General features: G+C 41.5%; 2 protein-coding genes across 19 annotated transcripts; both read right to left on the bottom strand.

Annotated features, from left to right (window-relative positions):
- Window positions 1–17,741: 17,741 nt before the first annotated feature.
- Window positions 17,742–22,180, bottom strand: FGFBP2 (fibroblast growth factor binding protein 2). The gene is made up of 2 exons (XM_014580567.4): window positions 20,532–22,180; window positions 17,742–19,642 (listed from the first exon to the last, which is right to left on the bottom strand). Exon 1 carries the CDS (start codon window positions 21,201–21,203, stop codon window positions 20,544–20,546), a length of 660 nt encoding a protein of 219 aa, XP_014436053.1. The 5' UTR covers window positions 21,204–22,180; the 3' UTR covers window positions 17,742–19,642; window positions 20,532–20,543.
- Window positions 22,181–22,325: 145 nt separating this feature from the next.
- PROM1 (prominin 1) lies at window positions 22,326–111,876 on the bottom strand. 18 transcript variants are annotated; one of them, XM_089777820.1, is made up of 29 exons: window positions 111,376–111,876; window positions 105,889–106,312; window positions 83,914–83,972; window positions 73,643–73,669; window positions 71,565–71,770; window positions 61,197–61,317; window positions 58,067–58,130; window positions 56,451–56,540; window positions 53,650–53,867; window positions 52,870–52,944; window positions 47,986–48,049; window positions 45,777–45,936; window positions 45,136–45,288; window positions 42,937–43,060; window positions 42,072–42,175; window positions 41,541–41,625; window positions 39,944–40,090; window positions 39,581–39,652; window positions 33,914–34,006; window positions 32,885–32,902; window positions 32,413–32,466; window positions 29,651–29,731; window positions 29,483–29,551; window positions 28,852–28,944; window positions 27,178–27,293; window positions 26,452–26,475; window positions 26,021–26,089; window positions 23,965–24,004; window positions 22,326–23,738 (listed from the first exon to the last, which is right to left on the bottom strand). In XM_089777820.1, the coding sequence occupies exons 2-28, from the start codon at window positions 106,106–106,108 to the stop codon at window positions 23,986–23,988; spliced, it is 2,625 nt and encodes an 874-aa protein (XP_089633946.1). In that variant the 5' UTR covers window positions 106,109–106,312; window positions 111,376–111,876; the 3' UTR covers window positions 22,326–23,738; window positions 23,965–23,985. The 18 variants fall into 18 exon arrangements, with proteins under 18 accessions (XP_089633946.1, XP_089633943.1, XP_089633942.1 ...); XM_089777817.1 differs by having other exon boundaries at window positions 22,326–23,718; window positions 111,376–111,875; XM_089777816.1 differs by having other exon boundaries at window positions 22,326–23,729; window positions 111,376–111,875.
- Between the last annotated feature and the right edge of the window lie 32,303 nt (window positions 111,877–144,179).

The raw sequence follows: 144,179 nt of genomic DNA on the forward strand, positions 1-144,179 counted from the left end.
GTCCCACTGACCGGTAGCTGTCAGGGGTTGCCAGCTTCCAGAGGGCAATAACTACCCTCTTCTCCAGTGGGATGGCAGGGTGCAGGTGGGTGTCCAGCTCAGTTACAGGGACTTGTCAGCATCCAGGAGCACAGTCTCAATGGAATTAAATACACAAGTGAATCCATCTACTTTATATATGGTTTTTACACAGAGAAAACTCATAGGTTGCTTTATCAATGAAAGACAGAGATGCACAGCTGTTGTCTACCCCTCCCCCCTCAGGTAACAATAATTTACACTAGGTTTGCTAACAAACAAAAGTGATTTATGACATTTAAAAGTAGGATTTAAGTGGCTGCCAGTTAGAACAGACAGATCAAAATAAGCTACTAAGCTAAAATAAACAAAACATGCCAGCTAAGCTTAATAGGCTAAGAGAAATTGCCACAAGTCAGAATTTCTCACCCTAGTTCTTATTTTTGAAAAAGTCATTCAGGCCAGAACTGATCATCTTTACTGACCTGGACCCAGCTTCTTCTGCCTCCCCGTTAGAGTTCTTTGTTTCCAGGTCTCTTCATGTGCCCTCCTGTGATGGGGAACAGCCAGCTGATGACAATCATTATTTGCTTTCCATTCTTTAAAAGAATTTTCCAAAGACCTCTTTGTTCCATTCGCCCCATCCCAGTGGAAAAATACCAAATTCAAGATGGATTCCAGCTATGTTAAAATGTGATTATCTGGGTAATCGTATAGTGGATATAATTTGTATTTACTATACAATTAGTTGATAAGCTGTGGGGCTCTTACTACATTTAAAATGCAGAGGCGCAGTGATCAGAGCAAGCCAGGATTCTTCAGTCCCGACTCACACTGAGTCCAGCAGCAGCCTTACTAGCGGAGGACAGTCCTGGCCACCGTCAATAGGGGCAGCTTGGTGGCAACGGCCCCTATCCATGGGGTGCCCAGATCCCTGCTGGGACCCTTGCAGACAGGGGCTGCTTCCCAGAAGCATCCCCTATCCCCTCTATGCTGCCTCTGATAGAGGCAATAGGGGAGATAGGTGGCACTCTGGAGACAGTATTGGGAGGAACTAGCTTTTAAGCTGGCTCCCCCCAGCACCGCTCCTGTCTCCCCTTCTGCTGCCTCTCAGAGGCAGCAAGGGGGGGCGCTGCAGAGAGCATGAGGCGAGTGGGGACTGCCTGAGCCTCATTCACCCCGTGCTCCCTGTGGGAACTTCTGCTTTTGAAATGTACAAGAGCCCTCCTAGAGGGCTCTTGTACATTTCAAAAGCAGAAGCGCTGGCAGTGGGAACTGGTGCTATGGCTCCTGAAGTGGTCTCTGCTCGTGCCATTTCCCCACTGTGCCTCTGCCTCCCCTGCCCCCCTTGGAGATGGTGCTGAGGGAACCAACTTAAAGCCTGTTCCTTTCTCTCTTGCTGCCTCTCTGACAGAGGTAGCAAGAGAAGGTTGGGGGGGGGGGGGAGGAAGCAGCTAGTTGAGTGGTTGCTCGACTATCCGATAAGAATTTGCTTATCGGATAGTCAACTAGTTGCTACCATCCCTAATTCCAGCACTGGTTGCATGCTCACATGTCTTTGTAGAACCATTAAGTGCTTTGTACCACTAATGGATTTCACTAGAAGCCCTAGATAATATTCAGGTTTTCACTTCATGTTTTTAACTTCACATACAGGAATAACACATGCACACAAATAGAATTTACACATTCAGTGGAAAACTTTTCAATGAGTGGCTACATGCTGCATTTTGCATAAAGCATATTTGAGGTATGTATATTTCTATTCAAACACATTTCCATAAAAATATGGGGGTGTAGCTTCACTGTATAGTTAGAGAAAAAACTGCCCCCCCAGTAAAAAGTTTGGCCAGGCCGCTTTTGCTGTAGTGGGCTGCAGTACTCTTTGGGAGAAATCAGCCACACCCTTCCTGCATACCATTGCCTTTAGGAAAAGGGAAGGTGTGAAAAGGGGAAAATAGCTTCAGACTCTCCCACCCGTCACCTTGGCGCGAGAACTGCGGGGCTTACCTGGTTGCATGAAACCTGCACAGTTTCGGCCCAACCCCTGGGACACAGACCCCCCACTTGGTGACCGTTGGGCCATATATAGTAATATGCAAGCGCGGGAAAGCGATGTGCAGATTTGGGGATAAATACCCATCACACAGTTCGCTCGAGGAGGTCCTTGCAACACACGTACCACTGTGCGTGTTCCTTCCCGTATACTCCGAAGTGCTGCCGGCCTGATCAACCGACCAGCCACCTTCCCCGACTCTCGGGCGTAACCAAGGCCTTCGCAACCGAACCTATACCTTTGAAATATTCCGTGTGCTGTGTAAGTTGGTATGTTTGATTTGATTTTCTTTGTTGAATAAGCTTAGTGTTGTAGTTGTTTTTGGTAGTACATAGATTTTGTAGTTATCACTTATTTAATTAGTGTAGCTGGATATTTTTAGAATATAGACTATTCCCCTTGCCATTCCCATCCTTATATTTCTGACACGTTTAACTAGAAATCGTAGAATAAATATAATAAATACTGTAAATTCATTATTAACACGGTCTATTAAAAATCTTAGAATAAATACTATAAATTCATCACTGTCATAAATAAATATCTGGTTCTGTCCTTCCCCCCTTGGGTATGCATCATTGGACCTGTGATTCTCGCGACATATAGCTTATTCATCTTCCTGTATTTCCACAACCTACCCAAAATAGTTATACTGTACAAAATATGGGACAGATCACACTTTAGGAGATGAAGGGATTCATTGCCCCATCATCATCACTTGGAGCTAGTCAGGGTACAGCCAATTACCTTAGTTTCTCAGAGCTAAATGTCCAAAGATATAGCTGCAGATAGGGGTCTAGTGGGATCTGCTTGAAGTCAATGGGAATTAGGCATCTGATCCGCTTCAGTGCTTTTCACAACCCCGCTAGGTATCTATTGGCATTTTATTTACCCAGATACCTTTGGCAATCTAGGCTTGAGGCTTTGGATTGCCCTCAGATCTATGGTTACAATGTCGTCATATTTTGGTCCAAATTATGCTTTTGATTAAAGATGAATAGGTCCCACTCTTCATTTTTCCTGGGACTAGCCTGAGCATCCAATCAGATGAGTATATTACTTTATTTTTCATTACAGCAGGATTATTCTCAGATCATTATCTTCATTTATTAAATAAGATTTAATTGGCACAATTGTAAACATAAACGTGTTAACAGAATCAACCCCAAATAATGTATTATTTTTCCTTTCCCATGTATAGGCACATTAATTTTTAAATTAAATTAAACACCTGGAAAAATTAACACAAAGCCTTATGAATTATAAAAACTCATGGCTAAATTCCCCCACAGATCTTGGTTTGATAATCTAGTCCCAGCACTCTTTCTGCTGCCTTTTTGTGATAAAGTTGTGATTTCCAATGAAATATTTTTCATTGTCATTAGAACTGAAATAATGTGGGCAAATTTCTGTTTTTATTTATGAATAAATACATGCTGAGAAAGATTTTTTAATTTGGGATGTTACTGATCTATGATATGATTAGTCATTATTTCTCACATAATATTTTCAAATATACTTGTTTTTATGAAAATATTCATTATTATTTAAACTGTTTAATTGCCATTAATGCATTGTCAGCAAGCGACACACTTTGACTATTCCCTGATTACCCATGGGGGTCACTTAACTGATATGCCATTGTTTCTGCTCAGAAATGGGTAAGTTTTTAAACAGCCGAACAGCAAATAAGGAATAGCAAATAGGAAATGATTGCTTTTGTTTTAGAATGCATGAATTCCCTTTAATGACTTGCAAATATTAATATTTCTATGAACAGCTATTCCTCAATCATTTATGTTGAACTTGCCCTATCATTCATGAAAGTGTTCACAAATAGCAAATTCAAAGAGAGACACAAACATGAGTGAAATGAACAGCTGTTTGAAATTTAAATGAATGTCCGTGAATTCTGTTTTACAGCATTTGAGGAGCTCCAACGATGGCACAATATGGTCTGTGTGAGAGTTAGTCACTACATAAGGTGTCTGTTCCAAGGATGTAAAAGGAAGCTTTTACTCTAACAGGACCCTGGGGGAAGTTTCAGGAACAGTCTAGTCTCTCTACCACAAAGCTTTCCTGTTAATTTAACAGTTTGCATTAGGCTTTCTTGCAGGCCTGGTCACCTGGGGTAATATATTTTATAGCAACGCACATGAGTTATGCACCCAAATCTTGTTAAAAGGAAACGGAAATGCACATATACAAGTATCTCCTACACATCACTTTTAAATATTCACTAAATCCTAGTGTCTTTTAAAATTTGTTGAGTGACCAGATGAAGGAACAACATTAAGAACTGTACAATGTATCCCAAGGTGCTTTTAAAATGTATTGGCCTGCCTGAAGGAATGACATTAAGCAGCTGTCTATAATGAGAATGTTAAGATTTTTTCCAAAGTAAATAGATCCAATTGATTTTTGAGGCACACAAAAACTGTCCTTAGAATACGCACACCAATAGAGTATATGGAGGCACTATTAATGTCACAATTAAAACAGGCTCATCTGTGTATGAGTAATTAATAGAATGAAATTAGTGAAGAAGGGCATGCGATATTTCATACCTATGTGCTAAAGACATTTACAGAAATATTAAGGATGTTTCTATTTTACAAATGCCATTCAAAATAAATATCCTTCCTATTATGAAAGTATATGGATTTCTGGTATCTTTCCCACCTTGTTTGGTAAACAAATTTAAAACAAAGAGCTCTTCCTCTCTCCCCTTTTTATGAATTAAAAAAACAATTAGTAATAGTGAGAGACACTGGATTGACAACCCTAAAGACTGAAACCCTCTCAACTGGCATATGAACAGTTTACTAGCTTCTCCCTCTCCAGCTTGGGTCCCTTGCAGGCCCTTTCTTGAGGGCACGGTTTTATTTTTTAAAACACACAACTTAGACAAAATACCAAATCCAAACAGTTCCTTGAGCACCATGAGCACAGGTGTTTCCCAGTTCTGAAAGAGCACACCCTTTCCTTCAACCTCCCTGCTAATACAGGAACCCATCACCCTTCTGCAGGTCTCTCAGAATTTTATAGGACTGTCTGACCCCTTCCTACCTGGATCTCAGAATTGAACAAGCTTAGTTGGCCCCAGACCCCAAAGGTGCAGACCACTATGTTACACATGGAGGCAACAGCAACACAAGCTTCCCTATAGTTCCTGGTTGCTAAGGAACATCTTCAAGATAATTCAGACTGCATGGCTAATTGTGCCCATTGTCCTATCTCATGAAACTGCAAACACAGAAGGAAAGTAGTACTAGCTTTATACATGATGGCTACGTCTACACTGGCCCCTTTTCCGAAAGGGGCATGGTAATTTCAGAGATCGTAATAGGGAAATCCGCGGGGGATTTAAATATCCTCCGCGGCATTTAAATAAAAATGTCCTTGAATAAGTAGGATCTTTGAAGTAGGAATAAGATCCTCCGGAAAAGGGCGCTTTTTCCGGAGGATCGGGGCCAGTGTAGACGCTCTTTTCCGGCTTTTCTACAAGCCGGAAAAAAGCGGCGGACATTTTTATTTAAATGCCGCGGGGGATATTTAAATCCCCCGCGGATTTCCCTATTACGATCTCTGAAATTACCATGCCCCTTTCGGAAAAGGGGCCAGTGTAGACGTAGCCGACAAGTGTATATTTTGGTAACTGATCTAAGATCAAGGATGCATTTATCATGGAGACAACAAAAAATCTTCAGATAGCAATAATTTACAGTCACTTTTTACATGGGACTGGATTCATATTGGTAACATGAGTCTAAATTACCCATTACTAATTCCCTGCGCCACCAGTCCCTCTATTTTTTTTAGTCATGTCCACATCTTTCACTAGATATCTGTAAACTAACCAACCACCTTCCATTTTCCAGCAGAATGTCATATCAACAGAGGCAATTGAAAAGAAGAAAAGAAAACAAAGTCAGGCTGTGGCCCTGTCTATTCTAGAGAACTTACAGTGGCACAGCTATATTGATGCAGCTCTGCTGCTGTAAGATTTCTTGGATAGATGCTCTCCCATTGACATTATGAAGCTGCCTGCCCGCCATAAGCGAGGATAACTATACTGGTGATGCTTATGTTGCTCAAGGGTTTGGATATTTCCACAGCCTGGAGCAACGTAAGTCTTGTCAACATAAGTGGTAGTGTAGACATGGTCTTAATGTTTTCTAACATGATTTTGCCCGGAGTTAAGCAAGGGCAGTCATATTTTTCAAAAGTTTTTGATGCTTTTGGTTAACCATAAGAGACTTCAGGGTTATCAATAAAACCATGACCATCTAGAATTAACTGTGACCAGCTAAAACATTTAAATGCAACTGTCCTTGTTGACAGTTACTAAATCATGTGTAAAATACATGTGTTACCATGTTTGCTAACACTTATATTTTCCCAATGTAAGCATACCTGGAAATCCTGCTTGCCAATTCTTACTTGGATTTGATGAAGCCACAATATCACTGAATTTACTGGTAGGAGATGGCTCCTGAAGTTCTGAGCATGTTTTATATTTTGAAACAACAATGTGATATTTGTTTAGAATGGTATTCTGTTTTTCCCCTGCAGTAATTTAGCAGTTACCATTAAGAAGCAAGGACACTGCTTCACATCCTATAGATAGATGTAAAAGTCACATCCTATAGATAGATGTAATAAAGAATTTTAAATTGTTATTTGTTTCCTATACATAATCAGTTCTAATCTTAAAATCTTCTCTTTGTATATCTGTTTTGACTCTAATGGCAATTGTGACCTGATACTATATTAGTTTCACATATTGCAAAATAGTCTCCATTAAAAATTCATGTTAAAGCCTGATAGATTTTTCTTCAGTGATGCAACTGCTTGATTTATTAGGATAAGTTTACTGGTTGTTATGGCTTACTTCAGTTGTTATGGCATCCAGGGTGAGATAAACTGTTGTCTAGTTACTATCAGAATGAATTAGTCTATTAAGATTTTTATGGTTTGGTGCAACAGGAGTGCCAGACTATCTGACCAAAATAATTGTATAACTTCTCTATATGACTACACGATGCATTTCAAACAATGCCAAACACTAACAAAGTGTGTTGGAAAAAAAGTTATAAAATGGAATAATAAACAAACAAAAGCTTGACGGGAGGATGGGGGGGGGGGGGGGGGGGAGAGAACATTTGCCACGAGATGCCTGCTAATTTAACTATGTGGCTCCTGCACTTGTCCAAGGAGCTCCTTGGGAGTCATGTAAGTGTTCTCAGGATTAGAATCCAGGAGAGATCACACTTCCTGGCCCTCTGGTTCCCTCTATCATTTGCACAGACATTTCCTCATCTTTGCATTGAGGCACAAGCGGACATTTGGAAAGTAATGTGGGATGATCTGTAGAAAACATTGTAAGTTCAAAGTATCATAAATATTAACTTTTTAGGTATATTATGGGTCAATGGCTTGCATCATTTTAAATTATGAAAAACAGTTTTTGAAAGACCTTGCAGTGAATAAATGAAAGGGGAATAAGAACATTTTTCTTTGAACTTTAAAAAAAAATGTCCATCTGGAGCTATTCCAGAATTTGTTAGAAGAAAAAAGAAAAAAGAAAAAAGTTACAAAAAGTATTGCTCAGTTAATATTTTCTTATTTTAAAGCGCCTGGTTCTGTTCCATTAATAAGACAAACAACTTTCCCCTTCTCAAGTTCGTAACAGAACTGCTTTGGGATTTCAATTCCAGATTATGGAAATCAAAGCTGCTCTTTTGCTACAAAGTTTCTTTTCAATTTGGTTTTTTCTAAGATCATTTTTAACTCTACAGCTCCTTCATGTGGAGATCATTAGCAGTTAAGAAATGAACAACCATGGACATTGTCCTAAATGCTAACTTTCCTTATTAATTTTTAAGAACGTAAGAACAGTCATAATAGGTCAGACTAATGGTCCATTAACCTGGTATCTTTTCTTCTGACAGTGGCCAGTGCCAAGTGCCCGAGAGGGAATGAACAGAACACGTAACCATCCCGTCACCCATTCCTAGCTCATGAGAGACTAGGGACACCATCCCTGCCCATCCTGTCTAATAGCCATTACAAAATCCTCTGGCAAAGAGTTCCACAGATTGACTGTGCATTGTGTGAAGAAATACTTCCTTTTGTTTTAAGCTGTTGCCTATTCATTTCATTTGATGATTCCTCATTCTTGTGTAATGAGTAAATAATGTTCCCTTATTTACTTTCTCCATACCAGTAATTTTATAAATCTCTATCATAGCCTCCCTTAGTCACCTCTTTACCAAGCTGAAAAGTCATGGTCTTATTAATCTCGTCTCATATGGAATCTTTTCTACTTTTTCCAATGCCTATACATCTTTTTTCAAGAACCACGATGTTAATATGAGGTCAGTATGAGAGTTTCAGTTCACTACAGATATAAGAAGTTTAATTTGCTAGCCTTTTTCCAGTGTGCACTATTCTACATTTGTGAACAAGGAATTTTCATCTCTCATGTTGCCTTGCTCTCTAGATGGGTCCACCCAGTTTTCTCCTATTCTGAACCATCTAAATAATTTTGTAGCATCTACAAACTTTGCTGCCTCACTTACTTTTGCTGTTTATTAATACCGTTACTAAACAAAATAGCTTCAAGTGCAATTTGGCCAAGCTGTCCAGCACAGCAATATCTGGGTGTGCAATACATGAGCTAGTGATGCAATGAGGGAATGAATAACGCTTTCCTTCTCTCCCTCATTCAGAAGAATCTGTAAGGCAAATTTCCTAAATGGCTGTGCCAGGGAATAGAGGGTACAAGGCTCCCACTTCTGCATGGCTCCATAGCATCCTAGATCTGGGTGTGGGGTAGGGGTGGAGGTGGAGGTGGGGGGGCGGGGGAAATAGGGAGTTGCATGCATAGTATATTTTGCAACAGCAAGAGATCATGAGATGGGAAATGGCACAGGGCTAGTAGGAACTCTTCTCCATCGGTGTTCAGAAACGATGACAAGGATTCTATGCTTCATCTGGCAAAGGGATGATTCAGCATATCCCCTTTCCTCATTGCCCTCCCTACCTCAGCAGAAAAGGGAGCTCCAGAGGGACTGTCTTTCATAGGCAATTCCTACCCAGTTCTCTTCCTGAGGCACCCGGCCCAGGGCTACACATCATCCCCAGTCAGAGTGACTCTAAAGGCACGATACCCTTTAAGAGAGAATAGATCCGTGTGCTGCATTTACATTGCCCAACTGATTCAACAACAACTCTGTTAGGGAAGCTGTGAATGTGGTAGGCCTCAAGCTCACCTGAGAGGGGGGACAGGAGAAGGAGGAGAGTACTTTCTAGCCACAGGCTATCCTCTGACAAACTATTAGCCTAGTAGTCCCCTCACATTCCATCCTGTGACCCAAACTGTCCTCAGCATCTCAGCTATCAAAAATAGATGTGCAGAGAGAAGTGATGTCTGAGGTGACAGTGCTAGAAAACGAAACCTGTAAATACCCTGAATTTGATTTTTATGTTGATAATGAGGAAGCCACGTTGTCTCACACGAGAGGAACTAGGCAGACAACAAAAAACTGAATCCTCTCTGACTTTCCAGGTAGAGATTTTTGGAGACCGCAACTACCATTCACAACCCTCCGAAATGTCTCCAAAAGGAAGAAAACTGGTTTAAAAAGAGACACAATCCATCCCTCGCCAATTGCTATAGATGAGTCAGGAATCCTCCATGATGAATATCCTTGATGGCTGCCTGCCCAAATATCTAATGATACTAACATGAACATCTGACCTTTCTCCAAAACCCTGAGGCAATGATCTTTCAGCACAGCCTATTCTAGGTTTGAGACTAGATAGGAACGGATACAGATGAAGTTAGGTGCTGGTAAGAGTTGTTGGCCTGCCACTAACTCCTTAAGGAGTTTCCAAAGATTTATGAGCTGGGCCAGACTATATTCAAATGGAAAACTTGTCCTTCCTCAGCAAGGCATTAACCCTCTTCAAATGCAATGGTGCTAGGCCTGCCTCACTGGCTTTTTACCAAGCAGTAGGGCAAAAATGCCTTTCATATGCAGTGGAACTGACTATTCCTTATTTCCATGGCATGCACATCTACATGTGAGCTAGATCTTGCACAGCAATGGATGGTGATCAAATTAACTCTTCCTGCTCTGATCCTGCTTCCACTTGTCTTTAGGCTTTTCAAACGTGTTTACCCAGGTACGATTTTCTAAAGATGGTATTTTGTAACTTTAAGGAGAGATGAGTTCCCAGGGTACAGATACCAATCCTTGCCGGTTCTGGTGCGCTCTCATTATGCTAAGAGCCTAGAGCTGTAGGAGCTGGCCCTTGGAGAAGTGTGGTGCTTAGTGGCTCTGTCTCTCCTGCTGCTTGAGTCGAGACAAGAGATGCAGCTAGAACATAAGTTGCAATCCAGCAGTACCCTGCTCTAATTTATTCTAGAGCCCACACTAATGCCCATACAATCGCAGGTTTGGAAGAGTTCTAAAGATCAGCAAAATTACTTAGTGGCCTCTCAAAATACACACACACACACACACACACACACTTTAAGTGTGCTAGATACAAACAAGAATTACTGTGGAAAGCAAGAGAGGTTTAACCCTTTGATCCCTGCTCCTGACATCACATTATATACATTTTAGATTTAGGTGCATGTTGTATAATCAGACATTATTATATCTTCTTATTCCCGACAGCTCTTTTCTGTCAGCTCATTAATACTTTGTTTGTTTAACAAACATCTCAGACATACTAACTCCTCAATGTTTGTACAATGGTTTGAAAACATGAAACACAAAGTAGATCTTCAGTTTTATTACGTATAACCCGATCGTACTGGCTACTTTTTATACTGCAGCAAATCTAAAGTAATGAAGGAGACTATGGGAAAAGAATCAAAAGGTAAACACCAGTAACCCAAGAAAACACAGCTGCATTCAGATACACGAATTACAGTAATCTATATGCTAGCGCACAGAAGTTTGCATTCATTGGGCACACTGTATATATCTGGCTCAGCTTTGCACCATGACAGATTTACTGTAGGAAGAAAGCACTAATGAGATGGAGAGGAGAGCCGCATACAAATGAACACATGCTTAAACTTAAAAAAAATAAAATTATAGGCAGCACGGGCTAGAAAAAAAAACAGAGTTTGCAGTGCAGAGTTCCTCTCATTTCTAACATGCACATTCCATTGATTATACTATTGACAAGGTTCCAAATTTTTTATTTTTAAGATCTCCCAACGATGGAAGAATAGCACAGGCATAATCAGAAGTATTGTAGCCCTCCACTGGTCATCCTAAACTAGAGATGGAAGGATGTTTACTGGATAAAGACTAAATGTGAGGAGACAGAAATTGCCAGACTGGATGAGACTAAGTTCCATCTAGTCCAGTATCCAATCTTTCATGGTAATCAGTACGAGTTGGCTCAGAAGATGCAAGAATCTCATATTATGCATATGTGAGGTAATCTGATCCTCTGATCCAGTCTCCATATCAGTTCTATATCACTTCAGCATTTACATGTCAGCATTTTGTGCCTCTGTAGGTATGTCACTTGCTTGAATCATATCCTCAGGCTTCTTCCATGTATAAGTTTGGAAATCTTAGCATGATCAGTTTTCTCTTATCTTTACACTATTCCCTGTGCAATGTGAAAATATCAAGTGAGCTCCTCACCCATGGGCAGGAATTTGGGGTCTGAACTGTGAAGACAGGATTGTCCTTAAGAGATGGGCTTTCCATTTCCACCCAATGAGAGATTGTGTCACTCCAGAGGATATCGTCACTGTGCTTTGTAAAATGGTTCCAAGCTCTTAAGAGCAATCCTAATGCTCCTCCACATGCTGTTTTGTCCATGAACATAAGACAAATAATAAGACTAGAAAACCCATTTGTGGCAGGTAAAATGGATGGATGAAATGATGGCATTACAGGAAGACTCTGGTCTTCCCGGTGTCTCTTGACCAATATGTGGAAAGTTATCTGAATGAGGAAGGTGAATCTGATCTTGAGTCTCATTACAAAACAACGTGCCAGAAGCATGGAGACACTCCTAATATTATTACATGCATAGTGCAATAAGACTAGGGGAAATGTCACAAAATTTTACACATGAATTTTTACTTTGCAGTAGCAGTCACATTGACTTGACATGCAGCCTACAAAATCAGAATGGACTAGTTCAGTTCACAAGGTAGTTAGTGCTAAAAAGGCTTCTTTGTTCTCTTTCTTGACTATAATCTTTGTAGGTCTAATGGAATTGGAATCTTACTATATTTTGACTACTTACTGCAAGCAATTTGTTAGGCACTCTGTTTTATAGCATATGTCACCAAAAAATTCAGGCTTCATAATTCAAGTACCAACTTGCAGTAGGATAACTGTTCTGAAAAATCCATAACTGACCTCTTGCCTCATGCTTACCCAATAAGCTCTCTCAGATACAGGACTACTCATTGCCAATAAACTTTGCATGTACAAGCAGTGAAAAGTTTGAGAATAGATTCTCAGAACAAGTTCTTGTACACTAGATGACAATGGAGTTGATGATACCTACGGTCTTCTCTGAGCTTTGTCCCTAAAACAGTGTGTAATTCAACATACAACGTGAAAGTGTCGCTGTGAAAATGCATCTGTAATGCCTGAAAAAAACCTGATGGGGCATTTTTGCTATATATTGGGGGCAGTAGATGTTGGAAGAAGAAAGCTTGGGAGACTCAGGAGTGGAAGGAGTAAAACGGACCGCTCTATTGCCCACGCACGTTCACCATGGACCCCCAACACACTATTCTGAGTGGCAAAGATTTGGCAGCAGATAACACTACTTTATCCATTTTAGTATGTAAATTCACATGTCTATCCATAAACCCTCTCCCATACAATGAATATTAGTAAGCAGGTTATGAATACAAATATACCTGTTCCTGTTTCTTGTTTACTGGTGGTTTTCAGTTGAATCGGCATTACCTAATGTCTTAAAAAGCAGCTTACAGGGAGGGGGAAAAAAACCGTGTCCCTGATAATAAGTTTTACAATGAGGCACGATTAACAATGGGTGCATTCACCACACTGCAGCTTAGTGTAACAATACTTCTATCTCTCATCAGCAGCAAGGAGAGAGAGAAAATGGCCTTGACTATTTTCCTCCACGCAGCAGGGAGGAAAGGCAGGCTTATTTAGCAAGGAAAGATTTGCAGGTCTAGGTAGACTAGAGCCCTGCCAACATTGCAAGCCTTTGCAAGAGCCCATTAACTCTAAAATATCCCAACAGTCGATAGCGACAGATATAGCTAAACAGTCTCTTGGGCTATAACCTATTAAATTCAAAGAAACAAGAAAAACGGGAACAAGCAGCTGCATGACAGAGGCGATGTTTACAAGTTATCACTATAGCTATGTTCATCAGGGGTTTGAAAACCCCCTACATTCCTTAGCCAACATAGCTATGCAAACAAAATCATTCTTCCGTCAGTATTGCTAATATTATTCAGGGAGAGAGTGTTATTATATGAGCAGAAAAACTCCTTATGTCAGCATAAAAATTGCATCTGTACTTGGCGGCTATAATAGAATAGCAGTACGGACACAACCTCTGTAGTGTAGACTAGAGCAACAGGACAGAAAAACACTGATGGCAGAAAGTGGCAGGAACTGGAGACAGAAAAGAATATTCTCACACAATTTCAGGTTGTTACGTGTCTGGAAAAATACCTTAATGAAAACATCAGTTGAAAAATTAGAAATACAAAACACAAACTTGGAACCTCATCAGTAGAAAAAGGTTGTGACCATTAAACATTTCTCTATAAAATCACCAGAGTGCACGATTGCAAAGGCAAACATTTAATAGCTGTTTAATAAAGAAGCAGCTTGAAGCAATAACATGCTAGCTAGGCATACAGTTGACATTCAGCCTTCAAAATCAAAATGGACTAATTCAGTTGCATGATAGAATAAAGAGCCTAAATCCTGGAAGGCCCTTGCTTGTGAGTAGAGATTGCCTTAGTTTTTAAATGCTCATTAAGGGGTCAAGACCTGATTTCCAGAGGTGCTCAGGTACCTCTTATATTAGGCCCTGATTGTGACAAATGAGGCACCAAAATTGGAAACATTCAAAGTTAGGAGACTTCTGTAAACATAGCTATTAACACCCAGGATGACGCGAATAAACCCATAGGCCCAAACAATATGAATTGCTGAGAAGTGAAGTTGAAGAAAATCTTTCCCATACTCTGTTCAGGATAAAACAGCTGATACAACAACAGTTCTTTGGGAATACACACAGATTGACTGAGGAATTCAATATTTAATAAGTGGAATATTTAAACTCATTTTCTCCTCTTCATTCTCAAGTGTGTGTGTGTAATATATCTTCTCTGGGTATTTTGTTGTGCTTTTTAAAAATAGTTGGCATTTGTTGATTGCTTTACCTTTTCAAAACATTGCAAGTCTTCATGACAACCACAGATGTAAGGCGGATACTGACTTCATTTTATACATAATGATACATTCAAAAATCGCATGGATTGCCTGACAACTCTGAATCAGTGGCAAAGCTAAGTCTGGACCTCAGAGAGAGAGAGAGAGAGAGACTGCATCTTCATGTGTGTAGATTTCCCTCTATAGTGAGAGAACCAACAGATTAACCTAAAACAGAGAAGTGTTCATTCACTCAGAGTTCTTGCAAACTGCACTGAATTTACAGCAAACAGTTCTGAATTGCTCCTTTCATGAATGAATGGCACTTTTGTATCAAAATGGCAGCCCGCTTCATAACTGTGTGTTTGCAGTTTTAAGCACAAGCAATTAAATGGAAATGTAACTGATACAATTGCCATGCTATTATAAAAGAATGGAACATGGCCAATTAACAGTATTTTATATTGTCTGAAAGATTATGATATTAACTGACTGCTGTGGATAGATTATATTGCCTAATATAATCTAACCAACTGAAGGTGCCTACAATCTGGTATCAAAAAGCCCTCTGCTTTTCAGAAAAAGGTGTTCAAATGTGTGTCACAGGCCCTATACTATTTATGACAGATAGAACATGTGGTAGTAGCCTGTCCAGGGGCGGATATAGGGCAGGGCGAACGGGGCTACCGCCCCGGGCCCCACACTTAAAAAAGCACCGCGCATGTGCCATGGCGCCACCGCGCATGCACATGGTGTCACAGCGCATGCGCCGTGGCAAAGGGGGGCCCCCGCAGAGTTATGCTGCCCGGGGCCCCGCAAAACAGTCATCTGCCCCTGAGCCTGTCTTGTCTCCCTACTGTTCAGTACACACAGGGGAGAGATAGCTCAATGGTTTGAGCATTAGCCTGCTTAAACGCAGGGTTGTGAGCTCAGTCCTTGAGGGGGCCATTTAGGATCTGGGTCAAATCTGTCAGAGATGGTGCTTGGTCCTGCCGTGAGGAGAGTGGACTAGATTTGATGACCTCTCAAGGTCCCTTCCAGCTCTATGAGACAGGTATATCTCCATATAGTATTATAGGCGAGAAGGCTTAATAACACTATGATTTCTTTAGTAAGATGATACCCAAGTCTCTTTTTAACCTCTCCAAGTGATGTTCGCATGGAGATTGGGATGTGAAATGAAGACTGGCTGGCTAAGAATCCACCCAGAAGAACCAGAGATACTACTTATAGGGAGGGGACAGGAAAGAATATAGACACCCCCCACAAAAAAAATAAAAAGAGGAAATTTCATCAGCACCTCCCTTTATAAGGTTCACAGTCTGAGTCATCAGCCTTCATCTCCTTCTGGATAAGAGTACTTATTCATTTACACTTGCCTAGAGCAAATTGTACCATTCCTTGTTGTAGCAAATCGAGCTAGAGCTTACATGTATCCTACACTTTAAAAGCTAGATGACTTCACTGTGACCTACATGTGGATACATCCTGGCTGCGTCTAGATTTCCATTAAAAGCATTTCCAGAAAATCATGCCAAAGTTTCTCGTTAAAAGCATTTTCGGAACAGAGTGGCTAGAGTGGCTCGGATGCTTTTCTGCAAAAGCACTTTTTGCGGAAAAGCGTCGTGCCAATCTAGATGCGCTTTTCCGCAAAAAAGCCCTGATCGCCATTTTTACGATCGGGGCTTTTTTGTGGAAAACAGATCTGAGCTGTCTACACTGGCCCTTTTGCGCAAAAGCTTTGCGTAAAAGGGACTTTTGCCTGAATAGGAGCAGAATAGTATTTCCGCAAGAAGCACTGATTTCTTACAGTAGGAAGTCAGTTCTTTTGCGGAAATTCAAGCGGCCAGTGTAGACATCTGCCCAATTTTTCCGGAAAAGCTGCTGATTTTCCGGAAAAACTGGCCAGTCTAGCCACAGCCCTTCAGACTCCAGGTACTGTAGCAATTGGAAGACCACTTATTAAGCAGCATTTTCCACACAAGGAGCACAATACTCTTACAAGCTGCACTGGTCACATGTTGATTTCTAGATGCGGTTAGCTTTGACCTATAAAGCTCTATATTGTCTGGGCTCCTAGCTCTTTAAAGGACACACCCAGCTCTCTAGGTTAGACCCAAACTCCACTGAAGTTACTTGGAACTTCACTGAGGTTTGAATCAGGCCCTCACAGCAGGATACTATGGGAGCTAGAGTGAACAGAGTACTCAAACACACACCCTCCTTGCTCAATTATTAGGCATATGCTGGCAGCAGGGTGCTCTCTGAAGGGCAACTGGCCACCAAGCTCCCTCTTACTACAATAAAAGCTAGATTTGTTGATTTTCAAAAACACTCATCTGTTTATACTTAGATTTGTGTGGAGTTGAGGATGAAGCTCTTTTGGAATGTTTTTCTGTAGCTGGGACCTATTACGTTAACTTGTTTCCTTGACTGTTAGAAGTTGGTGCTTTTAAATAGCCGTATGAAATCTGGAAAGCTCCACAGGACTCAATACCAAAGCAGCTAATAGTGAGTCTCCGGTCCAGTAGTTCAAGGTAGTAGCAGCCTGAACTTTGGGAACAGCTGGACCACAGCTCTACTCCACTGCTTCTTTGACACTTCAAATGGTCATCATGTCCAGCATGGGAACAAGTGGAAGATTTCAGAAAGGCACAGGTTTCATACTGTCAGAAATTATTATAATTCCAACCTCTCACTGAGGTTGCATGGTGCTCTCATTTCTAGACTTTAGTTTTTAATTGATTTAAAAGCCTTGTTTTTATTTGGACGTATCTATCATGTTCTTTTCCCATTTTGGCTGGCCAGTATGTGAAACCACTACTTTCCTTTTCCTCTTTCCTTCAACTCTCCCACAAGCATCATGATGGCATCTAAGCCTCTCTCAAGATATGCTTGCTCTGCTGACTCTCAGTGCAGCTGCCAATGCTGCTTCTGGAACTGGACAACCACACATCTTCGCTGCCCTGCATACAAATACTTCAGCTCTGCAGTTGGTCAATGGCAAATTTATGCAGGAAGAAAATCTTCTTAAGAATGTGCCTGAAGCCACCAAAGTCTACAAACTCAAGGAACTTCTTATTCTGTACAAATGGAAGGATGCCTGTCTTGCTAAAGAAAACACGCTAAAATGTACTTTGTAGGTAGCTGGAACTTGATGAAAGAGGGGCAGAATTCAAGTTGTGAAGCTATAGTTTTATTTTTATACACACACACACACACACACACACACACACACACACACACACACACTTTGAAAGACCACTTGTGGAAAGTGTTAGCATTCCCAGACTGTTGTTCCGTTCAGAGTAACAGTTCCTTGGCGTCCTATTTGGAACTGACAACTTATAATTCATTCAGAATCTTCTGCTCTTTCTCTTGGGCCAACCTTTCCAAACACCTTGCTTCTTGGAAAAATTCAAATATTTATGGACTGGTTCTGCTATGCCTAATACTTAAGAAATAAAAGCTAATCTAGAGCATTCGTACTATAAGCACATTCAAGCTGCCACGTGCAGTCTCCAAAAGAGTTTTAAAACATGATAAACACAACTAACTACCCTCGTCTAATTCTCTTAAAAAGTCATGTTCTGTTTCTCATCAGAATCCACTTAAATATTTATATATCTGTTCTCCCTACAAGACTGCTCTCTATGGTGCTCTATCACCACAGTAATAGGCATTAATGAACAGTGTGAGAAATGACTCAAACTGCATTCACTTCTCTCCATGTTTGGCAGTACCTATCAGAATGTCCCCGAAGGGAACAAAAATATGAAAGCTCAATGAAGTTACAGATAAATAGTTATGTTAATTTTATAGCCAACATCAAATTTAGGCTTCCTCGAGCACCTATTTTATCAGAGTTCAGACCTAGCACATGCAATTACATCAAACAATTTGGCAAATGTTTGCCTCCCTTCTGTATACTTTCTATTGTACCAATTCTGTGCTATTGAGGATCTTAATTTTATCACGTATGTTTTCCCTTCCCACTTAATTTTGTTCTCAAACTCCTGAAACACTAGTTAGCATTTCAGTATTAGACATCTGTGGAAGTGCTTAAGTGAGTAAAGCTGTAGAAGAGGCTAAATATTGCAGAATCAGGGTATGAAAGAGCTAACAGCAGATATTCAAACACTATTGTGTTTCCTATCAGTTTTGTTTCACAGACTCGTGTAGGGGAGGAGGGCAATGTGGGATACTTGTTAAAAACTATTTCAGAGGGAGAATAATATAGTCAATGTTTTGTAAAGTATTTAATAGAGTAAAATGAAGACAAGTTAAGACATTTAGGGGTAAATGGATTAAGAGCCCAACAAGTAGTGGAAGCGTGGGTCGTGCTGCTAGACAATACTGACATCCTGAGGTTTGACAGATTCTCTGGTTCAGCACCAAGCAGGTCCCAAGGGTGCTGGACTAAAGAGGTTCATATGTATCAATGTTTCATTATCCCTTTCCAAATCTTTCCTGCAAATACAGCATTTGGAGTAAAGAGCAAGTGAAGATTATTCACTATATGTTCATAATAGTGTTAAAAATCAATTTTATAATCTCTTTTGGACTGTATATTTATACTTTTAAATTTTTCTATTCATGTTTTCCAACTGAAGCTTCATTATCATCATTATAGCCTGGACAAGCACTTGTTCCTCCTCCCTAATGTGCTCAGCCCCCAAGAAACTGGCACTGCATGATGTAAGTAACTGTTTAGACACATGAATTTAAGTTTGCAGCAGAACACACAAGGATATTTTCAAAAACCATTGCTTTATTGGTTGCACAAACTGGAGCATTATTTACAGCTTTCATTTCTATAAATGCTCATAAAAATCAAGTTGTACAAACAGTACAATATAGGAAACTAAAATTAACCTGATCTCAGAATATATATGCAGTCATATTCTCAATAATATAGTCTATTGGAATCTAGAAGAATCAAAGCATTTATATAGAAAAGTTTGTCTTAATATTTGTGTCTTGGAAACTTAACAGTTTAATTTCAGAAGTGTAAGAAAAAAAGTAGCTAGCTACAAGATTTGTAGCAATGGCCCCTGTTTGGAAACTAGAAATGTATTACCCCCAAAAAGGGGTATTAAACAGAAACTCCAGTAGGGAACTCTTCAGCTGTAACAAATTTGCTCTGCAAAAGAAAATAAAAAATGAGTGATTTAGCAATTTGCTTTATTAAGCATGCTTGGGATAGTCTAAACATACCTAAAATTAGCTAACATTCTGCCCCATGCTATTCATGTCTCCATTTTGGTGGGGAGTTCATCAGGTTTTCTTAACTAGCTCTTGGTAATCTGAGGTAAAATGTAAAACCCTTTTGTGAAAAGTTTGTCTTTAAGCCAAACTATAAGAACAGCAAAGAATTAGCATATGATCTCTCATTTCCACCAGAAATATTCAAAGAATTATCTGTTTTGGTTTATGTATGTAAATTAAGTTACTTTTCTAAACCCCATAGTTTAAAGTTACATAACTAGAAGTTAAAGTTACCAAACTAGAAGTTTAACTCTTGTGTTCTCAGAACCTGAATGTCACTATTTCTGTAAGTTGTTCTTTTAAAACCATGCAATATATTAAAAAACTATGCCATTTCACTAGTTTAAAATCAAGCAACATGCATTTGGGGGGGAAAAAATAAATCCAGCTTCTACAGGTGGAACTGATTAACTGCTGGGTTAAGAACTGTATCTCACATACTGGAGAGTAATACTGAAAATGATACTGATTAACTAAAAGCAGGCACTCTTAATTCTTTCAAAGGCAAAATCCTGAGGGACACAAGGGACTTATGACTCCTATTGACTTTTCAATGCCTCTGGGATCAAGCCTTAGGTCACTTAACAGTTAAGAAGCTTAAGTCTTCAATGGGAACAAATTCTTCCTACCAGATACAGTTTTTGAATTTGTTGCACAGAATATGATCCCTATCCAATCTTTTAAAGAGTTTTAAGCTTAAACTAAAAAAGAACTACTTGAAGAGACACCGTTACGGCTGTAAATTATTGAAGAGGGAGCTTTACCTGAAGCAATTCTTAACCTCTAAAGATGCTGATGATGTAGGAGCAGAGAGTGTGCAGGGATTCCCAGCAATGTTCTCGTGCCAACTTCATTGCTTCAGTATCATTTTCAGACCCTTGTTCATGCTGTGTTGGTTTTATAAGAGGTACTGTAGATGGTTTAGGTCTCCCTGCTTTTTTGGCAGAGCTTTTCCCTGGATGGGTCTCTTTAACTTGCTTCAGAGAAACAAAGGGTTTCTGGATTGATTTTCCCTGATTGGCTGTATCTGATTGCTGGCTAGGATTCTGGCTTGGCTTCAAGCTGGAAACTACTTGCTTCATGTGAGCATCAGTGGGAGCCTTTTGGCACATGGTGGGCTTCAGCACTAGGGTGGACTGGCAAGCGTTTGGGAGTTTTCTAAGTTCAAGGACAATCTGGTTCCAATAAAGCTTTGGGTTGTTATTGAATGGACGACAAATTGACGGCTTGCCAGTATATTCACACCAGTAAGACTTGCCTTGGTGTTTACATTCAATTCTGAGTTTCATTTCCCCATTACCACTCATGTTCATCGTGCAAGAATCTTTGACTTTAGTCTGAAAATGGATTTCTTCAGCACTGCTCTTTCTCTTTTCTGTCTGTTTCTGTCCTAATCCTCCCATGCAACAAATCACGAGAATGATGACAGTCTTCATGGTGAAACAGAGACTAAGATCCTGAAGCCGCTCAGTACAAAAAAGCAAAAGAAACTAGTAACGGTCTGCTCACAATTTAAAGGTTTCGTGCACAAAGAAGTCTCTCTCTCTCTCTCAAGGTGGACTGTATTTTTTTTTAAATAAACCACCCTAGTGTAAGCACATGCCCATAATTTATAGCTTAAGGGAATGCCAAATAACCTGTGAACTCCCAAGAAGGTAACAAGACACATCTTGCAGCTAAATAGAGCTTGGTAGTTGTATAACTGAAAAGCACATTCCTACCCAAAATGCACGTAATATTTGATTTTAACAGATATTTTCCACTCTCCAGCTATTTTATAGCTATCTTTTGGCCCAATTCTTGTATGGCCACATGGAAGTTATCAGAAGGTGGTCAGGCAAATCAAATCTGTAAGGTCTTGTCCAGAATAAAAAAATTCAATTAATAAAAATTGATTTGTGATACCTTTTTGGTTTTGGGGATGTGCACTAGTAAACATGTGGCTGTTATATTTTATTATCGAATACTGGAAACATGGAATTCTGTGGAAAGCCAACTGCAAATTCCTTGACTAAAAAAAGTTTAGGATGCTACTACACAGCAAAGAAAAATCCATGGCTGGACTGTGTGCCAACTGACTGGCTCACAAGATTCAGGCTGCTTTATCACTGTGTAGACTTGGGATTAGGCTGGAACCAGAGTTCTGGGACCTTTGCATGCTGCAGGATGCCAGAACATGGCCTTCAGCCTGGGGCCAGAAGTTTACAGAGCAATGAAGCAGTCCCACAGCCTGCACCAGAGTCAGCTGGTAAGTTCCAGCCATGGTTTCTCTTTATTGTGTAGACATATCCAGTGTGGTTTTTATGAGCTTCCTCATACAGGTTTTCCAGTATAATCTAAGCCCCCTCATTTCATTTCTGGGTTTTTCCATCTTGCTTACAACAGCCAATATTGACTGTCAGTGAAGTCCAACAGTACATCAGTTTTTGTAAGGAGGAGAAAAATCCATTCTCCAACATGATCCCAGCCCTTGTCTTAACCTAGCACATTTCCACCAGCTCTCAAACACACTTAAAATAAAATAAAAATAAAATAGTTATTTATGAATCATGTACAGATTTCTTAACCAAGTTTTTTTATTTAAGCGGACTGCAAATATTCTAATTAAAAATAAACATTTTGAATTCTACAATTCTGAACATATATCTATACATTCATGCTACGTATTGTCACATGGAAATATTTCCCTTTCTGACCAAAAAAGAGTGAAAAAACATATAAACGTATTCTGGATAACACTGGTATCTCTGTTCAGTTTTGCTTTATATTTTCAAAGGTTTGTGGGATTACCTTTATTTTAAACCAATTAACTTTTCCAGAAAAGGAATGAAGAACATAGTTATACAATCAGCTTCCTCTTGAGTTCAAGATATTCAGTTTTCATCTTTTCTACCTCTCTAATTTTTTGTGTGTAAACAGTTACAACCCTTTCAGTGAATGTGTGTCTCATAATCCAGGAACACAACTGCTATGTCTAAATTCTAGGCAATACCCTAACTTTGGTGATGTAAAATACCCTTCTAAAAGTGTTCAAATTCCTAAGTAGAAAGTTAAATTTAAAAATTAGTTAGCAAAAATATAGTCACTGCCTCCTTAAAGATCCACATATTTATTAGCAATTTGGGTAGGGGATTAAGCATTTTAAAAGTTACCAACTTTATAGCATCTCTCGTGCTCTAATTAGAGTATTATTCAAAATCCAGGGAACTCCATACCTTGCAACATACATAAAAAAATGTAATTTTAAATGAGTTGCTCGCCAAATGATCTTTTAGATCTATACTTAAAGGTCATCACATATTAAATAACTTCAGAGAGAAAAAGCCTTCAACTGAATTAATTTTCAGATACACACACAGGTGATACATTAGCATATCCCATACATTTAAAAATTATTCCAGAGTGGTCCAACAAGAGCACCAGAAGTCAACAATAATCATGCAGATGAATTTATCTGTGAAGTATATTATACAATATCAAAAAATTTAGCTAAAACAATTTTAAGAAAATGTATATACAAAAGACTCTGTATACAAAATGTATTCTTTATGTAAATGTGTATATACTGTATTTAACACGTCCCCAAACAAATGGTAAGATAGGAACTTGAGTAATCATGGTAGGGTAGTTAACTTTAAACAAAATCTGTGCAAGCCACATTAATATACATACTGTGATGTGAAATAGAAACCCTGGTATAAAAAAAGTAAAAAAACAAACACCACTTTAGTTCAAGTTTTGAACAGTAGTGAACAAGAAGAGGTGCTCAGCTGTTTTGTACAATAGTTAATGGCAGAACATTAAACACGGTTTTCTTGATTCAAGACTGATTTACTGTACAAGCCACATAGAACAAGTGGCATGGGATTTGGATGGTGACGTCAGATCCCAGTATAGCTGGACGAAATTCATATTTTCTTCTAGAAGAATCTTAAGCATCATATCTATAGCCTGAAAATAGACTAAAAAAACTGTAAAAAAAAATTGAGGCAGCATTGCAATATTCATATAACACACTATACATACATGGTCTTCAAGTGAAAGCCATGGGTATGTCAGATAAACTTCTTCACTCTACCAATGAGCTTGCTATTATGTGTGTACAAGCCCTTTTTTACATTTTAGTAAGCAGTTTTTTAAAAATGGGAGAATGTGTTGGCTAGGAGTTGAAATAATTTAAAAAAGTTCATTACTTACTCCTGATGTTTCCAGTATCTGCTACCACTGTTCCACAGAGCTAAAGAGAACATAGAAATATTTTTTATTGCTAACAAAGAATTAAGTATACTGCCTTCATAACTACAGCACATGACACTGCCAACTGTCATTAGTGTAACCACCAACCATGCCTGTGTCAGAAATATACAAGTGCTCTGTAAATAAGTCTTGAGTCATCTTGCCATGTACTGAAGTTTTTAAATGAAAGAAAATGTGTTTAGTTTCATTATACAGCAGTCTTTTATTTCTAAGTCTTGTTTTGGGATGGAAGGAAATGATCAGATAATGAGTTCAACATTATCGATCTAACTTAGAAAAGGTCTTAACCCAACCTCCTATTTTGCTTACACAAATAATTGCAGCTGCATTTGATTTTTATTTAGATCTCTACCTATCTGATCTGGGGAAATAATCACATAGATGTCCAAATGCAACTGCAACCTGCATACTTGCATCCCTAACACTGCAGGTGCAAAAGGGGAGGTTTTCTGTTCCTGTCATTTTAAAACTCTATGGCTTAATTGCTAACCATCTCAAAGATTCTAGAAATACTTACAAACTAAAGAGCTGCAGAAACAGAAAAAGCAAGGTAAAAAAACCCTGAAAATGGTTTGATTAGTTATGCCTAGGACACCAGGATCTACTAGTGTGGTAGCCCTGATACCTTTTCCAAACTCTGTATCAGCTATGAAATAAAAGGAAGTGGCAGTTCACAATAAATTCTAGTATCAGTTATGATGGAGTCAATTCAGAGTAATTTCGCTGTCATTAAGACAAGTGCAATCTGAATCTAGTCCTTAAGTGTGTTAGGGATAAAATGAGTAATTATAAAATGAGTAATTCCACGGTTATAAAATAGTTCCTCCAAAAGAAACCTAGGGAAGATACTTGATTAATAAAAATCAATGCAAAACCGACTTTTGCTCAATTGATATGGCCCTGAAGATTGTCAAAAATTTTTACCTCAAGCCCCGTCAACATAGGCCATCTCATCCACGATCCAGAGAGCAATAAAAATTAATTCTAATCAATGTGTTCTATATAAAAAAAGCTGTGGCTCACTATTCTTCATTTTTGTCAATTATTTATATAGCTTCTCAGTGAAAGAGCTCAGATGTATGTTTCAAAGCCAATTCATGAAGTCTCAGTTAAGTTCAGTGAGGTGAATAGTATTATCCCTGTTTGACAGAATGGGAATCCAAGGCACAGAGGTTAAGTGACTTGCCAGTGTCTCATAGCAAGTAAATAGATTCCACAAAACTACTGTTTCTCAGACTTGTGACTTAGCTATTTGGCCATATAGAACTGGACTAATTTTATACGTGGTGTAACAAAGATCCATCTTCCCCGCCACCCTTCCATATGCACTGGCCCATCTGTTGCCCTCACATAGCAAATGTTGCCTTTCTTCAGCTGTTTAGAAAGCTGCACCAAGGGCACAGGTTGGAGAGAAACACTATGTTAATTTGGAAAGTTACTGTAGCTACTCAATGCTTTTATAAAAGATGAGATTGTTGCGTGTTTCCTCTTCATCTTTCTGCTCTAGTGCTGCTTCTCCTTTGTAGCCTATTTCTAGACATCTCACAAAAAAAATTGAAAAAGCCAAACTAGAATTTAAAAAGGAATAATCTAGTAATGCTCCAGGTGTCCATTAAAATGGCATTTAATGGGTATTAATTCATAATTGCACCAATAAACTTTTTTAAAAAAGCATGAAAAAAAACCAGAAAAAAGTGAACATGCACCCCACGACCTTTTAATTGCTGAGTAATTTAATAGCTATTATTTTGGGACCACCTGGCACTAAGTAGAATCATGTGACCTTGAAACGTAAAATTCAATACTTAAAAATGACTGGGTACTAGTTTATGGTGACATTCAACATCAGCACTTGTTCTATCTAGTGAGCAACCATGCAAAAAGCAAATATTAAGTTAAACCATTCACTCTAAAATGTGCAGAAAATTGGATAGCTAATTAGCACAGTGCACTAAGCAAGGAAACATGAAGGCATGCAGTTTCAGACTTGGTTTACCTTGTCATAACAGGATTGCGTATACCATATAAATGCTCTTTATGATAACCATTATTACCATTTTCCATACTGTAACAAAATAAATACACCAAAAAGACTATGTTATCTACAAGATGCAATATGCACAAAATGGCTACAAAAACATGTTGGATGATGGTATTGTACTATATAAAAATAAGTTGTCTGTTTAGTAACATTATTTTTAATTTGCAGCCTGATACTATAGAATATCAAATAATTCTATAATAGTCTTATTTAACATGCTCCAATTTTCAATTATTTAATGGGGATATTTATGTTCAATTGAACCCTAACATTATAAAATATAATTAAACCAAACGTGTTGCTTTTTGTAGTGGAGAGTTACATTCTAAATATAAATCTTCACACCTTTGTAAAATAATTAAAAGATACCAGTAAAAATTGCTTACTTTTTCATGGGTATAGTTTCAACCCTAAAAAAAATATATAAAAAAGGAGAAGCAAATCAACTTAACACACTAGTAAGTCAATATTTGTTATAGCAGTACATGTCTTGCTGCTGCTCTATTCATTTGTGAATGTACATGTAAACTGACCAATGTGAAATAAAATGATCTGAAAAATGAAGTGCACAGATGTACTGAACAGCTAAAATAAAGAATAGAAAAATAGTAAAAATGAAAATAAGTAAAAACAGTTATCATAAAGTAAAATGCCAAGTCCCTGAGACAGAGGAACTGCAAGTGAAAAGGAAAGACTGGTTAGGGATAATCAGGATATTGAGCAAAAAAGGAAAGAAGTAACACAAGGCAACTAGAAAGCAGGCATAAGTTATCCTAATGCTATAACTGAGCAAAGACAATCTGGAAATATTTTTAAATAAGGGTGTAAGAAGATCTGAAGCCTTGAACCCACAAAGAGCTTCTCATAGGCAGATCCTTCTACACTGTGGTACAGAGCCCCACTGTCTCAGTTATGATATGGAAATCTTCTTGTGTGGAGCACTTTGCAGGATGAGAGCCCATATCTGTTGTCTTTCAGAAGACACTGTGGTGCTCATTTTGCCAATAGGAAAGGTTTAAATAATGCACTGTATATTTTATGTAAAATATTTCCTATTCGGGGAAATATCTGTATCTACTTTCTTTTTAGCCTACTTCAGATTATATACTTACTCATCATACACATCCTCCGTATCCATTCTACGATAATATTTAGATAGTTTTACAGCACAAATTATGGCAGGAATTAAAAATACCGAACAGCCCCCCAAACCAAACCAGAAGGTATTCTAGAAGACAAAAAACAAGAAAATAACATCAATAAAATACTGTATCAGTGTTGTAAACTATTGCTAGTTTTTTCCTCATATTATTTCTTAGAACTTACGGGAAAATATAGAGTTGTAAATTGGCTTTTATTTACTAGCTAATGTTGCTACCCTTATTACTACTAGATTGTCAATTATGTGGTTTCTGGAAGCATACAGCAGAAGTCATCAGCATAGTCCATAACACTGCAGGTCCCTATTGACATGAATAATCAGTTGTTGAGGCCATCAGCAGAATGTTACTATTCAACCAGCCAGCTCCAAGCTGGAAGATATTTTGGGTCCCTAGAAATGACCTACTAGCCATGATTTTTTCCTGCATCAATAGTGAACAGCAATGGCCTTATTTATGTTTCCTATAACAAGCTGAGTTTTCAGTCCCTGAGAGTAGTTTCTGACTCTACTACTGCAGTTCACAACTGTGAGAAATTTCATTAGTGTACAGATTAGCTGGCCCCAGCTGTTAATTATATTTTAAGTCTGATTCCTATGAGCTGGAAGCAGCTTTGACTTGTATGTGGATCCAGCTGGGATCTTTCATCAAGAAAGATCTTGACCCATCTACAGTTAACTGATTTGGTGAGTGATATTTTTTCCTTCTCTGTTTCTGCAAAACAAAAGAAAAAGGTTCTGTAGTTTGCCTGGTGGTAGGTAATTGACTTGATTCTGGCAGGACAGCAGGTTTCAGAATTTCATATTAGCAGGATTAAGGCACTTCTGACTATTTAGAAAAGTAGAGGTGGTTCTTGTATACAAGTTCTGATTATTATTATTTGGTTCAGACCGAGGAAAAGAAAGAATTGGTGGGAGAGGTTTTAAGAGGTTTACAGATGCGCGTTTTCCTTTAACACACACAAGCAACTTTTTAGGCACCTCTGAGTGTGAGAAAAAATTCCAAATAGCACCTCAAACATAATGAAGCTCTCCTCTGTACACGAATCAAGATTTCTTTTCTACAGGCCATCTGAAAAGAGTTTCTTTTCCTCACTCAAATGTTCAATTCCAGCAAAGAAGTCTGGAATTTCTCTCTTCAGTACTTTCCTTATTCTGATATTCTCAGAGCAATTATGGGTCAAAGTTGGATTGTCAGATCCAATCTTCACTGACTTTCAAGGAAGTTCAGATTCAAGTCCCTAAATCAGCATGTCCTCCAAAACATTTCTGATTCAAATGCAGATACTGAATGAGAATTGGTCTCTTTTCATATTCAAGATGGCAAAGTCGCATAAAAACAGTGGATTTTACAAGATTTCTGCCATTATTGGACAAAATCTAATTGGAATGTATTGAAACTCCAGCCTTGGAGTGGTTTCAGACCTGAACTCCATACCTTAAACTAAATTTAATCTAGATCTGAACACTTACTCCTTGGCCAAACTCAGATTTAAACAAGCTCCCTCATCAGAATAGCAGAGTCAAAGGATGATCGGCAGAGATTTATGGTCACAATTCAGTGCCAGTGCAAGCAAAAATTCCCAATTTAAGGCCCTAGTTTTGAAGAACAGGAAATATTTCTTACCACAGAATCAATTACATAGCTGCATAAAAAAATATCTACTGCAGTGTCTATCACGTTGGCAATAGGCTTGCATGCTGCTACGTCCATAGCAATCTACAACAGATTGAAATACTGTTCAAGTACCAGTAATTCACCAAGAAAAACCCTGCAATACCTAGAACAAGCTTTATCTGCCATTTACTAAGCGTCTGTTCCCCCTCCAGCGCCCCCCCAAGCAAATTCCTGCAATATATTTTATCCCCAGAGTGCAAATCATGCCTTGGAGAATTAACTTCCTTTGCTCAGAACAAAAATAATTCTACTTCCTTTAAGACGAGGGTGAGCAAACACATAAACAAAGGCAGGCTTGGTGAGAAAAGTACAAATGGGACCGCTCTGTCACTTGCCCCCTAGAGAAACATCACTGTAATTATAACTTCATTTGCACACTGCTATGCACAGAAACAACTACTTGTTTCATTATATTTACAGTAGAAGGGAAACTCCATTTATAATAAAATACACTAACAGTTTATATTTTTTCCCTGTTCTGAGCACAAATGTTAAAAAACACATTTTAAAGTGGACTTATTTTGTTTAAATTCTTTACATGCTTTGCCACAGTCCCCTCTAAGTAGTAAGGGCATCTTACCGACTCCATGACCCACTCAACATATTGTTCGAAGTAGCCTATTATCATATCCATGTACTTTTTTGTTTCCTAAAAAATTAAAAAACAAACAAATAAACAACCGCTTTCACATAAAACCTCTACACCACCATACTTTCATTTCATCTGTTCAAATGTAAGAAAGTTTACCTGGATGATAACCACTGAAGCATCGTTGTTTATGAGAAGTTGAGCAGCATCAACCGCACTAATCACATTTTTTACTTTTATCTGAAAAAGAATGTACATAAGACAGCTAAGCCCTTTTGGAGTTGTTTTAACAACACTGCTGGCATTGTCTTTTAGCCCTTTCTATAGGGAAAAAAGTATCATTGCCCTAAAAATGCTAAAGTCTGAGAAAAACATGACTCAATATGGTGAGGGCAATAGTAGGTCAACAATATCCTGAACTCTTGAGGATTCATTCAATACCAACATGGACCCCCTCACTACAACCCAATGCAGGCAAACCTATAATTAGACAGCTGTCCTTCCTGTTTTCTCTTTCATACTTTTACAACAGGTTGCCCTCCATTTCCCTTCCCTTCTGAGTAGAGATCCTCATCTCCTGGGCCATTCAGTCACTGCCTGGATCCCCACTTTACTTATAGACTGCATGACAGTTCAAGATAAGCCAAATCTTGCCTCAGAAAATAATTTTACAGTGTCACGGCAGAAGTATGCATGTGGAAAGGAGAATAGGGCAAAACTATCTCAGCTGTGGATTATTCTGTAGAGTGTTAAACTACTTAAAACATTTTGGTTCCTCCCCTTGCCACCTCTTTTTTAAAGCCAGACCACTTTCAATATCAAAAACACCCCGATAGCTCTCCAACAAACACACAAAGGATGATGTACTCCCAGCTTTACACTGAAGGTGAATTTAAAAAAAAAAGTTTCCAAGTTTCTGTTCCTTCCCTACAACCATCTGGGGGGAAGTCCTTTAGATGTGCCACCTCCTGGACACCAAATAGTCTGCACATCCAGGTCTAAGACATTCAAGCTCTGAATGAATTTTGTGCAGCTGCCATGCATGGGTGTGAAAGTGGCAAGAAGAACTAAAGCCGACAAGAAGCAATCAGGGTGACAATTGCTCTAATACTACTGGAGCTGGACTGTTGCTACAGGAGCTAAGACAGGCTGGTGGTAACAGGGAAAACTGCTGCCAGGACACTCTCCCGTCTGTTCCCGATACTCATGAGACTAACAGAGCATAAAGGCAGCTGCTCTCTTGGCTGTACAACCACTAGCCACTATGGAGAAGGAAAGCAGGTGGGCTGCCTTAGGGAAGCTCTGTCAAGCTCAAGTTTCCTGCAGTTTGGCAGAGACTGCAAGAATGAAGGGACAAGTTGGGCACACTGTACCAGAGGTAGAGGAGATATCCAGCATTAACTAGACAGTGGATAGCATTTTACTAAGCACAGAAATGGGCTTATTTTTAACATGCAGCCAGGTAAGGCAATCCTCCCTCAATAATGAGGGAAATAAACTGCTGAGTAACTGCAAAATAATTTCAGCGAATTGTGCTGTGTTTTTGTAAGTGAGAATTAAAACATTACAAAAGCCTGTTTAAAAAATAGCCACAAAATATCTTTCCATCTGTGGGTGTCTCCTAGGCACTGTAACTACCTAGATAGATAATAATCAAATGAAACTTTGAACATCAAGTGCTTTACAGGGGGATGGGGACAGATGAGGAAACCAAGGCACGTTAACCTCTGTAGACCAGAGTTCAGGCCCTGAGATTCCCTGTCACAGACCTGCCAAGAGACATGGAAATTGAAACATTGAGCACCACAATGCCTAACATTTTAGGTGCCCAGAACAAAACAAAACAAAACCAAAAAAACCACACCACAGGGACAACACTGATACACAAAACCTGAGTTAGACCCCTCAGCTCCCTACACAGTGAATAGGGAGACATAGGGACATTAGTCTGTGATCCTCAAAGTCAATGCACTAGGCTAGGTATTAAGCAAGCTAGCCAATGGGAGGTGGGGGAAAGGGCTGAAGCCTGGTGCATCTCTCTAAAGGCCACCAATGAATCAGTGGAAGATAAGCGTTTGGGTGCCTAAACTGCATGCAAGGCCCAAAACAAAACAACTCGTTTACTGAATAATTGAATTTTAGAGCAGTTTAATGTAAAAGTGGAACAGCTTTCATCAGAGTCTGCAGGAGCACCACCATCGGAATAGACTAGTGGCTAGGGTACTCACTTGAGATGTGGCAGATACCACTTCAAATCCCTTCTCTCTTTGGGAAGGTGGGCAGCTTGAAACAGGAAGGTTTCAGATCTCAGGTGAATTCCCTAATTAAGTGTTCTGCGGGCAGTCATCCCCATTTGCCTTCATAGGCACTGACTTCTCTAGTCAGTAGATGCTTGACCCCAGGACTCACCCTATCCCTTCCCCCAAGCTTCTTGCCCCAGAGCACCCACAGAGTTGGCACCTATGTTCCCCCTCCCCAGCCAGGCCTGCAGATGGGGACAAAAAGGGCTACCAGCAGTGGCTGGAGCCCTGGGCCCTTTAAATTCCCACCAGAGCCCTCGACAGCACCGAGGGCTGGCTGCCTCAGCCCGCCCTTCTGGGAGTGCAGAGCCAATTCCCCCAACCTTGCCCAGTGGGCTGGTGGGGTTGTCGGCCTGATGGGCCTGGTGAGTTCACACAAAAAAGGTGCTTATTCCTATTTTTCCAGGCTTGTGAACTGCTCTGAGGCTTAAGTGGGAGACAGGTGTCCGAAAAATGGAACTTAGTCGTCATCTAAATATCTTGTGCATTTCATTAAGTGTTACACTACTCCTGCTACCAAAAAGCTGTCAGTATAAAAATTTTGCAAATATTATGTCCTGTACGTTTGTGGTAGGATAGAGTTAAAGTAAATTAAGTTCTGATTGCCAGAGACTAACCTACCGTAAGTTCAGATGATGTCCTCTGAAGAAATCTAATGCTCTGATTTAAAGTGCTCTGGTTAAAAAAAAACAAACAAAAACAAACAAACAAACAAACAAAAAAAACACAAGTAAGAATCCTCTTGCTTTACTGCAATGTAGAAGAACAAATCACCCAGATAATCAAAACTAATAACATTTTTATATACTTAATATTAGTACATTACTTGCATTATCCAAGAAATGATTTTCTACTAATGGAACTAGCAACCAGTATGTGTAAGAGAGATTCTAGGAGGGAAACAATGTTTTTCCTGAAGTACAGAGTAGTGTACAGAATAGGGTACTAGAAGAACGGAGGACTTGAAATGCAACTAAAGTTTGTAGCAGTAAGACTGGATATCTTATCTGAGGATAAGGGAGAATAGTTCAAGTTAAATCTCATTATAAAATAATATACTGTGCACACGTTTGGAAAGGAAAAAATCACTTACCCTAGCTTTTACATATTTCTTGACAGTCAGTTTTGGAAAAAGAAAAGATGAGAATAATTAAGAGTTAGTTAGAAAAGAAACAATGAAGGATCAGCAGATAAATGAGAGACCCAAGACTTCTCTATAAGAGGAACGCAGGGACAGAACTACATTTCTATTCAGAATTGTGTGTGTATATTGCTATATTAAACCCTACTCCTGAGAGGCACTGAAAGCCCCTGGGAAGATATTGACCTTCCCAATGCCCAGTGATTTCAGACAGTTCCTTGGGGCTTTCCAGGAGATGCTCATCACCTAAAAGAACTGGATCCCGAGGGGCTAAAATAATTTAAACTGAAAAATGTAAGCAGAATACACAGAGAAAAATTGGCAGAAGAGCTGTGATTTGAACTTGCTACTCTTTAAAACAAAAACAAAACAAAAACGTGCCTGGCAAAGCGTGTTAGAGGGAACATTTTCATATATTTGAAAGGTCAAGGAAGAAGATTTTTCTTTGCTTGTAAACATTACCTTGTAGGACTTCAAACAGTACAAAACCCAGAAAGTAAACTAACCATTAAATAAATGTACAAATTATAGTTATTTTCTTTGACCAACATGAAGTGCAAAAAAGGAAATAAATTATGTGAAGTTAGACTATGTACTTCCCCCCCGCCTGTCCTACTGTATTGTTCTAAAATCCTACACATAAAAGTAGAAAATAAAAGGACAAAAGAAGTCGGGTTTTCACAATATTATGCAACAGTAGTAACAAAGGTAATGAATTTGTTATGCTAAAAATGCGCCTGACTATGCTTTTAATTACATATGTACATACGCACGCATGCGTGCGTCATATGCCTTTATTTAGATCCAAAATATGCTTTTGCATTTTATAAGTATACATAAAAACATTAATATGGAATTTGCACAAAAGAAAAGAGTTATTTGTTATACAGTAAACTTCTGATATTCTACTATGTGGTTTGTAAAATATACCAATATTTTAATATAATTATATTTTCATAGTGCAACACTTCAATATTTTACCATAGATTGCTCCAGTGGAACAACTTGTTGATTATGAATCATTCGAATACTGTTTGCATGTCCTTTTAGTGCATTTTCCAGTGCTCCTTTGGGCTGCAAATGTAAACATAATAGTTCAGTTTGCTGAGCCGTGTGGTTTTTGTAAAGTGATATTTTTCAAAATCAAGACTCAGGCAAGACAAAGAAATGTCATTGATTGCTAATGCACATGTACAGTCTGCTCACAGCGCATAAAACAAACTGAAATATGCAACATTGTACTACACATGCTACAACACTGGGAAAGCACCCTAAACACAGTAGAAATTTCAGTAACAAACCAATGTGTAGTTCTAATGTAGTCAGAAAAACGTTAGAACACCTATAATAATTCAATAGAATGATTTTTCACATAGGGCACATTTTCTTCTCTATATCAAAAGACATTACTTTTGCTCTAATGTCTGAAAGGCTCATTAAGAATGACTGATCTTATTAAGAGAATGCACCACTTATTTTATCCACTGTCTCTCAAGGTGCAATGGCGCCCTCCACTGGGACTATAGTTTTCCCTCTATAGATTAAAACAGTAACATGTAGGACTGGTACAGATTTAGGGACATCTAGTTTTTTGAAATATGTACAATTTTAAACAGTCATTTAATTTCAGGAGATTTCCATTCAGAAATAGTACCATCTTTGAAGGATTTGGCAAAGGAACATTTGCACCTTTTTTTCTGTTTAATGGCTCCTTCTTAGCTGAATAATTATGAAAATTAAAGCTTTGCAGTCAATTTCTAGACCTCTCTCCCCATAAAAAAGGGTTTATCTATACTCTGATAGAAGACCCACAGCACAATTTTGGTTGGCTCAGGTCAGCTTCCTAGAGTTGTGGTGATATAAAATTGCAGTGCAGACCTGACTCAGACAATAGGAGGGGCACTGGACTGAGGCTCCCTTACAGATGGGCCTAAAAACTATTTATTCAGGCAAAACAACTCAGCAAGTAGCAACCAATTACTTGTAAGAGGGAGGATCATTAGAACTACTGTCAGTCACCTCCAGCACCAGACATTACAGCTTTTTCCTCTGTGTTTCACACATTTATTTATAACTTTTTATGATCTTGGGGGTTCATTATGTAATGTGTTAGCATCTCATTTCCATGTTAACTCTCCTCTCCTGACATTACGGGTTTTGTTTCAGTTCAGACCAGTTGTTTCTAGCTTCTTATCTATCTTACCGTTTCTTGTTCTCAAACGGGATTGCTTTGCAATTTCTTACATGCACATGGTGATCCTCTTACACTTACGATACTAAGTGTTTTCAGAACACTCTTAAAATCCACAGTAGGCTTCTCTCATGCCTAAAATATGCTTCTTTGCACCCAATGTTCCCCACTGTGAAGCTGCAGAATCCTAATTCCTGAGTGCCTACATTTAATACATCTCCTTTTTCCCCTCAACTGCCAAACCTATATCTTAGCTTTCCAAATCAGTGCAATTAGCACAACTGCTATTATGGCTTGCACAATTACAGAATCCACTGATATCATGAATACCCACAGATATTCTCGGATTAGGTATACTAACTCCCACCATGGGGCATTTTCCAGTGTTTCTGGGTCACTTCCAATATTTACACTATTTCCTGGATATTTACTCCTTCAGAAATGCACATTTAAATGCAATGGTGGCATGGCTCAACTTAACTGTATCAGAGTCTAGGGCAGCACCAATTAGAAGCACACTAGCTGATGCATTGTAGATCTCATTCTAGGGAAATAGAAAAGTTACCCCTTTTATCCAGGTAATTTTTCTTGGAACTAAACAGAACATTGGCCAGCAATAACACATGGATCTCAGAGCATGGGTTCCAGCCCAAGACTGAACATTTACATTGTAATTGTGTAGCCTCACAGTCTGAGATTTGGTGCCAAGGATTTTTTTTATCAGAGTAAATATATGAATATATGTCAACTAGTTCATTCAGAAAGACTCTCTCCCCCATTCAAATCCCAATCCTTTGCTGAGAACGCGGATGACAACAAGATCTTGCTTTTCTCTCCCATGTAGAGAAGGAAATAGGCCAGATTTGTTTTTAAAACTATAACTTGCTTTTAATTTGTTCACAGTGCAGAGAAGAGGAAAATCGGTTCTCTCCCCAGTGAAGTAGTTTGTCAGTGGGATGAGTGGGAAGAGAGACAGCAGCTTCAAGAAGGCTGGTAGAACTAGGACCCTACCAACGAGCAGCAGTCATTTCTTATTCGTGAATCCACTTACTGTACAACTAACACTTGTCTGTGATGTGGATACAGAACTATTGATGAAAACAGATGCCTGCAATGTGTTAGCAAAACCCAGTGCTGAACATGAGCAATAAGTAAAAGTAGACCAGGAAACTGAGTGGTGTACCAGTTCAGCTTTGGCCACAGGTCCTTTTTAGACTATAGACATCCCTAGAATCTGTGCTCCTTAGGGAGAAAAAGCAACAGCCAAAGGACTCCTAGTGGGGCTAGACAATTCAAGGTATTCAGCAAGAATACCAGAAACCAGAGCCATCAACAGGCCTAGATGTCAACTGTCCTGGGGAAGACACTCTAGAATCCCTGGTGGGACAGCTCACTGTGGACACACTGACAGAGTGAATCCCCAGGCCTGTAACAAACAACCCAACCGTTCAGGGGAAGGAATACAGGGAGGCAAAAAACAGAAGAATGTGCAATAAAGAGAAACCAAATTGCTGTAGTGGCCGAACAGATGTTGAAGGAGTGGGCTGATAAGCAGTCAGAAAGCATTCCGTAACCCTCAAGTGTGGCAGATTAAATGTACCAACTGCTATTAGCAAGACATTAGCAAATGAGGTTTAGTTCAGTTCCTGTACTATAGCTGCCAGATAAGTCCCTACACATAAAATCTCCAACTATATTGCTTGCATTCCTCCAAACTTCACCTAAACATCCAGAGCTATCTAAAACAGCATGGGATCATAAAATACAAATATCCTTAGATGCTAGGGTCAATTTCAAAGCAATTGCGCTTCCCTGCATGGATTCCAATGCATCATGTTGTTCCATCAACGATCGCATCCATTACTCTGATTGGCATCGCCAAGGAGTACTAAATACAGAGCAGGAAAACTTCCACAGTGACAAATAAGGCATTTTAGTACTGTATATTTAACAGCAGACTCGATCTTTTCTCTACTTTTTTTAAAGCACCCACAACAAAACTATAATATCACAGATCATCTCATTTTATAAATGTGGCAGAATCTATCATTAAAGAGTCTCTTTCATGAGCAATTCCAGGGAAAGGGGAGGGTCTTTAACTGCTTTGACTGAGGACTTGAGTATGTTGGACCTTGAGGTGTCCCACTTGACTCAAGAGAAAATTTCCTATGAGCTCATTTTGTTGGAATGCAATTCTTTGGCTGTTAAATGGATAATGAATGCACTGTAATAACTTTAATGAAGAAAAATACAGTAGCCTTGTGCTTATGAAAGTTGTACAAACAGAAGACTTAACATGTTCAATGTTGCTTCGTGGCAACATCCTCTGGGGGAGATTCATCTACATTTTTGCATGAAAGGTGTTCAGTTAAGGCAACATCATTTTAAAGAGGAAGCAAATAAAGGAATAATGAAAGCTGAACAGTCAGTGAAAGTTTCAGAGTACTGTACAAATGAAGAAGCACATTACTGTTAAGTAATCAGAGTTGTAAATTCAAGTCTAGCATGAAGCCACTCCCACCAACCTTTGAACTCAATCTTCTTTCTTGTTCTAACTTGACCTTGCCATCACCAACATACAAAACAAATCCTAAATTACCAGGGCTAGATGCAGGCAATATAGACCTGTGTTTTAGACACCAATGCCTCAAGTCAGGCAATGACAGAAAAATCTCGGCTTTCATTAAAAAGGTGTCTTGCTCTCCTAATCATAAAGAAAAACTGAAAACAGTGTAATCAAACCAATTATCTGCATGAGTGTGCAGATAGCCTGAATCAAGAGCTATGAAAGGTTTGACCTGCACTAATGGGGTGCTAACTCCAAAACTGAGCACAAGGGGTCACCATCCCCCAGGGATGAAAGCAGATGCTGGGAATTACCAGCATTCCCTTAAACTAGGCCTGGCATCCTAGCGCAGCTTTTTGGCCCCAGAAAGGGTGGGGCTGGGACAGACCTTCCCCCCAGCCAGTCCTTTATGGCTGGTGGCCAGGAGGCCCAGGGCTGAAGCAGTGTCAAGATCAGAGTGTCAGTCTAGACCAAGAGAAGCTCCCAGTTCTCCCCCCTCACATTTAACTCACCTGAGCAGCAGACAACTTTAAGCAAAAGCAAGATGGGGCTTGTTTGTATGAGTGTATGCATGTGATCAGGTTCATCCCTTTTCCATTTAATTCAACAGCAGCATTTAATAAAAGCAATATATGTGTAAACCTGGGTTGGTCTTTAGTGAAAATAAAGTAACAACCTTTTAAATTGCTGGGCCCCAGGGCAGCTGCCCGTTTGCTCCCCCCATCGATGACTCTGCTGATAGGGCCCCCAGCATGGGAATAGAGGTGGGGGGAGAAGGGGGGAACTGTCTGTGTGTAGGCCAGGCTGGTGGCCAGTTCTTCCAAGTACACCACACCAGTCTACCTTCACTTTTGTTGCCTTTCCCATCACCACCACGTAAATAGAGAATGTCTGGTAAGAAGAAAAGTGCAGCAGGCCTGCCCCATGCACCCAACAAGCTGGAGTAAACACTGGGGGCTACTCTTGTCTCTCTTGGAAAAGGAGGTGTTCCTATTACCACCTCAGGATGTGGAAGGAGTTCCTCATGCCACTGCCTCCTCTTCTTTGCAAGGAGAGAACCCCTCACTGTACAGGAACATAGATATGGTAGGGCCATGTTATGTGGGACACCAGATTGCTTTGGCCCCGATTCTTATGCTTGCTCACTATTCTATTGTCAGTTTATTTAAAAAAAACAATGTATGGAAATATAAAACCACATGTGAGATTTTAGCCTTTAGCCTATGTAACTGTGCAGATCCTTCCCCAGGTGAATTTGCTTGTATAGTGTTATCTACATTTCCTATCCTTTTTTGGTTTGTAACTTTTGCCTATAAGCCTTTCACAGCAGATCCCATCTCGTGGATGTTTGTACAGTGCCTAGCACAACAAAGCCTCAGTCCCATGGTGGGGGTTTAGCTGTTAACCCAGTATAAATATTTTCTAAAAGCAGCATCCACTACATAATAACTGGACAATGTATTCAAATAGATTTTCCTCACCATGATTTGGGTCAGTTTTCTCATTAAGCTGAGATCATAAAATATAATGATTATCTGAAATGGAGTTTCCAGGATTTGCCAATTTCTTAAACAAAAAGCAACACCACTAAATACTCTATAAATAAAAACCAAGGCAATAGAGGCAGAAATGATGTGCATGGGCATATAGAGGGAAGAATGAATAATATTAAAAGAAATGAAACATGCCACGAGTTACATATATATTTCGCATACCCCATTGCAAGATGTGTGCATGTGTGAGAGGAACAAAGACTGTTCATATACAAAATCCAGTTGGTGGATATTTACAGTGATAAAATGTTGATAATACAAACTACAAAGTGTAGGGAACTTTTAGCATTGAATAGCCATCAGTTCTACATTCTTTGCATTGTTCAAATAAAACTCACCAACTGGTCTGCTCTTGCTTCCAAATCATTAGCAAATGATAGAAGATCCACTTTGGTAACACTTTTATTGATCTAAACAAGATCCAAAAAACAAACTTATTCTCATTCTACTGAATTTACATTTACTTTAAAATTATGGCACTGTTAGATAAATTTAACCCTTTCCCTAAATATTGAGTTATTTATGAATCTAATCTCAAGAGGTACTCTTATTCAAGTACTTTTGTCCAACTAATTGGATCCCTTAAAAGCCCACACATGAACCAACCTTTGTTTTAACAGGCAAAACAGAATAAATGTGCACTACTGCATTTTCTTCCAGATGTTAATGACCTCCCAGATTTGAGGTTACCATTATCTTACCTCTGTCAAATACGCTGCAAAGTTTATTCCATTTATCCCTGAAGAGCTGAAATTCAGAAGGTTCTGCTTTCCAATTTCATCCAGCAAAATTACACTGCTAAGATTTACATTAATATGTTCAATTTTCAGTGATACATCTTCTGTATACTGGGATGGGGGGGAAAAAAAGACAAGAATTGGTTCACACAGAGTCCATATTCTTCCTGTGATCTGGCACTCCCTACTTGAAAGCACTTGCTCCTGTTTACGTACGACTCCTGTCACTTAATCCACACAGAAATTAAGTGATCAAATTCTATTCTCAGCTATACCACTGGGTGTCCAATTAATTTAGATAATTGGCCCAATTCTCTCTCCCCCCCCCCCCCATACTCTAACCTTGCAGTGTCCTAACCCCGTCTCTGCATCCTTTTGGCTTCTCTATTTCAATGACATATTTCAATGTACTTCTCTCAGGAAGGCCCAATTCCTATCTAGAACAGATACCAGGATAAAATGCAGGAACTAAAGCTATCTTCAAATGGATAAGTTATGCCATATACTATCTGACAGATCTGGAGAACACAGAGCAGTAGCATTTTATCTTCAGTCCTGTCAAAAATTCTGTACCATAATCAGAAAATCCTTTATATTTTCCTAAACACAAGGATGTTGACCAGAAACCATCCTCTAACAATTTATAGAGATAACAGAAAGGCCGAGCCTACTATGCAATGCAAGACAAGTACTACACTGATTTGTGCCATCCAGCAGAAAAGGCACTGGACTGGGACTCAGGAAATCAGAGTTCTAATCCAAATTTGCCACTTGATTGCTATAAGTAATTTCATGTCTCTCTGCCTTCCTTTATCCTCGATTTCGCATATTGTTCTTACACTCTGAGGTAAGGCTCTCCTCTTACTGTGTGTGTAGGCACAATGGCCGTCATTATGAGGCACAGACCTTTGTGGGGCTACTGCAATAAAAATTAGAACTGCTGATGACTAGTAATGTCATCTAACTAACCTTGGACAATTCTAAAAACCAAGTTGGGGGAAATAATTTTTTTTCTTCTCTCAAATACAAGTTGAGACACATGTTGTGGGGAGCATATAGAACAGAAATGCATCTCTTTGGCAACTTTAATTCTAGTTCTTGCCAACTGAACAGGTCAGTACAGGGGCTTGCAATACAGAGAGTGAGATTGTATAATGTCTACATCTCAGCATCTCCTGGAGAATGCTTGACTTTGAGGTCTGCATATAAGTAAAATAAAAACAAAAGAATGTCAGTGCCTAAGGCCAGAACGAACTACCAGATCATCTAAGTTGATCTCCTGTATATCACAAGCCATGTCCCACTTCCAGCAACATTACTTATTTATAACCCCAATGCACAGAATGGAAGAATTCTACAAAGTGACTTACCAAAATTATATACTTTTTCCCAGCTTAACCAGGTTTAACTGCTAGAAACTATAAGGGACAACTCCTCCTTCCTCCAAATACCAAAAGTACTGCACTATATTCATGAACACCTACAAAAAAGTTAGCTGACAACTGCAATCTCCTTTCACTCTCCGAAACTAGGATCACAATCACAAACTTCCTTTACTTACCATGCTAATGTTAAGAAACTCATTAATTTTGAAGAGATTTTCTAGATGAAGTGTGGTATAAATTCCTTTGTTTTCTTTGCAGTCACTATGAAAATAGATGGTATATATATCAGTTTAAATATCAATCTTGGTGCCTCTTTAAAAATGATTAACAGTGCTTGCATGTTAGATTACATTTTTTAAAAGTCTTATCACTTGAATGTCAGGCTATAGAAAGGACAGTATTGACAATGCTGCTTAGTCTGAAAGATTCTTTGATGCTATAATACACACAAAACAGCTTTTAACAAGTGCAATTGCTTTTTTTCAATTATATTATACTAAGACCACCTACAACTGATTTATAGGCAGGTCATCTCACTTTTGCTACTGATTCACAAGGATATTGAGAGTTACCTTGTACAGTAAAGGCAATTTATGGTGTTGGAAATCTAGCATATGGAAACTGATGGAAATGAAGACATCAAGAATCACAAAAAGCAATGCATGTTCACAACAATAAATCCTGGCCAAGATTTTATTTTTTTATACCTGTAAACTTTTTCAAAGGTCAAATTAATATCTGGATTTTTAAGCACGATGCCAGAAAGGTAGTTTCTCCAATGCCGATTCAGTAAATAGGGAGTATCCAAAACCTAGAACAAAAGTGAACTTAAGTTTTTTATCACAAGTCTACATTTCTAAAATCCTACATGCCTTTGTGCAAGCTTTCATCACACACATATGTATGCCTCACCCTCAGTTCATCTGTTGATGAAAATAAAAACAGCCATACAACACCCCAATGATCTCTAAGGAGCAGAGTATGCAACATATCAGATGCTTCTGAGCGACAGGGAGATTTACGTCCAGGGGCAGGAAGACTGTATTTGCAACATCATTCTCAGGGTGAATCTACACAGCAGGGCTTAATGCGAAATATGCTATGCAAATTGAGCTGTCAATTGTGTATCATTTCAAAATACCTTATTTTGAAATAGGCAGCATCTACACAGCACTTATTTCAAAATAGAGCACTCTTCCTCTGACTTCCTTCATTCCTCATATAACAAGGGTTACAGGAGTCGGAGTAAGTCATCCTCCAGCTTGATGGTATTTTTGACACTATTTCGAAATAAGTGCATGCTGTGTAGATGCGGACTAAGTTATTTAGGAATAGTGCTAGTTATTTAGAAATAGTGCTGCAGTATAGACATACCCTCGGTGGCACATTCAAGCAAGAGGAAGTTAAGCCTCTCCACCAGAGTGGATACTAAGAGCCTCATATTATCATGACACAGTCTGTATCAGGGCAAAAGTTACAAACCTCTCACAGACTCGTGGGTTTGGTTTTTGTTGGGGTTTTTGGTGGTTGGTTGGATGTTTTGTTAAATACTTTCAACATGAATAACCTCACCTTGAACAAAGTCCTGTCTTCAAAGGGTTCGCAGACCAGCTTTTCTACATTTCCACCTGTAACGAAGGTGATTACCACTATCGTCATCAGCACCCAGGAGAAAAGGAAACTGAATCCAACTCCGCTGAAAAAGGAAGACATCCAGTGAGAGTTTAGGAACACCGACGTGCATGCAGTAGCTAAGCCAAAATGCAGGAACTGTTGCAAATACCAAGTAGATGCAAAGACTATAGCGCTGCATCAAACTCAAGCAGAGGTCCCCAAATTATGGGACATGGGAAGGAATGTTTAAGTGAGTGCAGTGTGGCAGCCTGGGCTACCTTCCCATGGGGAGAAGCAGAAAGAGTGCTACCCCGCCCCAATCCTTCTGGCTCTATCCCTTGACCCCTTTCCCCTGGCCACAGCTCCTCTCCTGGCCCCACTCCCAGTCACAGCTCCAACCTCAGATCCCTAATCCCTTTCTGCATTTCCACATTTCCCCCTGCCCACTCCCACACCCCTTGGCTCTGGCCTCAGCTCCAAGGGAAGTGGACAATGTACTGGGATAAGGAGGGGTATGACTGTCAAAGTTTCAGGGACCACTGGATTGTCTAGATGGACATTTAGTTTATGGCAAGCTGGGGTCTCCCTGTGGGATGTTACATATCAGGTAATAGAACAGTCAAGTAACTGCATGAATTCTTAGCGGTTAGTCAGCTATTCTATAGTCTCCAGCCCCACTCCTGGGGATCCTCCTGCCACTTACCTCTGCTGCCTCTGATACAGAGGCAGCAGCACAGGGTGGCAGCAACCCCTGTCCATAGGGGTACAAGCTCTCCATGGACAGGGGAAGCTGCTGGGGACCAGCCTCTGTCCGCAGTGGGCCCAAATTCGGACCCCCGTGGATAGGGGCTGCTGCCACAAAGCAGTCTATGCCTGCATTGGGCCCAGGCTTGCCAAGGATAGAGGCTGCTCCGCAGTATGTGGAGCAGCATCTGTTCACAGGAAGCCTGGGCCCACCATGGGCAGGGCCTGCTTCACAGCAGCCACCCTTCTCCCTCCCCCTGTGTAGATACCTCTATTAGGGGCAGCAGTGTGAGGGGGGCAGGCAGCACTGTACAGCTGGTGTAGGAGGGAACTGGCTTTGCACACCCCTCACCCTTGCTGCCTCAGATTCAGAGGCAGCGGTGGGGAGGGAGGAAATATGAGTAGTCGACTAGATTAACCAATAAGCCTAGGATAAACTTAAAACTACAACAAATGGTCTGGTAGCACTTTAAAGGCTAACAAAACATGTAGATGGTATCATGAGCTTTCGTGGGCACAGCCCAATTCTTCACAGTTGATTACTCTTCTACATCCCTAGTCTACATCACATTAGAATGTTGTGCACACACTGCACACTTAAATTTGCTTACTTTGAAATGGGAGTAGATTAAAGCACATTAAGGATCAGAGTCTGCGAGCCACAAGCAGGTTCTCTCACAGCTTAGGTTAGAAGTGGAGCACATTGCCTGTGTCAAGAATGAGTCCATTGTTTTCTAAAAAAACTGAATGAAGCCTCTAGTTTTGAAGAGTGGCTTTGCAAGTTCCAGATGTCCTCAAGAGGAAGAACGGATTCAACCCAGTGCTAAATCCCTAAGCATCATTACCATCCACAAAACAAAGCCCTCTGATCTGATAGAAAGAGGCCACATTTCCCTAAATTTCTGATGCAACAGATCTACTCTCCCCCTTTGGGAACGCAAACTATGTTTAAAAATATGTTCCACGCATATTACTATTTAGAGGAAAAACTACCAATTCTATTTAGAGGAAAAACTACCAATTCTATTTGTAGTCTAAATACTTTGACAGAGCATCCAATTTTGCAATTCTCAAGTTGGTATAAATGGGATGGATGTTAGCTATGATGCTCTCATTATAACAGCTTAATGTGTTTTATCTTATGTTACCTTCTAGTAAAGAAATCTATCAATGCCAACCAATTTCATCGTTTAAGCATCCCAAGGCCAGATCTTGCTTCCACTGAGGCTCTTAGATTTCAACCATTTAACCTGTATCTTCATCTTGAAATCAATTTTTCTCCTCAGTTGACCAAAGTATATATTTACCCAGGTGCTAAAGCTCTTCAAAATATACTTTCCACATTATAGCACGTAACTGCAGGATACGTTTGTACAATAGTTCATTTATATTTGGTAAAAACAGAACACTCACGCCATAAGGAAATTGCCTCCAGTGTTTGAAATACAGCCTCTGGTTGTTGGAGAAGCATGTTTATCATAACCGCAGGTACCACATACTAATCCAAGATAGTAAAAAACCAGGATCAGAATCACCATGCAGCAGAGAATGAGACAACCCAACCATCTAGGGAATCAAAGACAAGTTACAGGATTAGTATGTATGGCATATCACAGTCCAAATATTAATCATGAGAATTCGAGAAGAAATAGCAAAGAATGTTAAGGGTAAAAAATACTACATGTGGATGACAATTCAGAAGAGTTCCATCTCAAAAGGATTATAAATAGGGCTGTTAGAAAACTGTGGAATTAACATATTTGCAAACTATCACTGTACTTCTATGTTACAACCTTTATCCACATCCTTTGTCATATCTAAATAGATTGTAAGCTCTTCAGGACAAACGGTCTCTTACTTTCTGTCTGTAGAGTGCACAACACAATCCTGGCAGGGTCTCTATCACCAGACAAATAGTAAATTACAACTTCACAATAGAATCAAAGCTACACCCAGTGATCACATTTTTACTGTCCTGACAAAAACTAATTATTTAAAAATATTCCTAGACAGCATACCACACACATATTATTACTTAAACAATATGTACCTACCTGTAGAAGTCATATTGTTCCACTACTGGGAAATAATCTTGAACAAAAGCCTCACCCTCAGTCAGATATATTGAGAAATCAGCTAGAACCTTCTGAACAGGAAGCTTTTTAGTGAAGCTAGTGATATTTGAACCAACAGATTCCAACAAATTTTTGATATCTGAAAAACCAAGCATTATGGGAGTACATTGTTACAAGTCCATAAAAAAAGTTATATTGCAAGAACAACAACTTAACATACTCATTCTTCATATACAATCTGGCTGAAATGAAAGGAAAGCCATGAGGACAAGCATGAAACAGGACAGGCAAGCCACAAGGACTATGAGCGCTCAATGTAAGATAATGACATTTTAAGATGCACATATCGTAATTTTAACATTCAACTTAAAATTAAGGCTGCTAAAGTCAAAGTTTTCTGTTGATTCATTTTAGAATGAGTCTTAAAACTCCAGCTAACATAAATCTTGCATTTTTTTGTAATATAGCAAACAAGGCAATACATTTATGAATGACCAGTGGGAGACGTTTCAAGATTGGTATACTGTAATAAGTAGTGTTTAAACATACACCCTGTGAAAGAAATTACAGATCCTATATTAACTTCTCAATGCAGCAAAGAGCTAGAAATTCTTTAAATATACATGTATACTTTAAATATAAAGCCTTGCCAATTAATTAGCAGCATTCTTCATCTCATTCTATGGGCATCTGAATTTATGAAGGAACATAATCTGCAGCTGTAATTTAACAATTATATTTAGCTGCAGAGATCCTAAAATATTTCACACTCACATTGTACTATAAATACATGAAGAAATGTATTTTTCAGGGTTTTTTTCCTTCAAGAGTCTGATGCACCCTATTCTGTCAGGATGCATCCTGTCAGATGTCAACTTGCCATATGAATTTGTTAAGGGTCAACACTGTCACCTTTTCTATGCTTTGATAGAAGTAGATTCTGGTAACAGGTTCCTAGAATCAAACCCTCCTTCTAAGGCATAAAATATTCATGAAATTTTTCTATTTTGAACTTGTTTTCTATCCTGTACTCAGTTATTAGAGAGAAACACCAAACTGCTAAAATAATGAAAGCTGGCCTGGCTTTATGCAAGTTGGCAGCTACTGGAAATGAGCATTTTTGCATTTAGACCTCCTTAATGAGAAACTCCCATCACCTTAGAAAACTTTGACTCATTTTAGACACGGACACACAGTATGGCAGTTTTACATACATATTGAGTACTATTTGCCAGACTTACAAGGAACAGCTGTTAGGATAGCCAGAACAGGTCCACAATGTAAGCATAACAATTAAAATAGATCAGTATACACATTCATATATTAAACGCACTACATGTTAACCTATAATGGTAAATAAACTATTAGTCAATTTAAACTGTTTTAACTGTTTGATTTTTGGTTACTTAAAAGCCAGATAAGAGAAGTTAAAATATTATGTAAGGCATGCACTTTACCCACTAGATTTCACATAGACCAGTTTCTTTTTTTATTAGGAGCTTAGCTTAAATAAATGGTTACTGTGTGCGCTTCCAACCAAAGCACTGTCAATATTATAGCAAAGTAAAGATACAGTAACCCATATGCCATTTACATGCCAAGATTTCACTTGCAAAATAGTAATAATCTATGAAGCCATGTACAAGACACCATACGTTGTATTCTTAGATCGAATTATGAGCCAGTGCTGCCAAAAGTAGTCTTTCAGTATACAGAAACGTGAACACATTTTATATTTAATCTTTTACAACATTTTCTGAGATCACCAAAAAACAGGATACAAAAATATACCCACTAAAAGACTGATACAGGCAGTCCCGGGGTTACATGGATCCGACTCACATCGGATCCCTACTTACAAACGGGGTGAGGCAACCCCGCACTAGCTGCTTCTCCCCAGCAGACCAGGGAGACGCGGAGCGGCTTATCTCAGCAGACACCTCAGCTTGAGAATAAAGGACTGAGGGAAGTGAGGTGTGGGAGAATAAAACTGAGCTCTGGAGAAATGTTTGGTTAGAGTTTCCCCTACAATATGTACCAGTTCCGACTTACATACAAATTCAACTTAAGAACAAACCTACAGTCCCTATCTTGTACGTAACCCGGGGACTGCCTGTACTAAATTTTAATGTTATGCTCAAGAAAACAATTTATCAAAATAAAAAGCAAATTCTATCATCAGTTTCACCTGATAAGATGTTCCTGGTTTGGTTCAGCACTAAATCTGGAGTATCATTAAAGGCTGCGTAACCCTAAAATAAAGGTCAAGGGTTAAAAGAATCTCTCAATGCTGAATTGCTCACATTATTTTAATGCCAAACTAGCTAACATTATACTTCTTATATCTTATCTGGTATGTCAGACAAATTTCATGTCACCCACTGAAAGAACAAAATACTACAGAAAGCTAAATGAGAGAGTCTAATCCAGGTAGCTTGCTCTCCCAAATAGTCTTTGGCTAAGCAAACACACACTTCTTTAAACATATGTCAGTCACAGTCTCGTGATTGTGACCCTAAAGTGCTTATTGTGTGTCTCAATCCTAATACTTACAAAGCTAAGGGCTGGTCTACACTATAAGCTTAGGACAATTTTGTAACAAGTGTGTCTAGACTACCTAATCCCTAGCCAGCTACCTAAGGGGCTTTTAAAATGGATCCATGTACTCCCCCTGAACAAGCAGCGTGAAACCTAAGGAGACATTCAGGCCTCGTATTAAGGGCAGTATAACATTGAGTATTGTACTTCGGAGGTAGTGGCCTCCCTGTGGTGATCCAGAGTTCTCCCTTGTGAACGTTTTGGCGAGCACTTTGAACTTCAATGTTTTTCAGCCAGGGAGCAGGAGAAGCTCTGGGAACTTCTAAGTGTTCATTTCCCATTGGGGCAGCTGGGAGATCTTACCAGTACAGTGGTGACAGTGGGTATGCATGCTCAAATGCCTTCAGCATGGAGTGTTCAGGAGATGGTTTGGGGGGGGGGAGAAGGGAGAATGAGGGAGAAGGGAGAATGAGGGAGAAAAGTGTGCAGGCAGAGCTCTGAACCAGCAAAAGAAACACTGATATCTATGTCAAAAGCATACAAGGCAGGGCGGATAAGGGCTACCAGGAGCACACAGCAATACCATGTGAAGATAAAGGAGCTTAGACAAGTGTACCACAGGACAAGGCTAGTTCTGAGCCACAGACATGGGAGGCTGGCAGTATACACCCACAATGATCTGGGATCCTAGGCCAGAATTCCTAACTTCTGCAAGGACTGTGGGATAGTTACCCACAATGCATTACTCCTTACATCTACAATGCAGGCTTCTTATGTAAGAACTGTTTTGCGCAAGAGTTCTTGTGCAAAAGGTCTTGCGCAAGAGCTTGTCCACACTGACATGTGCTTTTGTGCAAGAACTGTGCTTTTGCACAAGAGCGTCCATGGCGGTGTGGACACTATTGCACAAGAAAGTTCTGATGGCCATTTTAGCCATAGGGGTTTCTTGCGCAAGAAACCCTTGTTGCCCGTCCACACTGCCTTCTTGAGCAAGAGCTCTTGCGCAAGAGGGCTTATTCCTCATTGGAAAAGGAATAACTCTTGCACAAGAAGCCCTCTTTTCTGACGCTTTACTGTAAATTTACTTGTGCAAGAACATGTGTGCAGTGTAGATGCTCCGCAGGTTTTTGCGCAAGAACGGCCATTCTTGTGCAAAAAGCCTGCAGTGTGTAGACACAGCCCTTGAGTGGATGCAACCCCTGGCAGTGAGGATGTGTTCCATTGACCACTGCCACCTAGTAAGGATACAGGGCTGGCTCCAGGCACCAGCAAAACAAGCAGGGTGGCACATTGCTTGGGGCAGCACATTGCCAGGGGTGGCATTCCTGCCGGCAGGAAGAGCAGGCTGCCCTAAGCTGGGAGCCCCACGGAGGCTGCCCCAACCTGGGAGCCCCACGCCCTGCGGCTCAGAGCCTGCGCCTGGCCACGGGGTGCAGGAAAGGCAGGGCGGCCACGGCTGGTGATACTGAGCCTGGCGGGACAGGCCACGGCCATGGTGGCTGCTCCCAGAGTTCAGGGGCTCAGCAGGCACTGGGGGTCAGCTGCCGTGGGGCCCCATCCCCCAAGCAGGGAGCCCTGCAAAGTCCACCCCATGCCCAGCTGCTTGGAGCCGGCACCTGGCCCTGGGGCGCTGGGAGCTCTGCATGGGCAGCCCCAAGGCGCGGCTCCTGCTGGGAGGGCAGCTATGGCTGGTAAGGCTGAGCCCAGTGGCCTCTTCGCCTTCGTGAGTGTGCCCCCCTCTCCGTGTGCATCCCACCCCCCGGCTGGCCGCCCCCTCCCATGCACCCTCCCCGCAACTCCCTCTCCCCTGCCCCCCACCTGTGTTCTCTCCCCTGCAACTACCCTGCCTATGAACCCTCCTTGCCCGGCTGTCCCCCCCAGCCTGTGTGCCCCTACCCACTGTCCTGCCATCCCCTCCCCCCGCTACCTCCCCCCTCTTGACCTCTGCCCAGCAACCCCACCTCCTGGCCCACTGAAACCCTGCTGGGACCCCGCCCCCCCCCCCCAGCCTTCCACCTGGATCGCCATCTCCTGTCTGGCTTGCTAAGCAATCCTCTCCTCCCCTCACTCTCTGGGCCCTGAACCCTCCCCCCCCCCCCCCCCCACCTGACCAGGAACCCAGCCCCTTTGTGCTGTGTCCTGACAACCTCACCCCTGCCTGGGACTCAGGTGATTCTCCCTCTCCCTTTGTCTGAGGAAGGGGAACTCTGGTGTTCCCGGTACCCGTGACCCCAAGGCCCTTCCTGTCTGAGAGCTTTATTAAAATTGGAATTGTGATCCATCTAAATAGGCTTTGTTTTAAATAATATACCTTTAAACTTAAATTAAAAATGTATGGCCTAAATTCATCATAACCTATTTAAATAACTTATGAATTACATTTAAAAATTAAATAGAACATGTCTCCTGTCAACTTTTAAAGAAATTCTACCAGTTCACTAGTGTAAGTACCTAAAATCAGTGTTTACATCAGCAGTAGCTTCTTCTGCAGGTGAAGAGAGAATGTTTTTATCACTTTGGTTTATTCCGCTAATTTAATTCAATGATTAGTTCATTCACCGTTGCAAAGCCGAGAGTTGACGAACCAGAAAAACTTGTTTTCCTCTTTTCTCAGTAAAAAAACTGGTTATGAGAGCGTTCTAACATCTTGAAGAACATGATGACTAGATTCAATCTGTTAAATTCACTATAGATATTTCCTTTATTTAATAAATGAATTTCAGATGCAAAATGTGTTTGGATTCTTTTCTGTTGTGTCCTTCACATGTAAGGTAATTTTATTTCATACAAAAATTAAATGCTGGTTTTGTTTATTTTAAATAGAATTTCTATCCAGACAGAAGTAGCTACAAATCATGTTTTTTAAAAAAGTAGCCACCACTTAGCAAATAATAAATGGGGTAAAACCTGTCTCAAGTGTTCCTATTACACACCGTTTTGTAACAGAATGAAAATGTAAAAATTAATCTGATTACATGTAAATTACACAATTATTTAGTTGGTAACTGTACTGAGTGTCTTCTCCTGGTTAGTAAATAGAAGTACCAAATTTGGCATAAAGGTTATATTTAGTTGTAAATCAACATGTTTTAAAGGTCACTTATCAATAAGACTCAACCATCCTTTAGGAAAATATTTTAAAAGTATAATTCAATTGATTAATTGCTCATTTAAACCTAGGTTTTCTGCTTGCCGGTTTAAATCATGATTAAAATTAGAGATTTAAATCAAAGCTATTTAAATCAATCCACCTTCAGAGACTGTTTGGTCTGTCCCTGAAGGAGAAAGCACAGGGCTGCGCTTATGGAATAGGTTCTAGGCTAGTGGGGTTTTGTTGTCTGGTGCCTGTCTTGTTCCGGACAGTAGAGCTGGGGAGTTGAAACAAAAGCTCTCTTAATCCCTTTGAACTCTCTCATTGTATAGTGAGGCTGATTCCTGTCCATGGACACCAAGAGTTGGACAGCTTATGTGTTGGGGTTGGAGACTGAGTGATAAGGCTTCTAATAATAAAATCCCTTTGCAGAGTGAGGAGTTGGACCAGGACTCCAGCACTAGGGGATGTGAACAGCTGCCTGCTTTGGAAGTCTTTAACTGACTTGCTGTGGATGAACCTGCCCTCCCATTGTCCTCACGTGGGGAGTTCCTGACGCTCTCCTAGGAGATGAAAATGCTCCAAGGTTTGGGCTCCCCCTGAAGTACGCCGCCCCCCCCCCCCCCCCAGCAAGCTGAGCAAGCTGCATTTGCACGCACCCCCAGCAAGCCGAGCAAGCTGCATTTGCGCGCGCACCCTCCCCGGACGAAAAAGGGTGATGGGCCAAAAATTTGTTTGCTTGGGGTGGCAAAAAACCTAGCGCCAGCCCTGTGAGAATATGCAGAATTGCATGTTAAATCAGATGTTCAAAGCTGAATTAAATAAAAATGACCTAATTTTGTAGAGCAGATATGCCCTAAGTAAACAGATATGCCCTAAGTGTCTTCTCAGTAAACAATGCTGAATTGTTAACACACCTGTACAGTCTACTTCTCTCAGAGTGTCCCCATCCCAAAATAAAAAAAAATGTCATGTGGAGACTGGTGTACAGAACCAGTCAGGAAAGAGGAACAACACTCACTTGTACAAGAATCTAAATCCTTTTTCTCGGGCCTTTATGGGAAACAAAGTATTACAAACAACTTTCCTGCCCTAGGCCTTGAGAACTGCTTTTTCTTTCCCATAAACAAGGCTCCTACTAAAAGTACCTAATGCTTTAAAGTTTAAAAAGATAAAACACATGCCAGTAGACCCAGACTTCTGTCTTTTTGGTTTTGAAGAATATTCTTTGGTAGAAAACTAATGTTAATTCTGGACACACAGTGCTCTGAAGATGTCAAGCCTTAAGTATTAATACATATTCAATCTTAAGGTATGAACAACACTGGGACAACTAGGAAAGAAATCCACTAAGAAGGGGTAAGAGAGAAAGATACTTCTACTTGGGAATGCCAAGAACAAATATGATATGAATCCTATTATTTAATGTACCAAGAAATGTACCTTTTGAACAAGACTGGAAAGGTCTATTTTAAGGACATCATTGACTTTGGCAAGCTGCGTGCTCACACCAGGCAACTAGGATGGGGGGGGGGAAAAAACAACATTGAATAAAAACAGAATATACACTACATGACAATATATTTCAAGGGAGAGGTAAAAACAAATTGGAAGAATATGTGTAGCACAATATTTCTAGTGCTCTCCTTAATCCTTTGTCTGATCAATTTTTTGATTTTAATTCTCAGAAATTATAGTTAGTTGATCATTGTACTGTAGGGTTGTCAGATGGTTTGAGAAAAATACTGAAATCCACCCAACGTGGCCCGTTTATAAACCATGTGGTGAGGCTTTTTGGCCCTAACAGGCTGCCGGCGACCGCTCGCCATCTTGCCTCCCTGCACCACCCAGAAAGCACTAGAGTTGCCAGGCTGCCTCAGTACTGAGCAGGACAGCCTGGGATTTTCACCTCCTGGCTAGAAAAAACCAAAGTACCGGATATTTTAGGTGTCTGGTATTTTCTGACTTTTTTTTACTGGACAGGAGACAAAAATACCAGACTGTCCGGTTCAATACCGGACACCTGGCAACCCTATGTATTGGCCAGAGCAGCACTTTCACATTATTATTTGGCAGATCTGTATCTTCCTTTTTCCATCTGTGTCCTAGATGCAGAAGAGATCATTTTACTACACAGATTATGTCACAGATTGAGCTTGAATCAGAGGAATATTATTGAGCTAATCCAATGAAACCGTGAGACATTGAAAAATATGTTCTTACCCCACTGAAGTTGGCATTAATATTCAGTTGATGTAATGAATTTCTGATCATGTTGCAAGTTGAAGCAGCTTGAGCAGCAGAGCATGCAGAGTCACTGAGTGTGTTGCTCAGGTGTATTTTAACATCTGTCAGGTTAGCATGCAGCCTTTCAGTACCTTCCTGCAAAACCTCCACAGAGACGCTCACATTTTCCAATGCCTCCTTTGTTTCTCTGATTGCTGTCATGATACAAAGTTTTATTTAGAAGTCAGACTAGTTACTCAGCAAGATGCATACATATAACTGCAAAAAACAATTATATTGCACCAGAAGATATATTGCAAATAGAAGTAGGCATATTTTGCTAGCACAGGCCAAGAACAGTCAATCTAGTTTACCAAGATTCCACCCACCCAAAACGTACTCCTTTTATTTGGTTCACCAGTTCTGGTGGATTGCAATACAAATATGAGAACACTCTTTCATAATATACCAGCGCAAGTGGGTCAAATCATTAGCAAAAATCCAGGGTTTGTTTTGCAAGTTCAATACAATATTTTCTGTATTTCTATCACAACCATACACCTGGGGCACATCACTGAACTATAAGTTTCAAACGAAACAGAACATGTTGAACCAGCATTAGCATCTGGCTGATGCAACATTTTCTGCCTTTAGATCTCAGCCCAATCATATAAAAACAATGAAGTGCTGAACAGAAGAATAGACAAACAGATACAGCTAAAAATGCACAAGAAAGTGCACAAAAATGAACCACACTTCACACAACACACAAGATTGTCAAGTCTTTTACCTTTGATAGCCCTTTCCACTTTGACTTCAAGCCCAACAGAAAAATAAAGCAAAGAAAGGAGAATGACAATGGGTGCATGAGTAGAGTTAAAAAAAGTGACTAATTTCAGGGATTATTTTTACTTTTGTATGAAAAACCGCACAATTTACAAATTCCTGAAATAGCAATCTTACACAGAACTGCTGAAAATCATCTTTAAAATGGACAAGTCACAGAATCAAGTGTTACTAATCCTCGAAGAATGTATAGACAATAAATTTTAGTTGCTGCCATCTTCACTATAAACTAGACAAATATAATAACTGATGGTGATAGCCCACACACACACACACACACACACACACACACACAAAAGCAGCAACTCTGGTATGATGACTGAAGACATAAATCAGAGTATGACCAGCCTGAGAAACAGAAACCACTCCTCATTACTTACAATTCACAAAAAGTTTGCATCTTTCCTAATCAGCCTTTTCCTATAAGAAGAGTAAATCTCGGAACAGACATACCATGTCAAATGAAGAGAAATTTACTACAAAGACCTGGTTAGATAAGCTCAAAATCTTGCATACAATGCAATCAACTGGCTAACTCAGCTGTGTAAACTCATTGCCATGGCAACTTCCATAAACCATTGGTACTGCCGGAACAGGTGAAGATGGGACTTTACCTAGTCAAAACCTAGCAGTCAAAGACACTTATAGAGAACAGGTCCCACTTCTCCTAAATGTAAAAGCTAGGGCCACCAAATTTGGTATGCAGCTTCCCTGTCTTCTAACTTCAAGTTTTGGTTGTGCCAGGACAAGCGGAAGCCCTAGGAAAAGGACTGTTTTCCATAACATGGGAAGGGAGGGGCTGCTGTTCAGAGGAACACAATACAAGAGTGGGCACTGGGGGCAGCGAGCCCATAGGAACACGCTATCCTGCAGAGTGTCCACTGAGGGCAGCTGTACCACCAAGAGAATGGTCAGGAGGCCTGGCTCAGCCATCTTGCCTGCCAGCACACCAAGTAAGTAGCCTCCCCACCCCACACCCTTTACTCCCACTCCCAGTCCTTGGCTGCAGTGCTGGAGGGGAGAGGGAGGAAAGGAGGGAGAATGCCCCAGGGTGGCTGGGTCAGGGAGAGAGGAGATAAAAGGCCCATGCCAGATGGGACTCCTGCCCTGAGCTCCTCCTCACCTCCTCCTCACCCTTTATGCTCACACCTCCCTCCCCCCCAAGGCCGTGCCCTGAGTTCTGCATCCCCCCACACTGCCATCCCCCTGCCCTGCAGCATCTGGACAACACTGAGTAAGTCTGCTAGTATCTTTATAAACAAAGACACAAGGATACATACGCTGAGGAAAAGAAAAATAAGCTCCTGTCAGTGGAATAATGCTCTTTCCTCAGTAATGGGACCATGCCTTTCCCCCTTGCCCCAAGGCATGCACAAAAAACTCAATTCACTTGATAAATGTCACTGCCCAGAAAAGAACGCCACCTATAGATGGATTACGAAAACTTGTGAAATAAGACAGTATGGCTATGTCTACATTGGCAAGATTTAGCGCAAAAGCGGCCACTTTTGCGCAAAATCTTGCCGCCTGTCTACACTGGCCGCAAGTATTTGCGCAAGAACACGGACGTTCTACTGTATGAAATCAGTGCTTCTTGCGCAAATACTCTGACGCTCCCGCTCAGGGATAAGTCCTCTTGCGCAAGTGTTCTTGCGCACAAGGCCGGTGTAGACAGGTAACATCAATTTCTTGCACAAGAAAGTCCAATGGCTAAAATGGCCATTGGAGCTTTCTTGCGCAAGAGAGCGTCTACACTGGCATAGATGCTTTTGCCCAAAAGCAAATCTTTTGCAAAAGGCACATGCCAGTATAGACGCTCTCTTACTCAAAAACTCTAACGCAAAGTCTCTTGCGTTTAGAGTATTTGCGCTAAATCTTGCCAGTCTAGATGTAGCCTAGGTCTCTTAACAATGCAATAGAAGGTTAAAAATAAGGCAGAGCTGTACATTTACCTCCTGCCATTGTTAGAGCTGCATCAAGTGCAGGACGTACTTCTTTCCCGAACCGCTCCTGAACTCTGCTGCCAAGCAACGGTCCAACATCTGTAGTAAGAGAAAAGAAAATCCACTGTCAGCCAGTTCAATGCAATTATGTATCACTCCCTAATCGGAGCAAGTATCTTGTACCAGTTTTTACTGAACTTCTAAAAAAGCTGCTCTCAGGACTAAAAATCCAAGTTCATTATAAGGTGACCCCAATGCCCACACCTTCTTTGCCACCACTAACCTCTAAGGCTTGTGGGATTATGCAGTAAATCAAAAGGGAATGAGGTCTATTTAGTACCTGATTTGGGAAAGTGAACACACTTGAGCACTGCAACAATATAACCAGAAATGCATGTGCCAGTATTGCTTTGTTATTACCGCTCCTTAATTTTACTTTATGAAGACACACTTTATGAATTTGAGGCAAACATTTTATTACTCATATGCCATGAAAAATAGTTTGTAACAAAGAAATTGATTATTTGGATCCCTTTCTCCCTCCTTTCCCCCCCAAAGCTCCAGCTGTGTTCTTAAATGACGACATATCCAAAGATTCTTCCTATTTTCCATCAATCTTAGGTTTTTGTACATCTGCTGATCACTGTAACTATCTTTCATGTAAAATAGATGGGTAATAGTGAAGTCTTTAGTGAGCTTCTTGGAATCTCTGGCTTTCTCCATTTTCAGGTAATAGAAAGCTTAGTGTAGGCTTTGGGAGGCTTATTTAGAAGGCCTTGTCAGAAGCTCCCACACTCTTTGTTCTGGCTTTTCACCATTCGCTTAGAGGAGTACAGATCTTGGGGGCTTGTAGATAGAGACGTGGTCTCTTACGTAACTGGAGCCTGACCCACTGACTCTTGAAATTCAAGACACCGTCCTTAAGCCCAGGTGCACTCCAGGCAGGAGCAACCGTCTGTGATGGGAGGGAGGGGGCCTGGGCGGCTCCAGTCCGGACACAGAGTCCAGCGGGGTGCTGAAGCCCATCCAGGCAAGGAGTGGCCTCCCACCCACTTCCCACCTTTATTTGGTTAATTAGTTAAATACTTTGTTTAACTAGTCAACCAATTAATTTGGATTTTATATACCTCGCTTCAGTATAATCTAATCTAAACTACAGCCGGAAGCCATGGCACTTGGCACAAGTCCCGTGCTCCAAAAATTAAGAAATGCTTCCCAAATGAAAGTACTAGGGTCACTAACCTTGAAAAAAGAACCCCCAAATTAGTAGTCTTTGACTTAGGTGAAAGTCATTTAATGAAGAATGGAGTTTACTTTTTAGAAAAGTGTATATTGTGCCGTATCTGTGACATTTTCCCTAAAGAATCATATGTTTATTAATCTGTGACTCTGGTTGTAACACCTTGACTTTCATTTTATATCAGTAGCCATTTATGTTGTGTCTTGCACAACGAAGCAACATATTAAGAAAAATCACATAAAATAAACTATAGATTATATAAGTATCATAAATTTTGTTGAGAAAGAACTAATAAGTCTAGGTATAAACTGGAAAACGTAACTATACCAAATATACATATAACATAATATAGATATAGATAATAAAAAAAACTTATATTGCTTACTATTAAGGTCGGAGAGTGCTTTGTTCTTTGTAGTGTTGTACTGGCTCACCAAATAGTCAATTTGCTAAAAGATTTAAAAAATATATTTTTAGTAGAGGCACATAACCACCCCACATATGCATATTTAGCTACAAACTCCCCAAACTCTTGAACTCTACCATTATTACTTTCAATGACTAAAACAATATATTTAATCCTTGCACAGTGCAAAGCTCTTTAAGATGTTTAATTGGGAAGTTTCCTAGGAAATAGATTTAAACCCTAATGATAATTAATAGCAGGAAGCACTGCTTTATGAGGACTCCCTCAAGTCAGGTTTTGTGTATTCTGTTTTATGCTAGTTCTGTCCATTTAGTCATCTAACAATATTTCCTCCCTCCTTCACTGTGATATATGCAGCAAGTACATGAACTGCTTTCCCACTTTTTTATTCCTATGTTTACCTTTACCATGCTAAGCAGCTTGCAGGCGCTTCCATTGCTGGGCATAGGAAGAGAAGTGGCTGCCCTTTTCTAAGTGCAGACTCTGCCTTTTACCAATACCGTGGTTCTGTTCAATCACAATCTGGGCTCTGCACTACCCCAAACAGCAGCATTATGATGATGATGAGGTATTTTATTAATCAGTTGTTTGGTTTCTACCTTCAAGAATTCAGTGTGGTAAATATAATGTGTCACAAAAGCAGTACTGATTACATGACCAAAATCAACATGTGAAAATCAACATGTGAAGTATATGACACATTGTATGTTTGTGAGATTGTTTTTGACACTCTTACCAATACATCAGAGTTTTCTAGGCTCTGAAGTCTACCGAAGAGGCTAATTTAAACAGTTCATGACAGGACTGCTATGAATTGCCAAACAACATCACAAACTGAAGTGGGACTAGAATGACTAGCAAAACAAGAATAGGTATTCTGGAGGAAGAGTGCATGAGCCGATATAATTAATGGACAATGCTAACTGTGCTGAAGTCTGAAGCAATATTGCCTTATATAGTCTACACATCTTCCACGATAATAGCTCTGAGCACTTGATATCTTTATCAAATATAGTCTACACATTGTGCACTTAATGCTGATTGGACATGTTAAGTTAGACTTCTGAAATATTGTCTATAGTCTACAATCAAATGAATTTTATACCAGAATCAACAAGCTCAAGATCCTTCCTATTAGTCTAAAGAATTTCTTGGATTTAATTAAAAGTGTCTTGCACAACAAAGCAACATATTAAGAAACATCACATGATAAAATAAACTATAGATAACATTAACTTAATTATACAGAGAACTAATAAGTCTAGGTATAAAATGGAAAATACATAACTGAGACCTTGAGGAATTTCTGAACTTTCCATAAGCATTCTGTGTCCAATACTTATTTTAATTTAGTGAAATAGTACGTTAGCAGTCATTAGCTTTTTAGATATTTCATATATACAACATGATAGCTGAAGGAAGCAAGACAAATTTTATATTCTGATGTTTCCTACAGTGTACATCCATATGTAGCTAATGCAGGACAGTGTGTGGAAGAATATTAGGTATGACAGAGTCAAATCCACCAATGTCAGGTTCACATTAATGCCCAGAGGCAGCTCAAAATGATTATAAAAGAAACTTAAAAAAAAAAAAAAAGCACTCCATACTGCAAGCCAAAGTTTCATTATGCAACTTCAACTTTCCTTCCATATCTACCCCAAAGGGCTCAGCCACAAAAGTGAATTTACATATATATGCAATGGGGGCAAGAGGGAATAATATATGCCCAGGTATGGACAGAATTAAGAAAGTGGTGAATGAAGATTTTGTGTAAAACAAGAACAATATACTCTAGCTAAGGCTGCACTGTTGAATGACATTCTGAATCCGTAGACATTATCACAAGGGTGGTGGGCAAGAGCTTCCGGGGGCCAGATCTGGCCCACCAAGGAGGTTGTTCTGGCCCGCGGATGCCTTGATGCCTCCCCACTCCCAGGCCAATCAAGACCTGAGGATGGGGGAGCATGCAAAGTCTCCTCCCCCTGCACTAGGCACATGGCGCTCAGCCGTTGGTTCTCTCCAGGCACCGGATAGGGGTGGAGGAAGAGGGCAAAGACTTCACATGCTTCCCCCTCTCCCCAAGCCAATCAAGGTCTGTGGACAGGGGAGCACAGAAATGTCCTGTCCCCGCCCCTTGTGCCTGAGGCCCTGCCACTAGCAGGGCAGTCTGGGGCCACTTTAAAAATCTGTGAAGTGCCCCCACCTTTAAAAATTATTGCCCACCCCTGCTTTATCACCACAAAACCCTCAGGTCAAAAAGAAGAAACAGTTCATACGCTCTGATAAAGTGGGATTCTTACAACAAATTCAGAAGGTGGCCACTATACCCACACAAGACAGTGTTGCCTGAATTGGCTCTGTCAAAATTTTAGCTACCTGTAATAAGTGAAATATTTGTTTGCTTTCCACATGATTTTTAAAGCCAAAATATTTAAACAGTATCGAGTTTTCCGTTGATAATGAATCAAACATCAAACAAAACAGAAGGGAAAAGCGATCATAAAGTTTTCTAACAAGAATTCATCTTTTATTGGAGAAAGTCAGAGAAGTATTTAGAGGACTCTTTGCTTTCTTTGTAAACAAACTTTGAAGCCATTAAGAATACTATGCTTCATATTTGGTATGTCTCAATATATACCAAATAAAAGTTGTTCAAAAAAATACAATAAAGGCTACCGTTCACCCTAGAGAGAATATTGACAAAGAAATGCGATATATGGGGCAGTTGCTCATGTACACTTGTATAAGAACAGCGAAAAACAGGTCAGTTCCCTTAAAAAAATTAGCTCTTTGGCAATGCATAGTGTAGCAACAGAAAAAAAGGCAAAGGAGTGTTAAATACTGTAAGATGCTCTGTAGGAATGTGTTCAAAGAACACTGGTCTAGAAGAATAACTGGTAGATATTTATAAATACAAGATAAAGGATTTCTCATGCATTGTGCATTACATTTTATGCAACTGGAAAGCAGAGCAACCAAACGATATATGGTTTGCAGCATGCATCACTAATAATGAATAGGAAGAAGCACTGTTAGAATGCTTATCTTACAGATACACCCACATATAAGGAAAGAATCTCTTTACCCCTGGAGTATCATTGAGGAAAATTCTTAGGTCTTTAAAATTACTGTGCACCAGGTTCTTTGCTCCCCGGACTTGACTTGTTAAGTGCTGGTTGGCAGCATAAGCACAAAGGACACCGACACTATAAAAAGGAGAAGAAAAAAATATTGCTTTACTACTGCAAATGCCAATGGAGAACAAAAACATAGCAAAGCAATCAACATTTAGCTGCATAGCAGAATCCTTGCAAATGAATGTCTCCTTTTAATATAAATGCTTATTTTAACCAGGTGGCGGCACTGGGGAATTAACAACAAGATTTGATAGAAAATTTGAGGAATTCTACACATTTAATAAATAAATTGTGTTAACCCCAAATTCTTCAAAAGGAACACACAAAAAAGCAAGATATATTTGCCACATGGCAGTTGTCAAAAATTCACAAAATTTATACAAGGTATACTAAAACTATGTATACTTGGCTATTTAAAAAACCTTAAGACTTATGAAGGCTAACACTCTTTCACTACTAATCATTAGTCTTGAAACATCTATAAGTAAACAGTTGAAAAAATAACTTATTAAAAGGAATTATGCATGAAACATGGTTTTAAATTAGAATTACATCTACTGATACTTTTTTCACTATGTTGTAATCTTCCAATCACTTTACATGTACTTGAAAGCACAAATTCTAATTAACTTCAATGGAGTAACTCACGTGCTTAAAATTAAAAAGGATGCCCACAGAGTTTGCAGAATTTGGGCCATAGGAAGAAAAATATAACACAAATTAACAACATGAAAGACGTGAGGGAGGGTAGCTTCAAATCTGTGTGTTTGGTGAGTCTTTTTCTGGTTTGGCCATTATGACTTCACAATTAATTTCAACTAAATGAATCTGTACACACCATAAAATATGGAAACTAAGGGCCTATGACAAGCTTGTGAGGGTTATCTTGGATTATAAAAATATTCTGTCGTTTGTTCACTTTCCATATGGAATTAATTTTACTAGTTGCTAAAGTCCAATGCTTAAAAAAAAAATCCCTTTCATTACTTAAACCCAATTCTGTTCCTTTTAAGAATGGATCTCTGCTCAATTAGGCTAAGAACCACACAAACTCAGGTAGGAATACAGTGATGTCAAGATGTGCCAGACAGGTAGGCAAACCCACATTGCACTTTAAAAATTAAAAACTTTAAACTTCAGAATCACATCAGATATCACATGAAATCATGGGAGTAACATGACCCCTTTATGGGAAACATTGCTCAACATTGCAGTTTCTGGACAGTCTTAAGCTGTAACTTCATGCAATTGGCATTACAATCAACATACCTTGAGACTAGCAATATCAAAGGAAACCTGATATAAAGAGCACCATGGCACTGGGTCACCATACTAGGGGATCACTAACACAAATGATACTGGCTCTGCACTATGTCAAAACCTACAACTGAGGTCAAAAAGTCCTAAGCACTTCATACTACTATTCATCATTTATTTTACAGTATTGCATAGAAGCCAGCCATGTTGAAGCCCCTGTTGTGTTAGGCACATGGTAACCTTGACTCTGGAGTTCACAATCTAGGGAAGACATAATAAAACTAGGGGATGAGATCTGCCCAACCAGATGTGCTTAAGTTCAACAATACAGCACACACAATTCTTAGCAAATCAGGAGCACAACTTACCCGTGATTAGCCATTAGTAGGTTGCAATTTCTGTATTTGTCCCATTTTTAGTTCACTTTTGAGAGGAGGAAGTGCTGACAGCAGTTAGAACCATACAGCTGGAAGAGACCTCAGAAGATCATCAAGTCCAGCCCCTGCTCTAGGTAGGACCAATCCCAACTAAATCAACCCGGCCAGGGCTTTGTCAAGCTGAGACTTAAACACCTCTAGGGATGGAGACTCCACTACTTCCTTGGGTGACCCATTCCAGAGCTTCACAACCCTCCTAGTGAAATAGTTTTTCCTAATATCTAACCTGGACTTCTCCCACCACAACTTGAGACCATTGCTCCTTGTTCTGCCATCTGTCACTACTGAGAAGTGCCTCTCTCCATCCTCTTTGGAACCTCTCTTCAGGAAGTTGAAGGGTGCTATCAAATCGCCCCCCCACTCTTCACTTCTGCAGACTAAACAGAGCCAACTCCCTTAGCCTCTCCTCAATCATATGCTCCAGCCCCCTAATCATTTTGGTTGCTCTCCGCTGGACCCTCTCCAATGCGTCCACATCCTTTTTGTAGTGGGGAGCCCAGAACTGGACACAATACTCCAGATGTGGCCTCACCAGAGCCAAATAAAGGGGAATAATGACATCTCTGGATCTGCTGGCAACGCTCCTCTTAATGCGACCTAATATGCCATTAGCCTTCTTGTCTATAAGGGCACACTGTTGACTCATATCCAGCTTCTCATCAACTGTAACCCCCACGACCTTTTCTGCAGAACTACTACTTAGCTGGTTGGTCCCCAGCTTGTAACTATGCTTGGGATTCGTCCGTCCAAAGTGCAGGACTCTACACTTGTCCTTGTTGAACCTCATCAGATTTCTTGTGGCCCAATCCTCCAATTTGTCTAAGTCACTCTGGACCCTATCTCTGCCCTCAAGTATTATCTACCTCTCCCTTTAGCTTAGTGTCATCTGCAAACTTGCTGAGGGTGCAATCCATCCCCTCATGCAGGTCCTTCATCAAGATACTGAACAAAACCAGTCCTAGAACCAAACCCTGGAGCACTCTGCTAGAAACCGAGCATCATCCTGACATCGAGCTGTTGATCACTACCTGCTGGGCCCAGCTTTCTAGCCATCTTACCGTCCATTTATCCAATCCACATTCTCTTAATTTGCTGGCAAGAATATTGTGGGAGACTATCAAAAACCTTGCTAAAGTCAAGGTTTATCACATCCACCGACTTTCCCACATCCACAGAGCCAGTTACCTCATCATAGAAACTAATCAGATTGGTCAGGCATGACCTGCCCTTTGTGAATCCATGCTGACTATTCTTAATCATTTTCCTCTCTTCCAAGTGCCTCAAAATGTATTCCTTAAGGATCCCTTTCATGATTTTTCCAGGAACCAAGGTAAGACTGACCGGCCTATAGTTCCCTGGATCATTCTTCTTCCCTTTTTTGAAGATGGGCACTACATTTGCCTTTCCAATCATCTGGGATTTCTCCTGATCTCCATGACTTTTCAAAGAGAATGGCCAAAGGCTCCTCAATGACATCCAACTCCCTCAGTATTCTCGGATGCATTACGTCCGGACCCATGGATTTGTGTACGTTTAGCTTTTCTACATAGTTCCTAACCTGTTCTTTATCCACCAATGGCTGTCCATCATCCCATCTTGTGTCACTTAGTGCATTAGTCCGGGAGCCCACCTTGTCTGAATACCGAGGCAAAGAAAGCATTGAGTACTTCAGCTTTCCCCACATCATCTGTCACTTGGTTACCTCTTTTATCCAGTAGGGGCCGTACACCCTCTCTGATCACTTTCTTCTTGTTAACATGCCTGTAGAAACCTCTCGTTATCCTTCACATCCTTAGCCAGTCAGAATTCCATTTGTGCTTTCGCCTTCCTGATAACGTCCCGGCATTCTTGAGCTATACATTTAAATCCCTCCCTGGTCATTTGTCCAAGTTTCCACTCTTTGTAAACTTCCTTTGTGCTTAAGTTCACCAAGGATTTCCCCTGTAAACTAATCTGGTCTCCTACCATGTTTGCCTCTCTTGCTATGCATCGGGATGGTTTCTTTCTGTGCCTTCAATAAGGCTTCTTTAAAATACTGCCATCTGTCCTGGACTCCTTTTCCCTTCATGTTAGCATCCCAGGGGATTCTGCCCATCGGGTCTCTGAGCAAGTCAAAATCTGCTTTTCTGAAGTCCAAGGTGTGTATTTTACTACTCTCTTTTCTTCCTTTGGTCAGGATCCTGAAAATCTACCATCTCCTGATCACTGCTTCCCAGGTTGTCACCCACCTCCACTTCCCCTATTAGTTCCTCCCTGTTTGTGAGCAGAAGGTCAAGCTGCGCACAACCCCTGGTCGGATCCTTCAGCACTTGTGTCAAGAAGTTATCTTGAACATTCTCCAAAAACTTCCTGGATTGCCTGTGTACTGCCATATTGGTCTCCCAACAGATGGCAGGGTGATTAAGTCCCCCACAAGAACCAGGGCCTGCGATCTGGAAGCTTCTCTCCGTTGTCCGAAGAAAGCCTCATCTACCTGATTCGGTGGCCTGTAGCAGACACCAACCACATCATCACTGCTGTTGTTTGCTCCTTTAAACTTAACCCATAGACGCTCAACAGGTTTTTCCTCACTCTTTATACTGGAGTTCAGAGCAATCATAGTGCTCTTACATATGGTGCAACTCCTCCTCCTTTTCTCCCCTGCCTGTTCTTCCTGAACAATCTATACCCTTCCATGACAGCGCTCCAGTCATGTGAGTCATCCCACCAAGTCTGTTATCCCAATTAAATCATAGTTCTTGGACTGGGCCAGGGCCTCCAGTTCTTCCTGTTTGTTGCCCAGGCTTCTCGCATTAGTGTACAAACACCTCAGGTAACCAGTTGATCGCCCTATCTTCTCCATTCAAATCAGGGGTCCTCCTTTCTTGCTCGTTCCTCTTTGCATTTCTTTCTGGTACCCAACTTTCCTATTACCCTCAGGGTTTTGGTCACCGTCCCCCAACGAACGTAGTTTAAAGCCCTCCTCACTAGGTTTGCAAGCCTTCCCGCGAAGATGCTCCTCCTTCTCTTCATTAGGTGGATCCCATCTCTTCCTAACAATCCTTGTGCCCGTAATAGAGTCCCATGGTCGAAGAAACCAAAGCCCTCTCTGCGACACCACCTGCGCAACCACGCATTTACGTCCTCAATTAGATGATCCCTGCCCAGTCCTCTCTCCATCACCTGCGCTCCGAATTCTTTGATCCTTCTTCCCAGCGCTACATAATCCGCAGTAACCCGCTCAAGGTCATTCTTGGCCATATCGTTAGTTCCCACGTGGAGAAGAATGGGTAACGATCCGAAGGTCTGATCAGTTTGGTAAGCCTCTCAAGTCACATCCTGAATGTGAGCTCCCGGTAAGCAGCACACCTCTCGAGATTCCAGGTCCAGATGGCAGATGGATGACTCAGTCCCTCTTAGGAGGAAGTCCCCGATCACCACCACCTATCGTTTTCTTTTGGGGTGGTGGCCTTGGAACCTCCATCCCTAGGACTACGCATCCCATGCCTTCCAGTAGATGGTGTTCTCTTCTGGTTTCTTCCTTGTGAGATCCCTTCCAAAGCATTCAGCACTGTAGAGCCTCTGGAGAGAGCCTGAAAGCAATTACTTACCTCAATAGCATTGAGGGATTCCCATGCTGGCCTTTTCCCCCTTCTAGAAATTACATGCTGCCAGTTCTCTTCCTGGTCACGTACTGCCCTCTCTGGTTCCACCACCTGCTATGCTTGAAGGATTAAACGCTGCCTTCTATCAATGAAGTCTTCATCCTCTGATCAAGAGTAGGGTCGACACTTAGGCCTCCAGTCCTCTAATTTTTTCTTCCAAAATGTCAACCAGCTTGCACTTAAAACAGATTTCATCTGCACTTTCTTCCGGGAGGAAGACAAACATGGCACACGCTGTGCAGGTAACAACAGCAAACCTATCACCATCCATCGCTGCTGTCCTGTTCGCAAGCTCCTTGGTCGCCTGCCCACTGGACAACTGTAGTTTTATATATTTTAACCACAGTTTTTTCCCCTCCGGAAGGTGGGTGAGGGGGGGCACAAGGGACAAAGTAGGAAAGTTGCTTGCCAGAGATGAGAAGAATCAGAATAAGGTAACAGAGCAGGGTTCAATTGTTTGAAAGTCAGAACAAGAAATAATGGATAAGAATCTTAGCTGCATGGGCAGAGAGATCAGATTTTGGAAATGCTGTTTATCACTTGACCACAAGATGTAAATACTCTAGATGCTGTTAGAGTTGTTCTATTAGAATCGCATCACTAATATTCACCTGGGAGAAAGATGGGTTTGGAACAGGAAGACAACTAGAGAGTTCAACATCAAGAGAATCTTAATCAAAGGTTTAATAATTGCTTCTTTAAAAGACCTAGTATACAGACTTCTTAACGAGAGCCCTGATGGTAAGTATTGTCTACACTGAAAACGAAGGCATAACTCTAGCGTAAGAAAGCATAATCCTGCTAGCTTTAACCTGGCTAATGCTGGCAACCAGAGACTAATGAAAATATGGCATCATGGACGTCAGTACGGGTTAGCAGCAGCATTTCCTGTAAGCTGTGCGGTTGTACAGCTGCTCAGAAGAGATTCAAATGCCCCCCCAGCTGATTAGCCGAGCACCAGCAGCTAGGTATTGTGTTTCTCCTGGTAGTGTACATTTGTGCATGCCTTGGTACACATAACAAAACACTTATCCTGCACATGGATGGAAAAAGACTACAAGGAACATTGATCAGCAACAGTGGCACCAATATTACCTCAATCTTTACTAACTGAACAGTCATGGGTTTAATGCCACAGACTGCCCACTGCTGCCTGAAAACCATCACTTGTCACAACACTCCAACCAAGATGTTAGTATCTTCCTCCTCTTTTTTAAATAAAGAAAGACACCCCAAAAATACATTAAGTGGCTTTAAAATAATCTGGCTGCAAGTCTGGTAAATGCATGTATAGTTTCTTGAACATCTCCAAGGAGAATAATGATTCTGAATATTATTTTCCCAGTGAAAAAAACCGGATTAGCTACTGGTTTTTGACCAACTAAGAGAAAAATGCATCTCATAAGAGTTATTTAAATGAAAAGTATAAAACCAGTGTGTAACTCACATCCTTGAGTTTACAATAGCCTCTTTATTCTTTGGAAGGTGTTTTTATATCCTTGGATTGTTCTCACAAAAGCAAAGAGGTCAGCAATTGCAACCCAACCAAAAGAGGTCTTTTGTAAATTTGAATGTGATCTTTTTCTGTTTAGCTTTCTGAGTGTGTGTGGTGATCAATCTTTAAATCAACAGTAAACTCAGCCATTCACCTGTACTAAATAGATACACAACATGAAAGTAAAAATTCTACCTATTACCTAATGAAGTTTGACAAATCACTTCCTTTTCTCTCTTCCTTTGAAGAGATGACTCAAGACTTGCTTATCCAATAACTGATTGCTTAACTTGTCTCCCTAATAGACAGATGTTTCATTCGCAATTTCCTGTCAGGTTTCATAAACTGATGTAAACACGATCAATCCAGTTTGGGGCAGGGGGAACAAATTTGCATAACTGTTCAAATCACAGATAATTAATATCAAACAGATTTAAAGAAAAAAGTGCTCAGGAAAAAGTTATTCTTCCCATTAATAAAATATAAAATATTTGGTCACAGTTTTCCTTATGAACCCATGTATCAGTTCTTCTGATTGTTGAATTTGTATTTCCAATTACATAACGGCAAAAGTCCTTCTTTGACCCTTGGATAATACATATAACTTGTATTCTTTAGTACCTACATTTCTGAATAGGCACTTAACACACCACACACTAAATATCCCCCCTCCCCCAGGCAATCTTTCTGATAAATGCCATTTTCTTAGTATCTCTGCCATGTCTTTTGCACTGCATGCAAGTGGGTGTCCCAGCTTAGTAGTGGTTTTGAGATAAATAAAATATAAAATATTTGTCCCAAATGAAGCAGTAAACATTAGAATGAGAGCATCTCACTTTGGAGTGAGATACATAAGTTGTATCCATCTCAATACAGTATGTAAAATATGCTCAAAATATAAGGCATCTGTGGTCATTAAATAATAGCTCTTGCTCTGTTAACCTCAGTATTCATGCCAGAAATGTAGCCAGAGACTCAAGAAGGATGAAGTAAGATCTTACTGGATCAACTTCTGTTAGTGAGAGCAGCTTTCGAGCCACACTGGGCTTCTTTTGGGAAAGGTACTTCCAGTACCACAGAAAAAGCAAGGTGGAACAGATGGTTTAGCATAAGGCAGGTACATAAACTGCAAGGTCCCAGGGACATTCCTATGGTGGTGTGGGACTCAGGACAACACCCCTCCCTTCTAAGCCCCCCCCCCCCACACACACACACACTCTGCCTTCCCTCCCTCCCAACCATTTCACTAAGTCCCCACCATGCCCCTTTCTGGCTTCCACCCCCATCCCCAAGCAACATCAGGAGCCAGGGGAGCAGAACGGGGCAGGGTGGGACCTAGTCATTCACTGCTACCAGCACCAGGATCACCCGCTAGCCTCTGAGTCCTCCATGGATCTTACATCCCTCTGAAGCACAGTACCTCGGGTAGTTGCCCTGGTCTGTCCTATGGATAGGTTGGCTCAGAAGAGACCATTCATGGTTGAGTGGTGTATTGGCTTCTTCCTGCCTGCCTTTCCCCAATCTAGGGATGTTAAATTTAGTTTAACAAACTAGTCAATGGATTTTCCATAGATTAGTTGATTAGTGGGGGAGCTATAGCGGGGTTAGTTCCCGGCCCCAGGAGCTAACCCTGCCGTGGCACTGCCTTTTAAATGTATTAAGAGTTAGCAGGCTCTTAATACATTTAAAGAGGCTGGAGCACAGCAGGGGGACCTGGTATGAGTTGGGAATCAGCGGTCTCAACTCACACTGGGTTCCCCCTCTCCCCCCGCTGCCCTTCTGATGCGCAGCAACTGGGACTGGGCATGAGCCAGAATCAGCTGATTCCTGGCTTGTGCCCAGTCCCCACTACCTCCCTGCCTAACACGGAGACAGAAGCTGGTTCCTCCCCAGCACTAAGCCAGCTCCCCCCAGCACTGACTCCTGCCTACCCCCATTGCAGCCTTTGACAGGGGCGGGGGGAGGAGGGAGGAGCTTATTGGATAGTCGACTAGTCGCTTACATTCCTACCCCAACCCTCACACCACTGATAGACGTAGCATACAGGGATGGGGGTGGACGAGAGAGACATGAAGAGCAAGCTGATTTCTGCACATACCAGGAGTCTGCATATAGCCCAGACTAATTTTTTTAAACCATACATGGTTACATCTGCACATCCCTATTACAGACTGTTATAAGCAGCCATAAATTTCATCTGTTCAGTCCATGAATTTTAATTTCTAGAGAATAATGAATTTAAGCTCCCAGGCTTGTCTTTGGAAAGTGTTGGTGGTTTCCTTTGAGGATGAGAACTTATTGATCTGATATAGAACGATCACTTGGTGAACAGTGGTCACCCTAAGGGGTGAGTGTGCGTCTTAGCTTCCTGTGACGATTCATTTGAGAGTTTAGTGATGGCCTGGGTTCTCTCACACAGTTATTACTGGGACATTTACTGCATGGGATAAAATAGACATGTTGTAGGGATGTATAGGATCCATAGATCTTGGAAGGTGTGTTGTGTTAACACCTCCTCGCCTGCCCCCCTCTATCCCCAATCTGACAGAAAGGGAGCTGGACATAATTTTGGCTTTCTAACTTTCTCCCCCATTGTCAATCAAAATACAAAATATTTCAGCTGTACGAGAAAAATACACTATGTCCACAAGACGAACACTGGTCTGAAAACTATTAAGCTGAGTAAAGGCACATTTATGGACAAAGCTATTGCAGAGCCACTTAATTGTTGAGGAATGTTCTTGTAAAGTGTGGCACACTCTTAAAAAGATGATCTGTAGAATTTTTTTAAAATGCTGCACTTTTTGCTTTCCAAAGATCTTTCTATTCAACTGAGTAGTTTATTAAAATAAAGTTTAAATACTTTCACTATTGTTTCATATCAATGCATGGTGTGACCCAAGTGTGAAAACTGCCAGCTAATTGCAGATTTTTAGAATCTTCATGAGCAGCAATTATGTATGAATCGGAAATATCAATGCACCAGCAGTAGGAGCTTCTATTTAGGAAATATTTAGAAAATTCTTGTTTTGATTTAAGAAAATTTGAGGGACAAACACAGAATCACATCTGACCACCACTTACCAAAATGTGTTAAATTGTGTTGAGCTCTAAAATCTCTTCTTGATGTGATGGCATCTCAGAACAAGACAGATATGCTTAAATGTCCATTTGCATAATTTGTTTTCAAAACAAAAAAGTTATCTCCCAGGAAAAGTTTCATAAGCAAAGCCCTACATAAAACTGTTTGACACCTTAAGTCCCTAAAAGTGGGTTCATGCATTCAACACTGACATTACCCATATTAGCACTATTGTAATGTACATGTAAAATATCTCCTGAGCAAAAGTGAAGATATTATTTTCAAATCTAATAAAATCATTTCAGTTTCTACAGGTGAAGAGCTAGACTTAGTATTCCTTGAACAGTTATGTAAAGTTAGTGTTGTATAAAAATTATCAGTGTGCTCTTTATTATACTTGCCTGATTATTAAAGAAGTGACAAAAAGAAATGTTGCAAAGCAGCCCCTCCGACAGTCAGCATTTTTCTTTTGTCTTTGATGCATTTCCCCACCACAGTTGTCACAGCAACGACACATACAGAAGCACAGTCCCACAAGAGGCAGTAACAGAACAAATAGCAATCCCAAAGCAGCCGCCACTATAAAGCCGATTTCATAGTAGATTGCCTGCAATTCAGATACAGTTATTTTTAACAGCACATGTTACCTAGTAGTTGAGATTCATATACAGCCACTAAAAAACAAAATTAAAGCTACAAGATCCACTGGTTATTGTAGTCATTGGACTAATGGTTTCTAAGCCATCAACTTATATCTAACTTTCTCTCTGAAGCAGATAAAAAACATTGTAAATGTTGCTAACTCATCAAGAAATGCGTTAAGCAATGTATTTAACAAATTTGTGATACTGACAATTTGCTCTATAATGGATTAAAAATGGGTATGCTTAAATTAGCAGGCTCACAATTTGATCTACCATTTCTCAAAGCTGTTTTAAAAACCTATTTGAGAATATCAGCCACCATAAATATACCAACATACTGTACTTTAGTAGGAAATTATTTTTGTTCCTAAAATACAGATTTCTGTTATGACTGGAAGGCCTGAATATGAATACTGAAGAAAAATAATAAATTATGAAGGACAGTAACCTGTTTCAAAGAAAAATTGAAAAATAATTAAAAAAACATCAAGAGATGGATATTAAGCTCTTTGGGGCAGAGACTTTAGCTGCATGTCATGCATATTGCTATGCTCAGTTGGCAATAAACATACAAACAGCAACTAAAGGAGAGATTTTTCAAAGACATAGAAGGCACTGCTGGGAACCCAACTCCCTTTTAATCAGTGAGGTGGAAGCTTACCTGTCCTTGGTGCTTTTATAAGATTCATGCTAAGGGGCGTAGCTAGCATAGAAAAGAAAATTCTGCAGCTGGGCCATGCCAGCCAACTAAGGCTTCGAGCCTGTTCCACTGTTGTATAGATTACTGGACTCAGGCTGTAGTCCAGGTATGGACCCTTCCAGACCAGGTTCTGGACCCTTCCAAAAGAGAAGCTAACTGCAGGTTTTTCTATGTTGTGTAGACCTACTCTAAGCAGTGGTTCTCAACCTTTTTGGGCTCAGGATCTACTTGTAAATGTTTATTGCCTGTTGTGACTCAGTAAACAGTTGGCGGTGGCTTACCTAGACCACCCGCCAACTATTTACTGAGTCAACAGGCCAGGTGGTGGGACCCCAGAATTCAGAGTCCTGGAGCAGAGAGCCCTATGAGACAGGAGCTACCAAATGACCTCTGAAACATTCTGGCAACCCAAAATTGGGTACCCTGACCCAATGATTGAGACAAGCTGCCCTAAAAGGCTATTAAAGTCACTTGGAAAAGTCTATATTAACTTTAAGGGTAATATACATTACTACACTTCCTACTGTGGCTCATCCTCTGTCTCTTGTATACAAGCAGTAGCTTGGCAGAAGATGGAATACCTGTTCAGGTGTTTTCACTCAAGACAAGTCATAATTGTTCACTAGCTATCAATCCTCTTGCTTGAGTTCTAGTCATACAGATTCTGCCTCCAATCTCCCCTGTCCTTGAAAGACAAGTTGCTCCAAATGCAGTGTTAATAGTAAACCATTACCATTAACAAGGTTATAATCTTTGATCTAATTGCCAATCCTACAATAAACCCTAGGAAATCACGAAGGGCTTACAACTGATACACTTGCTTTGAGAATAAGATAATTTTGGTTGGATTTTACAAGATCAACACTCATTAAAAATTTGTTTGAAAGATTACAAATTAACTAAAAATGATCAAAAATATATTTTAGTTGATTACCTGAACCTGGAATGCAGCCAAATCAAAATTTGTTTAAATGAAAAGCACCACCATCGCCACTTAAAATGACACAAAAAACGATGTGTGTTTTGACAGGAGAGGTGATTAGAGTCACTACTATGTGGAGCTGTTCTCCCCCTCTCACCATCCAAAAAAGGGACACAAAACACATGTACCAGATATAATGGACGGCTTTATTACCTGAAGAGTCAGGACAACATTTTCTGGCTGTGGAAGTCAATGCAGATGGAGAATGTGTATAATGCACAGGCAGCATGCACAAAAACAAATCATGTGAGTGATGAATAATTAACTATAACAGAAACAAGAAAAATAGCAAAGAAGCAAAACAAAAAGCCACTGAACTAAGAAAAATGAATAGACGCACAGAATAATTAAGTCAAATTAATTATTTAAAGAAAATATATTATGAGTAGAGGGGTGGTTTTTGTTGTTGTTTCTTAGAGCCTTGGTAAGTTAAAAGGATTCAGGAATTCTTAATCCACCATAAATAGCTTTCAGTCTTAAAGTGAAAACAGACCAGTTATTTCTCTATAGACCATTAGTTATATGTCCTGAGACATTGCAGAGAAGAGGGGAGTTAGATATTGCATTAGTTTGCAATTTCTCAAAGAATGTCAGCTGCCAGAGCTGTTCCATAATACTTCTGCATTCTGAAGATACTAATTGTTTTGGCATTACGAGAAGCAGTTCCAATAGCAGTTTTCGTGCCTTGGCACATTATACAGGGAAATTATTCATCTACAATATAAAAGCTGGAAGGAAACAAAATCTACAAGAGTGGAAAAGGGTAAAAGAAAGGTGGTGACAGAAAGCAGAAATCTCATTTAAGTTCATAAGTGCTTCTGCTTCCACATCTGCCTTTCAATAGTTTTCCTGTTTTTCTTTCAAGTCACAAAAGTTTAAAAAAAAACAAACAAAAAAAAATTCTTCCCTCATTTTCAGATCTTAGGCTCAGATTAAACAAAGAATTTCTCAATGCTATTTGTTTTTCTGCATCTTCATATGGCAATTCATACCTAATGGGTGTTACCTCTTTCCCTGGTAAGTTAGAAAATAAGAGGGTGAGTTGTAAGTTGTTATACTGAAGGATGAAAGTCACTGAAAAGGAAAATACTTCCAAACCATCCAAACACTTGAAGAATTCCTGACCCTATATTGAAACATTTTGCATCAGAAATTCCAGTTCAGTAAAACAAACTTTATAGAGCTGTTGAAATATGATGGGAGGTTTCTCAGGGTGACACACACACCTACCCCAGATGTGTGTTTAGGGTACACACTGGAGACTACAACTTGGATCTCCCAAGTTCCTGTGAGGGTGCCCATTAATCTGTTAACTGAAAAATTGTGAATAATTTTTGTTTTAATCATACTGTTAATAGAGTACCAATTAAAGTGTATTAAATATTTTAAGATATGTTTCTACATTTAAAACGTATAGATTTCAATTACATTATATTACTATACATTTGTACTGTAAAAATGATACAGTATGAGGTGAATAGATAAATACAAGTACTGTAGCACAATCTCTATTGTAAAAGTGTAATTTACAAATACAGATTTTGTTAAGTAACTGCATTCAAAATTAATACAATATAAAACTTTAGAGCCTATAAGTCCACTCAGTCCCACTTCTTGTTCAGCCAGTCAAACACTTCAGTAGCTGGCTTTGCAAAGCATTTACATGTAAACATTCAAATGCCACTTTGTGCTTCGACCACCATTCCAGAGGGCATACTTCCATGCTGATGATGCCCATTTAAAAAAGAGTTAGTTAAATTTGTGACTGAAATCCTGCGGGGAGGACTGACACCAGCACACGTTCATTTTAAGAACACTTTCATTTAAGGTTCAAAATGCAAGGAAGGAACCGGTGTGAAATTTCTAGATAGATACAGCATACAACCCATGCCTTAAGAACCTGAAGCACTTTCCAAAATCTGAGAGGAAGGAGATGTGGAACATGCTGTCAAGAGTCTTCCAAGAGCAACACACCTATACGGAACCTATAAAACCTGAACCACCAAAAAAAGAAAATTCACCTTTTGATGATGGCATCTAACTCAGATGATGAAAATGAACATGCACTTGTCTGCACCACTTTGGATCATTATCAGACAGATAATCCCAATTAAATCAACCCAGCAAGGGCTTTGTCAAGCCGAGACTTAAACACCTCTAGGGATGGAGACTCCACTACTTCCCTAGGTAACCCATTCCAATGCTTGACCACCCTCTAGTGAAATAGTTTTTCCTAATATCCAACCTGGACCTCTCCAACCACAACTTGAGACCATTGCTCCTTGTTCTGCCATCCATCACTACTGAGAACAGCCTTTCTCCAGCCTGTTTGGAACCTCCCTTCAGGAAGTTGAAAGCTGCTATTAAATCCCCCCTCACTCTTCGCTTCTGCAGACTAAATAGACCCAACTCCCTCAGCCTTTCCTCGTAGGCCATATGCTCCAGCCCCCTAATCATTTTGGTAGCCCTCCGCTGGACCTTGTCTAATGCATCCACATCCTTCTTGTAATTGGTGGCCCAGAACTGGACACAGTACTCCAGATGTGGCCTCACCAGAGCCGAATAAAGAGAAATAGTCACATCTCTGGATTTACTGGCAATGATCCTCTTAATGCAACCTAATATGCCATTAGCCTTCTTGGATACAAGGGCACACTGTTGACTCATATCCAGCTTCTCATCCATTGTAATCCCCAGGTCCTTTTCTGCAGAACTGCTACTTAGCCACTTGGTCCCCAGCCACTTGGTCCCCAGCCTGTAACAATGCTTGGGATTCTTCAGTCCTAAGTGCAGAACTCTGCACTTGTCCTTGTTGAATCGCATCAGATCTCTCATAGCCCAATCCTCCAATTTGTCTAAGACACTCTGGACTCTATCCCTGCCCTCCAGCATATCTACCTCTTCCCCTAGCTTAGTGTCATCTGCAAATTTGCTGTGGGTGCAATCCATCCCCTCATCCAGGTCATTAATGAAGCTGTTGAACAAAACCGGTCACAGAACCAAACCTTGGGGCACTCCACTAGAAACTGATCATCATCCTGACATCAAGCCGTTGATCATTAGTCGCTGTTGATCACTACCTGACCTTCCAGCCATCTTTCTATCCCTTTAGCCAATCCACATTCCCTTAACCTGCTGGCAAGAATATTGTGGGACACCGTATCAAAAGCCTTGGTATATCACATCTACTGACTTTCCCATATCCACAGAGCCAGTTACCTCATAATAGAAGCTAAATCAGACTGGTCAAGCACTACTTGCCCCTCATGAATCCATGCTGACTATTCCTGATCACCTCCTCTTCTTCCAAGTGCTTCAAAATGGATTCGTTGAGGATCCCATTCATGATTTTTTCCAGGGACTGAGGTAAGTGTGACCGGCCTATAGTTCCCTGGATCGTCCTTCTCTTTCTTAAAGATGGGCATTATATTTACCTTTTTCCAATCATCTGGGATCTCTCCCGACCGCCATGACTTTTCAAAGATAATGGCCAAAGGCTCCTCAATGACATTTGCCAACTCCCTCAGTACCCTCGGATGTATTAAGTCCAGACCCATGGATTTATGTACGTTTAGCTTTTTTAGATAGAACGGTTAGGAACTTTCTCCACCAAGGGCTGTCCACCTTCGTCCCATATTGCGTCACTTAGCACATTAGTCTGGGAGCTGACCTTGTTCGTGAAGACCAAGGCAAAGAAAGCATTAAGTACTTCAGCTTTCCCCACATCATCTGTCACTAGGTTACCACCCTCATCCAGTAGGGGCCCTACACCTTCTCTGATCACCTTCTTGATAACATGCCTGTAGAAACCTTTGTTATCCTTCACATCCCTTTTGAGTTGCAATTCCAACTGCGCTTTCGCCTTCCTGATAACTCCCCTGCATTCTCGAGCTATACATTTATACTCCTCCCTAGTCATCTGTCCAAGTTTTCACTTTTTGTAAGCTCCCTTTTCATGCTTAAGTTCACAAAGGATTTCCCCGGTAAGCCACTCCAGTCTCCTACCATATTTCCTTCTCTTGCTACGCATTGGAATGATTTTTCTGTGCATTCAGTAAGGCTTCTTTAAAATGCTGCAGTTCTCCTGGGCTCCTTTCCCCTTCAGGTTAGCATCCCAGGGGATTCTGCCCATCAGGTCTCTGAGAGAGTCAAAGTCTGCTTTTCTGAAGTCCAAGATGTGTATTTTACTACTCTCTCTTCTTCCTTTGGTCAGGATCCTGAAATCTACCATCTCGTGATCACTGCTTCCCAGGTTGTCACCCACCTCTACTTCCCCTATTAGTTCTTCCCTGTTTGTGAGCAGCAGGTGAAGCTGTACACAGCCCCTGGTTGGATCCTTCAGTACTTGTGTCAAGAAGTTCTCCCCAACATTCTCCAAAAGCTTCCTGGATTGTCTGTGTACTGCTGTATTGGTCTCCCAACCTGTAATCACCCAAGATGTCAGGGTGATTAAAGTTCTCCATGAGAACCAGGGCCTGCAATCAGGAAATTTCTCTCAGTTGCCCGAAGAACGCCTCCTCTACCTCATCCACCTAATCTGGCACTCTATAGCAGACACCAACCGCAACATCACTGCTGTTGCTTACACCTCTAAACTTGACCCACAGACTCTCAACAGGGTTTTCTCCCTCTATATACTGGCATTCTGAGCAATCATAGTGCTCTCTTACATGCAGTGCAACTCCACCTCCTTTTCTCCCCTGCCTGTTCTTCCTGAACAGTCTATACCCTTCCATGACAGCGCTCTAGTCATGAGAGTCATCCCACCAAGTCTCTGGTTAAATCATATTTCTTGGACTGAGCCAGGGCCTTCAATTCTTCCTGTTGGTTACCCAGGCTTCTCGCATTGGTGTACAAACACCTTAGATAACCAGTTGATCGCCCCACCCTCTGCATTCGAATCATGGGTCCTCTTTTGTTGCTCATTCCTCTTTGCATTTCTTCCCAGTATCCGACTTCCCCACTCCCCTCAGGGTTTTGGTCACCATCCCCCGACGAACCTAGTTCAAAGTCCTCCTCACTCGGTTTGCAAGCCTGCCCGCGAAGATGCTCCTTCCTCTCTTCGTTAGGTGGATCTCATCTCTTCCTAACAATCCTTGTGCCCGGAATAGAGTCCCATGATCAAAGAAACAAAAGCCCTCTCTCTGACACCGCCTGCGCAACCACACATTTACTTCCTCAGTTCAACAATCCCTGCCCAGTCCTTTCCCTTCAACAAGGAGGATGGACGAGGACACCATTTGCGCTCCGAATTCTTGGATACTTCTTCCCAACTCTACGTAATCTGCAACAACACGCTCAAGGGTATTCTCGGCCGTATCGTTAGTTCCCACATGGAGAAACAGGAAGGGGTAGCGAGCCGAAGGTTTGATCAGTTTAGTACGACTCTCAGTCACATCTGAATTCGAGCTCCCGGTAAGCAGCACACCTCTCAAGATTCCAGGTCCGGACGGCAGATGGATGGCTCAGTCCTTCTTAGGAGGGAGTCCCCGACCACCACCACCTGCCTTCTTTTGGGGGGTGGTGGTCGTGGAACCCCCCCCTCCCCAAGACTATGCATCCCATGCCTTCCAGTAGAAGTGGTTCCCTTCCAATTTCTTCCTTGTGAGGTCCCTTCCAAAGCATTCAGCACTGCAGAGCCTGTGGAGAGAGCCTGAAAGAGATTACTTACCTCTGTTGGAATGGGGGATTCCTATGCTGGCCTTATTTTTCCTTCTAGAAGTTACATGCTGCCAGTTCTCTTCCTCATCCTGTACTGCCCTCTCTGGCTCTTCCGCCTGCCTTGTTTGCCAGGATTAAATGCTGCCATCTATTGAGGAAGTCTTCATCCTCTCTGATCAACTCCAGTCCTCTAATTTTTTCCTCCAAAATGGCAACCAGCTTGCACTTAGTTCAGATGAAATCCTTTCTTTCTTCTGGGAGGAAGACAAACATGGCACATACTGTGCAGGTAACAGCAAGAGACCTATCACTATCCATACCCGCTGTCCTAAAAAAGGGTTTAAAGGAAAGGCAAGAGTACCTTGCCTCCTTCTCCCTCCCCTTCCAAACTCCTTCTCTAAACTCCCTGTTTGCAATCACCTGTTCGCAAGCTCCCTGGTCACGGACTCACTCCTTTATAAAGCCCTGGACTGCCTGATAGTCCCTCCCCCTACCAAGGCTCAGCCAATCAGCAGAGGCTTCTAGATTTCAAACTTTACTGTATCTTGCACACATATTTTACGATGCAGGCTAAAAATCCACTCATTTTCAGGTTGCACTGTAAATAAAAAACATCAAGTATTATCTTCCGCAAATGTAAACAAATTTGTCTTAACTGGATGAAGAAAAAGGATTGAATGGACTTGAGAGAAAAAAAGAACAACGTTGTTTTTTGGATATATAATTACACATTTGTATGCTCAACTTTCATAAAAAAAGGGAAGGCACTACTTGTATTAGATGTATTGAAAATATTATTGCTTTTGTTTTTTTACAGTGCAAATATTTGTATTCAAAAATAAAGTGAGCACTTTACACTTGGCATCGTGTGCTGTAATTGAAATCAATAGATTTGAAAATGAAATAAAAATATTTAAATAAATGGTATTCTATTATTTAGTAGCACAATTAATCACTTTTTTTAAAAAAAACTTGATAGTCCTTGTTACTACACTGTCACTCAGACATTTCACTTGAATTCGCTGATTGCTAAGTTATGTTGGCAATTTTGGATAAAGGTGTGTGTAATTTTTTTGAAAAATAAAACTGCAAGATCTCAGCTTTATCCCATTGTGGAACAGGAAAGTTATCAATATTTCAAAACATTTTGTAGGATGGGAAACCTGTGTCTCTTCCAGCTCCAGTTAAGACACCCATCCATCCGTATGATAACATACGGATATTTTATGTACATCCAGAAACTACTATTGGAAACATCAGAGTTAGCTCAAATTTATAAAAAGGTAGCAATGACACTGAATACATTTTTCATATAGTGAAATTTTATGCTCCACTGTAAATGGGTATTTAAAATTTCATTTAGAAAACAAAAAGCAAGTTCACTGTCTCATAAAAAACCCCTAGAATCATGGCAGCATGATCAGTTGGGTGGTTTGTGGGGACATAACTATAGTTCGTCAATTTTTGGTTTATCCTGGAAGAAAATGAGGGTGGCTAGACAGACTGTATAGGATGAATAGCGGTGGCTGCCCCAAAACCTGCACTTTTGGGAGCCCCCCATAACCGGCTCAACCCTCCTATGGAGGAGAGGGACCCAAGCGATTAGGGGGACATTCACCATGCGTGCGGCAGGAACCGGTGCAGCCCGGCAGCCTTCTCCACCCTGCTGTGCCACCCTCTCCCAGCTTGCAACCCCCCTCCTAATGAGTGGAGTGGAGGTTGGGGGAGGGAGGAGAGAAGAGGCAGGGCCTGCAGCAGGGGGCTGCGCTAGGCCTGGCGCCTAGGAGGAAGGCTGCCCCAAGCTACGTGCCTCCCTTGGGATGGCCATGGTGCTAGGACAACTACTAAGACGACAGTCCACTTTACAAACGGAGTGGGCTAGGTGGGCTTAGTGCACAAGATTATAGCTGACAGTGGTTTCCAATTTCCCATTAATTCTATCCCAGTTCCTGAAGTTGGCAGGACTTATGGATGTCACTGACAATTGAAAGGCTTTGCTCAAAGTGTGTCAGTCAGTCCATGAAATCCAACCTCTAGGTTTCCTTACATATGGGCAAGCTGTTTGGTCTGGCCCTGCAACAAAACCCTCCCTTAGGATCAGTTCCAAACATCTGGATACTATGCAAATGGGCTAAATATCAGCAAGGCTTCCCAGAGAGACTTTAGGTCAATGGGCATGAGTCTAGTGACCAGATTCATTTTTCTGCACACATACTGTACCACCCACAGCATGTTCCAAGAACATATAGCCTACCAGATGGTAAAAAGCATACTCCACCACCAATTTGGGCCTTGTTAAAGGTCCTCACTGCAGGAATTCAACCCACTGCACTGCTTGAGACACGGCCCACTGTGCCATAAGGATAAGGCAGGAAAAACATGTTTCCGTAATCAGGGCTGGCTCTAGGTTTTTTACTGCCCCAAGCAAAACATTTTTGGCCACCCTCCATCTCACTGCTGCAGGACTGGCACCGAGGAGGAAAGCGCACCTTTCACCTTGCGGCTCTGACTCCCACCATGCCCTCCAGCCAAACCCAGCCTACATCCCGTCTCCCCTCCACTCACATACTGCCCTCACCCCACCCACTCACCAAACCCAGTTTCCACCTTCTCTCCCCTCCCGGGCAAACTCAACCCCTCAGTGACTGGACCCAGTCTGCCCTCCCTTCTGTCCTCACACCTAATCCACCTTGCACCCTCTCTTCCCTCCCAGCCAAACCCGATCTCTCCCCCCCCCCCAACCGGACCCAGTCCGCTCCCCTCTTCCACCTCCCCCCACTGACCAAACTCCGTCTCCTTTTCCTCTCCCTGCCAAACCCACATGTGCCCTCCCCACAACATGTGCAGAAATGTCTGAGTTCCCTGAGGGAGGGGTGAAAGTGGCACACGTCCCCCTGGGGATGCGCATGGACACTGCCGGGAAACATAACTGGCAAGGCCAGGAACACCTCTCCACTCCCCCCCGCCCCCCGGCAAATCTCTGAGCCAGGGCAGGCAAGGCCCCCTCCAGCGGCTCTTCAGCACCAGACCATCCAAATCAGGCTGCAAAGTACTTCTCCCCTCCCCCCAGCCTTGGCGCCTCTGCTTTAATCATCCTGGCCCAGGCAGAGCCTTCCTTCTGCCCAGCCCCACCAAGGCTGCAGTTCTCCCCTCCCTCTGCGACCAGCACTGAGGTAGAGAAAAGGAGGAGAGAGTCGCCCCCCCTCCCCATTTGCCAACGTGCACTACCCCCCACCTCCTGACACACATGCAAACTCCTTGGCCAGGGGCACCCGCTCCAACCAGAGGGGTCACTAGTAAGCGTAAGGCAGGTGGAAAGATGACTATAGGCACCTGGCTTGCAGCGTGGTCCCTGGCTGCAGTGCCCTGGGCTGCCCATTGCCTGGCCCCAGATCGCTCTGTGCAGCCTGCCCCGCATAGCCTGGGGAGAGCGACTCACCCACTAGGGCCGTAGCGCTCCAGCACCGCTGCTATTCTCAAAGCCCATGGTGTGCCCCCCTACATGTTGGGCCGTGCTGGCTGGTGCCAGTCAGAGGAGTGCGAACGATCCCCGGGCACCAGAGTCTGCTTCATGGGAGGCTCCCTCAGGCATTTTCCGCTCCCCGGCCGCTGGGTAGCGGCAGCGGCAGCAGCGCTGGGTAAGCGACTAGATCGGCATGTGACCAGTGCTCCTGTCGGGGCCGCCCCAGCCTGCCACAACGCCCTCTCGCGCTAACTAGAGGGCTCACTTTTCTCCCCAGTGCCGAGGGAAAGCAGTGAGGCAGTCCTGGAACCATGACGTCACAGTGCCTCAGCCATCACTGCGGGGCTGCGAGCACAACTTGCCCCACGCAGCCTGCCGGCGGAGGGTGGCTCCCTGCTGGCCCACTGCACGCTCCGCTGCCCCGCCCATTGCCTTGAGCGGCCACAGGGAGGCCTGCATTGGGCGGTGAGAGTCAGGAGTTCTCCGGCCAGTCTCTCTCAGAGATGGCCGGAATGCCGCCCCCGGCAATGTTCCGCCCCAAGCACATGGTTGGTTCGCTGGTGCCTAGAGCCAGCCCTGTCCGTAATCACTTCAAAATAAAAAAATACTTTATCAGTGGAATGTGAAAAACTCAGCTGTCGGGAGGTAGCAAATGGAACCAGCCTAGAACTGAACAATTATGGTTTTCTAACTTTAACATGCTTCATGAAAAAGAAAGAGGAGAAAAAAAAAATTGAGAAAAAGAGCACAAGCTAGTCTGAGAGACAGATAGTTACATTTTTATAGCTGGAGTGCTTGAGAAAACTGCTGCTAAGATTGCCTGAGTAATTCTATTTTAAAGAATATTTTCAGTCAGGTTTTGGCTCTTCCAGGACATAAAAAAATAAAACAAATAGAAAAAGACAAATATATATTTTACAATAAATATTTACAGACAATCAGGTCTGCTTAAAAAGCATTATTAGAGTATAAGTGATTTTAGCACCTGAATATCAGCAGGAATCCCTTGTTCTATAACTAGTTAAAATCTGTCTTTTTTGTTTTTAAACATTGGCTTCAAATATTTGTTTTGCACAAAAGATTAAATGCATTTCACAAACCATTTTTTACAAAAATGTTCTTAGCATTTTTCAAAAAAGATTTTTACACGGTATTTCTTTGGAAACATGAAAATAACCAGATGTCAATCACATATCCAATTATTGTTAGGTTAAGTTATTCTCTTCTTTAAACAGAGAATGTTAATGTTTCAGCTAAATTATGAACACAGACACACTTCCATTATGTGTAGATATATTACCTTTTGATAATCACCCTGCACACTTCCAAACTGCTGCTGTGCTAGTTTTTTGATGAGATCTGAAAATAAGCAAGAACATTCCAGAGTTTTAGAGAACATAAGTTAGAAAATGGAAGTAAGTTACATTGCTGGTTAGATAGGATAACACTGAGAACAGAAGTCAAAGATGACAGACAAACATATCTGAGCGTGACTAACTATAGCAGAATACTATAGTTTTTAAACTTACCTGTATATTTTATGAGAATCATGACAGATAATCAGGTTAATGAACTCATACTGAGATGCAGTAAAGGCAGGGTTTGTTTTTAAAGTTGATCCTATGTGCTGTAGAGGCCAGTGAAGTGATAAATTAGATACTAGGTTACCTACTACCTAGCCATATCGATTTGGGTAATCTTAATGCCCCTTGTTTATGACAGGTCAACCATATCTTTGTTGGAAAATACAAATACTCCGCAATTAAGGTGGGTTTTTTAAAATCATAACAATCCTAAAAAGCCTATCATCTATGCACCCTACAACTATATAACTGATGCTTAAATACTCCTGTGTGGATCTTCAATGTAGCTTTTTCCACATCTTAGGCAAACAGCGCCTGGTCTGGAGCCAGTAGATGTCAGACCAGAGCTGACTCTGGAGCTTTCCTCGACCTTGGAATCAAAGACCAAACAGAATTCTCAAACTCACCTACTTGATATTATGGCTTATCTGCATTACCACAGTGCCCATGTTGTGCTAGACTACTCGCTCAGCCCAGCATGTTCTTTACCAATTGAATTCAAGTCACACCAACTACACAGTGACAGCCAAAAAGTGGAAGAGAAGTTCACTACAGAATATTCTAACTCAAAGTAGGCTCCAAGGGGTAGCCGAGTTAGTCTGTACAGGAAAAAGACAACAAATTATCTGGTAGCACTTTATAGACTAACAAAACATATAGATGGTATCATTAGCTTTCATGGGCACAGGCCACTTTTTCAGATGACCGGAGTAGGCTGACAATTTATTTTTAAGTTAATATTCTGTACATATTAGTTCATCTGTAAGCTCTTTAGGACTCAGACCCTTTTGTTACGCATTCATACAGGTCCAACTATGCTGAGGCTTCTAGGTACTATTGCAAGCCAAACAATGGAATTTTCAGTTACATCACTATGTTAATTTTCCCCAATAAAAAAGAAAGTTGAGACAACCCAGAATATTATGTCTGACTGATAAAGTCCTGCAACCCTATGCCATCAGTTTAAATCCAGACCAGATGGCAGTGGCTGACTACAGTTCATTGATGGCCATTTAATAGCCTATGTGAAGTAGCGTTGGGGGAGTCAATCCAATTCCTACTGAACATGTGGCACTGTATTGATTTTGGCACATCTGGAAGGCTAAGATTTCTCCTAAACTCTCATTCTCATCCTTATCGTTGGTCCCTCCAGTAAGAGAGGTGATATCACTGGCAGACAATAATGCAAGCTTTCTATTATCTGTTTCACTTCTATTCTGTTGCTCAAGGAGGATTAAGAGTTTTGGGGACTGAAGTTAATGCAGTACTATTCAAAAATAAAATTCATTTAAAAAAAAGTAAGTCATATGATGTGCTCAATGGGTTAGCAGGGGCATCTGTGGCTCCCACTTTCTCTCCAAGCTTTTTACAGCAAAATCCAGGGAGCTAAAAACCTAAACACCTTCACTGGCTCCATAAAATAAGACTTACAGGGAAAAATGAAATGAATGGCTTTTTAAAAAAATGTCTCTCTGAGAAAGTGTGTGAGGTAATATTTTCAGTGGGTGAAAGTGAAGATTTCGAGCTAAAGACATCTTTAACAACTGCGTAACTAAAACTTTGTCTCTTTCACCAAGAAAACTTGGCCCAACAGAAGATATCGCCTCACCCATCTTGTTTTGCTAATATCTTGGGACCAAAACACAACAATGCAAACAACAAAGAAAAGATGCAAACATGTAATGGGGAAGGCAGGAGAGTGGTTGTTTCTAGACACCAAAGTAGAGGAAACCGCAGCTGCCAAGATTGACTGGAAGGAAGGGAAATTACTGCTAACTTACCCTTTCATAGAAACAGCATAGTAAAGTGGCAACGGGGAATAGCAAAGCTATTACAATAATAAAAGCCATATAAGAACAGAGAGATTGGTAGCAATAGCAGATGATTAAGGAGTTTGTACTGCAAAGTATCAACATTTGGAGAAAACCAAAAAATGCTGGAACAATAGAGGTGAATGTCCCAAGAACAGAGGCACATACATTTCTGGAAGGCACAGAATCCTAATCAAGGTAAGTATTTTAAAACTTTGGCTATTAAACACTTCAAACAAAGGTCAGCTAGCATTTAAAGAGATGCACAGAATTGCAGGTCTGATAAGCAACACACCCAAGTTGTGAGTCTGCAAACATACGGGGAATCAGCAAGGAGTCTTTACTGCATCAAAATCAGTAAGGGCATGTCTGCACACCCGAGTTATTTTGGGATACCAGAGGTAGCCCAAAATAGCTACCTCGCATCTTTTGAACACGTCCACTATTTCAAAATATAGCACATGCTGTTTTGCCATCCCTGTAAGCTTCATTCTACGAGGAGTAAGGGGTGGCTTGAAATAGCACTTTATTTCAGAATTTAGCACTGTGCAGACCAGTGTTTTTCAACTTTTTTTTTAATAAAGTACCCCTTTTTAAAAAAGTGTACCCCCACTACTTACAATTTTCAGACAATTTTTTTTCTACCATTGCAACACATTTGTTTAAACAACTTAAACATAACTGGGCGGGCGATTAAATTTTTGGATGTAAAAAGTACAAAAATAATGAAGTGCTGTAAAACTTAAAACAAAAATTCAGTTCTCTCCAAACTTCAGTTGTGTTGAAGTATCTTCCAGACTTCGAGTACCCCTAAGGGTACGCCTACCACTGGTTGAAAAACACTAGTGTAGACAGTGCCAAATGACAAAATAAGCAAACTGTGCATCTTCTTTCGAGTGCTGTGTAGACGCACAAAGACCCAAAAAGAGCTCAAGGACTCTGGGCACAGATTTTATATTTCCTGAGATTTCTGATATAATACAGAAACAAAGCAAAATATAACCCACTGATGTAACAATGCTACACTACACAAATTCAATTTAATTGACTCAGCCATACAATGCAGAATTCTACAAGAATACTACACACCTTTCCCACATCAACAGAAAAACTAAACTTGGTTAAAAAAAGCTTCTATATCTAAAATCAACTTGTAACCCAATTAGTACATAGGAGTGTAATGTAAGTTCCCTGTTTCTCTTAACGGATGTCTTTTATAATAATCGACAATGGTTTAAAAAATTCCTTTTACTATAGCAACGGATAAAATGAGAGCCATTAAAACTGCTGGAGTGGAGAAGTACTTTAAGCCGAAGTTTTATGTGAAAGAGTGAACATATTTATGATGGTAGATTTGCATATTCCCCCATTGTTTTATTAAAAAAATCTCTTTGGATCATATCCTCAAGTGGTGTAAGATAGTATAATTCTACTGAATTCGATGCAACTGTGCCATTTACACTTAATAGCTGGCCCTTTGTCATTTATTTGTAGGGCCCAGCCTTAGACCATCTACTTATACAAAAGCTTCAGAGGGGTAGCAGAGTTAGTCTGTAACAGGAAAAACTTAAATAGACTAGTAGGACCTTAAAGGCTAACAAAACAGATAGATGGTATCATGAGTTTGTGTTCTTTACATTTTTACTTATACAAAGTACAACCAAGATCTTGCGCAGGATTAGAAAAACTGAATAAAAAAATAAAAGATTCTTGGCAATAGCTGATCTTATATTCTAAACATAGGACAGTATGGGCCTAAAAAGATACTGGACTCTGTATGAATCTGCACAAATAGCAGGTTTCCCACACTTGAATCAAAAACACTTTCAAGCAAGCAATGGGTGTGTTACCTGCAACTGATTCAAAATACTTTCTTAAAGTGTAATGTAACTAAAGGCTGCTGGTACTGAAACTTATTGAACAGCTGATAAGAACTCCCATCACCACATCAGGCTAATGCAGTTACATCAGCAGCTAATAAAATAGCTGAAGATGTTAATAAAAATCACTGGCACCCTTTTTATGTTGACATATTATGTACTGTTGTGTAATATAAGTGACAAAAACAACAACAAAACAGAAGCAGTTTGGCAGGATCTTTATGATATTTCTGAAATAAAATGCATCAGTTTTAGTTTTGCAGGACTTTTTTGGGAGGGAGGGGTGTTCCAATGTGGGTTGATGATAGACTTCACAACACTGGAATTTCTTACAGAATGGAAGTTAAGTTTTATAACCAGTATAACTTGATAGGCACTGTTGCCATTTTGGAGTAAAGAATTAAACAGAAATCAGCCAAATACCATATGTTAAACAAAACAAAACAGAAGAGTTAAGTAACTTATTTTTAATGAATTTGAAAAGGCTCTGAATTGTGGTTCTGAATCACAGAAGTTTACTCAGAGCTAAACACCATTACCTCATTGCTGCTTATAGCTGTCAGTCAAGATGACAGAACCAATTTTCCATCTATTTTTCATAGTATTTCTGGGTACACAGTTTTTCCAAACTGAATTATTGGATACTCTTCAAAGCAGGCCCAACAGAAAAAACTAACTTTATAATGTTCAAGATGAACATGACTAATTGTTCAAGATGAACATGACTAAATTAAGGATGTAAACAGTTAGTTGATGAGCTCTGGTTTATCAGTTAATGTTCACAGTTACACTGTTCCACACAGACTCCTGTCCCACTACTGGGGAGATGCCTGCCTCACCACGATGCTGCCTCTTATATAGGCTGGCTCCCCAGCAGCAGGTGTGTATAAGCATACTACTGCTGAGTGTCAGCAGTTACACATATATCCACATTTTAACATCTCTATGCTATAGAATACATGTTGTGTCCCTTCAATTAGACAAAACAAACATTAATTACTGTATGAAGTCCAGATTTCACTCCACATGTTGAACTGGTCACAAAACAACATGACCACTACTCTACTTGTACTTTTCTCTATCTAGAAAATCTGTCTCATACATTTAGTCCTTGGCAAGGTTTCCAGATATGTCACAGACTACCAATTCTCTCTACTAGGGGCCAGTCATTTATGCAAACAGCTACCACTATACGATTCTTTCCATTTAACATTTTATAAGTTCTTTGGTATCAACTGTAGTAACAGTCAAAATAAACTCATTTGATATTAAATGTGCAAGTTATGCAATAACATCACTGTTGTAAGTTTGACAACACAAATCAAATTCCTTTCAGGTGACAAATCTTTCTACATTTTACATTACGCCATGGAAGTCTTTAAAAGTAGAAGATGCCACAACTCGATTGAGCACACGTATAGAGCTCAATTCTTAAAAAGGAAGATATTGCGAAAAGCATGCTGACCTTTGTTTACAAATTAACTGCATTACCTTTTAAATCTATGACTGACTGAGCAGATGCTTGCATTGTTTCACATGACCAGTAATCCAAGGTCTTGACACAGAACACATTTTATCACTGAGGTTAAAGAGCTTTACTTTATAAGGCTCACTTACTATACTAATTCTGTTAATGCTTTACTCAGTCCCTTTCCTGCTTTCCCCACACATGCAAAATGTTAAAGCAGATTGAACTATTCACTTCTTATACCACCAACTTACTGATACTAACACCTCCTTGCAAAACTTCATATAAACACTGCTTTCCACATGGTGTGAGCGTTGTGTAGATATTTCTAAATATGGTTATTCAAACACACCATAAAGTTTGTTTCTTGGCACTATACAACAGAAAGGAATGACAAAAGAGAATAGCGACTTGCTTAATATCCAGATAGCTTACTGCTATCAATACAACAAACTAGTACAATTCTCACTCCCAGGAAAGTTTTACAGGACTAGGTGACAGTAGTGGTGGGGGGAGGGGCAAAGCCAAAAGTCAGGACTATACAGTTAATGGAGGGAAGGGTTTATTTAAATTGCAGAGAAATCACTTTTCCTATTGTTGGTTGCAGCATAAATAATTTCATGGATGTAAAATTTGCACGCCTCCTGCTGGTCCTTGAGTTCCCTGGACAGTGCAACCGCAACAGCCTTCTGTTGGTAGCTGTCCATAAATGCAAGCAGACCAGCATGTGGCATCTGGAGTCAGGCAGGGTGCAGAGCAACAGACACCCAATAGTTGGAGACTAGTAGTCTCTTTATATAGCGCAAAGGGTAGGGTGCATGGAGCATGCGTCACCTCTCCCCCATGCACCTGAAGTGGAGAGGTCTGCCAGCACTTACAGAACATGGGCTGAAGCCCTGACTGCTGGCATCCCTTTCCTCAACACCACCCACCACGGGGCCGAAATGCCTTTTCCCAGCTCCCCCACTGCTAGCTGCAGCCCCCCCCCCAACTCCTGCCCCCCAGGCTGAAGCCCCCTGCCACCACAGAGCTTCAGCTGTTTCTGGCTGGCCCTCACCAGCAGGCTGAAGCCCCTTTCTCTGGCAGCCTCCACCACTGGCAGCAGCCTCCCAAGTCAACAGGATTACTCATATACTTAAGTGCTTTTCTGGACTGGTGTCAAGGTGAGCACACCTACTGTCAAATTAAGCAATTTCACAACACTTAGAAAATGTAAGTCTGAAATTAATGTATTACTGCTGTTTCAAACTCACGGTTTCTTTTAAAACACGATTTGTATGGAGCTGTGCCATGTTTTAACACAAACTTTCACGATTAGTGAAGGCACAGCAAGTTTCATGCTTATCCCTGGAGATATCAAAAATAATTTGATTTAACAGAAAAGATTGTGAAAATGATGACCATGCAATTAAAGTCTGTTTTGACTTCATGTGACTGATCCAAAGCCAACCAAAGTCAGTCAGAATCCAGTGGTCTTCAATAAGTGCTGGATCTGATCAGGAGTGAAAAGGCCCACCTCTTCTGGAACGTAAGCCTCTACAGCTTGTTGCCTTATTGCCAATTACTTGGTTTTCAGCATCCAGCGTTGCTCTTTATTCCAGCAGCCCCCGTTAGCTCTAGTCTTCTACTAAATCAGGGTCAGACAAGAGCCACTGGTGGCAGAGGCAGTGGCAGAAGGACCCAGCACACAGGCTGTTGTGCACAGGTCCTTTCTTCCCTGCTTATGCCATGGAACTGTCACCCTCCTTAAGATCAAGAAAACGGTCCACAAGACCCAGCCCTCCCCCAGAAACCACGCAGGCAGTGCATTTGATATGAGAAGCACCTAAGCTGAAACTACATTCCAGATAGGAACCAAGTGTTCCTTCTTTCCTTCCTGCTTAAATGTTCCTTGTAGCGGTCTAGACTTAAGAGTCTACATGCATGGCGAAGACTGTTCCTCTCCAAGCTCCAATGGTTAGGGATTCAGATCTTACTCACCACTTATAGGGTCTCCTTTAGGCAGCTTAAGTTACACCCATTTTCCCCAATGACGACAGAATTTTGGGGGAGGGTGTCTTTCCTCAGTGTTCCTGTCCCTTTATATTTTGGCAAGGTCTCTCTCCATGCAGGTGGCTAGCTTCATCTTCAAGGTTAACTTGCTTCCTTAGCAATTTGATCATGCGGTTACCATTCTTTACCCTCCCATCAAAGAAACTCCTTATTCAAGTGCAACCTGGCCATTATATTCTTCCCACATAAAACCTGGAAACTGTATATCCAATTTATAATCTGTACTGTTCAAAAAAGGTACAAAAAGGAGAGAACAGATTTTCATGAAAGAATTACCTAATAGTAGATACACATACCTTGTATTAGAGCATACCCTCTGTGAGCTGGCCACATCTTGGACAGAAAAGAGATAGAAACCTGGCAATCACTCCTCACTATCATGGATCATTATGGAACATGCACCCAAAAGATAGAACTAGGTACGGTCTCTCCCATGAAGAGCTTTCAGGGTTATCAGAGGATATGATACAATCTATGCTGTGTCTAATTTATTGGGCTACTTGCAGGAAATGAAAATATTTCTCCTGCGTAGTAAACTGACATTCTCCAGAGGAGCCCACCTGTATGGAAGACCCACTTGACTACTCTATATATACACAGCTAGTTTATGTAGTAATTAGGGATGTTAGAGTACAACTGGTTAACCAATAAGCATCACATCTTCCCTGCTATAGGTCTGCAAGAAATTTTGGTGCAAGCAGGCAGGCAGGCTCAGTTCTGCTGCACGGTGAGCCCCGGCAGCAGCCCTGGCAGCCTGCCTGCCTGCTTCAAGTTTTTTACAATACAGAGCCACAATGGGGGCAGCCTGGGAATGGTAGCGACCCAGCACAAACCAGGACGGAGCCTGCAGGCTCCTACTGCAGAGCCCGCAGTGGGCTGTAGTAAACTTAGTGTAAAAAACAGTGTAACCAACAGGATATTTAATGGTTACTGTATTACGTAGTTTTTAAACTGAAATACATTACTTGTAGGGATGAGTTCTCAGTTTTGAGCTAGTGAGTGAGGATAAGGAATAGGGTTGCTAGGTGTCCGGTTTTGAACCGGATAGTCTAGTATTTGAGCTCTCTGTTTGGGAAACAAATTGAGAAGATATAAATGTCCAGTATTTTCTAAATAAGATGTAATGTAGATTGTGATGTGATGTCAAGTGTGTCCAGTATTTTTATTGAAACCATCTGGCAACCCTAATACGGAAGCTTGGACTGGAGCAAAATAAGTTAGGGCTGTTGGAAGGGTGGCTCTAACTAGGGTTGCCAGCTGTCTGGTATTGATCCAGACAGTCCAGTATTTTTGCCTCCTGCCCGGTAAAAACTTCAGAAGATACTGGACACCTAAAATGTGTAGTATTGTCTGATTTTTTTTTCCCCCTCAGTCATGAGGCGAAAATCCTGGGTCCTTACCGGGTTCCACAGGGGAGCTGTCCAGCCTGGAGCAGGAAGATAGGCTGCCAGCAGCCGTCCTCCATCTTGTTAGGGACAAAAAGCCTCAAAAGCGTTTCTTAAAGGGGCCATGCTGGGTTTTTTTTAAAAGATTAGCTTAACTCTTGGGGTCCTTTTTTGGCTCAACAACTTTGGTCATCCCCCCCTCTTATTCTTCCTCCCCCCCCCCCCCGCAGAATTTTTTCCCCCAGTGGGTTTTTTTGGGGAGGGGGAGAGAAGGGGTGTCATCTGGCAACCTTAGCTCTAACAGGCATATAAATATAGCATCATGTGCCTACAAAAGCTCATGATACCACCTACATGTTCTGTTAGTTTTTAAGATGCTGCTAAACTATTTGTTGTTGTTTTTCCAGTTACAGAATAACTCGGCTATTCCTCTGAAGATAAAAAATAGCAATTAGCCAGTCACCACTTGCAAATAAGTCTTAATTATTTTAAAGACAATTGGAAATAAATTCCCATATTCACATATTTGAAGTGCTATAATAAACTCATGCAAGTTGTAAGAAAACCACCTCTCTTGTATCAACAGTTAGAGTGTTCCATAGAAACCCATTTTTTTAAAAAAAGAAAAGAATGTACTGCCCTAGGGGAATCCTGGAAACCTCTACAAATAAGTCCTCAGAAGACTTAATATTTGTATTAAAGGATGTGAACTCACATTGCCAGATCCTTTTAAAGACTCACTTAAACATTGCTAGATCACCACAGAATGGAACAGCTAACATTTCAAGCATTTCTCCCTTTCTACTCACTCAACTGAACAGCTATTTCTTGACTTTCAATAGCAAGATTTCACAGTGAGTATTGAGATCTTTGTAGCTGAACAGATAAGCCACTGAACTGACTGCTGAACTTCAAAAAAAGTTCTAAAAGAATATCGGGGCACAGAGACAATTCAGAGTCCATGAGGAGATGGGGGAGCGGGGGGGAGAAGAGATGAGCTTGGAGAGGACAGAGCAATGGGTTACCCCAAGGCGCTCTGTGCCTTCTCCAACACTATTCAGCCTTTACATCAATGACCTGCCAGCAACAGTCTCACAAAATTTCATTTACACAGTTGACATCTGTTGCTGTACCCAGGCATGGTCATTTCAAGAGCCTGATGTCTGGGACATGGTACAATTAGCGGTCTACTGCAGAACTTGGTGCTTCTAGCCAATCATAAAAACAGTCTCTAGTTTGTTCCATCTTCATTGTGCCAGCGCAGTGCAACCTGAGAACCGAATGCTTATCTGAATGGACAGAAGGTTCTACTTCATGCTTCACCAGTCTACCTCTGTATGACCTTACACCACATTGAATTATCTGAATTGCCCGCCTGAGGAAGACAGCACCTAAAAGTTAAAGATTGTTTTAAGGTTCAGCGGCAGCCTAGAAAGACTGCATTACACCACTTAAAATGGCATTGCTTGACTAGATGACTATGCACATGCTAAATAAACAGGAGCACAGCTGGGATGGCAACAAAGTGGGGTTGAGATGCAGCGTGTAATACAAGATAGGGAGAACAGCAAGCAAGAGTGTGACATGGAACTGTGTGAATTCTCCCTAAAACAGGTTGGACTGTACTGGCCCCTAGGGTTGCCAGATGCTTTCACAAAAAATCCAGAACATGGCAGGAAAAAAATTGGTTGAGCAAAAACCAACTTCCTCCCTCCCCCCCTGCCCGGGAAAAAATGTCCCTGCCAGCCTTCCATCCATTTTACATGTCCTGTATTTTCTGGGTTTTTTTTTTTACTGAACAGGGGGCCACAATTAATGGACTGTCCAGGCAAAAGCCAGACACCTGGCAACCCTATGGTCCCACATCTTCATGACCTGAACAGTCCCAAACAAGGGGATTTACAAGACCAGGGAAGGTCCATGCCCTAGTGGCCTGTGCTACCCATCATGCTCAGGCTAGAGTTCCCCAGCCACTGGAGTCAGGGAGCTCCTCTGGGGCCAAAACTACCTGCCATGTCGGCCATCCTCTCCCCTCCCTCCCACACATACACTTTGGGCTCCCAGCTGAGTCACCATTGCCCCAACAGTGCTCCTGCCCTGCCACCAGACCTCCCTCTTCCTGGAATCTGTGGTCCAGGAATATCCATGGTTCATGCCAGACCATGGATTCCCAGTTAAGGGAGGTACAACCTGTGGCACTTTAATCAGAAAGCATGGGTGCTATAGGCGTTTAGCTACAAGAAGCAATGCAATTCATAGGAATGATGAAATGTGATGCAGCAAAAGTAACTTGGTGAATGGGAAGCAGTAAAGGAAACATACAATTTTAATAGATACCTCTTCTCACAAGCAAATTCCACTCATCCCAAACAAGACAAAATAGCCAGTAGATATTCTCCAGTTCAATGAACATTTAACTCATGCACGCACCAGAGCTCCTTATTTTCCAAGAAAGGCTAGATGGAAGCATAGTAATATAAACAGAATGGACTCAGAGTATGTTATTAACCAGGAAGTGAAATTAAGCCATTAAACCTTTGTTTTCCCACAAGGTCCCCAGTCTTTACAACTGCCAACCACTAGGCAAATTCCCCTCTCTCACCCATTATCCCATGCAGTAATCCACACAAATTTTTGAAAAGGCATAGCCAGACAGCAAATCGTTTATTTAAAAAAAAAGTCGCTATAATGCTGATTGTCACACAGAATAAAAAGGCTTTTCCTTCAAAAATAACTTTTTCCTGGGACATGACGACAGTTCTTCACTACAAAGAAAACTTGTTGCAAATTTGCAAGAGCCACCAAAAAAAAGTTGCCTTCAGAAAAATCTTAGCTCAGAAATCTGCATACATAATATAAACCGGGCCAGGAGGGGTGCACATGAAAGAGTATTGCATGCTAAAAATTAATACAATTTCTGCAAGACATCTTAAAAGAAAACTGAATGGCTTTGTTTACAGCACTATAATTAGCCAACACTATATATTTTGTCTGTAGTGGCTACACGAAGCTCTCTCTAGGCCACCATCTGGTAAGGATTTACAACAGATTAAGGGCAAGGGTTTGGCTCAGGTTGTTGTATAGGATTGTCTGTTTTAACCCCCTGAAGTCACTGAGCAACATGTTGGTACTTTGTAGTTCACACATCCAAGGTGCACTGGAGTAATGCAAACATTTAAAGACGTTATTTTTAAAACATATGCATAAAAATGGTGTATAACCTTCAGTAGGGATTTCCAGATCCCTTCCTCTGCACTCAATGTTCCAGAATATTGTAAATAAACTAACAATAGAAGAGAAATCTCCTTTTATACTCTAATGTGAATGCAGACAATTGGAAGTGACACCGATTCCTACTGGTATTTGTTTTTAATTACTTCAGCAAGTATCTTTTTGGAAAACACATTATGACCTCACAATTCCTCCTTTATATTTGGCATTTCTTTGCAAGGGGCCGTATACGTCATATAAACCTGTATCAAATACACCACGATTGCAGAAATATGACAGATCAGTGTTTCTCAACCAGTGGTATGAGTACCTTTAGGGGTACTTGAGAGAAAAGTCTGGGTGGTACGTCAACACAACTGAAATCTGGACAAACTAAATTTAAGTTTTACAGCACGTTATTATTTTTGTACTTTTTACACCCAAAAATGTAATTGTCCACCCAGCTATGATTAAGTTGTTTAAACAAATGTGTTGCAATGGTAGAAAAAAATAGTGTGTCTGAAAACTGTAGGTACTGGGGGTATTATATATTTAAAAGGAGGTATTTAACGTAGCTACAACCTGAATTAGGATGTACCTTTCACCTCCCTGCTCAAAATGCAGGAATGGCCATACTGGGTCAGACCAACAGTTCATCTAGCCCAGTATCCTGTCTGCTGACTGTGGCCAATACCAGATGCGCCAGAGGGAGGGAACAACAGGTAATCACATGATCCCTCCCCTGTCATCCATTTCCAAACAAATAGAGGCTAGGGATACCATTCCTACCCATCCTGGCTAATAGCCATTGATGGACCTAACCTCCATGAATCTAACAGGGTTCAAAAAAGAGCTAAAGTCCTAGCCTTCACCAAATCCTCTGGCAAGGAGTTCCACAGGTTGACTGTGCGCTGCGTAAAGAGAAACTTCCTTTAGTTTGTTTCAAACCTGCTGCCTATTAATTTCATTTGGTAACCCCCCCCTCCCAGTTTTTATATTGTGGGAAAAAGTAAAAGTTTATACTTTTTCCATACCAGTCATGATTTTATAAACCTCTATCATACCTCATCCCCCTTGGTCTCCGCTTTTCGAAGATGAAAAGTCGAAGTCTTTTTAATCTCTCTTCATATGGAAACCTGTTCCAAACCCCTCAATTTTTGTTGCCCTTTTCGGAACCTTTTCCAGTGCCTTCTCCAATGAGATGATGCAACCATATCTGTACGCAGTATTCAAGATGTGGGTGTACTATGGTTTTATGTAAAGGAAATAAGATATTTTCTGTCTTATTCTCTATCCCTTTTTTAATAATTCCTAATGTTCTATGTCCTTTTTTGACTGCGGCTGCTCACGGAGTGGATGTTTTTAGAGAACTGTCCACAATGACTCCAAGCACTCTCTCTTGAGCAATTGTAGCCAAATTAGTCCCCATCATATTGTATGTATAGTTGGGATTATTTTTCCCATGTGCATTACTTTACATTTATCAACATTACATTTCATATGCCATTCTATGCCCAATCACTTCGTTTGAGATTTTTTTTTTAAGCTCTTCCCAATCTGCTTTGAAAAACTCAATAGGGGCAGTTTCCTTATGTAACCAGAATACTGTACATGGTTCCAAATGGAAACTCAGAAGTTGTGTTTTAGCATAAGTTTGAGTTAAGTAACAGTCCGCAGCAGATAACGGAGACAAACTTAAAATCAGGTGGCTTACAAGACACTCAGCTGAGACTAGGGATATTAAGATGTTGTTAACTGGCTAATCTTGTAGTCGATAGAATTAGTTGATAGGGGAAGGCAGCCCGGCTCACTCCGGGTCTGAGATCTATCCCTGCTGTAGCTCTGCAGTTTAAATGTACTAAGAGCCAGGCGAGCAGCCCCTGTCCATAGCTAGTCTAGGCCCACTGCAGCCGGACGCTGCTTCGTGGCAGCCTCCCTGCCCCCTCCCCACACGCTGCTGCCTCTAATAAAGGCAGCAGTGGGGGGGAGGGGGGAGAGCAAGCAGAACCATGGAGACAGTGCTAGGGGGACTGGCTTTTCAGCTGGCTCCCCTCAGCACCAGCTTCCCCCCCTCCTTGCTGCCTCATACAGAGGCAGCAAGCGGGGAGGGTGGGGTGGTGGAGAGAAATGCATAGTCAACTAGATTAACCAGCAAGCCAGTGGTCTCCAACTTTAAGTACAAGATCATTTTTTGAATTTAAGTGCAATCCAAGATATACCTCAAACCCAAATACCCTTGTCCCACCTCCTTTGTACCCCTTCTTCGAGGCCACGCTCCTGCTCACTCCATTCTTCCTCCCTCCCCTTCACCAGGCTGGGGCAGAGGGTTAGGGTGCCAGCTCTGGTCTTGGATTAATGGATTTGGAGAGCAGAAAGGGCTCTGAGCTGAGCTTGGGACAGGCAGTTGGGGTTGCATAGGGAGTTCTAGGTACAGGCTCTGAGAGGGTGTTTGGATGCATGGGTGCTCGGGGCTAGAGCAGGGGCTTGGGGTGCACAAGGGGGTTCATGCCTGAGGTAGGGTTTCGGGATATGGGCATCAGCTGGGCATGGCTTACCTCAGGTGGCTCCTGGATGGAGCTACAGTGGGACTAAGGCAGGCTCACCCCTGCCCTACTCCCAAAAACAGCCAGCAAACTCCATCCCAAGTCCTGTTGTGCCCCCTCTCTTCTCTGTGAAGATAGGATACAGGGTGGAAGAGGCAGCACCTTGACATCAGCACCCCTCTACTTCCTTCTCTGCCCAGCAAGCAGAACACTCCTGGGGGTGGAGGGAAGCAAAGGGCAGGAGGTGCGCAGCAGTAGGGTGGAGGGGCAGCTGAAGTACCAGCACTTGATAGCTTCTTGGCCAAACCAGTCAGGATCACCTGTCAGAGGCTCCAAGATCTACCTGTAGATCCCATCTACTGGTTGGGGGCCACTGAAGTAAGCCTAGGCTTTTCGGTTACTCAGCTAGTCTCTTATATCCCTAGCTGAGACTTTTGAAAGGAAAAAAAAAAGGGTAACTCTAGCCTAAAAGGTTTCCAGGATTTGTGTTATTGGGTGCACTGGGAAAGATTAATTGGATTTTCATGTATTAATCAGACATTAAGCTTCCTGGAATTCTATGCTGGAGAACGTTGGCTTTCTTTCTAGCCCACCAGCTTTGATGGGGCCACAGAAACACTGCTCCTTAAAATAATTTGTTCTACAAAGGAAAGCCAATAGTTATTTTGACCTTCTGGGGTTCTATCCCTTTAAAGCCTGCCACCACCCTCATTCTAATTTGGAGAACAGACCATGTGGATTCCAAAACACTATTTACCTGAAGAGCTTGAGTTTTGCCAGCCTGTATTGTTGAAGCATCCATTGTTTCTCAGAGGTGAAGAAAGTATTTTGGTGTGCCCAGGTGAGACCCACCAACAAGAGACTGACCAGCTGGGGCCAGGATCTTGGATCTCTGCTGGTCCCTTAGGTTGTGCAGCCATAGGGCACCCAGGCTCCAGCCCCAGGGATCCAGCTGCCAGGCAATACAGTGACCGTATCTCATTCTTGAGCTCTCCCCATATTGCCCTAACCTCCTGCACTATTCACATCCCTGCCCTTAGGTCCACCCGCCACACACACACACACGACATCAGTGGATCACTTGATGATTTCCCTGTTGTGTTCATTCCCTCTGAAATGCCAAGTAATCGCGTGGTCACCCCTGAGAGATTCAAATGCTGCCCAGCTGATTAGCAAAGCGCTCACAGCCAGCATCATGTGTTTCTACTGATGGTGCACATCCATACAGGCCTCAGTCCACATAAAATTTATTCCACAGATGGACAAAAAATTGGAGGGAACATTGCCTCCCCACCCACTGCCCTGATTCCTGGACCCTTCCCCCCCCCCAATTCTGCAGCCCCCCTGAGCTGCCCCAAGGGGGCAGGGCTCCTGACTCCACCAGGAGCCTAGGAACCAGTGCTCCATTGGGACTCTCTGGTCCTGGACTACCAATGTTGCCGGACCAGAGAGTCCCAGTTTACAGAGGTACAATCAGTATTTATTTTCCTACCTTGTACATATCTCCCTGGGATGTCTGCCCAAATAAGGTGTAGATATAGACACCTTACTAGGTGATGCTTACCAGTTATGGTTAACCAGCAAGGGCTATATCAGCCTCAGCCCAGTACAAACAAGCTGTTTCACCAGTACCATGCTACAAAAAGATTCATTTTGTTTCACTAATAATGACCATTTAATCTTTCAATAAATTTAACAAAAATGGCCATACTGGGTCAGATCAAAGGTCCATCTAGCACAGTATCCTGCCTGAAGTACCTGGTGTTGGCCATTGCTGGAAGAGGGAATGAACATAACATGTAATCAAATCATCCATCCAGTCAGCCACTCTCAGCTTCTGGCAAACAGAAGATAGGGACACCATCCCTGTTCATCCTGACTAATGGCCATTGAGGGGCCTATCTTCCATGAATTTATCTAGTTCATTTTTAAGTCTTTATAGTCCTGACTTTCACAACATCCTCCGTCAAGAAGAAAAAATCCCAAAGGCTGTTTTCTTAGAACTTGTCTTAGTTGAGTGACAACTGTAAGTCTCCCAAAACTATCAATATAATGTTAAGTTACATTACTAACAAAGATGCGATAATACCTACATTTAGATAGAGCACAGCAGATATCAAAGTACAAAGGAAAGGAGTATCATTATCTCAATTTTACATGGGAACAGAGGCTCAGAGAGTTGAAAGGGTGCCCAGGGTAACTAAGTTGGCAGTTAGGGATAAAACCTAGATTTTCTAAAGTCCCAGTGCAGGCCACACAAATATTCTGTGATGAGATGGTATGATAGGTTTAAATTAGAGCAAAATCTGTCCTTAAGCATGTGTACTTTCCAAGATTTAGTGGGGGGAAAACTGAAAGACTAACTCTCAATACTTATACTTACTATATCCCTTCCAAATACTAAAATGCACAATTTTTATACGACGAGGACTAATTTCTTTCCCCATAGTGGAAACTTAATATTGCCCCTTTAACTCAGCAACTTAACCAATCAGTACACAGAGAGGTGCTGAAATTCCCTGTTCTAATTCTGTTAGTGTGTATAAGATTTAAGGCATGCACTTGATGATAAAATTAATTTTCCTATTTTAAAAATCATAAATTTTATACAAGTTAGATTTATGGCCATGAAAGTCTCCTAGGTTCCACTTTCAATTAGGCATTAATTTAAAAGAAACTAAGGTAACATTTTTACTATAAGCCAAGCAAAACATTCAGAACTAGCAACTGAAAAAATGACTGCATCCATATTTTTAGGTTACTGTTTAGAGCATTGTTTTTATTACTCACACATCATTCTGATATTACCTTTACTCAGACACAAACACTTTTTCTTCACTTACACTGCAGATCGTAATTACACAGAACTTCTTAAAAGCTAGTAAAGTTGTTGGAATGTTACTATGCACCCACACAAGACAATATAGTTAGAACTTTGCTACAAATCTCATCGATGTTTTCAGAGTAATCCAAGCTATGATTTATCTCTTTCCTATTTTTATTCTGATCAGAATCATAACTTGCATTAAACAGATGAGAATTATTTTTTTTTTTTTAAATGTTTGCTTCATTTTTTTTTCCCCCCTGGAAATCCATGACAGTTAGTCACTTACCCCCTACATTTAACTTTATCATTATTTGGAACGCAAGATCTGTGACTTCTATGCCTTGTATTACTTTTAAAAGAAGCTTTCCACCAACACAGCATCAATAGGAAGCCAATTTACTTTGTAGACTGAAAGATAAACATTGTGTAAACTAAAAAGCTTATGTCTATCAACAGATGTTGGCACAACAAGAGATATTACATCACCCATCGTGGGTGTGTCTACACAGCACAGTTATTTAAATAACTAAGGTTATTTTGAAATAATGCGACCATCTACACATCAATTCTGTTATTTCTAAATAAACTCGAAATAATGGACAGCTTATTTTGACTTCTGTAAACCTCATTCCACAAGGAATAATGCCTATTCCAAAATATCTATTTTGAAATAGCTGAAGTGTGGACACTCCACTGTTGCTATTTCATTCCCTCTTCCAGCAATGGCCAACACCAGATACTTCAGGCAGGATGCTGTGCTAGATGGACCTTTGATCTAACACAGTATGGCCATTTTTGTTATAACTTACTGAAAGATTAAACGGTCATTATTAATGGGTTGCCATTCAAACAACCCAGTGCCTCCTGGGGCTCTAATTCGAGGTAGCACATCCACATTAGGGAAGCCTGCCTCAAACTAATTTTGAGGCTTCCCTGTAGAATAGATGTGCTATTTCCAAATAAACTATTTCGTAGTACTTCTTCCCGAACAGCTTATTTCAAAATAAATGCAGTGCAGACACACACCCCGTGACTAATAACCTGGGACTAAAACAACAACATCACTGAATATTGTACCACTGCCATTTACCATGAGGCAAAAAGTTAGCAATAACTTAATAGCTTACTGTTACTTGAAAGCATGTTACATCTGGATTGGCTGGCCTTGAAACATTCCACTTTATTTGAATAGTACTACTAGCAGTTAAACGGTTTAAGCACAGTAAGGGTACCTTCTCTAGCACTAGCAAGGAAAATTAGCAGGCTGTGTACTACAGATGAACAAAGAGGCAGGCCTAAGTACAAGTGGGACTCGTTTTCTCCCCATTTCTCAACTCCATTTGAATAGCCATGTTTTTCGGACCTTTCAGTGTACAATACCATAATCAATTGCAATTATCCTCTGATTCATGGCTATAAAGCAACAAAACACATTAACACCTGAGGGTTCAGGGGAAAACTAGGCTAACACCCACAGCTTACATTAAGATTTAAATTCTTCCGAAGCCTCTGCCTAATTAGTAGCAACGTTTTCAGTTAAACATTATGGAAAAGGTTGTGTAAAGATGTATGTGCACTTGAACACAATTATTTTTAACTCCTAAATATACTGAACTCTATTCCTGTGTCTTTCTATAAGCACCCAAATAACTACCACGTAATTAATACATTAGATATGAAACAGAACAGCATATGGCAAAACGGATTATGAGATTAAACTAATTACATGATGACGACTCTGAAATCCACATCATCCTTCAGATCTAAATTTTGAGATGTAGCGTGTATGGGAGAACACAAGAGTTCACATAAAGCAAACATTAGAAACTATGTCTTTAAAAATGTCTAAGGGAAGGAGGGGAAGCATGTGTTAAATAAGAACAAACAACTTATATTAAGTATCTACTTGCTTTCCATGGACCTGACCTTGTAAATACCTCACACAACATGTAGAATTTACTACCCTAAGCAGTCCCATATGATTTCCAAAACTGTAATAAACCCTATGCTTAGTTCCCATGAAATTAAAATTTGCATCTACATTTACAGGACCCATTCTTGGAACCCTTATTCAAAGAATATTTTTTCACTAAAATCAACTGTATAATTATTATGAGAAATGAATAGTTATAAGGCTTGCAGGATCCAGTATAGTATTTATGTTAGTTGGTAATAAGAGAGTAGTAGAGTGAAGAATTAGCCTATTCTTTAAGTTTCGACTTGAATATAAGAGATTCAGTCAAGTATGTTTTGGCCTTTTTCTTCCATAGCTATTGAAATAGTTGAGAACTTTATATTTATGTACTGAAAGACCAGAAGTTATGGAAGACACTATACACAGTAGTAACTAATTATCAAAGTTGTATCGCCTTGAAATTATACGGAGAAGTGTTGCATTTGGACTGATGCATGGACTAATGTCTTTCCAAATCCAAATTATGTGAATGAAAAAGTTTTCTAAAGATATAATGCAGTAGCATTTAAAACTAGTCAAAGTCTATTTTTGTGCACACTTATAGCTAAAAGTAAAACCAGACTAATGTGGTGAAAATATCTAAGCAAAACAAAGTAAAAATATTTTAGCCTAAAATCTGAACAATTTCAGATTTTATAAATTAAAATGTCAGCCTGCTGTGAATTTTAATGTCAAGTTCATATAAACATTATTAACATTCTGTTTTAAACACCTGAGCTAGAAGATGTAACTATGATTTAAAAAACAAACCAGTAATAAAACCAAGTACAGGCAATCCCCGAGTTACGCGGATCCGACTTATGTCGGATCCGCAGTTACGAACGGGGCTTTTCTCGCCCCGGAGGACAGGAGCGGTGGGTCGCCCAGATGCGCCACGGGTCCGCTGTCCCCATCCTCCGGGGCAAGAAAAGCTGCTCCCCGTCTTCCTGGTCTGCAGGGAGACGGGGAGCAAAGCCTTGGAGCACGCCCGCAACGGGACAGCCCGGGCGCGCTTGAGCTGTCCCCCTGCGGGCGTGCTCCGTGGCTTTGCTCCCCGTCTCCCTGGTCTGACCAGCAGACCAGGGAGACGGGGAGCAAAGCCTCAGAGCACGCCAGCAGTGGGACAGCTGCGGCGCACCTGGAATGTCCCGCTGCCCGCGTGCTCTGCGGCTTTGCTCCGCATCTCCCAGGTCAGCAGACCAGGGAGACGGAGCAAAGCCGTGAAGGACTTGGGCGGTCCCGCCACCCCCGTCTCCCTGGTCTGCTGGGGGGGAGGAGGGTGCAGCTAGTGCCCCCCCCCCCAGCAGACCAGGCTTTTCTTGCCTACCCCTGGGGTAGAGCAGCTGGGGGCTGCCGGGTTGGTCCCACAGCGCTGCTCCAGACCAACCTGGCAGCACCCCAGCTGCTCTGCCCCAGGCGTCCTGATTTAGGCTGCCAGGCGTCCTGGCAGCGGCTGAATCAGGACGCCTGGGGCAGAGCAGCTGGGGTGCTGCTGGGTTGCTCCAGTAGCTCTGAGGAGCCGCGCTACTGGAGCAACCCAGTTGCTCTGCCCCAGGCGTCCCCAAATCAGCCTGCTGAAACGGACCAGCGGCTGACTACAGGAAGCCCGAGGCAGAGTTGCTCTGCCCCAGGCTTCCTGGAATCAGCCGCTGATCAGTTTCAGCAGCAGCTGACTTGGGGACACCTGGGTTTCTTAAGTTGAATCTGTATGTAAGTGAGAACTGGCGTCCAGATTCAGCTGTGGTTGAAACTGATCAGTTTCAGCAGCGGCTGACGCCAGTTCCAACTTACATACAGATTCAACTTAAGAACAAACCTACAGTCCCTATCTTGTACGTAACCCGGGGACTGCCTGTACACATCTCCAAGAGTCTTCCGTGGACGATCTAGAAATCCTGAACATATATACTTAAGAATTTCTCTCCTTTCCAGCTTTGGGAATCAGAGTGGTGAAAATAAAAGGAGAGCAAAGGGAAAATAATCCAATAAAAGAATAAAGCCTTAAGATTTTAAGGTTACCACACTAAACAAATAAACTACAAGTTAGCGGTAGTTATACAATGTGATTTGTTTTCATGGAGTTCAATACAGATGCACAGATTCAAAAATGAATGGAATTTACTTTGCTAGTGGCATTCCTTTTGCAGAATAATCTCTAGGACAAACATTGTAATTACATAGTAAAAAAAGTCAGATTCTGACAAAAAACAGTGCAAAGCAGAACCTGTTGTCACAGATTAAAACACAAGGCAAAGCAATTTATATTTTACTCTTAATACATTACTTCTGAAAGAGCAGAGTTGGGAACAAATTTCAGTTAAAAAACCGAACCTTAGATAACTAAAGAGTGAAATGCATCCAATTAAAAAAAATTTCGTTGCCATATTTCAAATCATTCACAAACACCAGTGATTTTTACAGATTCATAACCCCGCTGCTTGGTAGTAATGAATGTGTATTTATATATATAAAATATATACAAGTGATGGTGTCACTATACACTATGAAAATGAATGTCTTATAAGTAGGTCATTAGAATAAGCTATAATTTTACATACTTACCTTGTGGAAAGGAATTTGGTTGCACTAAATAAAGGAAAGCATGGACTAGTCTAAACAAAATTCCTATTGGTCCAGGTTCATGATATGCATATGTATCATATGCCTTCGCAGGCACAAACCCAAAATCCAAAGTTCCAGAAGTTGGTTTTTGTAAAGGTTGCACCTCTGAAATAGTACTTCCACAAAGCAACAACAGCAGTAAACAAAGTTCCACAGCCATAGCTAACAGTATTCATAAAATAGGAGGTAGAGATTTTTCTCCACAAAGTCTATAAATCTTCAGAATACTAGAAAGCTCTTCATTGGGAGTGATGTGTCAGCAGGAAAAAGCAGATGCCTTTGTCCTTTGCTAAGTCTTGGATAACGTACACTCACTTCAGAATGGTGTGGAAGCTCTTCACAGAACTGAGGCAGTGCACCATCTCTGGCAAAGACAGAAAACAACTGTTTAATAAGCGCCCTCTCTCCACAAAGATATGAAAATGTGAGATGATGGCAATCTCATGTGGAAACATAACAAAAATTATTATACTGGCAAACTAAATATGACAGAGTAGAGACCAATTTATTCCAATGTGTGAAAAAAACTGATTATACAACAATACTTGAGGAAACCACCAATTAGTCACAGTTTTGACTGAGCCTTTAAAATAAGAAAAAAAAAGTTATTCTTCATGCTTCAGTCCTAATACGGTAAGTGAAATTAAAGGAACAAATCTTTATCCATAATTATAATACATTTTACTTAGTTACATTTGGTCACATAATAATCAAACAGTACATCTTATTAATTCTTTAAACACACCACTCTAAATACATGTAGACAGCCATACAAGGACTGATCTGCATAAGCAAATACAAAAGGACATAACTTTTCTACTTTGAGAATTCATAACTTCCCAAGGTTGAAAAACTTTTCATATAGGTTAATAGTGGTTTTTCCTACCTTTACTTTTGTGGTATTATTTATTAACTGAGGAAACATATGTTACCACCTATCATAGAAGGATTTAAACTTTCAATTCGTTTTATAGCATCGGTAAAATATAGTCATGAAAACAATCTTTTCTGGCACAAAACATTGTAGGGTCTTAAGACAGAACATGTGGATTTCAATAAAATATGGATTAAAACATTAACCTCATGCATTTTCATATACTAAAAATGTAATGTACTTCATTTCCTCAAACATAAAATGTCCCTCCCAAAATATCCCCACATATTTAGTATTATAGATGCTCCTTTCAACACAGCAAACAACGTAATACAAGTTATTATTTGCCTTCAATTTGTAACCATAAAAAAGGGAAGCTAAACCATTTCACAGATGCTGAATTTTCTAGCTTCAAGGAACACCTCTGCCACCGGTAGATAAGGAAACATTACCTGTAAAACATGAATGGACCTCATCCATACATTTCTGCTAACTTTAAAGGTTCTCCACAAGGGTCCATCCTTGGTTTCCTTCTCTTCTCCCTCTAAAAAGTAACTTCATCCACAAATGCAAATTCAACTATCATCTGTATGTAACTCACTATCTTTCAGTAGAAAGACCAGTATCCAGTCCAAACTTAAAACATGCCCCGTCCCCAATATTTTCTCATAGATGTCAGCTTAAGCTCAACGTGACTATCAGAACCCTTAATCACCACTGCTAATCCATCCCACAAATCCTCCCAGCTACCACCTCTCTCAACTACAGTGAAGAACACGACCAATCTGACCTGTCACTGAAGTCTAATCTAGTTGTCATCTTCAACTCAGATCTCTTTCAAAGTCCTCAGCTAAGTTCTCATCATTTCACATTGTAATTACTCCAGCTTCCTCCCCTCTGGCCTTTACAAATGCAATAATCACCCACTGAAATGCATTCACAGCGCTGCTCCAAAGCTCATTTTCTTAACCCATTGCTTTGACCACACCATGCATCCCATCACTGGCTCCCTCTATTATTTCAGTCATCAGTTATTTGTCTTATTATTGTGACCTATGACCACTGTTCATGACTTTCCTGAGGTGAACTACCCCGACTAGCTCATCCTTTGAAGGGGCATGAACCTGGTGAGCTTCTAGAATGCCCTGCAAGAACAGAGTCATCCACCAGTAGCACCAATGGTGAAGTAATACAAATACATAAATGTTAGCATCAAATAACCTCTGTTCCCCAGATCTACATGACACATCAAAGTTTGATGAAGTATGAAAGCAAAAAACTACAGTGTTGGTGGTTGCGTGTCCTCTTTCAGAAGTATGTCACAGCTATGGAGAAATCTAAGAATCTTTTCTCATCCTCCACAGCCACTGCTGAATTACACACAGCCAAGTATTCCAAGGAGAAATCTACAGATCCACTAATAAATGTGTAAGTAGCAATAAACATGCTTTGTTCAAAACAGTCAAAACCCAGAGGAGTTCTAGGAAATAGAAGAATCCAGCTTCAGAGCCATGAACAATGTCTGTTCCTCCCTTTCATCATGTTCAACTTCTGTTGCTTCTCAGTAACTGGCCTCTTTGCAAGAGAAAGCCAGGAAAGAAAAATATGAGCAGTTATTCTATGTACAGAAAGAACCCTAGGGCACCTGTGTACCACCACTCCGTAAAGCATACTGTAAACTTTATACAAAAGTATGCTCTAATTCCATATATATAGTACGCTTCAGCCAAGATTCTCAAGTCACCTTACCCCATTAGTTAACTTTTGATACCTATGTACTTGTGAGGAGTATCCTCTTGTTGACCACTTGGTCACAATCTCTTCTTGTGTAAGTAACTGTTCTAAGGTCACACAGAGTCTCGGTTGCAGAGCCAGAAATAGCAAACAGGCTCTCCCAACTTCTAGTTTTCTATTTTAACAACTATACTTCACTTCTTCCCTTTAACACTGCAATCCATGCAAACATAATATTGCAATCCAGTGATGTGACTACAACTCTGTGAACCGAGATCTAACCAACCAGGAGCCAGACTGCTAGAGCAGGATGTGGAAGCCCTGCGGCAACAAACGAAGAAGGGGAGCTGTGCCCAACATGGGCAAATGCAAGGTCTCTGATATGTGCATTATATTTTTTTTAAAAGTAATCATTTGAAGCCAGTTTATAATTCAATCTCAAGAGTCCAGTGACACCACAAAGGCAATGAAAATTATGGTCACAACCACACAATTGACAGTTACTTACACTGCTTTTGAAACACACACACACACACACACACACACACACACACAGGATTATAAATCTTCACATTCAGATTTAATAAAATAATAAGCCATAATAGCTATTGACAAGTCACAAAGGTGTAATGTTTGGATACAAAACCACTCTTAGGCCTGTGATTTCATTAGTTCAACTTGTTGCCATAGAAGGCGTAGAGACTGTATGAACCTTCTAAACATCAGCAAGTATGGAACACAGTAGCAATACAAACAAACAAAATACTGGATAGTCTCAACTTGCATCAAACCTTCATATTGACTGCAAGTTGGGAAAAGGGCTGCAGTCATAGAAATTAGATATTCAGAACATAAGATTGCATTCTCTGGATCAGCTGCAAAAAAAATCAAAGGTTTAAAAAGGAAAATTTAAAAAGTGGGTTTCATTGAAACACAGCAAAATTTCTCAATTTTAACAACTTTTTTAAAATTAATTCCAGAGGAGGCAGTCTGCTTCCCCAAGACAGAGACTTGGCAATTGGTTTAATTTTTAGCCAGTTGACAAAACGCTTAGATTATAGCTTCCTTAAATGGGACAGGGAAAAAAAAATCACTTTGTTTGCTCTAATAATATTTATAAAGCATGTCCTATGAGGACAATGTAGAGCAATAAGAAGATTATAAAAACTCCAAATACTATAAAGCCAACCATGAAAAGGAAGTCTGCTGACATTTCAGAATTGATGGGGTGATCTGAAAAGGTTCTGATCTAATGCAGAGGAAAATGGATTACAGCAGATAATTATATACAGAGTAGTCCGAAGACCCTTCCTTCTTACCGCCTGCCCCCCAATTATATTTAAGCAGGTGGGATTTTCTTCCCTCCATTCCCATATTAATTCTTAATTCTAAAAATTAAATAGTATGGATTTGTAGTTAAACTCTGCCTTAGTTGAAGTTACAAGACTGATTTTATGGCTTTTCTTAATTTCTTCCCTGAGTAGATGAATGAAACAAGACAGAGTCCATATTAACTGCAACTATGCTCTTTTCCCTCCTCTCCCCCCCATCTTGTCTTTCCCACCCGATAAAACAAACACACTTCTTGATTGAGTTTACCCTGCTGGGACCAGAATGTAATCATTCGTGACCTTTCAATAGGATATGTCTGAACTACACTGGTCAGTATCTCCTAAGCCAACAACTCTTCACACATGTCTGAACACAAAAGAACTTTGTAAATGTATACAGAGACATGAACTGGGCACAAGTGGGTCCCTGCTTCAAGTCTGGACTCAAGGCTGCAGACAGAGCAGCATAGTTTTGCTTATTACAACAATAACTCTGAAACCAGCTAAACAAAGTGGTTTCATAGCCTCCTAGTCACTGCCACCTAGTTAGTCCCTCAGACACAGAATACAGGCACATTCCAAGCAGAGACTCTGACATTGCCCCATACATATACATGGGCTCCTGGTCAGTGTGTATATTAGTTAATCTCTTTGGAGGTCTTTGTTATTGTTGGTGCTTATCTCACATCCAAGCCCTCATACACAGATCAGTTCTTGACTACCATTCCTTGGGAAGAGCCCAACATATGTTATAAATTCTTAGCACAATTAACACAAAGAATCATCTTTATTCTCAGCAGAGAACATAGGGTCCCACCACAGCACCTTCCATTACACAGTAGTCATCCCTTCATAGTGTTTTCTATAGAGGGATCCTCTCTTCCCTAGTCCTTCTGCCCCTTCCTCCCATTCACTTTTTTCTACAGTAGGGTCCAACTCCCTTCTCCCCTGGCTCCCCACCCTACACATGGTGGCGCTAGACAAGAGCAGACTGACCAATTACACCCCAAGAAGTTTAAGGGGGGATTTATTATTGCCCCCAAAATACAGTTAATTTGATTGAACGTGGGCTTTGTAACAAGTGCATTAATATGCATTAGGCTGGTTTTTGGTTGGTGCAAAGAACTTCAGTATTTTAGGGGGTGGGCGAGAGATCCGCCCCCCAAGGGCTAGCACTACCTCTTGCGATTTCTGCAATGCTTACTTCTCTCCGCGCACACCGGTATTTTCCTTACCGCAGCAGCGCTTCAGACCCCAGGATAATGGCTGCTCTCGGGGCAAGGCTTTCCTGGACCCGCCACCCGGGAAAGCAGCAGCCACTTGCGGGGCAGGACGCGAGTGCGCTACCCAGCAGCCTTACCCCGCATGCTCCCCCACCAGGGGCTGCGCGGGACGGGGCGCACCGCGCTGGGGCCCCTCCGGGTCTAACCCTTCCCGGCAGAGCAGCGGGAGCCGGCGGCGCGCGAGCGGAGCCAGCCGAACACTCACCCCGGGAGCTGGCGGCGTGCTCGCTCCTCCAGCTGGTCCAGCAGCTCAGCGTGCGGAGGAAGCCTACTCCCCCTAAGCCTCCGCCCCGCCAGGCCCCGCCTCCAGCCGCGCGCACCAATCAGCTGCTCCCCGCGCCCCCACACCCGGCTCCTGAATACGCCGAGTGGGGGCTGCGGGCCCGGCGCGGGAGGCCGAACTTGTGCAGAGTGGCGCGCGCTGGGCTCCCCAGCAGAACGCAGGGCTCGCCCCTCTGCGGCTTTCTGTGCAAGCCGAGGATGGGCAGAGTGGCAAAGAGACCAAGTTCTGGAGAAGGGCTCCTCTCCATCCTGTCCCCCCTTCACCTCCCCCCAATGAACGCCTGGAACTTCAGGCCTCCTGACGCTTCACTGTTGGATGCAAGTTTTGCAGCTGGTATCTGAGGGAGCCTAAGGGTTAATCCCGAACCACATTTCACTGATCATCCCTTATTTCTACAGTGGGGCCGGCCAAACCAAACACCAGGGTCCAAAGACACCTCTTTGTCATGAAGAATTTAAACTGAAAAGGGATCCAAGCATGAAGCACTGTCCTATGGGCTGGGCCAGAATCTGAATGCCTCCTTAAACTGGGGAGAAACTACAGCTTAATTTTGCTTGTTAACCCCAGTGTCTCATTTTTACCCCTTCAGACTGGAGATTTGTGATTGCCCTTCTGGTCCTGGCCTATACTGGGGTTTAAGAAAGCTGCACTGGATGTTCTTTAGCAATCCCAGTTATGCTTTTCCTGTGAATTATATTATTAAAAGCTACTTCTATCTTTAGCTTTTGGAACAATACCTTATTTTATCTGTTCTGAATTGCCCTGATTTCCTGACAAAATTATACTTTCTAATTCCCGGGACTCATGTCCCTGTTTCTAAGTGGTTCTTTTGGTGTCTGAAAGAGACCAGGGATTTATCAGTAGGACAGGGAGCCAAATTAATATCTATGAACTCTGTATTTCTTATACGTCAATCTGCAGGAACTTCTGTTCTCCAGGGACTGTATTTGTGTCATCATGTATATTTTATTTGCCGCTTTCAAATTGTAGGTTGGTTTTACAAACATAAGAATGGCCATATTAAATCAGATCAATGGTCCACTCAGCCCTGTATCTTGTCTTCCAAAAGTGGCTGTTGCCCAATGCTTCAAAGGGAATGAGCAGAACAGAGCATTTATCTAGTGATTCATCCACTGTTGTTCAGTCCCAGCTTCTGGCAGTTGGAGTTTCCAAGACACCAAATGCATTGGGTTGCTTTTTCAGTTATCCTGGCTAATAGCCATTGATGGACCTATCCTCCAAGAATTTATCTGATGCTTTTTCTGAACTTGGTTATATTTTGAGCCTTCACAACATCTCTTTGCAATGAGTTCTACAGGTTGACTTACTTCATGTGAAGAAACACTTGCTTGTGCTTCTTTTAAACCTGCCCCCTATCAAATGATCCCTGGTTCTTGTGTTGGGCAAAGGGGTAAATAACACTCCTCCAACTGGGCTTTCCCTAACTGGAATATCAAGGCATAGCTGGTAGGAATGATTCTTGTGCACTTTTCACAGTCATTCTCACTTTTCAGTGCTACTGCTCATGGCACGGTTATAGTGACCTTATGTATCGTTTTGGCTGGTACAGTCCCATTTTTAAGCTCTGTCCCAGCTGTCCTGCCTTTTTGGCAAAATAGGGCATTTTTTCCCCATTTGGTCTCACCAAGTGACCATCAGTTGGCAAGAGCAATCAGGACAAATGCACAATTTTGCCAACCATGTGACCCCTAGGAAGATGTGGAGAAAATGTGCCAGGGGGAAGGTGGGCAAGGGACAATGCTGGACTTGCATAGGAGAGAGGGTTTGAGAGAGCATCTGGGGCAGTTGTGCAGGTAGGTAGCAAGGGGGCCTCAGGCTGGCCCTGTGGGCATGAGGGGGAAAGGAAGGAGGGGAGTGCTTAGACTGGCCACATGTGGTGTTTCATTTTCCCCTTGGGAAAATGTGATCACCCTAGGCAAAGTAAGAATTTACATTGGTAAAATGAGATCATAATGCTGCCCTAGATATCCCTAGAAACACTGACATATTATAGAAGGTTTTTATTTCTCTCCTTCACTCTCCAGATAGAAATAACTGACAGAGGTGGAAAAAAACCAAGGACACAGCTATAGTAGCTAATCTCAAAGAACATGATCTACAACTGTTAAAGATCCTCAAGGAAAACAAAGGTGTAGCTGCCAAATTGGAAGCATTCAAGAATGAACTAGGGAATTAGGAATTCAGATTCAATAGTACATCACCTAAAATAGGCACAAATAATTGGGCAAAATTTGTTTCCAAAGAGCAAATACAGCTCATGAGCACCCAAAACTTTTCTCCAAACTATCTGCTCAATTTGATTCCTTTGCTTCATATAATTATAAAATGGAAAGGAAAAATTTTAGTATCAAGTTGATTACCTATATGCTTCAGAAGTAAGTCATATTATTACAGAGATAAATAATTTCAGGGATGCCTAGGACTACAGTCAGAAATTTGGGAGAGATTATGTATATTAAAGGGTGACATGAGAAGTGAGATATACAAGTAAATCTAGCTCTGCGTGGTCAGAAGAAACTCAAGTTTTCACTTGGCCCATCAATGGCAAGCTACTATTATATGAAAAAGAACAGTAGTTTGTATATACCGGTAGGTGGGTTGCTTCTGTACTAGTTACATGGAATTAAAGGCAAAAAACCTAATTTTCACAAAACAGTTTACTTTTGCAAAAATAAATTTGTCAGTGAAACTATTTAGCTGATGTTAGGCAAGTCCATGCCTTCTGTTCAAAATGAATAACGCATAACTTTTTCCCCAGCTTTTGGTGCATAGGGTGGTGAAAGAAAGAAAGGTACAACTTTGTAGTTATGTTTGAGTTTCCTTATGCTACAGGTGTGGAGCCTGGAGGCACTTGAAAATGATTGTCAAGATAATTTGTAATGGACTATCAAATGAAAATGTGTTCACTGAGTGACCTGCTGATTTTAAGTGGAAATATTTGAATTAGCTTTATCACCATGAGATGGGAGCCTGACCTCACCATCTGCCTTGCCGCAACTCCAGGAGCAGCTCTGATGAGATCCAAGAGCATTCTGAACAGCTGCTGACCTTTCTCTGCCACAGCTGCTCTGCAATTCTCATACTGATTCCTGCAGCACCTCAGGGGACGGAGAAGAGAGCAATTCTGATTGCTCTACTGTTGGATGAGGGATAGCATGGTGGGAGCTCAACTGGTTCCACCTGAGCCTACAGAAGCAGCTAGTAAGTGATGGTTCCCTTGTCCTAGGCAGTTCCCTAAGTACAGCTTAGAAGAGTGGGAGAAAGAGAGAGAGAGAGAAAAAACACCCTGAGAACTAATAGATAATAATGACTAATGCTGGAAATGTTTTTCAAGGCTCAGATCCACAAAATGACTGTTCATGTTAGACAACTAAGTCCAATATTAACAGTCTTTCTTAAACTTTAAGACTGAGGAACACCAAAGAATATTTTTTTTAAGAGGAATACCAAGGATTTTTTGAAAAGTCAGGGGGAAAAGAAAAAGGGTTGGAAAACAAACAAACAAAAAAAGGGCAGGCATTTTTAATTCTTTTGTTCTGCATGGCACACCTCTGACTGTCTTGTGGCACACTGGTGTGCCGCAGAACACAGTTTAAGAAACACTGAATATTAAGGTAAAACATTACAACCCTCAGAATCCCTACTTCACTACTAGCTAATTCTGGAGGCACCTAAGTCCTTCAGCTTCTACATTTTACTGTCCAAGTTCCCTAGGCTACAATACATATGCGAACATGTCTAGACTACACAGTTAAGTTGACTTGAGGTAATTGGACATAGGTTCTATATGTGACAGTTAAGGTAACCTTTACACATGTATTGGTATGATATACCAATCCTGAAGGTCAAGGAATTGATGATATTCCAGCAAAGTGCTAGACAGAAGCATGGTTGGCTTCTCTAAGAATTTTGTAGTGTCTGTCAAGGCCTGTATGCCAGCAGGAGTTCTGGATGTGCTCTATGGTTGAATTTGTATAACAGATGGCTGCTCTTGAAGGATTTAGCCTTCAAGAAAGAGCTTTTTTGGCATTTTCTGTGTGTCTATTTTTTTCCCCGCTTGTATTGTACTAAATAAACAATACAAGTCAACTGGTTCAGGACTGAATTGGCAGAATTGTTTAACTAGGTCTGTGTCACACAGACAAATTCATATGTTTCATTTGAAATTTTGGTTTAGGCTTGTAATGCTCTATGGGACCAAAATATTGGTGCAGGTTCATGAGAAAATGGTGTTAACCTGTCATGATGCACTTATCTTCCTTCCTGAAATAAATGACAAACAAACCAGCCTTTTTCATGAGCCTGGGTTGCCCACTTTTATGCCACAGTATGATATGTGTGGACCTTGTTCAGCTGTACACTCTTGGGCTGTCTACATTGGTGCGATCTTGTGCAAAAGCAGCTGCTTTTGCGCCAAAACTTGCTGCCTGTCTACACTGGCTGCGAGTTCTTGTGCAAGAACACTGATGTTCGAATGTATGAAATCAGGGCTTCTTGTGCAAGAACTATGATGCTCCCGCTCAAGAATAAGCTCTCTCGTGCAACTGTTCTTGCGCAAGAGGCCAGTGTAGACAGGCAACATGAATTTCTTGTGCAAGAAAGCCCTATGGTTAAAATGGCCTTCAGAGCATTCTTGCGCAAGAGAGTGTCTACACTGGCAAGGATGCTCTTGCACAAAAGCACATCTCTTTCGCAAAGGCACATGCCAGTGTAGACTCTCTCTTCTTGAAGAGTTTTTGCACAAGAACTCTTCTGCAAAATCATGTCAGTGTAAACGTAGCCTTGCTGTGAGCATTACAAACACTTTGCACCTTATCCTGAAGTATTTACACAACTGATACAGGAGATGCAGCATGATATAATGTGATGCCAGGCAAATAGCCCTGATGGAAGACATAGAGCGGTGCAATTTGCAGTTGCTGATGACAGTCACATATCATCTTGACTCAGCTGAGTACTTTTTCTGGATCCAGGAAACAAGCACTGACTGGTGGGAATGCTGCAAAACTTTCAAATGCATAATGTCACTTTCTTGAAACTGTGTGAAGAGCCTTCCCAGCCCTGAAGTGCAGCAGTATTAAAATGAGAGCTGCTCTGACAGTGGAGAAGCAAGTGGTGATAGCTTCATAGAATCTTGCAATGCCAGACTGCTTATGGGCAGTTGGGCACCAGTTTGGAATGGGTAAATCCACCTTGCGATCTTCTAGGGCCATTAACTGATTTCTGCTAATAAAGGTAATGTCTCAGGACATAGTTTGCATAGAATGCATATTCCTATTTTGGCACCAGACCACCTTGCCAAAGAGTACATAAACCAAAAGGGGTACTTCTCAATGGTGTTGCAAGCATTGATGGATCACAGAAGCTGTTTCACTGACATCAGTGTGAAATGATTGGGAAAGATGCATGACATGTGCCTTTTTAGGAATAAAGGTCTGTTCAGAAAGCTGCAAGCAGGGATTTTCTTTTCAGACTGGAAAATAACCATTGGTGATGTTGAAATGACAAGCACTGTCCTGAGAAACCTAGCCTACACCTTGCTTCCAGGGCTCATGAAGCCATGCATAGCAGTAAGAACCCATTTAACCTTAGGCTGAGCAAATGCAGAATGATTGTGAAATGTCCCTTTGGATGTTTAAAGGGTTATTGGCATTGTTTGCTTGGTGAGACGTCAAGGAAAGCAATATCTCCTTTGTTATTGCTGTCTGCTGTGTGCTCCATAATATATGTGCAATTAAGGGAGAAAACTTTCCACTACCTTGTGGGGTTCACACAGATTTCCTGGGAACTGTTTTTGAGCAGTCAGAAACTAGGGCAATAAGATGAGCACATTGAGGGGCTCTGCATCTCTGTGAGGCTTTGATACCCAGTTTCAGCAATAAGCCAGAGTAATGTGACATTTATCTGTTTTGTTCCTTACCGAACTGCCCCCTCCATTGCATTTGCTCCACTGTAAACTCTAACCCCACCAATCACTGTATATTGAATGAATAAAGCTCCTTTTCTCCACAAACACACAGAGACAGCAAAGAAAGTAAGATAACCGGGGACAAAAGGACTGATAACATTGTGAGGGGAGAAACAAGGAAAGCTTGCTTAGTGTTGCACTACAGTAACAAATAAAGGTGTGGAAATATGTGCCTTCTGCTCCTTGTACTCTCCTCTGGTGTTGAGTATAAGGGATGCGGAATTCCACATCCATCCTCCATCCACTTTTCTTAAGGGTGATGCTTACCGGTTAATTTTTTACATTCCTAATTGGGACTAGATTTTCAAAACAGCAGCTAACATCCCATTTAGGCACCTGAATAAATGGCTGCACTTAAAAAAAAAAAAAACTAAAACAATGGGCCGTGTGCCCTTTTGAAATCTGTCAATACATGTTACAACAAGATCTGCTTGATGCAAAACACAATTGAGCATATCTGTTCCCAATGATTGGTGCTCAGCACTTGAAAATGTGGACACATATCAATGTTTTGTTTAACATCAAAAGAAAATCAGTGCGTGTTATGATAGATGTGATTTAGACTATAATGGTCATTTAAGTAGTGCTCACCATTAACTATAGGACCTAGGTGTTAGACATAGAGTGGAACACTAAAAATTTTCCACTATTTGGAAACCTATAATTTCCAGCTATTTTCTTTATACCTATGATGGGGAATTCTGACAGAAGTAATAGGACCTTTCAGAGTGGTACAGAATTTAAAGTGCAGTCACTGTTACACAGGGCAATATATTCAAACCAGTTATTGCCTTATTCCTGAGAAGAAGAAAAAGAAAAGCTATCAAAGACGGGATGATCTTTTCCCCACTCATTCCCTAGATTTAAAAAATAGCTTGATATTTAGTTGTAAACATTTGATTTGTGCCAGATTATGGCATAATTTTAGCAAGGATTGTCTTCATTTGAATTTAGAATTTATCCAGCTATTGATCACAGTTTCTTCAGAAACATTTTTTCTTGTCAGTGACATGTTTTGCTGATACTGTGCTGTGCTCCTCTTGCAACTTTGATAAATCTACATGTCAACTTGTCAAAGAGATTTAAAATGATATTCATCTTCTTTTATCTGAGAAAGCCTCTACTAGTTCCTATAGCAGATTTCACAGCTAACCAAGATGCAAAATGACAAGGGATTACATGATGCATGTACTCTGTGCTAGTAATTTTTCTAGTGAGCAATCCTGTCAAGATTTTCTATAATCTCTGTATTTTATATCTTCCTCCAAGCTTTGACAGGCAAGATTCTGGTAAATTAGGACATTACAAAAGGAAAAATTAAAACAATGAGACTATACAGGTTTTGGCATCAAAATGGAAGGAGAGTGAATTCCCTCCATCAGTTGCAATTGGTTTTGATGGGAGACAGGAGTAATGGCTATGAGTAAATATCACACCAGATTGCAGTCCTTACTCCCTTTGTATCATTCTGATGCCAGAAAGTGGCTGGAAAGCTACTCTGGGGTTGTCATGATACATGATCCTTGAGTGGTGTAGAACTAGGGGCCTAAAGTAGGGAGCACCTAGGGGTCAGGATAGGGCATGGTCAGAGCTTAAGGGGGGGGGGGGGACTATTAGCAGCCAACATAATCTAGAATAGTGTTTCTGAAAGTGCTCTGCGAAATCACTTTGAGAAGCACCTTAACTGGATGCCCTACTATGTTTATTTATTGGAGCTGCGGCCATGGAGCCTCACGGCTCCCATCGGCTCCGTTTTGCTCGTTGCAGCAAAGTGGAGCCAAAGGAAGCGGCGTGGGCTGGGCCACCGCTTCTTGCTGTTCCACTTGGCTCCAAAGAGCAAAACAGAACCGATGGGCGCTGCGAGGCTCCGTGGCCACGGCGCCGGTAAATAAACAAACCGGGGTGGCTAGTTAATGCGTTTGTCAAAGTGGTTTCGCGGAACACTTTCAGAAACACTGATCTAGAACTTCCTTAAAAGATGCTGTAAATTATATCAGTGGCTGAAATTAGCTTTCAGTAAATCTCAGGAAGGAGAGGGCATAAAAATGACATACGATCTAGGGAACATAGTGGACCACAAGCTAAACAGGAGTCAACATTGTGACACTTGAAAAGAAAAGCAATAATGGGGTGTATTAATAGGCATATTGTGAGCATGACAAGAAGTAATTTTTCTGCTTTACTCTGTTCTGATTATGCCTCAACTGGAGTACAATTCAGGAAACCACATTTCAGGAAAGATGTGGACAAACTGGAGAAAGTCCAGAGAAAAGCAACAAATCATTAAAGGTCTAGCAAACATGACCTGTGAGGGAAAACTTGAAAAAACTGGGTTTATTTAGTCTTGAAAAGAGAAAAATGAGAAGGGATATGATAACAGCTTTCAAGTACCCTAAAGCCCGTTACAAGGAGAAGGGAGAAAAATTATTCTCCTCTTTGGAGAGGACAAGAAGCAATGGGCTTAAATTTCAGCACTGGAGGCTTAGACCGGACTCCCTTCCTAATAGTCAGGATTGTTAAGCATTGGCATAAATAAAGAGGTTGTGGAATCTCCATCACTGGAGATTTTTATGAGCAGGTTAGATGAACATCTATCAGAGATGGTTTGGTGGTGCCTGGTTTTGCAAGTTTGGATTGGACTACATGACCTCTCAAAGTTCCTTCCCGTTACATTATTCTATGATTCTATGATCACCTTCATGTCCCCTTCCTCTGGACCTGTGTCAGGTATAGGTCATGGCATTCGAGGGGAGGGGCGGCCTTCCTTTCAGAATCATGAAAAGAACAGAGAAAGTAATTATGGCTACTGTATATATTACAAGATAGGTATAGGTTGGGCCTGGCCCAGCACCATCCCTGGTTTGGCACCATTAGGTCCTGACTGGTCCAGAATGGGAGAATTTGCTGCACCAGAAGAGGTCTCTGTCACCGGCTCCAAGCCCAACACCTGCCACTGGCAGGCTGCCCCAGCAGGTCTCCTGCCTTGCCCTCCTCCCCACCCCCAACCTGACTGGGCTACTTGCCCAGCTGCTGCCAGCTTCCTGGGAAGCTCAGGCTCTGGTCCTGTGCATCTGGGGGCAGCTGTGGGGCTCAGGCTCCAGCCCTGCTCTCCAGCAGGCTGCTTCAGGGCTCTGACCCTATGCTGCCGCAGGGCTCAACTCTAGCTCCATACTCCTGGAGGCTGCTGCTGTGCCTTGGCTCCACTCTCCTGGGGAGTGCTGAGAAACTCCGGCCCCGTGCCTACAGGTGCTGCTGCAGGGCTCCGGCCTGAGCTATGAGCTCCCAGGGGCTGTCATGGGGTTCCAGCCCCACGCCAACCCATGCTGCCGGAGGACTCTGGCCTGGCCCATGCTCCCCCCATTACCCCAGCCCCAGCTGTCCCCCCACCCTTAGGCTTGTGGGCTGTCTGGTCCAGGAGCATCTCTGGTCCTGCCAGACGAGGAACGCTGCCAGACCAGACAGTATCAGTTTTTGGTAGTACAACCTGTATCTATATTGTGTCAGGATATTTTAAATTCATGTTTGACTAGATGGGCCAGATATTTTATTCATCAATTATACCTCATAACAGAGGTGTTATCACATGGGGCTTCTTCCCTTTGTGGGTACTGATTATGAGGGGAAGATTATATTTATACTATTCAGTTCTTTTGTGATTTGATCCTCTGAAATTCCACTGTTCACTTTCTGTTCATTTGCCCCCTTTCACCTTGTCTTGAATCAACCCTCACTCTAGTGTGGAAGTGATAGACGCAACATCACTTTCAAGGTTTATATATATTTCCCCCCAGCTCTTTTGATTTCTCAGAGAACAGTTTATGAATCCAGCATACTTAAATTCTCATCAAGCCCTGAAGCAAAGTTTCTGCACAGGAGAGAATTTCACACAGCCTGAAAAAAAAATGTTTGCACTGAAACTTATTTTGTTCACATAATTTACATTGTGGTAGTACCTAGAGGCCTTAGTCAGGTTGGAGTCGGTCATAGGACATTGCTGCCCCCAACCACCCAGCTGCCTGAGCATAGTTTCCCTTCCTCAGTTTCCCTTCATGAGGTTGGTCTTCTCAGATTTCCAGGCACCAGTCTATATTGGAGATGTGGCTTAGTCCTCTAGTCAGTTAATAAACTTAACTCCTTGTAGGCTAGCAAAAATCATAGAATTAATCTCAGGTCCAAGTGAAGACTCCCAAACAAAAAGGATCCTCTGCACTTTTCTTTAGTCTACCGTGTACGGACCCTTTTTCTAATTCCCTGTGAACTACCTTTCACAGTCTTCTTTCTGCTCTAGGATAGAACTGGAGGCCCCAGACTGACAACCCCCGCCCTCTCTTGGTTTTATTCAGTTTGGTCTGGTCTGGCCCGTCCTGTCCTGTCCCGTCCCTGCTCTCAAGCCTTAGGTCTTCAGTGTTGGGGTGTCCATCTGCAGCTACAGTCTTCCTAGGCCTGCACTCTCAGTCCTTTTATAAGGCTCAAGTGTCCATTAAGCCATTACTTGACCCTCCTTAGTCTGCCCTTCTTCAGGCTACTGAATCATGGCACAGGTATGGCCAGACTACCAATTCTCTCAGCTCCCATTAGCTGGGAGTGGCAAACCATGATCAACAGGAACTGTGAGCGACTGTATCTGTGGACGTGCTGGTAAATAAGCATCTGGCAGCCTGCCAGGGGCTAATCCTGGCAAACTGCATCTGGCCCATGGGCCACTTATTGCTCACCCTTGTGTATACCTGTGGACTAGAGCTGATGTACTCATCACCACTAAATATCTGTTGGGGATAATTTTTAATTACCCCTAATTGATTTACTGCATCAGAAAGGGAGTTACAATGCAACCCACAGAGGAGAGACTGAAACGTACATTTTAAATACTTAATTCGGTTAACAGGGTGCCTAAACATTGAATAATAAAATTAAGGATAAAATCCTTTTAAAAACACACAAAGCACACAACATAGTGAAGAACCATTCAAATTAAATGCATGGCCACTGGCCAGCCAGAAGCAAGAACCTAGCACGGTGCCTAGGTGACTTGCATTGCCAACCATCTGTTTGGAAAAAAGGGGTCAATTCCCATCACTATTTGTGATCTTAGTCTCCTGCTTATGGTAAGTGAAATTCCCTCAGATTTAGAGTGACCACTCCCTGCCCTACACACACAGTGTAATCCTACTTTATAGGATTAACTGCTGCAAAGACCTTCAATTGGCTGTCTGCCCTGGAGTGAATTATGCCTGATGTGAGTAAAAAAGATGAGGGTTTTTAAAATATGGATATGGAATATATTCAGCAAAACAAGCAATGAAATTAATTCATTCACTATGTTTTCAGGGAGAATGATAATGCCACCTGTGAAATTTCCATAAGGAGCACACACCCAGCACTCACAATGGGATTAACCTGACAGGGTCCTTCAGCTCCAGTTTCTATGATTAACTTTAAAAGCAGTGTCATACTCCCCAAATGAGCTGCTGCATGAGAGATGCTTACATTTGATACAGATCAGAACTCAGCTAGTAGAAAATTTACCATCTGAGTAAGCAGAAGGGCTGGGTTCTGAAGCACGTCTCTCAAAAAATGTTTGCTCAGCTTGCTCCTCCCATTGGAGACCCTGGCTGCTGAAGTCCTAATAGCTTGGAACAGTAATTGTTACTGCAAAATGTCTACATTGTGCTTTTAGACTTGAGTTCCCTTCTCCCTGTATTGCTGCCACTCAGAAGCAATGGGATTTCTGCACCCCTGTGTGCCGCTGTAAAGGAAATCTACAAAGAAGCATCAAGCTGCTAATGTATTTTCTATCAGATGTACAGACCAGAAGCACACTTTATCCCCTCTGCTGCCTCACAGCTCTATCCTTCCTCTTGTCAGATTCAGCACAGGAATGTGCACGATGACTACTGAACAAGACAAAGTTGCAGTGAGGATGGTAAAGTGCTTCGCACTTTGAACTACATTCTCCTTCCAGTAAGATTAATAACAATTTAACAGCAACACTTTTTCCTGAGAAAGGTGGGTGAATTATCAATATGGTATGAGGTGGAATAGCCAGGCATTTTTCAGTGATAAAAAAAAACCCATCACACTCTAGATTATTTTTTGCATTCTAATTCCAACATAGTTAGAGTAACTTCACAGTTACAGTGTGCAAAGCACACGGAACTCAGTTCATAATTATTTGAATTTGCATATGTACATGTCCAGTTCAAACTGTTTTTTAACTTGGTAGCTGTGTCAAATCAATGCTACAGGTGCGAATACAGGAAACACATTTAATGCTTTTGCGCCTGCTTTAGGATTGATGTCCGTACCTGGGCTGTAACCTTACAATCTAGTAAGCTGGTAAACCATACAATCTAGTAAACATAGCTATGCTGCCCTGGCAGCAGAATAAGAATCAGATTGTGACACTGAGTCACAATCTGCCCCAATTCAGTGCTGCTCCAGGGGAGTAATAATCTCTACCTTTTGCTGGTGCATCTTACTGACCCCATTACTTTGGTTCTGCTGTGCTGGCTCAGGTAGAGAAGAGCCAAAAACCTGTCCTGTACACCCACTCCTCACCCACCTGCATGGCCCATTGAGGCTGCTCCTGTCACTGGCAGGATTTAGCAATATGGGCACTGGTGAATAAATGGACAAGCAAACACAAGCTCTTTCATAGATGCATAGATTTAAAACCCTGAAGTAGGGATGGGGAACCTTTATTGGGTTGAGGGCCACTGACCCACGGAAAAATCAGTCAGGGGCCACACATACGTGAAAAGCAGAAAAACAAAACCAAAAATCAGCCCTTACTGACATGGCCCCTGACTGAGGAGAAAAACTCCCCACATTCCCCTTGCACACCAGAGCTTAGGAGGGTCCAGTCTAGTAGCTTTTGTGTGCTCCAGTTCTGTGGTTGGGCAGCAGGGGGCTGGAGCATCAGAGCGGGCTCCCCAGTGCTGGGGGGGAAGGAGGGCCCTGAGCCTTGAGGCTGGATTCAGTCAAGCTGGGGGCTGCATCCGGCCTCGGGCATGAGGTTCCCCACCCCTGCCCTGAAGCAACCATTCTGACCATCTTTTCTGGCCCTCTGCAGAGCTTCCTTAGTAGTCTTTGCATCAGATCTTAACTTTTGTTTGAGCTTCAGCATGTCTTTCAGAAAAAGTCTCAGAGGGGCAGCTGTGTTAGTCTGTAACTTAAAAAACTAGTAAGTCTTGTGACACTTTAGAGACTAACAAAAATATAGCTTGGGCAAAACCCACTTCATCAGTAGAAATAACAGAATCTAATATATATATATATATATATATATATATAAAACATATAACATCAAAAACCATTTACCTGTCAACTGTAGGATCTGTGTTAATGAAGCTAATTAAGTGGGCTGCATGTGTACCATTGTTAGCTTTTGCTGTAAAAATGCAAATATTAAAGGCAGGGAAAATTGGAGAAATTGGCTTTGTAGTGTTTTAATCAGTTAATGTCTCTATTCAAGCACAAGGGCACAGTGTCAAACTTGCAAATAAATTCCAGCTCTGCAGCCTCTCTCTGGGCACGTCTAGACTACCCTTGGCTACTGAAAGATATGCAAATTCAGCATGAATTTGCATATCTTCTTCTGATCCCTTTTTCTGAAGAGGTTTAAAAAAGCAGTCTAGATGTGGTTTTTTGTGCAACCACTCCCCCCTTTTCAAAAGAACCCTGTAAACCTCATTTTCTGAGGAATAAGGGTTCTTTCGAAAAAGGGTTTTTTGTGTGCAAAAACACCCATCTAGACTGCTTTTTTTTCCTCAAAAAGAACTCTTCCGAAAAAGGGATCAGAAGAAGATATGCAAATTCACACTGAATTTGCATATCTTCTTTCAGAAGCCCAGGGTAGTCTAGACGTGTCCTCTGTAACTGGGTGGTGAAATTCCTTTGTAGAAGAACGGCTACTTTTAAATCCACGATTGAGTGACCAGGCCGGTTAAAATGTTCCTCTACAGGTTTATGTGTGGTACTATTTCTGATGTCTGAGTTGTGTCTATTTATCTTTTGTGGAAGAGATTGGCCCGTTTGTACAGAGGGGCATTGGTGGCACTTGATGGTATATATCACATTAGAGGATGTGCAGTTGCATGAGCCTGTGATGTTGTGGCTTATGTTGTTAGGTCCTGAGATGGTATCACTTGTATAGATGTGTGGCCAGAGTTGGCAACAGGGTTTGTTGCAGGGATAGGTTCCTGTGTGAATGTATCTGGGGTGTGATGTGTGGCTGCTGGTAAGTATTTATTTCTGTAGATGAGGATTGGCCTGTTTCCAAAGGGCTGTGAGAGCGAGGGATCGTTTTCAGGACAGGTTATAGATTATGGATCATGCACTGGAGGGGTTTAAGTTGGGGGCTGTAGGTGATGACCAGTGGTGTTCTGTTACATAACCTGAAAGGTCCAACAAAGAAAATAACCCAATCTCAGTTGATATTGAAGCTTTCTTGGGATGGATTGAGTCAGGTAACATTTTTATAATTGGGTGCTTACGAATTTTAAATCTGTATTGCCTCACCAACGTATAGCCTCATTAAAGAGATAAAAATCTCCTGCAACATTTCTGCTGTCAAAGTGGGATTTGAAATACTAGCAGGGATTGCTGTTATCATTGTGAGCTAATATTGCTCACATCAAAATGGCTCAGCTGCTTAAGGCTCTTAAAATTCTTTATGTGCTGTTGCCAAATATGTGACAGTCTCATGTATAGCTATTTCATGAAGCAGAAATAAAAACTTGAGAGAGTTTGTGTATTCCCTACATATGTGCTGGAAAGCACCATAGAACACTCACCACTGGCTAATCTGATAGCTCTCATGGCTATCTGAACCCTGCTTTGAGCCAGCCTTGGGAAAATCTCTTTATTTGCTATGATGCAGTTTGCCTGTCTATAAAATGGATATAATAATACATGCTCGCCTGGCTGTGCATTTGTGAACACTATTTAAAATTTGTGATGTTCTCTTAGGGTACATCTATACAGTACTGTTACTTCAGTATAACTGATGTTATTCCAAAATAAAGTCCGTGTCTACACTACAAGCAGTTATTTTGACATAATGTCAAAATAATGTTGAGCCAGAGGATTTCTTACTCTGACTCCTGTAACCCTCATTTTATGAGGAGTAAGGGAAGGCAGAGGAAGAATGTTCTTCCTTAGACTTCCTGCTGTGTAGACAGTGCCAAAAGTCGAAATAAGCTATTTTGACTTGCGCTATGCAATTGACGTAGCTCAAGTTGCGTAGCTTATTTCAGCTTTAACCCTGCTGTGTAGATGTGCCCTTAGAGATCCTCATCTGAAAAGTGCTATAAAATACAAACTATGATATTAGGAAGCTGGATGGGTATATGTACTGTTTGGGAAATATTTGCTTAAATGAAGAAAATTATATAAGCAACTACACTGGCAGGAAATCGAGAACTCTTTGCTTCTCATATTAGCTAAATAGCCTTTTTCTTGCAGATTTGCCTCATCTTCCTAAATCAGTTTCGGGAAACCCTGTAGTGTCAGTCACTATTAGCATTTGGAACTGCGTTAAGAGGTTTATGGGAGCTCATATTAATCTGCCTAGGTTAACCTTTATATCCAGGCTGCCTGAGTAGCTGTATTTCAGGTTTGCAGAACGTCAGTCCTTCTCATTGGGCAGAAAAGAATTTAGTCCAGATTTAACTCTGCTTTGATCATGGTGTTATTCAGTAATTTTGAGCTAATTTTTGACCAGGAAGGAATTTCTCGTGGGCAATTTGTGGCTCATCAACTAAGTTGCTTAACTAGCTGAGGAAAATTCTTAGACTCTTCACTCCAGAAAGATGAACCAGAGAGGAAATGCCAATCAGAAAAGATTATTTTATTGTCAGGCTGTTATTATTTGGGAACTGAGACTATGGTCATATATTAGATAATGATGTGCACTGAATTTTAAGAATTCTACTTCTCTGGGTAACAAGAAGGGAGGAAGAATGGTTGGTGGTTACGGCACAGAGTGAGAGAGCATCTGGATTTTATTCTTGGTTCTGCCACAAACTTCTCTGTGTGACTTGAGCAAATCAAGTCTTAGTGCCTCAGTTTCCTCAGCTGTAAAATAGGGATAATGAGCCCAACCTATTAAACAAGGCAATACAGTATTGAGATCCCCAGAGGAAAGGTGCAATAGAAGTGGGCCTGAGGTTGGTATCACAAGTAATTAGGTAAAACCATTTGTTTATGTCTGAATATTGATGACATAATATTCAGAATATTTCATCATTTAGAAGCCTTCACTAATTTGGCACTCTCAGAAGCTGACAATTTGGCTACGTCTAGACTGGCTTCATTTTCCGCAAATGCTTTTAACTGAAAAGTTTTCTGTTAAAAGCATTTGTGGAAAAGAGCGTCTAGATTGGCACCGATGCTTGTCCGCAAAAGCACTTTTTGCAGAAAAGCATCCATGCCAATCTAGACGCACTTTTGCGCAAAAATGCCCCGATCGCCATTTTAGCCATCGGGGCTTTTTTGCGCAAAACAGGACTATGCTGTCTACACTGGCCCTCTTGCGCAAATGATTTGCGCAAGAGAGCTTTTGCCCAAACGGGAGCAGCATAGTATTTCCGCAAGAACACTGACAATCTTACATGAGATCGTCAGTGTTCTTGCGGAAATTCAAGCGGCCAGTGTAGACAGCTGGCAAGTTTTTCCACAAAAGCAGCTGATTTTGTGGAAAAACTGGCCAGTCTAGACACAGCCCTTGTGTTTTGTCACACACCATCCATCCATCTTCTTTCTGGTCATGGCCTATTACACTGACCTTCTACCATTCCTTCCACCAAGCCATGCCAGGATTATTTCCATCACTATGCCTAATGTGACCAAAGTTCATAAAGTTGAGTCTGTTGATTTCTATATCAGGGTCTGGTTCACTTTTAGTCATAGTTCCAACCTAAGCAGTTGTCTCCTTTTCTATCCAATAGGTACACAAGAGCTTCACCAGCACCAGATCTCAAAATCTTCAATTTTCTTCCTCAGCTGTAAATCCCTGGTACAAATAAATCTTTCACCAGATGTACCTTCACGCATTTTGAGATGCCATGTTTTTTCCATGCATTCTTAAGGGAGCCCATCGCTGAACAAAACAGCTTGAATCTTCATCGAGTTTCATTGGAACCACCTCTTGTGGTGGATATGATCCCAATAGAGGGAGCTGTCCCAAAGCTATCATTTATACTAGTTTAATGCAAAGTAACTCCACTGAATTCAATGGAGTTATTGCAGATTTATAGCAATTTATCTGAGATCAGAATCTACTCTTGTATTTTATTGTCTGTAGTTGTATAAGCATCTTTTGTCTTATTTGCCTATTAATAGCTGTTTGGGGCAAGGAATGTGTGTTTTGTGTTTCTACCATGCCAGCAGTGTGGCAGGGATGAATAGAGACAAACAATTATGCTGCTCACTTAAGTTGCACACTGGCATTATCCATTCTACAATATACAGTGGGAAGAGGTTGGGTACTTACTAATGTTTGTTGCAACATTTACCTGAGTCACACCAAAATGTCCATCCATCCATTTGTTTTCTTTTAAATTTCCTGGAAAAGACACAGTCAATTTTGTTAAAGATAATTACAGTTAAAAGGATATAATATTACAACAGATTTAACTAGTTTTTGCTTTGTAGAGGTTAAATAAAGTCTCTTCAAAATTAAAGTGTGGCTGAAATATCTGCTTCAGCCTTGTGAAAATAACCTGGTAACAGTCTGACATGGTTTTAATGAGGGCTAGTCCAGCAGATGGATGAAAGTACAACATGCTGCTACCCAGGTGATTTGCATTTTGGCTCTGAGTTCTGTTCCAACTTCCCTTACTAGCAAAGACTAGGACTCACTGCTGTGACGGTATGTTCCACCCCCCCCAGTGACCACTTCTGGTTAGCCCGGTAGAAGCCACAGTGCCATCCATCCTCCACTAGACTTTGCTAAGACTCAATGTGTTTGTTGAGCCTTTGAGGCTGATGGACAGGGAAACTTGAAGAGGATCCCAAAAAGCACTCGCAAAACAAATTATGATAACAAATGTTCATGTTTGTTGTCTGGCTGCCTGTTTGCTATTTAAAGATGCAAGGTGGTATCATCTGATAAATATTTAAGTGACATCAATTTATTTAGTTCTGTACATGGTTAACAGTGTGAATACTAAGGAAGAAAAATAAATGAACATTTTAAAATTAATAATTTTGCTGTATTGCTTTTCAAGGCCCTGTCTATAGCAGATTGGGATAGCTACATGACCTCAACATGTACAATACAGGGTATCCACATTGGGAGAAGCCCGGTTTTACATCAGTGCAATGTACCTAGGGCTTTGCTGCATTGGTGCATTCATATTTCCAATTCAGGCAGAATTGTAGATTCAAAGGTTTCTGCACAACTGTTCTGGCTGTCATGCGGATGATCTCTAGCCTCACCTTTAAAAGAATTGCATCTGGGCAAACACAGTTTTAAGGCCAAATATTGCCTTTGGCTATGTGCCCACTATTGTGCACACAGTTACACAGCTGAAGTCACTAAGAATTGTGCATGTGTATCCAAGGGCAAAATTTGATCCCTAATTATTTCCACATCAGTCACATGTTATATGAAAGTTTAATTGCAGATGATTAGCTCAGAGTACTTTGTTGTGTAAAGACTCCCTAAGCATCACTTGATTAGTTCTCCTGTACTGACCGTAATTCAGAGGTAAAAATACTTAATGGCCTGTACTAAATTAAGCAACACCAGACTGTGACTCAGGTATGCATGACTAAACCTAGATCAGCAAGTCTTGCACTTACAGTCTTGACAATAATCTGTTCAGAAAGGGAATTGCTTTAGACTAGAGGGAGCTGCTTGCAAGGACAGAATAGTTCCTGGATGTTTGTTTATTATAATCACAAGGCACCTCATCTGTATCATTTAAAAGAAGCGAGGCAGCTATAAGTTTTTGTTTCAGAAATTAGAATATGCATTAGAAATGAATAAAAACATCAGTGTTCTTGAGACCTTTGTTTCTTGTTATGTTTTAGGGGAAGCATGATTCCATCCAGCAAGACATTGACTCTAGTAGAGTTTTCTTTCTGATATTAGGCCAAAATAATGCAAATATACGCGGTGCGATTGTAGCTAAAAGAATCAAACATTTTCCCCTGGATACAGGAAAAGCTCAGTAAAGAAGTAGCACAATAGCTACAAACATGGGCCAATATCCCCCCCTCCTCTGGATAAAGATCCAACTTCATCTTGGGGCTAAAGTCCCCATCAGCTCATGAATCATCTTCTCTGAATAATTAGGGTGGTAATCTTTAAATGTTATTGGCAGTTATGACATCATCTGTGATCGATATGTTATTGCACAACTGCAAATAATATATCACGTTTACACTTTGGTCCTCATTTGGTCTCCTCTGCAAAGTTATTTTCTCTATTAAAGCTGTGTTTGTCCGCTACTGTGTCCAGCCTGAATGCAGTAGAGGCATGACCAATTTTAATTTCCTAGGCATTGCACTTATGGCTTCTTACAAAGATATGAGCATTCATTTTGATGGAGATGGCTGGGAGCTATCATTCATCTGCCAATTCCACAGAACTTCTAAGAGGGGCAGAGCTTTGAATGCAGTATTGAGGGATAATATATCGCTCCAATATAGTGTAGTTTGTGGCACGAAACCTGCAGGAGATCCTTGAGCATTAGCTTGAAAGCGATGATAGGGAACAGCATTTTGCCATAGTCTCTCCCTCCAAAACCCTGAGGCCAAAACAGGGTAAGTTATGGCTGCTTATGTCACTGAACCTCTAGGGTAGACTTTGGCAGCATGGCAGCAGTCGTGCTGTGCTGGGGCAGTGGATCCAGAGATGCAGACCAAGACCAAAGCAACACATGGGCACCCTCATATTCACCAATTGTATAATCATGATATGGTTTGTACAAAGTAGGCCTTGTGAAGCATCATTCCCAAAGTCTTGATCTATTGAACATTACTACTATGTGCTGCCATTGTATGTGACATTATGAAGTTTTACCTGTGTGTTACTGAAAGACATGAAGTTGGAAACACCCACAGCTAGCCTTTTCCATGCAACAGTGAGGGAAGCAGACAGTGCTAATGGTTCATCAACTAAAATAATGGGCCATATAAAAACCTTATCCCCATCTGGTGGACTTTCCTCAGAATGCTTCAATCAGCTGCCATGACTCATAAAAGCAGACAATGAGGGGTGACTTCATCACAGGATAATCCCACAAATGGGGCTGGGAACTTGGCTTGGAACAAAGGGGTTCCCACTCTAGGGAAGAAATTATAAAAAGGGAAAGTGACATCACCAGTGGTCTCCCTTTCCCTACAACTCAACACCTTGACATACCTCAGGAGGAACAAACACTTTGAGCTGGGGAAGTATTGATCCTAGGCAGAAAAGAAGGAAACCCAGCCTATGTATGAAACATCTACAAACTGCTTGTACTATCTTATAGGGTGAGAGAGTGATTCAAAACGTATGTATTTTATTAGCCTTAGATTGCCTTTTGGTTTATTTCTTAGGTAATCACTGTTGGTCTGTCCACTATCACTTACAATCGCTTGAAATCTATCTTTTTAGTAATTAATACATCTATTTGATATTCTTTACCTAAATCAGTGTGGTTTGAATGAAGTGTTCGGAAAAAAAATCTCAGCTCATTTTAACTAAGGCTTTGTGCACATTCCTCTTCTTTTCAAGGCAGGGGAAAACTGGATAATTGTAATAATTTTTACTGGTTGGGCTTTTGACCACGGCGGGATGGTACAGCTCTGGGGTCAGACTAAGGAACTGGGTCGGTATTTTGGCTGAAGCCTCCCTATCGTTGGTTGATGCAGGGACTGACCCCAGCATTTATGAACACAGCTGGGTGTGATCCCTGCCTGGGGAGTATTGTGATTGCAAGCTTGGAGGGCTCTACAGCTTGTCACCACATTACAGAGGCAACCCAGATTGTTAAAACAGAGGGCTCAGCTGTACCCCAGTTCTGCATGGCACCCAAAGGGAAGGATCCTGTCACATCAAAAGCCTTAAGGCAGCTTACACCTTCCTGGAGAATCTGAATGCTTGGGGCAGAATCCCTCAACTTCCTTAGTGGAGATCAAGGTGGAAGGCAGAAGAACCCTCCTGCTTCTCTGAAATGATTCACTTAGGGGATGTCTGTTCTCCTCATTTCCATCTTCTAGACCTAAGTAAGGACTGCAGGATTTGACTCTGTGCTCTGTACGGCCAGATTCTTCCTCGTGGTGATAGCTCCAATTAGTAGACTCCTACACTGGTAACCCCATGGAGATCAAAGGAAGTACACAGAGTAGAAGAGCATTAGAATTTGACTCTCGGTAATGCATTTGTGCAGGGAAAGATTACAATTCGATTAGGTAGTTGAAATATTTTCCTCAAAATACAAATATGTTGATCTATTGCAAAGTGACACTTATCAATATTGAAACAGAAGAACTGATCAGGGTAAATTTGTGGTGTTTTCTAGGTAGGGTAACCATCCGTCATGTTTTTACCAGCACAGTCCCACATTTAAAGGATGTTCCCAGTCCCAACTCTTTTTTTAAAATGGGCAGATTGCCCTGCATTTCCCCTGCAGCAGAGGGCAGGGAGGAGCTGCCAGCACTCAGCAGCGTTCCAGGGGTCGGCAACCTCAGGTACACGGGCCACGAGCATGTGAGCCGATTGTCTGTAGCACACGGGTGGGAGCTCAGCCCAGCCCCGCCCCTCCCCTCTGCACAGCAGGGAGCCTGTGCTGCAGCTCCAGCCTCAGCCACACAGCTTCAGGTTGGAGCAACAGCTCTGGATTCCTGCTGGGGCAAGAGAGGTGCATGTGCACCCCTGGGGCTGCCCCTGCCGGGCCTGGGCGTGCAGCTCCCAGGAGATAAGGGGTTGACCTCCCCGCCCCCTGGCTACAGGCTTCTTGCTTCGGGAAGGGGCAGGACCGGGACTGCTCCACAGAGCTGGGGCTGGGAGGTTGGCACCTATGGTGTGCTGGGCTCCCAATGCTCTCTATGGGCTGTGTGCAGGGTTGGGAAGCCCCTTCCCCAGTGACCCAGAACCAACCCTGGGCAGCCTCAGGCTCTGCCTGCCCGAGCCCGAGCCACAGCCTGCAGGCAAAGGGCTGAGCTGGGCTGGGAAGAGGCTCTGTCCCCCCTCTCATCCCAGTGCTGCTGTTAGTGCATGCAATGGGGCACAGGAATGTGGGGACAGGAGGAGGGTGAAGGAGGATTTGGGGGCAGGATGGAAGAGAACAGGGGCTGCACTTCTGGGGGATACAGGAGGATCAGGCTGCGGGGAGGGAGGGAGTTATAGGGGTGATGGGAATGAGGCTGCAACAGAGGGAAAACAAGGGGGGGGGGGCCTGGAGCACCAGAAGAATGAGGTGTCCCAGTTGGGGGTACATCAGTGAGGGTTGGGGATTTTTGGAGGAGTGGGTTTTTATTTGGTTTTTTTTTTGCTTCTCACTTATTTGGTCCCCTACTGATTTTTCTGCAAGTCAGTGATCTCCAGCCCAATAAAAGGTTCTCCACCCCTGCCATAAAGAAAGAGAACATTAAACCCTTTTGTGTTTGACATAATATTTTATTTTATTTAAAATGAAGTTTGATAAACTAACATGAGAAAATTAAATTATTAAACAGATTAAGCATTTTCAATTAAACTGTTCTCCCTAGCTGCAGCTGGTTCAGAAAATATGGTCACCGTACCCAGCCTGCTCCTGCCCTGCCTTTCCCTCATCCTCCTACACAGATCCATGAATAAGTTAAATCTTAGCATGCCACTTCTAAAAGGGTGCTGACCCCAGAGGGTACACTGGCACTCTGGGCTTCGGCCACTGAAGCTCTGAGTGCTGGCGGCTCCTCCCTCTCCACCATGGGACTGGAGAAGGGCTGAAGTCCCAATTGTCACCATCCCCCTGAAGGGATGAAGCCCCAAGCATCAGCAGCACCCCTGCTTGGTGTCACATATTTGGCCTGGGGAATTATGATCACCCTATTTCTAGGAGACTTCAGCAGCCTACAATCTCAGCTATTTTTGCTATGAGTATCTTTCTTCCTCTTTCTAGTACTGGGGTTAATTAGAATATGAGATATAGCCTTAAGAAAAAAGTTAATTAGCACTTCCAACGTACATGATGTTATTTCAGCCAGCTGTTGTTTTAGATTCACCCATAGAAGATGCCTGTTTTTCTGAGATTTTATACACAAATTAGAATGTGTACACACTTATTTTCATTTGTACACAAAAAATAGCACATTCTCTACTTTATGTATCTACCCTTTGGCAATTGAGGTTCAATACATAAAAAATTCATGCTTCGAAAACTCCCATGCAGTCTCCTAAAAATTCATGAAGGCGGAGGGGGAAAAAAATCATTGCCTTTCAAAATACAAATCTTAGTTTGTCTTTCTTTTTAATGGATGCCAAGAAATAGCTACATCCAAGCAGCTTAGAGACTTATTTTGAAAGGGCACCACTAGATTCTTCTTGCTGTCATGTTCTCCTGTGTCTCAGAAGCAATGCGTGAGAGTCATTAAATGTTTGTGCATTGTTTACAAACAAACTCAGTTTAATTTCCATAGGCAGCTTATAGAAAACACCAAAATTCTGGGGGCACTTGAATAAACTAGCCTCTTACTTACTACACAGATCTTCTTAAAAATCAAATCCAGAAGTCTCCAACACAGAAATTTGCTTTTCCATTTAGTAATTTATCTCTCTCTCACCCTGCAAATATATATAATTCATTTTGCATATTTTATGCATTATGCAATTTTAATAGGCCTCAGTTTCAAATGGATATAATTCATAATGTGAAACAACTGAAGGGGAAAAGAGGACAGTAACATCTACAAAGAAGGAATAGGAGTAGATTATGCAATTCAGGTCCTTTCCTGTGTAAGGAACAACATGCAGCCTCTATCACCACAGGAGAGCTCAGAAAATGAGGCTGAATCCCTCTTTAAGCTGCCTACCATACACGTGGAGTGCAAAGGTTAGAATGATCATGATTTTTTTAGCACAGTGTTGTCACCTCTGCTTACAGGTCAGGAGGTAAGGCCTTTGCCATCCTCCCTACTTCCTCAACCCCCTGAGCCTCCTTTGGCACAGAAAGCATCTTGGAGACATGAAAAAGAACACAGGGGCTCTTTCTGGTAAAATAAATCACCAGCAGAGAACATCGCAACCACCACTTTGCTTTAATTGCAGAGTGTTGTGTCCTCCTCTCATTGACCACTGTACTTGAGTAAGAAGGCAGGCATATTACCTGAGGTTTGTTAAAATCTGATCCAAGGAGCAGTCAGAAAAGGCCTCCCCTACCTGCTAAACAGATTGCTAAAACACCTCTGCTGTCCAATCTTAAGGGCTAGATCTGTCGAGGCTGATAAGCCAGCATGGCTTTTATCCACCCCTCCAACGAGGAATCACTAGAAAATTCAAGGTGCCAAGTTTTCTGGAGTTCAATAAATAGCCTGGAGACTAACCAGCTGTGTGTGTTTCCATTCCCACAGTGCTCTAAAGTAGCCTGTCTCTCTTTGGGAAGGACTCCCCAGATTTATGTACATACCCAGTGTAGATATAGATTTGAACCAGTCTGCATCTCATTAACTCTCTCTCTCTGCTCTGAAGACAGGCTGAGAGGCTATTAGAAATACAGTTCATCTAAATGATGAAAGAACCTTGAGAAGGTCTTTACCTAAGACATTATCTGCCTGCATTATGGCACGCAAGCCCCCTGCGTGCCAGCTAGAGAAATGTCTGGTAAATTACACCGTGGACTAAATTAAAATGACTCACACTTCCTTACCAAGGGCATCATCAGTTTGAAGGAAGGCTTCTAGACAAAATATTTAAAAGATATAGGAGATCGTAAGGAATACTGACTGGTAAGACATTGCTAACCAACAAATACTTCATCTAAAGATTTGTAAGCACTTCTGCAGGGTCCAAGTCAAGGTGTTACATCTCAGAGGTAATAGTTGAGGACTTCCCCATTCAATGTTTAGACATTCTGGAAGGAATTCTCCGGACCATCTGGCAGTAGTGTCCTAGAGACCCTCACTACAGAAAGTGATTGAAACATGTTCTACCAGGGACTTAATTCTGTCCATGTTGTCAGACCAAATTCTGGAGTCAGAATTGCTCAGGACAGTGGATTCATTCACTAAGGCCTTACATTTGTGAGAGATTTGGAAGAGTAATTTGGAACCTTGTGCACTTTGGGGCATGGGCGGTGGGTGAAGATAGAGCTGGGAGAGGCAAGTCCCCAGCACCACCTTTAGCCCCACCCCTTCTGCTGTGTCCCTGCCCCCCATGGGAGCCAAGCCACCTCCCTGATTCCCCCACCATGGAGGGGGAAGTGGATGGGCGCATGGCCCCAGTATCCCCAGCCTGGAGCACCGGGGAGGGACAGAGTGTGTGGCTCCAGCCAGGGCTGGACGGAGGCATGGGCAAGCCGGGCAGCTGCCCAGGACGCCAGCCCACAGGGGGCGCCTGATGGCAGTTGTAAGGGGCACACGGTGTCCCTTACAGTTGCCATCAGGAGCCGCGCTCCCAGCTCCCGCAGCGCCGGCCCCGTGGTGCTGGACAGCAGCACCCTTGCCCCTACAACTGCGGGGCCCTGCACAGGCCAGCTTGTGCACTAGCAGCGCTGGCCGGGCCGGGCTGGGCAACACATGCACCATGCGCCCCAGGAGCAAACCCCGGGCTGCACGCCAGCAGCCGTGGACAGCGCACGCATGTGCCATGCGCCCTGGGGGCGGGCCCGCACACCCCACGGGTGGGCCTGTGCATGTGCCCTGCGCCCGGGGGCGGCGCTGCACGCCCGGGCCCAGGGCACCAAAAGGGCTCAGGCAGACCTTGGCTCCAGCCTCCCCAGCCTGAGAACATATGAGGGTGGAAGGTGCATGGCCTCAGCCGCCCCGGCCCCATAGCACTGGGGAGAGAGAAGGGCACACGGCTCTAGCCTCCTCAACCCCGAAGCACCAGGAAGGGAGGAGGGTACACAGCCCAGCCCTAGTGCACTGGGGTGGGTGGGCACTGGGGGCAGCAACACTCTGCCCTTAGTACACCTACAGTAGGCGTTCTGAGGGCAGAGTGTGGAAGGGGGCAGGCTGGCGGTTTGAGAAGGCTGTGTCTTCTCCAACCTCCCTTACCAGCTGTCCATGACTTTGGGTCACTTCACATTTGAATGATTCCTGGGTTGTTGGCATTTGCCTGACTATTGTTAGCACAAACCCTGGAGAAAATAACATTCCTGCCAGAAACAACTGTCAGAGTATCTACGAAAGGGCAGGTAATGGCAAAAGCTATTCTTCCTTAGTACTGGGGAGGGTATGGACAAAACAACACCTACAGACTGAAGATTTGTCTCCGGAATTCCACATGAGTATTTCTCTCTCAGTTCTTGATTGTATCTGGAGACCATATGACCCCCACTCACGTGTATTCTCAAACTGTTGCCATGTGTCTCAGATACTTGTAGCTTGAAGGATGGTCTACGTAACAAATGCAGGCAATCACATAGGTTTGAGTCTAAAGCTGTTTCTTTGGCAGAAATCCAACAGCCTGCATTACACTGCAACAGCTTGTGCACTGTTCACTGGTCCTCCCAGCAGATATCAGGTTTCTGGCATAAAGTGGCCATAAAAGGACACACATCATTAACATTAACTATGTGCAGGGGAAATTAGCAATGAAACCCAGAAAGACTGAAAAGGGAGCAATTATTTGCTTCAACATGATCAGGTGTTCTGGAAAAAGGGTTCTGTGTGATGGGAGGTTGGGGACATTCAATGATCTGGATTGGATATCGATTCATGTCTGCATCTGGCTCAGCAAAAGCGTACTGCTGAATCTGGTACAAGGGAAGCAGAAGTGGGACCTTGGAGTAGAAATGTCATCTCACATCTCACTGTAGTGTAACAAATACTGTAAAGACAGTGTATGTTTGGAGAAGAATGAGAATTTTACTCAACATCCAAAACAATAAGACTTGAGAGTTGTTGGTGAAAGAAAGATGTACTGTAGTTTAAGAAAATGTAAAGTATGGGAAGAAGTTATATTCAGACAGTACTGATGTATCAGAAATACCAGCATCTGAAGCCAGTTCTTCACCTTCAGAAAAGTTGGTGATTTTTAGTCCAAACAAAAATCTTCATTTCAGAAACCAGCTAAAGCTGCTGTGTGACAACAGTGTGCTTACCTGTCATATTGTTGGTCCTTTTTGACCTGAGTAACTTGTCAAATTTCAAGGTATTGGGGATTTTCCAATTGGAGGCAGAAATGGAAACTGTACAACCTTCATAAATAACAACATTGTGTTAAAGAAAATAGCAAAATCCTCCATCAAATGCAAAAGGAATGGAGAAGAAAACCGATTTTTAGGTTACAGCACCAAGACTCTTCAACCACAAAATAGATCCAAAAGTGATCTTTTTAAATGGACCACACAGTGTTCTCGTGACTGTTTAGTTTTCTGTCTTTTTGCCTTGCCTATCTACATCTAATGTATTTGTGTAATAGTTTCTTGTTATCCTTTATGTCACTAGCTGGGGTCTCTCATTTTGTCCCTGCATACTTGTGTTATTTGTTTATATTCATCCTTGGCAATCTGACCAGGTTTCCACTTTTTGTAGGATTTTTTTTTGACCATTTTCAAATCATTGAAGATCTTTTGTATAAGCCAGAGTATTCTCTTGCCATACTTCAATCACTCCTATGCAATGGGATAGTTTACTCGTGCCCTTAATGTCTTTCTGCAAAACCGCCAACTCTCTTGAACCATTTTCCCCCTTACACTTGCTTCCCAGGACATCTTTGCCTATCAACTCCCTGAATTTGGTAAAGTCTGCCTTCTTGAAATCCATTATCTTCAGTGTGTTGTTTTTCTGCGTACCATTCATTGAAAACATTAACTCTACCATTTCATGAGCACTTTTACCCAACTTCCTTTCTGCTTTCAAATTTTCAACCAGTTCCTCAAAAACCAAATCTAGAACAGCCTCTCTTACTAGCTTTGTCCACCTTCAGAAATTAAAAAAAATGTCTTCAATATATTCAGAGAACTTATTGGATAATCTGTGCCCTGCTGTATTATTTTCCCAATAGCGTCTGTGTAGCTGAAGTCCCCCATCACCACAAAATCTGGTTCTTTGGATGATTGTTAGTTTTTTTTTTTTTAATGCCTCATATACCTCTTCTTTCTGGTTAGATGCTCTTTAGTAGACTCCTACCATGACATTGGTTTTTTTAATCCCTTTCATCCTAAATCTGCAACTTCCAACAAGGTATGTGTCCATGGCTGCTGACAAGGGAGGGGGCAAAGGGAGGGAACTTCCCTAGAGCCCAGCAATTCAAAAAGGGGCCTGGAGTTCCAGTTGCCACTGGAGCCCCAGGCGGCACAAGCTGGGTGGCACTGGTAGCTGGCGGGGGGGAAAGGGGGGAAACATGGTGCAGTCCAGGTGGCAATGAGAGCTGGCTGCCCCCATCCCTGCCCTTCCACCTGAGGCCCTGCTCTTCCAGGTCCTGCACAGTCCCCATACTTTTCCCAATAGTATACAGAGTTGGAAGATACTGATTGGATGCCCCCCTCCCAGTCATGTTTTCTCTTATGATTGCTATCACAGCCCATGTTTTTCCCTGATTTCAACCCTTCTCCCAGGTCTCCATGTTTTTGACTTACCTGTGGACCTTGTTCACCTACTTCCCCACCCCCTGAATCTAATATAAAGTGCTCCTTACTAGGTAATCCAGTCTAGAGCTAAATATGCTTTCCCCCTTCCTTGCCCCATGTCTGCTTAGCAGTCCCTCCTTCCTCGAAGAGCAGTCAGTGGTCAAGAAAGCTAAAGCTTTCCTGGTGACACCATCTTCACATCCAGGCATTCACTGCTCAGGTATATCTGCTTGTTCCTGGGCCATTTACTGGCAGGAATTGAGGAGATCATAACCTGTGCCCCCAGCTCCTTCACCTGCACTCCCACAACCCTGTAGTCACCTCTGATCTGCTCAGGGTCCTACCTCACAGAACCATTAGTGTCAGAATCATAATCATGCCTGGGTAGCATGGGGTAGTAGTCAGAGGGCTAGATTATCCTTAATAATTGCTCTATAGTGTCTTGGCTTTGGGCCCCTTTCAGGCAGCACAACTCCAGGATGCTACGTCAGGCTGACAGATGGGTGCCTCTGTCCCCCTCAGAAGGGAGTCAGCAGCCCACCACTACCTTAAGTTTTCTTCTGTGAGTGGTGACTCCGATTTTCCCAGCCTTAGAGGTGCATTGCTTCTCCTTCTCCAGCTTTGGGGTTATGCCTCATCACTTGTTGCAAGGGCAGCATAACAGGTCATCACTCTGATGGCTAGGTTGGGAGTAAGGGATCAGCGTTGCCTGCTGCCAGAAATAACCAGCACCATGTATCCTCTCTGTGACAGAGCCATCACCCCGGTGGTGTGCCAGCAGTACTCTGTAGCTGGGTAGCTTCCTCAGTCTTGGATGTCTCCATGTGCTTACTCTCAATGAATTCCTTGTAGGCATGGATGCTCCTCAACCTAACCACCTCCTCCGGTAGCTCTCTCATCTGATCCTTGAGAGATGTCATCAGCAACACTTTTCACAGTGGATGGTGACCCCAGCGTGGCTTTCCAAGAGTTGGAAATGCAGGTCACAGCCTTGGCAAATCCACACAGCATCTGGGTAGAGACATCCAAGTTCTCTGTCTGGATGCAGGTACAAGTGGAGGAGACAGTAGTGTCAGCACTGGTCATGTGGCCCTTCATAACCATAGCAATTGCATTATGACTCCCTCTTACAGACCTCCCCTCAAATTCCCATTTGTGGTCCCTTGTTCACTATATTTTTTTAGTAAGCTGCACACACAATATTATTCTTAAGGAACAATGATTTCACAAACATTTTTGTTGGCAATTGCTAAATTCATTAACTGATCATATTTCTCAATGACAATTAACACTACAGGCTGAACCTCTCTGGCACTATCTGGTCTGGCAACATCCAAGGTTGGGAATGATTTTAGTTAGCCCCAGATGTCCACTCATTATGTGCATAGCCAAGTTTGTTTAGTCACCATCCTGACTCTCAGTGTTCTGTGCTGCTATTTAGCTCTAATTTACCCCAAACATCTTTTAAGAGCCTAGTACGCAGTGAAAGTGTGGGTAATGCTGCTAGACAATATTGACCTTCCAGGGTTCGGCAAATTCTCTGGTTTGGCATCTGTCAGGTTCTGAGGGTGCCGGACTAGAGAGCATTAACCTGTAGTAAAGGGTTCTTTGTCCTTTACATTGGGTATGGGAATGCTTCAAAAATGCTATAAAATTACTTATTTGAACAAGATGTTTCTTAAGCCTTTTGGAGAACCCAGCTATCATATTAACTTGCAAACTTGCACTCCCTCAAAATAACCACAGCAAGTCTCTCAAGCATCCACTTGGAAAGGGCCTACCAGTGGCAATATCAAGGAAGGTCTCAGAGGTTGCCTGAAAACTCTGAGGTCAGAGGGATGGGTAGAATCATTGAAAATACCAAAGGACAGAAGAAGCTGAAGTGATGCTTGAACTGCTTGGTCATACTCTGCCATTTTGCATTTAAAAACAATGAGCAACAGAATAATTTGCACTGCCATCTGGTGTTTGTGGATGGAATGACAAGTATTGTTTCTGAATTCCTTGCCAGTGCACTGTCCAGAGGCTTCCTGGGCTTATTAAGGCATCAATTTAGTGGAAGCTTTTTCCTCAATTAAAAAAGACTAAATCACTTGGGTTCATGCAATGGTATTTCATTATAATACAGCTTGGCATAAGCATTGCCAGATTTTTGAAAACGCCCCAGTACTGCAGCATTTGGGGAATATTTTTCATGTGTGAAACATTTAGACAAATTTTAATGAAAAAAATCTATTCCACAATCCACATGGCTTGTAAAATGTACTTGCTCAAACATTCGCATTAAATTGTGCTTGAAATGAATGTGCATTTCTTCAACTACAGTATTATGACAGGTCTTAATTAGTGTTTGCAATTATATAGTATTTTAAATGGATACTTATGTGCTATGGTGAATTTCACCCTCCCCCCCCCCCCCCATGAGAAGAAGGTCCTGAGGAACAAATCGACTTTTTGGTCACGCAGTTTTGTCAGTGCAGTTCCTGGAGTCCTTTGATTTCATGAGAACTTTTGCTCTCATTTAAAAATAAAAGTAAGTTCTGGCTTTCATATTTGCAGAAGCATGAAAATGTGCAACCTAGAGACAAACATCAGAAGCCATAAACAGAATCCAAAAGTTTTTCTTTTTAAAAAGGTCATGTTTTTAAACTCAGTCTCATGATATAGTTATGGAGGGGCTCACTCAGCATTTCCGAAGTCTTGGAGTTAGAGACACTGATGGTAATATAAATAAGCGTGCACCAAAACCACTGATTTCCAACTGCCCTTGTGGATGCCTCTAGATACTCATAAAACAGCCACAAAAAATTCAAAATCCAGCACAAATGGAGTGAACACATGAAATAAAGTTATTTATCCCCATCCTCAACCAGAAACACCAAGGGAGTACATACGTCTCAAGCAGAAGCAGGAACTAATAATTCAGTCTTGTTGATCTTATTCCCCTATTATGGGACTGACCTAACTGGCTGATTTTTGAGCAAGTGAGTTAGATTTTCTGTGCTTCAGTAGATCAGTCTGTTACATGATAATATATGCTCTGCTGTGGGAGAAAGGAATCTTCAGAAATTTAACTGAGGGTTCTAAAATTGCTTTGAGATTGCTGGCTGAAAGGTGCTCTAATGAATGCATAGTATTGTTTCTGTGCATGGACTGTATCAAAGTGCAGAAATTGTGACTTAAGTGAAAGCAATCACAGCTTTTGATGCACACATTGTATTGCATACTATGAATCACTTGTGAACAGAGACACAGCCTTTTAATTAGTGCCAATAGTTTGCTAGCGGAATTGCCTGGGGAAATAGAGTATATTAATTAATTAGCGCAGATTAAAGGGATCTTTACTGTATTGAAGGGCAAACTATATTGGTGCTTTCAATTTACATTTCAAACACTGTGGCATTGAACTACTGTTGTAGTCATGTTGTTCCCAGGATACCAGAGAGACAAGGTGAGTGAGATAATATCTTTTACTGGACCAAGTTCTGTTGGTGAGACAAGTGTTTAATCTTTGGACAGTCTACATTTAACACACAACATTTAGGTGCACTACTATAGCACTTAAGTGAAGATGCTCCTATGAGAACAGAAGAGCTTCTTCTGTCAGCATGATTGTTAACCTCCATGATAAATCCTCCCATCCACAGTGCTGTCTATACAGGATGGAGGAGGTTGGCATAAATGCATTGCTCAGCGGTGTGGATTTTTCACACCCCTAAGCAATGTAATTTTACCACTATAGGTTTGTAATGCAGACCTAGCCTTACACAGAGCTTTTGAAAAATATCTGAAGATGAGCTCAGAAGTTTGTCTCTCACTAAATGGGAGCTGGTCCAACAAAAGGTATTTTATCCCAGGCATTGGTAATTGAATTTGTCTTACTTAGGAGAAATCACCTAAACTTGAAGAATTATCTCAAGCCATTTAAAAGTAAAAGGTTCTTGTGAAATGTTTTATTCTGGAAATCCCAACTCTTACTTACAAGGTGGCACTGAGCTACCAGGCTAAAAAAATTGGTGTTATGGCTCTCC

The sequence above is a fragment of the Pelodiscus sinensis genome, chromosome 4, assembly GCF_052426305.1.
Source record: "Pelodiscus sinensis isolate ZL-2025 chromosome 4, ASM5242630v1, whole genome shotgun sequence".
NCBI lineage: Eukaryota > Metazoa > Chordata > Testudines > Trionychidae > Pelodiscus > Pelodiscus sinensis.

Bases quoted from the DNA above. Each gene is read 5' to 3' on its own strand.
- FGFBP2 (XM_014580567.4), bottom strand. From the start codon at position 21,203: ATGAAGACTGTCATCATTCTCGTGATTTGTTGCATGGGAGGATTAGGA.
- PROM1 (XM_089777820.1), bottom strand. From the start codon at position 106,108: ATGGCTGTGGAACTTTGTTTACTGCTGTTGTTGCTTTGTGGAAGTACT. The intron at 28,945-29,482 runs GTAAGATGCCCT...AATCTGTTGTAG, and splicing joins TTGAGTGGGTCATGGAGTCG to ATTGCTATGGACGTAGCAGC. The intron at 26,090-26,451 runs GTAAGCAATTTT...ATTTTGTTACAG, and splicing joins GAAACTATACCCATGAAAAA to TATGGAAAATGGTAATAATG.